Raw genomic sequence first — 144,179 nt, 5'->3', positions numbered from 1 at the left:
TACATTAAATGCAGGAAATGCTTCAGGTGTTTTTGTACAACTATTTACAAAACAATCAGATGTGAAAATAAGATGCCACTCATATTATTTGTGCCACTCAAAAAAAAAAAATAATTTCTGTCCAACACAAGACAGACAGGCACATCACAGGCTTGACACTTCCAGGCCGTGTAACTCTTCCTGCTGTCCATCTGGAGGCAGTGTTGACACCTCACTCTGCCTTTGGTGGCTTTTTGGCCAGGATCTGTGCCTGTTGCAATGGACACAGGAATGTGATTCTGTTCTGCTCTGGGAGACACCTGCCTTGTCCATGCCACAAAGCTAACACCAGCTCCTCCATAAAGTCTTTGTGTGCCATGAGCTACACCTGCTTGGCACTGTTCATTTCACAGTGCAAGATGAATGCATTTGTGGTTGCAATGTCAAGGAAGCGCAGCAACACGGTCCTGTACCAGCGAGTAGTTTTACTAAGGGTGGAGTAGTATTGAATCAGGTGGTTGGCCAGGTTGACACCACCCATGTTTTAATATAGGGCACTATAGGTGTAGGACAGGGTATGTCATTCACAGTCCAGTCCATCCTTTCTATCCTTCACCCTTCTCCACACTGTCTCACCTGAAAATGCAGGATGGATGGTGGAGCATACAGACACCTCCCGTGTGTCCATCCACTTCACAAAAACAAAAGGCCCCCCTCTGTTCCATCTCACAGATCCTCTTGCACAGCTTTTGGTGAGAGCATTTGCTCTCCTTCCAGAGCATCCTTTTCTATTGTCCTCGTGGGTGCCACATGCACCAAACCTCATCTTGGCCAGGTCCATGAACAGTCCATGTATATATGGTACCCAATGGCATGATATGGCAGGATGGCTGAATAAGACTCATGACCACATCATAGGACAGCCCATGCTCTCTTGTGGTCACAGTCTTGCCAGTGTATATGCTGAACCTAGTGGTGTAGCCACTGCTTGACAGAGGTAATACAAAAAGTTTCATCCCCCATTTAGTTCGCTTGTCCTTCATATACTGTCATTGCGTTTTTTGCCTTCATCACCACCATCCTTTCATCCACTGCCAGCTCCTTCCTTGAGTGGTAATAAGCCTGGCAGGCACTGAGGATGTTTGGCATGGCCTGGTGTTCCCTTCTTTGTCATTTTTTTTACATCCACATCCAGATCAGTGAGGTGGATATTCCAAAATATGGGATCTGAATTGGTCTCTTGTTATAACTTTTGCAGGAAGGGGCACAGACAAAACGCTGTCTCCATCCAACTTAAAAAAAAAAAAAAAAAAAAAAAAAAAAAAAAAAAAAAAAAGCTGCTCCACATTCATGAAATGTCTCATTATTTTAATGCACAAAACATAAAACACTACACACTAACCACACTAGACTACACATTAAATACACCCCATGACACACTAACTACACACTCCAAACACACCAATTATCACAAATCTCTCAAAACTGTCTGATCGCTTTTTTCTTTTCTCTCTCCGTGCTGAAAGCTCCCACAATTTTCCTTCTCTCAGTAACCAAATTACCAAAGTTGGTGATTATTTTTGATTGGTTTAGGTCATGCATTTTCCACCAATGACAAAAGGAAATTCGTGGGGGTTTTTTTCCTTGTAAATGCTGCAGACAGACATGAGAGATGGAGGAAAAGAACTCCTGTTTGTGTACGTCCTGCAGGAAACGTGCTCCACAACCAAATACATGGGTTGGTGATCATTTTTGATTGGTTTAGGTCGTGCATTTTCCACTTATGATAAAGAGAAAGTTGTGTGTTTTTTTTCCCGTTGTAATTGCTCCAGCCAGAGAGAAGAAAAAGAAGAAGAGAAAGTCCCACTCGTGCACATCCTGTACAAAGCATGCTCCACAAATTACCATAATATTCAGGAAAAAGCATGGCGTAATTTATTCACCATGACTCAGGTCTTACTGGGCCCATCAACACAATTTAAAAACTGGTATATAGTTTGAAGTCCACACTTTCAACACACGGAGGCTCAGAGTGTGGCAGATTTGATGGTACGACTGCTAAATTCAGTTATGTGATTTTGAGGCGTCTCCGCATCAGACGACTCTAGAGACTTAAGAACAAGGGTGACGTGCACAGCTGCACTAACTACAGAGGCATAAAGCTGATCAGCCACAACATGAAGTTTTGGGAAAGAGTAGAGAAGGCCAAAAGGAGTTACACTGTGTGTTTGTGGATTTAGAGAAAGCTTATAACAGGGTGCCAAGAGAAGAGTTGTGGTATTGTATGAGGAACTCTGGAATGACAGAGAAGTATGTGAGAGTAGTGCAGGATATGTACAGGGATAGTGTGACAGCGGTAAGATGTGTAGTAGGAATAACATATTCGTTCAAAGTGGAGGTAGGAATTCACCAAGATCCGAGTCCATTTTTGTTCACAATGGTGATGCACAGTTTGAGGGATGAGATCAAACAGGATTCTCCATGGATTATGGTGTTTGCAAATGACATTATGATCTGTAGTGAGAGGAGAGAGCAGGTTGAGTCCAGCCTGGAGATGTGCAGATATGCTCTGGAGAGAAGGGGAATCAATGTCAGTAGGAGCAAGTTTGTGTGAATGAGAGGAGCCCGGTGGAATAGTGCAGCTACAAAGAGTAGAAGTGGTGAAAGTAGATGAATTTAAATACTTGGAGTCAACTGTCAAAAGTAATGGAGAGTGTGGTAGAGAGGTGAAGAAGATAGTACAGACAGGGTGGAGAAAAATGTCAGGAATGATTTGTGAATAAAGAATCTACAAGATTGAAGGGGAAAGTCTACAGTAGTGAGGCTAATTATGTTGTACGGCTTAAAGGATGTGGCACTAACAAAAAGACAGGAGGCAGAGATGGAGGTGGTAGAGCTGTAGATATTGTGATTTGCTTTGGGAGTGACAAGGATGAACAGAATTAGGAATGAACATAGAGGGACAGCTCAGGTGGGACAGAATTTGGAGACAGAGAGGTGAGATTGAAATGGTTTGGACATGTGCAGAGGAGGGACCCAGGGTATATAGGGAGAAGGATGCTAAGGATGGAGCCACCATCCAGGAGGAGAAGAGGGAGGCCAATGAAGGGGTTTATGGATGTGCTGAGGGAGGACATGCAGGTGGTTGGTGTGCCAGAGGAAGATGCAGAGGACAGGGTGAGATGGAAATGACTGCTCTGCTGTGGTGACTCCTAACGGGAGCAGCCAAAAAGAAGAAGAGCATCATTAACGATTCAAAGCTATGGGTTGCGTAAACATCTACATATTAATAACCAAGTGGCCTCTGTGTGTATGTGTATGCGTGCAGCTGTGTGTATGGCTTCAATCATGGAGAAACTGGGGAAAGCTGACATTTGCTGTTTGGTATGGTTATATATTTTGAGTCAAGGATGACCGCCGGGAAAAATGGAAATTTGATAAGACTAATATTTTTGGAGAAATAATCAGTTAAATAATCATTTTTGTTGCCCGTGATTCCTGCTCATTAAAATAAAAAAATCCATAATTTTCCCATCAGCCTCTCACCGAGAACAGTGGAACTTCCAGTCTGTCATTGACTGTCAACATTTTAAGTCAGTTTTCTCAGTCTTCAGTCCAGAAATGCTGCATGTCCTCTGTGTCCTACTCTGTCACACTCCTTTTTGCCACTGAATGATTCAATGAGAGATATGACTTTACCTGCTGACATCCTTGTTGTTAAACAGTTTACATATCTTGGGATTGAGGTTTCTCCTTTGCACTCTATTGTTAAAATTTAAATTTTCAATTTATTTTCATTTATATAGCGCCAAATCACAACAGAGTTGCCTCAAGGCGATTTACACAAGTAAGGTCTAACCTTACTAACCCCCAGAGCAGCAGTGGTACGGAAAAACTCCCTCTGAGGAAGAAACCTCAAGCAGACCAGACAAAGTGGTGACCCTCTGCTTGGCCCATGCTACAGACATAAATTACAGAACAACTCCCAAAACGAATGCAACCCCTGGCAAAAATTATGGAATCACCGGCCTCAGAGGATGTTCATTCAGTTGTTTAATTTTGTAGAAAAAAAGCAGATCACAGACATGACACAAAACTAAAGTCATTTCAAATGGCAACTTTCTGGCTTTAAGAAACACTATAAGCAATCAAGAAAAAAAATTGTGGCAGTCAGTAACGGTTACTTTTTTAGACCAAGCAGAGGGAAAAATCCCATCAATTGAAAGGATATTTGGGGATGATGAAATCATTTTTCAAGATGATAATGCATCTTGCCATAGAGCAAAAACTGTGAAAACATTCCTTGCAAAAAGACACATAGGGTCAATGCCATGGCCTGCAAATAGTCTGGATCTTAATCCAATTGAAAATCTTTGGTGGAAGTTGAAGAAATGGTCCATGACAAGGCTCCAACCTGCAAAGCTGATCTGGCAACAGCAATCAGAGAAAGTTGGAGCCAGATTGATGAGTAGGGTGGTCCATAAAAATGGTCAAATTTTTTTTTTTCAAAAAACTTCAAGTCTCACCCTCTAAATTTGTTGTACCTAACATAAAAACACATGTACAATTTCATAAAACTCTAATACTTTTTACTGGTAGCACACAGCCCTTAAAGATTTTGCTCGCAATAACTGTCATATAGTATGGTCATTTCCAGATATTTCCAAATTATTTCTGTCAGTTTAATATTGATATGTCAGGACAGAAATAATGGCAATACATTGGAAAATCAAATATTTTCATATCCCATAAAATAGTTAACACTAAAACATGAATTGTGAGATGCAGTTCTTCTCGTACATGTATCATGCTCCTACAATACCTACATACTGGGGTAGCGACGATTTTTGTAACAATCAACATTGCATTTTCATTTTATTGATGAAATACTGTTTCATTATTGATAAATTTAAATAAGTCTATGCTTTATATATTTCCACATTATATTTTTGACCTAGCTCCAAACCATAATATTCTTTATGCCTTGCAGTACTACTATTCAAAAATGCATGAATCAGCACAAGAACCAATTATACAGCTGTGTAACATAAGAGAACATCCTTTAAATGATAATGATATTTAAGTTACTTGCATCATGACCAAGACTTGCTGCCGTTCGTCAGAATATAGGTGCGCACCTTCTGTCTGTTGTTTGTGCTCCTATCCAATGCTGCTGCAAGTCCTGGTGTTACAACACGCTTTAATTTTACTGGCTTTTGTGGCACTACTGGCATAACAAATTCTCATCTGGACTTTCTGTATTCTCTTCACTCTGGCTGGAGACAGTGTCAGGTAGTGAGACATTAGATGGTCCAGGCTCCTCCAGTTTCTCTTTGTATTTTGCTTCTGCGCTTTCCTTTTTTCTGCTCTTTGTTCTTTGGCAGCTTTGTATTTTATCTATGCCTGCCATGCATCCCCTTCTACCCTTTCTCTCGCTGAGCAGTAGGAACTCGTCTCTTCATCTTCAAACTTTATCATTGTTAGGGACATCCTGATGTGCCATGTCAAACAAGTCCTCCAAAGACTTCACAAAACACTGTTTCATCGTTTCTTCTGCTTGTCTGTATTGCGATTCTTGGTCCTTTTTCAATGTTTTCCATTTTCCGAACACCTTTTCTAACTTTGGATCAGATGCTGCTTTGCCCTCAGTGGGATTCTAGCTCTCTCCCAAAAAGGAATTGCCATGTCTATAGAGGTCACAGCAGCATCATGGACAGTTTTCTTCAAATCAGTGTGTTTGAAGAAAAATACCTTGAGTATTTGCCCATTTGAGGGCAATTTGTTTCCCTTTATTTCAGTCGGTGGAACCAATAAGGTATACAAATGTTCTACTTCTAGTAGCTGACATGTTTTACTGAAGTTTCCAGTTAATGGTTAAGCATGTTAAGTCAGCAAGTGTCTCTTTTTACATTTATCTCATGTTAGATTCACCATCACCAAAGACCTGAAAGAAAAGAAGCTGTGAATTGAAGCAAAATTTTCAGCTTGTAGCCTAAAATAACATTTTTGAAAGTATGTTGTTTGTGAGAAATATTTAAACCCAGGTATAGTTTTAAATTGAATATAAAATTATACTTTAGTTACACTCAGGTGGTTAACTTCTATCCTCTTTATAAGTGATGTGATTAGATACTGGATAATGGATAACCTATTGCACGGGCACTCGGGCAACGATAATTGATATATTTACAACCTTCAGCTATGATGTGCTACCTCTAAATATTAATGTATGACAAAAATATTTGGCAGGCTTTCTTTTTCCCAAGCATCATAAAATGAAGGGGTGAGAGTAATGAATTTCCAACTTTTATTTTTTTGAACCACCCTAATGAAGAGTACTGTTTGTCACTCATTAAGTCCACGCCTCAGAGACCGCAAGCTGTTATAAAAGCCAGAGGTGGTGCAACAAAATACTAGTGATGTGTTGGAGCGTTCTTTTGTTTTTCATGATTCCATAATTTTTTCCTCAGGATTGAGTGATTCCATATTTTTTTTCCCCTCTGCTTGGTCTAAAAAAGTAACTGTTACTGACTGCCACAATTTTTTTTTCCTGATTTCTTATAGTGTTTCTTAAAGCCAGAAAGTTGCCATTTGAAATGACTTTAGTTTTGTCATGTCTGTGATCTGCTTTTTTTCTACAAAATTAAACAACTGAATGAACATCCTCTGAGGCCGGTGATTCCATAATTTTTGCCAGGGGTTGTATACAGGAAATGCTGTTGGTGCACAGGACAGGAGGGTCTCCAGCACAAATACCACACCCATCTCTGGATGGAGCTGCACCTTAAACAGTGGGGGAAAAAAAAAAAAAAAACAGAAATCAGGCATCAAAAAGACAAGAAATACAGCCTAATTTGCCAGCATTAAACAACAAGAAAAACAGGAAATACGAAGGTGATCGCCGGCCACTAGCCCTAAACTTCACTAAAAGACCCAAAATTTAGGTAAAATTGATGCCACAGCATGCTCCGTTTCCTAATAAAATGAATTAAAAGAGTAAAAGCGTAAAACTATACTATGCCAATGTGCTAACCATACAAAAGGGAAAATAAGTGCGTCTTAAGTCTGGACTTGAAAGTCTCCATAGAATCTGACTGTTTTATTGATGCAGGGAGATCATTCCACAGAACAGGGGCATGATAAGAGAAAGCTCTATGACCCGCAGACTTCTTATTCACCCTAGGGACACAAAGTAGTCCTACACCCTGAGAACCCAAAGCCCGGGCCAGTACGCAAGGTTTAATTAGGTCAGCTAGGTAAGGAGGTGCCAGTCTGTGAACAATTTTATAGACGAGTAGCAGAACCTTAAAATCTGATCTCATTGGGACAGGAAGCCTGTGAAGGGATGCCAAAATGGGTGTAATGTGGTCAAACTTTCTGCTTCATGTCAAAAGTTTGGATGCAGCATTCTGAACCAATTGGAGAGCCCTAATGCTGGACTGCGGTAAACCAGAAAATAGAACATTGCAGTAGTCCAATCTAGAAGAGATTCTAGAGGGTCTCAGCATCAGCCATAGACAGGATGGGACGAATCTTCGCTATATTTTGTAGGTGGAAGAAAGCAGTCCTTGTAATATTTCTAATGTGGAGCTCAAAGGACAATGTAGGATCAAAAATTACTCCAAGGTTCCTCACTTTGTCCGTATGATGTATGACACATGAGCCTAGGCTAAGTGTTAGCTGGTCAAATTGATGCTGATGTCTCACTGGACCAAGAACCATCATTTATCAGAAATTAAAAGTAGGAAGTTTCTAGACATCCAACTTCTCACTGAGGCAAGGCAATCTTTTAAGGACTTTATGTGAACAAGATTACCAGCAGTTATTTGCATATATAACCGAGTATCATCAGTATAGCAGTGACAGTTAATCCCAAAACGCCGCAATATGTGCCAAGGGGTGCTATATAAAGGGAGAAAAGCAGGGGGCCTAAGACAGACCCCTGTGGAACCCCAAATTTCATGTCACTAAGGTCAGAGGTAGTGTTACTGTTCAAAACAAAGTAAGAATGACTGGTAAAGTATGACATCAGCCATGCAAGGGCACTCCCAGTAATCCCAAAATGATTTTCCAGCGTATCAAGTAGAATATGATGATCCACGGTATCAAATGCAGCACCCTCAAAAATATTTTGAGGGTGCCTTATCCAAGATTGTAGCTGATTTGGAGAGATGGTCCTCTTTGCCCAATTCCCTTAGATCGTGTGTCTCTATTATCAAAATGAATGTGCTCCCTCATATTAACTTCTTGAGCTTGATGATCCCACTTCCGCCTTCATTTCGTTACTGGGATGGATTACAGAGAGCGATTACTAAATTTGTATGGAAGGCAAAACACCCATACTAGAGACCATCTATGGTTTAGTGCTGTAGGTTGGCAGGGGGTTTATCACTCCCAAACTTTAGAATTTACCATTGGGCTTTCACTCTTCTCCCTTTGGTTGCACTGTGTAATAATTCAGTGGAGCCTGAGATGTTATTTGCTAATGTTCCTCAGAATAAGTGTATGGCTCAGTTTGGTCCCATTCTATCTCATATTATATAATGGCTGAGTGGATACTTGTTATTTGATTGGTACATTGTATGTCACGTGACATGGATTATTCATCCCATTTGTGTTGTGTTGCATTTACCGTGCAAATCTGGTTCCATACGTTTTGTACCATTGCACATTGCGACCATCGCGTGTGCACACCGCGTGCACACACACTAGTGGGGAAGGCGTTTAGCTCAACATGACAGTTTGTTTTGCTGACAGACGACAATCTGAACCAGCTAACTGACTGTGCTAATTCTTCTAATACAAAAAACTAATCTACTATGCCGCCATCTGGAGGCATGAAGAGCTGTTAGGATGAAGAGGTACGATGAAAACCTGGACAAATTTCTGACGCAATTTTCCGCTGGACTGAGGAAGTACACAAAGTCAGTGGACAGCCCCGGAAGCTGAAGGGTTTTAGCCATGCCAATGCTCCCCAGAATCATTTTCTTCAGTAAATTTGCAAGGAGAGATGGGGAGGATGGAGGCAGCCATTTATCTAACTCTTTACAAGCTGGACAAAATCTATCATCATATGCCTGCAACTTCTGTGCCATGTGAGAGGGTTTTCTCCAAAACTGGAGCGGTGGTAACAAAGAAAAAGAACAGACTCAAGCCTAACACCACTAAAATGTTCTTGAATTAAAATAAAAACCTCTGAAGCGCTCAAATCCCCATCATTTTCATATGTCCCTAGTTGCACAAGCATTCATCAATTTATCTCTCTATTATATACAGTATTTTATGATGGCACAATCACATTATAACAATATTATATCTTTAAATGAAAATATAGCCAAAAATTTCAAGATTCACATAGAATGTTTATTATTAAACATACATCACAGTGCCTTACTGATTCATGACATCTTGCTATGTTAAAGAGTGGCCAGCGGATGTCGCCATATTTAATTGTGTCAAATGCTTCAAAACACAACCATTCCAACACAATTGTCACATGCCTGAGTTGTCTGCTGCACATGTACATCATGCTAAAGGAGGAACCTGTCATTCTCTGGAATTAAGCAGTGGTTGACCTTAACCCTCTGGAGTCTTGGTGTTTTATGTTTTTGACTACTTTTGGTTTATCTTCATAATTTACCTTAAAAAACTGTTTACCTGACCTTGTTTGGTGTCATTTGTTTTTCAGCACAACCACACCTCTCTAACTTTAAAGTTTTTCTTTCATTCTGACATACCGCATTAAAACAATGGCCCAATATTCACCCCAAAACATAAAATTTGAATCAGAAAAAAAAATACTGTGAAAACCAGAAATATGTTTAACAAGCCATCTTCATAACTTAGAATGTAAATATAATTGTAAATGTAAAAAATATATGTAAAAATGTAGCGTAAAAGTTATATACAACAATTCACATTAAAATACAGGAAACGCTTCAGGTGTTTTTTGTGGCTATTTACATGCAATAAGATGCCACACATAATTCCTGTTCAATTCAATGCACATCAGAAGCTCCCCAAAATGTGTACAAATATTCCACCTCAATATCCATGTGTCTTTTCCCGAATTTGTTGTTGTTGTAGCATTTTTTTTTTTTTTTTTTTTTTTGGTGTTGGTACAGATTGTCCTGGCTGTGTTAGTGGCCCAAAAAACAAACACACACAATAGAAAAAGGTGTTTTGGACTTTGGGGGGAGGGCAGACGGCTCTACCTGAACTCCTGTGTTCTCTGCCCCTGGAGCCTGCTAACTGATGGGGCAGTGTGTGTCTCCACCCTGCTGTGTTCCAGGACTGCATGAGTCCTGGAGAAGATGGCACGAGAAGCATGCAGTCTGATCCATTAGGCTGATCTGCGCACACAGATCGGTGTATCCACTTGCTCTGGTTCGTCCAGACCAGAACAATAAAAGGTGCTTCATCATCAAATTGATCTGGTTCAGATTATGATGACACGCTCCGATCATCTTCATGCAGTTCCAAAAAAAAGAGACTTGACGCGCTGTTCCAGACGCCTGATTATTTTGACACACTAAAAACAACTACACCACACAGTAACCACACATGCTAAAACAGTCCACCACACACACTAAAACACAGTCTAAGCATGGCAAATATCAATTTCAATTTCTTTTCATTTATATAGCACCAAATCACAACAAAGTTGCCTCAAGGCACTTCACACAAGTAAGGTCTAACCAAACAACTTACATAACTGATTGCTGTCTGCTTCTCGCTCCACATGAAACCACACTTTTCTTCTCTCAGCAAGCAAATTACATGGATTGGGGATCATTATTTATTTGTTATATTTTACACCAGTGAAAGAAAAAATTGTGTTGTTTTTTTAATTTGTTTGCTGTCGCAGACAGAGACACAGAAGAAAAGTCCATTTGCAAAATGCACACACCCATGTGGGGTCTGTGGGTTGTCATCAAACCCACATGGAGTTGGTGATTTTGATTGGTTAGCTCCTGAGTTTTCCACCAATGGTAACACTCCTCTCTCCTGCTGCAGTTGAGGGAGTCATATTTCATTCCAGCCCTCTCTCTCCCTTTTTAATACGACTGGCATATGCTGGCTAAATCATCAAGGTGTGACATGGCCTTTAGGTCATGTGACTTTATACGCGGTGGCGCATCAATCGACTCCAGAGGGTTAAAGCCTTTTTGATGTGATGCTACCCTTCGGTGATGTGTTGGTAACTTTGAATCATGTTTTGCAAGTGTGTCGATGTAGCACTTTCCGTGGGGTTGTCCTGTATGTTTATTTTATTTTGTTTGTTGATGTTGTTAGTTGCTGGTGTTTCTGTTTGCTACAAAAGTTAAAGAAATAAAAATTTGGTCAAAATAAAATAAAATAAATAATGAACAAGGAGAAATGTAAACAGGATGTTGAATCAGCCATTTTGTTTCGAACATCTAAAATTTTGAGGTGAACCTGCAGGGGGCAGGTAGTTAAAACCAGCTAACGTGATGTTAGACTGCTGTACTGATTTGCAGGGCTAGACGTTGACCACTTTTTGCCACTGGCCCACAGAACCAGTAGCTTTGAGAAGTTACTGGCCCCACCAAAATTCTACTGGCCCAGGCTTACATGTGCGACAGGAACTACAACCGCCAAAATTTTTACATTTTGATGTAATTTCTTGCATTCTGGTGCATTCTAAGGCTGAAATTAATGCATAGTAAGACTGCACAAAATTGCCATTAGTTTACAACTTTTCTGCATTTCAGTTTTTGTTTGAACATGCTTATGTTTAAACGTACTTTGTACATAACTTTGTGTTACTTATTTACGTTATTCATTGTTGAGCACTTTAATAATACCTGTGCAGAATAAAAATGTTTAATTATTAACCTGTTACTTTTGTTTCAAATTTTCATAATTTTTTTTTTTTGAGTTGAAACTGACCTTGCATACACTTACTAATTTAAGTTATTTTACGTTTTACTTACTATTTAAGTAATGTGCATGAATTTTTAAGTTGGAACTGACCTTTCTTCTGACTGTTGACCAGATTTGTGTGGTTGTAATTATAAACATATTAGAGTTTCATTCATTGAAAGCGTTCTGTTCTGTTTGCATGTTCTTCACGTCCTGCAGCTTCCCATGCCAAAAATTTAAAGATGCCAATGATTGTAATGGTAAACGCCTTCTTGATATCTTTATCGTGAATAGCAGAGATACAGAGGAACATAATAAAACAAGATTCACTAAAATCCATAGGGGGCGCACCGAGATATGGCCAAATAAAAATTGCCAAATATCGCATTCTTAACATAAATAGTGTCACCTATGCAAAAGTGTCCTAACTAAGCCACCGCCATTTATGCAAATTTGGAAAGAACTTGTCCCAGTGTATCCAAATATGCATAAATGAGCACGGCTTATTCAGGGCGCAGGCTCTGGGAGTGTCCCAAATGTAGCCCAAAATGCCAAAAGTTGTGACTTGAAGCGTCACCTATAGGCAGCATCCTCAGTTAGCCTTGAAAAATATAATGCTAAATGGAAGAACTCCATCCATATATTCATATACCGTAAGATCAATGTTGCTTAATGAGGCCACACAAAGATATTCAAAGGTCAAAATCCACATTTTAACTATGTCACTGTTTTAGCCCCTTTAACCCCTACCCTAAAAAGGGCCACAGTTTTCCACCCGAATTTTTGTCTGTTTGGACAACATATCTTCCCCTCCAAAAAACTTCAGTGGCCTACTGAAGCATGATATATTACCCCATTCTATAAACCATTCCACAGTTACAGAATATGGCTCTTAAATATTGCAAATAGTAAGTCAATGATGATAACAACATCAACAATAAACTTATTTTTTTCAAAGTAGTAGAATCTGGTTATTATTAATGTGTGCAAAAAAAATGTCTTAAATGGCTGAAAAAGTGGACCTTTAAGGGTCTGGGGGGGCCAACCCACCTCTCACCCCTGTGGGTCTGCCCCTGCACCCCAGGCTTGCAGTCTGTATTCACCTGCAGAACAGACAAGAAAGAGGGTTCACTGGCTGTTCTCATCAACTTTGGGCTATCAAACAGTGAGACAGACGTGCACTGTTGACGACCTAAGAGATTTACTGTGTACTGAAAGCAAAGCACTGCGTTTGTGTGTGGTTTTTTTTAAATACACGGCACTGTGCGTTGATCTCCTGATCGCTCAACCTTGCAGATAAGCTACACATGCCCTTGTTTTAGTGAATCAAGTTTAAATTACTTTAAAATCACACACGCCTTTATCAGGCTGATTCTTGTCAGATTTGATCACAGTTTGCATCTATTCCTCAACAAAGGGCACAGCAGATTTATCAATGTGGCTTTTGAGGAAATCAATGTGGAAACTGCACTCCACAGTCCCAAATGAGGCTGTTTTTCAAAGGCTGTGTTCACAACATGCACATGCTGCCCTCCACTGACTATAATTTTACTGTGAATGCATTGAAATAAATGCAGTTATCACTTACAAAACAAGTCACCATGACACAAAAAAAAAAAAAAATATCACACTTATGTAGGGTTTGTGCCAACACCTTCCTGACACAAAAATCAACAAGGATGGCCGCAATATATAATATGTGTGACATGTACTCTCAAATGTGAGGAGATGTCCTACACATTCAAAAAAAAAAAAAAAAAATTGCTTTTTAAAATAATTTCTCTGTTTTGTTTGTTCCTCCTTACTGCTGTAAACCAAGTCACCAATGAGTTGCTGCTGTTCCTTTCTCCTGCTGCGGGGTCAGCCTGCCCTGTGTGTGAGCATAGACTGTGTGTAAGGGGCAATTAGAGTAGTGGTGTCAAAAGTATTCCAGAAAGTGCCGAGAGGGTGCAGGTTTTCTTTGCAGCCACTGACATCAGCAGGTGATTTCACTGATTAACATCATTTTGAGCAGGTGGAATGAGTTCATCGGTGAAATCGCCTGCTGACGTCAGTGGCTACAAGGCAAACCTGCACCCTCTCGGCCCTTTCTGGAATGTTTTGGACTCACTGACTTAGAGTGTACAGCATACAACAGCAAACCAGCCTGTGCTGCAAAAGAATTCCATTGCTATTGCTGATGGATGACCAAAATCATGGTGTGTGGAGCCACCACTGTGATGCCATGGCCCTCAGCCTGCCATACACACAAATTCCATTGTCTCTGCCATATTCAATTGTTCACACTGGGAATTTTCGACAGAGAACAAATTGAACACTGATAAATATGTACTTTAAGGAGTGTTGGCCCCAGAAATGTGTCTCAAATGTCAATTATGGACTGAACTGAGGTGGATATATGAGCACGCACCCAGTCTGTCTTGCTGGTTGACTCAAACATATCATTTGGATACTGTACCATGCAACACAGTGACCATATTTGTGATGAAGAGAGCGAGAGAGAGAGACTGATATCAAGAAGAGTTCCACTGCCTGGGGACATACTGAGACATATGGCTGTTGTGGATACACTGTGTTGCTGCACTCAGCGCTACCTGGTGACTGTGGTGGCAAGCAACAATATCCAATTTTTTACTGTGTGTGTATACACATACGAGGGCTGTCCATAAAGTATAGGTCCTTTTTATTTTTTTCAAAAACTATATGGATTTCATTCATATGTTTTTACGTCAGACATGCTTGAACCCTCGTGCGCATGCGTGAGTTTTTCCATGCCTGTCGGTGACGTCATTCGCCTTTGAGCACTCCTTGTGGGAGGAGTCGTCCAGCCCCTCGTCGGAATCACCTCAAAATCTCATCAGCCGTTAAAATTTTCACCGAAAACCAGCTTAATTTTTCGAACTGTGTCCACTTCGATGTGTCTCACAGGTTTAGAAAAAATTTTGATCAAACAAAGCGCCAGTCTCTCAGCAACTTCTCAGACAAAGGAATTCCGACGAGGGGCTGGACGACTCCTCCCACAAGGAGTGCTCACAGGCGAATGACATCACCGACAGGCGTGGAAAAACTCACGCATGCGCACGAGGGTTCAAGCATGTCTGACGTAAAAACATATGAATGAAATCCATATAGTTTTTGAAAAAAATAAAAAGGACCTATACTTTATGGACAGCCCTCGTACATACATATACATACATACATACATACAGTAGTGTTCAGAATAAGTAGTGCTATGTGACTAAAAAGATTAATCCAGGCTTTGAGTATATTTCTTATTGTTACATGGGAAACAAGGTACCAGTAGATTCACACAAATCCAACAAGACCAAGCATTCATGATATGCACACTCTTAAGGCTATGAAATTGGGCTATTAGTAAAAAAAGTAGAAAAGGGGGTGTTCACAATAATAGTAGCATCTGCTGTTGAAGCTACAAACTCAAAACTTATGTTCAAACTGCTTTTCGAGCAATCCTGTGAAACACTAAACTAGTATTTAGTTGTATAACCACAGTTTTTCATGATTTCTTCACATCTGCGAGGCATTAATTTTGTTGGTTTGGAACCAAGATTCGGCTCGTTTACTAGTGTGCTTGGGGTCATTGTCTTGTTGAAACACCCATTTCAAGGGCATGTCCTCTTCAGCATAAGGCAACATGACCCCTTCAAGTATTTTGACATATCCAAACTGATCCATGAAACCTGGTATGCAATATATAGGCCCAACACCATAGTAGGAGAAACATGCCCATATCATGATGCTTGCACCACCATGCTTCACTGTCTTCACTGTAAACTGTGGCTTGAATTCAGAGTTTGGGGGTCGTCTCACAAACCGTCTGCGGCCCTTGGACCCAAAAAGAACAATTTTACTCTCATCACTCCACAAAATATTCCTCCATTTCTCTTTAAGCCAGTTGATGTGTTCTCTGGCAAATTGTAACCTCTTCTGCACATCTTTTATTTAACAGAGGGACTTTTCGGGCGATTCTTGCAAATAAATTAACTTCACACAGGTGTCTTCTAACTGTCACAGCACTTACAGGTAACTCCAGACTGTCTTTGATCATCCTGGAGCTGATCAATGGGTGAGCCTTTGCCATTCTGGTTATTCTTCTATCCATTGTGATGGTTGATTTCTGTTTTCTTCCACGTGTTTTTTGTCCATTTTAAAGCATTGGAGATTATTGTAGATGAACAGCCTATATTTTTTTTTTCCCCTCTCCAATCAACTTTTTAATCAAACTACGCTGTTCTGCTGAACAATGTCTTGAACGTCCCATTTTCCTCAGGCTTTCAAAGAGAAAAGCTTGTTCAACAGGTGCTGGCTTCATCCTTAAATAGGGGACACCTGATTCACACCTGTTTGTTCCACAAAATTGACGAACTCACTGACTGAATGCCACACTACTGTTATTGTGAACACCCACTTTTCTATTTTTTTTTTTTTTTTTTTTACCAATAGCCCAATTTCATAGCCTTAAGAGTGTGCATATCATGAATGCTTAGTCTTGTTGGATTTGTGAGAATCTACTGAATCTACTGGTACCATGTTTCCCATGTAACAATAAGAAATATACTCAAAACCTGGATTAATCTTTTTAGCCACATAGCACTACTATATATATATATATATATATATATATATATATATAGTAGTGCATTAATGAAAGACGTGCAGACGGGTCCGCGCGTCGGGACGCAGCCGGCGTGGTTGCACAGGAAAAACACCTCCGTGTTGATAACCATTTGTAAAAACCAGGCAGCTTTTGATGGCTTTCAGTAGAGTGAGTATCTGAGAAATTGTTTAACAGCTGGACATGTTCCAACTTGTCCTTAAGGCTTCCAACGGAGGTGTTTTTCCTGTGGCGCCGGGCCATGAGCGGCTGCCTGCCGACGCGCCAATCCGTCCGCACGTCTTTCATTACAAAATCTCCTTTAACAGTGGAATGTCCGGATAAACTGCTGATCCCGAGCTCTTCTGAAACTTCTCTGTTCTCTCACGACGTCCTGGGTCAACAGAGGCTTAAATTTGGAGGTTTTCAGCTCGAAACAGGCTGACGACGGCGCTTCAGAACGCGGCGCGACATCCCGCTCCGTGGGAAGTCCTAAAAGCGACAGTAAGACTCCATAATCTCTCATCAGCCGTTAAAATTTTCACCGAAAACCAGCTGAATTTCTTGAATGGTGTCCACTTCGATCTGCCTCACAGGTTCTGAAAAAACTTTGATAAAGCAAAGCGCCAGTCTCTCAGGAAGAAGTCAGACAAAGGAATTCCGACGAGGGGGGTGGACCACTCCTCACTCAAAGCCTGCCCACAGGCGAATGACGTAACCGACAGGCGTGAAAAAACTCTCGCATGCCCACGAGGGTTCAAGCTTGTCTGATGTAATCGCACGTGATTCAAATCCATATAGTTTTTGAAAAAAATAAAAAGGTCCGATAGTTTTCTCACAGACCTCGTATACATATATACATACATACACACACACACACACACACACACACACACACACACACACACACACACACACACACACACACACACACACACACACACACACCTGGTGTTGGAAAGTTGGTCATATTTGCTGACTTTTCTGCCAAACGTATTTGATCCATGATCGAAATGCAATCGGCACGTGCACTGCAAAAAGTATTAAAATACGAGGTCTATTAGAAAAGTATCCAAAGTTATTTTTTTCAAAAACCATATGGATCTGAATCACGTGTGATTGCGTCAGACAAGCTTGAACCCTTGTGCGCATGTGTGAGTTTTTCCACGCCTGTCGGTTGCGTCATTCGCCTGTGAGCAGGCTTTGAGTGAGGAGTGGTCCACCCCCTCGGCGGATTTTCATTGACAGGAAATGGCGGAATGATTTGGGCTTTTTTTCCATCAGAATTTTTTCAGAAACTGTTAGAGACTGACAGCTGGAAACCGTTCGAAAAATTTATCTGGCTTTCGGTGAAAATTTTACGGGTTTCACAGAGAATAAGGACTGTTACTACAGCTTTAAGGATGGCTTTAAGGATGGCTTTAAGGACGCTTGGCGCGCCGCGCTCCGTGCCGCCATCGAGAGCCACAAACCACCGGATCATTTCTAAACGGATGGCTCTGTGGAGCCGGGACCGTCGTGTGCCATTTCTCTGGTTATCACAAGAGCTGGACATCAACCATTTTCCGGCAGATTTCACTTTTAACAAGAGATTTTGTCATGGAAAGCCGAGCGGAGGCTTCGCGCGTCACAACCGATTTGCTGATGGAGCGAGTCAACGGAACACCTCCGTTTTGGTCTCACAGGATGGCGTTCAGACAGCTGTCGGTGGTTTTTCCATCGAGTGATTATCCGAGAAATTGTGGATGTGCCTGGGCATGCCAGAACATGTCCCGTGAGGCTTCATCACGGCGTTGCTGTGCGCCATGCAGCACCGCCACGACGCGCGAAGCCTCTGCTTCTCTTTCCATGACTAAAACTCCTGTAACAGTGGACTGTGCCGTTCATTTCCAAACTGGACGCTGTGTTTTATCCGGGACATCGTCTGACTAGCACAGGAATTGTGAAAAGATGTGGACATCAGCACTTTTTCGGCACATTAAGACAGACGTGCGGAGAAATTCCGCGCGTCGCGGCGGTGCCGCATGGCGCAAAGCAACGCCGTGATGAAGCCTCACGGGACATGTTCTGGCATGTCCAGGCACATCCACAATTTCTCGGATAATCACTCGATGGAAAAACCACCGACAGCTGTCTGAATGCCATCTCAAAGCTGTCCTGTGAGACCAAAACGGAGGTGGTTTTGTCTCGTTCCAGTAGCGAATCCATCGTGACGCGCGAAGCCTCCGCTCGGCTTTCCATGACAAAATCTCGTTAAAAGTGAAATCTGCCGGAAAATGGTTGATGTCCAGCTCTTGTGATAACCAGAGAAATGGCACACGACGGTCCGGCTCCACAGAGCCATCCGTTTAGAAATGATCCGGTGGTTTGTGGCTCTCGATGGCGGCACGGAGCGCGGCGCGCCGAGCGTCCTTAAAGCCGTCCTTAAAGCTGTCCTTAAAGCTGTAGTAACAGTCCTTAGTCTGTGAAGCCCGTAAAATTTTCACAGAAAGCCAGATAAATTTTTCGAACGGTTTCCAGCTGACGGTCTCTAACAGTTTCTGAAAAAATTCTGATGGAAAAAAAGCCCAAATCATTCCGCCATTTTCTGACAATGAAAATCCGCCGAGGGGGTGGACCACTCCTCACTCAAAGCCTGCTCACAGGCGAATGAGGCAACCGACAGGCGTGGAAAAATTCACGCATGCGCACGAGGGTTCAAGCTTGTCTGACGCAATCACTCGTGATTCAAATCCATATGGTTTTTGAAAAAAATAATAAGGTCGGATACTTTTCTAATAGACCTCGTATGACAGGAGAGGAAGGAGTGAAAACATAAGTGACCAATCACAGCCCTTAAGGTCTCAGTCATTTAGCAGGTGCACGTCAGGCTGCGGAGAGAGTTCGCAGCCATGCAGAGGTCTCCAATCTAAAAGTGGTTGTCTTTGGTTCACCACACCCAGGGATGTGTGTGAAAGTTAACATCACATTACAGTGCAGGCAGCAAGCAGCATTTCATTAATAATCACCGGCCTTGAATAAAGGCCTGCCTTGTTTACATGCTTGGTCTGGGCTTTTAATCAAGGAAATACGGTACCCACTTTCCTCAAATCGGCAAATGCTAAATTTCATTTTGAATCTCTGTTACTCGGCAATCCCAGACTGCTCTGTCCGATACATGTGAGGTCTCCATGCAAATACATTGCGATGAGGTGGGACAGTTTATCCAATGCGAGCGAAAATCCGTGATACAAAATCTGAAGGAAAACCATACAAAATGGGGAGTTCTACATTTGTCCGGTAAGTGCAACTATATATATATATATATATATATATATATATATATATATATATATATATATATATATATATATATATATATATATATATATACACACACACGAGGGCTGTCCGTAAAGTATAGGTCCTTTTTATTTTTTTCCAAAAACTATATGGATTTCATTCATATGTTTTTACGTCAGACATGCTTGAACCCTCGTGCGCATGCGTGAGTTTTTCCACGCCTGTCGGTGACGTCATTCGCCTGTGAGCACTCCTTGTGGGAGGAGTCGTCCAGCCCCTCGTCGGAATTCCTTTGTCTGAGAAGTTGCTGAGAGACTGGCGCTTTGTTTGATCAAAATTTTTTCTAAACCTGTGAGACACATCGAAGTGGACATGGTTCGAAAAATTAAGCTGGTCTTCAGTGAAAATTTTAACAGCTGATGAGAGATTTTGAGGTGATTCTGTCGCTTTAAGGACTTTTCACGGTGCGAGACGTCGCGCAGCGCTCTCAGGCGGCGTCATCAGCCTGTTTCAAGCTTAAAACCTCCACATTTCAGGCTTTATTGATCCAGGACGTCGTGAGAGAACAGAGAAGTTTCAGAAGAAGTCGGTTTCAGCATTTTATCCGGATATTCCACTGTTAAAGGAGATTTTTTTAATGAAAGACGTGCGGGCGGATTGCAGCGTCGGCTCGCAGCCGCCGCGACGCTCCGCCACAGGAAAAACACCTCTGTTGGAAGCCTTGAGGACAAGTTGGAACATCTCCAGCTGATAAACAATTTCTCATATACTCACTCCACTGAAAGCCATCAAAAGCCGCCTGGATTTTACAAATGGTTATCAACACGGAGGTGTTTTTCCTCTGCCACCGCGCCGCGTCGGCTGCGTCCCGTCTTTCATTAAAAAAATCTCCTTTAACAGTGGAATATCCGGATAAAATGCTGAAACCGACTTCTTCTGAAACTTCTCTGTTCTCTCACGACGTCCTGGATCAATAGAGCCTGAAATGTGGAGGTTTTAAGCTTGAAACAGGCTGATGACGCTGCCTGAGAGCGCTGCGCGACGTCTCGCACCGTGGGAAGTCCTTAAAGCGACAGAATCACCTCAAAATCTCTCATCAGCTGTTAAAATTTTCACTGAAAACCATCTTAATTTTTCGAACCATGTCCACTTCGATGTGTCTCACAGGTTTAGAAAAAATTTTGATCAAACAAAGCGCCAGTCTCTCAGCAACTTCTCAGACAAAGGAATTCCGACGAGGGGCTGGACGACTCCTCCCACAAGGAGTGCTCACAGGCGAATGACGTCACCGACAGGCATGGAAAAACTCACGCATGCGCACGAGGGTGCAAGCATGTCTGACGTAAAAACATATGAATGAAATCCATATAGTTTTTGAAAAAAATAAAAAGGACCTATACTTTACGGACAGCCCTCGTATTATTTAAGGGGTGTCATACACAGAAGTCACGGTTCGATTCATATTCTGAACAGTATTACAGTAACTTCTTGATCCAATTTTGTCAATCTTGAACAACCTTGGTATCTGTAGATTTGAAATCGGGATCTAAGTTTTTAACTGTTCAAAAATTTCATCCCAATTGTGAAAATTGTTGATAGTACATGCTACCTTTTTTGTATTTGCGGTCTTAATGGCTTCAACCATGTTCAAGCGTGTTTAATGGGGTATTCGTAGTGTCTACATCTTGAAACTTGTTTGATCGTGCTCCACTGGGATTAAAATTTGAAGCAGACGCAGCATTTATTGCGGTTTTTGATCATGTCTGGCTGAGGGTGCAGCTCCTTTGTTTTGGGGCAGGTTGCCAGGTCTGCACTTTAGAAGCCAGCCTGTTAGGAGGCAAAGCAGATTCATTCCGTTTTTGCACTTTCTTGTATCATGGGCGATTGTAGTAGAACGGTGCCATGTGGAATATCCCCGTTACATATCTTCTTCTTTCGGGTGCTCCCGGGTGTGGTTGCCACAGCAGATCAATCGTTTCCATCTCACAGTGTCCTCTGTATGTTCCTATGTCACATCAACCACCTGCATGTCCTCCCTCAGCACATCCATAAACTTCCTCTTTGGCCTCCTGCTTCTCTTCCTGCCTGCTGGCTCCATCCTCAGCATTCTTCTCCTTATACACCCTAGGTCCCTCCTCTGCACATGTCCAAGCCATCTCAATCTCTCCTCTCTGAATTTGTCTCCAAACTGTCCATCTGATATGTTCATTCTTAATCCTGTCCATTCTCATCACTCCCAAAGAGAATGGCAACATCTTCAGCTCTGCCTCCTGTCTTTTTGTTAGTGTCACAGTCTTCAAGCCGTACAACATAGCTGATCTTACTAGTGTCTTGTAAACTTTCCCCTTTGCTCTTGCCGATTTTCTTCGGTCACAACTTCCTCCTGCCACCTTTCTCCACTCACTTGGATCTTTGGTCGCTTCTGGTGTATTTTGAGTCATTTTTGTTACATTTGCGCATCCATTATTTTAGTAGCTATTGTACTATAACCAATAATAATAATAATACCACATTTAACTGACTTTCATTCAACACCCCCCCACTAATCACTCACACACAATATTAACCTCATCTGTCAAATAAGACTAATAATTAATGTATTAAACAATCACAGTTGTATAACTGCTATAAACTGTTCAGGCTACCCATTAGAACAGGGGTGGGCAGCGAGGGCTGAGACACTGCAGGTTTTCGTTGCAACCAATCACCTCAGCAGGTGGGTTGCTGATGAGCTTCACCTCTGAGCATAAACACCTGATCACTAATGAAATCACCTGCTGAGGTGATTGGTAGTAAGGAAAACCTGCAGTGTTTTGGCCTTTCATGGCACATGATTGCCCACCCCTGCTTTAGAATTTTACTATTACACTGTTAGGCTAATGCAGTTGAACCCCATAAGTGCTTTAAAACTCAGTTTGACATTGTTATCCAGCAACAGGTGTTGTCCAGTTAGCAGCACAGATATCTGCTTACACAGTGGATTACCTAACACTACCTTGATATCTAACGTTATTATAGCTCAGATTGTTGGACTGTTTTGAATTCAGCTTGTGAGAGCTGCTTCAAATCAAAGCTTCAAAGAGAGCTTCAACGAGTGTTTTGTGCTACAACTGCACTAGAAAAATCACTGGGCGAAGTGCTACATACACAAAGTGGACAGTGTGCCACTGTAAACAGCCAGTCGAGTTGACTGCAGAAAGTTCTGACGATTACATGGATTTGATTTCAAAACCTAATTCTGCAGCTCCAGTGTGGGAACATTTCGGGCTGAAGTCCAATGAACAAGGAGAACCCGACATCTATGCGTGCACTGTAGGGCTAGGCGATATGACTTATTCATATCAAGATATAAATTGAATCCCTTTATGGTAACGGTATATATCACGATATAAACTTGTGTAAATTATAAAGGAAGTGTTTCTGAAAGGGTCATATAGTCCCTTTGCAAAGGTAAATTGATTAAAATAAGCAAATCAATTAAAAAAAAACAAAAAAAAAAACAGTTATAATTAATTTTGACCACCTGATTCTCTGACTTGTTAGACATGTATTTTTGTGCATTGGACTGATCTCATTTTGCCATTCCTGCTTCTGCCCAGCAGGAAGCAGTGTTAGTTTGTCTGCTTTTGGTGGCATTTTGTCCAGAAAGTCCTCAGAGACCCCACCACGTGGGTTGATGATCCTGATTGGCTTATGTCGTGGGGTTCCACCAGTGATAAAACGGAAAGCGTGTTTTTTTTCTCTTTCTTCTTTCTTTCTTTCTCTGGGGGAGATGGAGCTCTCAGCTCAGCTGAATGAGGAAATGTGAGACTGTTTACTGCGTATTTCTGCAAATACACGCACCAAATATGACCATAAAATTCACAAAAAAAACATTGCGGAAATTATGAATCATAATTCAGGTTATAATAGGCCTATTAACATAATTTAAAAACTCAAAGGTTGAAGCGCGCACTTTTAAAACGCATTGAAACACAGACTGAGTCTGGTGAATTTAACGGGACAATTGTTTAATTTGGTCATGTGTCTTTTACATGACAGAATTCAATCAGACGGCTTCATAGGGTTAAAATAGCTAATAATGTTATGTTATAAAGAGACGTTTTAATCTACCAAAGTGGAGATGGAACCTGTGACCAAAGCACTGACTGCAGCCTTTTCCAGACGTTCAGAGTCACTGAGGAAGATACGACGTCCATCAACAAGCATTACCGCGACTGGTCGGTGGAGCCTAAATCTCTACCGTTGACCACATTTATACCGTGAAACGGTTAAATCTTTTATAGAGCCCACCACTAGTGCACTGCATAACAGACAAGAAAGTGATTTTTAATGGCTGTTATCATTCTGAGAGCCCGCGCGATCAAACGGCGAAACAAACGTGCTCAATTGATGACCAACAACAGACCTATTGCATATTTAAAAGTGAAGCACAGTGTTTGTGTATTTTTTAAAAACCACAGGGCTGCGTGTTGATCCCTACAGCAGCAAACACTGGCTGCTCGCAGACAACGCAAGGATGCTTAAGGTAGGCATAGTGCATGTCTAGGTTGTACAAGGAATGCTCATTGGAAGCACACGGGACACCAACGGACACTGAATGAACGCACAACGGTCGAAGCTCTGTTACTGTTGTATTTACGAGGTCTGTTAGAAAACTATCTGACCTTTTTATTTGTTTAAAAAACTATATGGATTTGAATCGTGCGCTTGCATCAGCCAAGCTTGAACCTTCGTGCGCATGCGTGAGTTTTTTCACGCCTGTCGGTTGCGTCATTCGCCTGTGGGCAGGCTTTGAGTGAGCACTGGTCCACCCCCCTCGTCGGATTTTCATTGTCAGGGAAATGGCTGAGCGATTGGAACAGCGCTGATCAAATTTTTCCAGAAACTGTGAGAGACAGCCAGGTGGAAACCATTCGGAAGATTCAGACGGCTTTCGGTGAGGATACTCTCTGCATCACACAGATTAAGGAGCATTACAACTGGATTAAAGACGGCCCACAGCGGCGGAGGGCGCGCCGCACTCCGAGCGGCCATCGACAGGCTGAAATGACCAGACGGAGCCACAATGGCGCACAACAAAGAGCACGTCCGTGTTGGAAACCATTCGGAAGATTCAGACGGCTTTCGGTGGCTTTTCAATCGAGTGAGTATCCAAGAAATTGTGTAACACAGGGATGGGTATTGATAAGATTTTATCAATATCGATGCCATTATCGATTCTGCTTATCGATCCGATTCCTTATCGATTCCCTTATCGATACCTCGTGAATTTTGTACTAAAAGTAGGCTTTACAGGTTTTCTATGTATTTCCTTGAGTCTTAAAGTAAATAAATATAAAATTAGTCACTGTATCCTTGATCTCTGGACATAAATAAAAATAAACAAAATGGTGTTTCGCTTTGAAGTTATTAATTCAGACTGGATTCTATCGTTCTATCTTGACTTGTCAGACAGCCGCGCAACGTTTGGAGCTGTGTGAACAGAACGGAGGACGATTCTCGTTTCTTTCTCGCAACGAGACAAGAGTCCCAGTTAGTAACTTTAATCCGCACAAAAGTGAATCACAACTCATATTCAGGGATGAAAGTGGTGGAAAAACAAAAAGCTGAAACCCAAAATTACCCCCCAACACCACCTGCACGAAAATGTTTCAATTCTAGAAGCTCTGAAATGCAATCTGGGACTATCCATTTAGGTGAGAAAAAAAAAAACAACTTTCCTTATTCAGATTCATTCCAGTAGTATTCTGCTCTTACTAGGATGCAGCAGTTTTCTAGTTTGGCAGATAGTTCTGGAGGAAATCACTGAAGAAATTAAACTGAAAATATGGTTAGACCAAAACAAACTGTCATTAAACTTAAATAAGACAGGGATGAAATGGAGGTGTGAGAGTCACTAGGTGTTCACAGGAAACACATTTATTTCTGTATGTATGTATTTATTTATTTATGTACGTTCATTGTTAGTTGCTATTATATATTTTCTGCTGTGTTTCTATTCAGGTTCTTTTTGTCTCTTTCTCTAAAATTGTATATAATAATCAGATTATTAATATATAAGCAAAAATAAATTTAAGGAATATTACAATTTGAAAACAAATGCACCCGAACGTGACGACGGCTGCAATTGCTAAATGCTAACTTTTAACATTGAAAACGCCATAGACATGCTAATGCATTAGCATCGCTCCCGTTTTTAAGTTATAAAATACATCTATCAACTGTTTCAGAAGACCATAACAGGTCGGTTTAACATAGAAAAGGTAAATAATACTCACAGACGTATGCTCTTTAGGGTTTTAGCGGGGGAAAATTAAGCGAAAGAAATAAATAAATGAAGCAATCGATCGAAGCATTGCTTCAATCTGCGAACCACTGCTTCGATTGGTTCATGGTTCAAAGCAAAGCCGCGCTGCAGAAAAGTTGATAAAGGACCCACTGCAGGGTCTGTAATCAATCTAGAGAAATTATCATTTTCCTGACAAACAACGGCCACTCTGAAGGACCGATAACAGAATCGTTAAGCACAAAGCTTATTGATGTCGGTGGATCGAATCATTTCTTAACGATACCCGAAAGGAACCGGTTCTCGATACCCATCCCTAGTGTAACAGCTGGGCATGTCACAACTTGTCCTGTGAGACTTCCAACACGGACGTGCTTTTTGTTGTGCGCCATTGCGGCTCTGTGCCGACGTATGAATTCCTCCGCACGTCTTTCATTACAAAATCTCCTGTAACAGTGGAATGTGCCGCAAAAGTGCTGAAGTACACTTCTTCAGCAATTTCTCTGGTAGTCAGACGACGTCCCGGATCAACACAGCCTTCACTTTGGAAATGATCTGGTCATTTCAGCCTGTCGATGGCTGCTCGGAGTGCGGCATGCCCTCCGCCGCTGTGGGCCATCTTTAATCCGGTTGTAATGCTCCTTAATCTGTGTGACGCCGAGAGTATCCTCACCGAAAGATGTCTGAATCTTCTGAATGGTTTCCACCTGGCTGTCTCTCACAGTTTCTGGAAAAATTTGATCAGCGCTGCTCCAATTGCTCAGCCATTTCCCTGACAATGAAAATCCGACAAGGGGGGTGGACCAGTGCTCACTCAAAGCCTGCCCACAGGCGAATGACGCAACCGACAGGCGTGAAAAAACTCACGCATGCGCACGAAGGTTCAAGCTTGGCTGATGCAAGCGCACATGATTCAAATCCATATAGTTTTTAAAAAAAAGTAAAAAGGTCAGATAGTTTTCTAACAGACCTCGTACAATCTAGGTTGCCATAGGCAAACGCAATGGCAAACGAAATTCAGAACCTTGGACAGTGGCTGCCAAGAAATTTGCTCTTTACAACGCTAAAACAACACACAAGGGACCTTGGAGGACTTGCACGGAAAGGTGTTGTTGTTTCCTGGCAAATTTTTTTGGACGAACGAGAGACTTTCAAAGGATGTCACCCTGTGTAATGGACCCTTTATCGGACTTGATCAGAGTTTTCATCTATTCGTCAACAGGGCGCACAGACTTATTGTGGCTTTTGATTAAATGAATGCGGACAAGCTTCACTCCACAGACCCACAAAAGGCATTTTCAACAGGGAATGTTCATGACGTACAAGCACTGCTCCTCCACTCACTGATTTTTTTCCATGAATGGCTCAAAATACGAGGTCTGTTAGAAAAGTATCCCACCTTTTTATTTTTTTCAAAAACCTGATGGATTTGAATCACGTGTGCTTGCATGAGCCAACCTTGAACCTTCATGCGCATGCCTGATTTTTTTTCACGCCTGTCGGTTGCATCATTTGCTTGTAAGCAGCCTTTGTGTGAGGATGGGTGGAGTCTCTCGTCGTTTTTTCTTTGCAAGGAAATGGCGGAACGACTGGAGCAGCGCGACTGCTTCAAATTTTGCCAGAAACTGGGCAACAACCTTGTGGAAACCATTCGGATTATTCAGACAGCTTTCGGTGACGATCCTATGGACATCACACAGATTAAGGAGTGGTACAACCGGTTTAAAGACAGCTGCACAACGGTGGAGAGTGCGCCGCGCTCCGGGCAGCCATCAACATGCTGAAATGACCGGATCATTTCCAAAGTGAACGCTGTGATGATGTGTGACTATCCGAGAAATTGCGGAAGAGGTGGACATCCGCACTTTTTCGGCACATTCCACTGTGACAGAAGATTTCGCCATGAAAAGAGTTGCAGCGAAATTCATCGGCACGAAGCTAATGGCGCAGCAAAAGCGCCACCGTGATGAAGTCTCACAGTACATGTTGTGACATGCCCAGCTCGTCCACAATTTCTCGGATAGTCACACGACTGAAAAGCCACCGAAAGCCGTCTGAGTCTTCCGAATGGTCCTTAAATATCTTGTAAATCACATCAGAGGTGTTAGGCTTGTTGCATGGGAACATGTACACTCATTTGTTGTTTCCTGTTAGAGTGTGTCACATTTTTGTATGTCACACAACTTGTACCCCAGAGGTGACATACCAATGATGCAGGGCAGCTGGTTATGGAATGTCACTAACTGCTAAGGTATAGTTAAGCTTTAGTTACTATTTAGTTAGCTATTTCTTTGAATGTATTTGATACCAGGTCCATTAATACTACACAGAGATGGTACATCACACTCTGTGTATGTCACGCTCTATAGCATTCCAGTTTCTAAGAGAACCAGCTTGAAACTATGCCATGAGTTAAGGCCCCCTGACACGAGCATGTCTTTGAATCACACAATAGCACGCACGTCGTCGTGATGATCCCACCTGCTGTGTTCCCAGCTGGACGCCATTCTTTGTTCTACTGCCTGCCACGCGCTCTGCGATGGATGCTGTGTATATAAAATAATTATTTTGTGTCTGATTAGTCATTTTCTCTGCAAATTGACCATTGAAAATGGCTGCAATCACTTCCTGAATCACAGAGGACAGCTCCAGCTTCAGCCGTTAGCGCACCTAACACGCTGCAGAAAGCATTTTGAGCCGTCTAAAAAGGTAATTATTTATCATGTTTACATTGTCATGGCTTGGTAAAACAGTTATGTGTTCTTTCCTTCTTGGGTGCAGCTGTTAAAGTATGTTTATAACAGATTTAACTTCTTGTTCAGGTCCAGGTCCAAACAATGGGGTGACCGTTCTTTTGCAGTAGCAGGTCCTAGGTTGTGGAATGCATTACCTCCTGAACTGAGGTCCATTAATAGCTTGCCTCTGTTTAAAGCTAAGTTAAAAACATACTTGTTCAGGGCAGCTTTTTGCACATAATTGCTTTGACACTTTTTTGTCTATTTTTATTCTATTTTGGATGTTTTATTGTGTTTTTCGTACTTTTCTTTTTATTTTATCTCTAGCTGGTGCTATTGGAAAGCACTTTGGTTCAGTGAAAACTGTTGTAAAGTGCTATAGAAATAAAACTTGATTGATTGATTGTTATAATCCTTCAGACAAGCTGCTCTGTGATGCGATCCGCTGACATCACCACTTGCGTCCATTCAATTCTTTACTCCACTTGATGAGCTGCACGTCATGCTGACGATTAGATCGCACCATATAGCATGACATTTATGAGTGAAAGATTTTTTTTGAACATATCAAAATTCTATGTGCGCAATAGCACACACCGGCGCCCCTCTGACATCCTGTCTGCACCAGTTAAAGATGAATTAACTCTCCAGCACGACCTGTGCTAGTGCATGAGTCAAAGGCACGCTTGTGTCAGGGGGACTTTAGAGTGCATCGTTGTGTGGTACTCACAATACATCTTGGTTTGGACACTTCAAGCAGTAACAGTTCAAACAAATCTCTCTCACTTGCTGTACATCATGTTTTGGTGTACATCACATGCTTGTGTATCTCATATTGGACCAGAAATACGGACATGCCGTTGGAAGTGTATTAGTTTTAAGGAAGTAGACTAGTCAAAATATGGTCCGAGAATCTTCAAAAACGCTTTTTTTTTTTTCCCCCCCAAGACCAGGTGCTCTGAATGTTGATTCAGCTGTGTCTCCACACTGAGCAGGTTTTAAGCTCTGACACTTCACAGGTTAATAGTCCAGACAGTACCCTTTAAAATGGTATATTATATTACATGTTTCAAGTTTCATGTTTCATTTTCTACCCTGGTGGCCACAATGTGTATGCGTTTTCATGCTACGGGCTGTTATCTAGTTACAAAAACAGCGTTTTTAGATTTATAAGTATTTGTTTCTGGCTAACTTCTACAAAAAAAAATGAGAGAAAATGCTAAAGATATTGGATTTCTACAGAAATACAGCTGTTTCAGGGCGTTTATTTTGCTCGAGGGAACAGCCAGCTGACATCACGCTGCCTTTTTACTCTGCTCAGTAGTCGCTGCGTCACATCACTCAGCAGTCGCATAAAATAGACTTCTGGTCTGTTTTAGGGATGCACCAATCGCATAATTTTTCACTTCTGATCCGATCCCAATACTATTCCGATACCAGAGCTCTGTTTGCTTTAATATTATTATCATCATCATCATCATTTTTGTTCATTCTTATATGACCATTTTCTTAAAAAAGAGACCAGAAAGTTCAGCTACAATTTGCCAGAAGGTGTATCTTAAGCCTGGTTCACACGACAGGATTTTAAAATTATCGTTAGGTTTCCAAAACCTGAGAGACCACACATGTAAAGATAAAAAAAAAAAAAAAAAAATCATAGATCTAACAGGTTTGGTCGTACAGTGTGTGGTGTCCAGTCACACGGTAAGGACAACACCACCACACACAAACAGATTTAATACACGAACACTCCCAGCTCAGACAGGAAATCTCGCAAAATCTCTCGAGATTAAACGTGACTTCAGAGTAAACAAACGGAGATACTTTGTGGACTATTTAAAACAGAGAAAAAAAACACGATACAAAAAGAAAAAGAAAATGTGTTCTTTAAAGGAGTGGAGACAGCGCGACCACCGGAATTTCTGGTAAGTTAGAACAGCTGTTTTGATTTTATTTTCTGCTCCGTACATCTGTCACCTCGCTTTCTGATTGGCTGCACCTCACATTCAGCAGGCTGCGTGCTCGTTTTGGTCGGAGGACACCACACATGCTGTGATATCGGGCCAAAAAAATCCAACATGTTGAATATCCCCGATTTGCGATTGGAGCGCTCCTCACGTCCTTCCGAGCAGATCAGAGCGCTTTTAACACACGGCAGGAATATCTGATAAGATTATCTTTAGCGTCATCGCGATTGTCGGGGCGTCCTTAAGATTGTCGGAAGGGGAAGATCGGGTCCGATATCGGCCTAATTATCCTGCCGTATGAACCAGGCCTAAGATGCAAGGCTAGATTTTATGTTTTGGTGAAAGAATTAAGTACTTTTATTTTTTTTTATAGACTTTTATAGCATTTTTATAGACTTAAGAGAAAAGACAGCACTCTTGTTCTCTCTGTGTCTGTCTCTCCTTTTCAGTGTTCAATTCCAGTGGAGCTTTATTGACATGGGAGACACATGTTTACATTGTCAAATCAGGTGTTAAGAGTAAAAATTAAGCTCGCTCTCTCTCTCTCTCTCTCTCTCTCTCTCTCTCTCTCTCCCCCCCCCCCCCCCCCCCTCTCCAATGGAGCTTTACTGACATGGGAAACGTGTTTACATCTCTGTCAAGATGGCAGCGCACACAGGTGCAGCGGCTTTTAGCTCTACAATTTGGTGCTTGTTTTAGTTACTTTGTTCGCGTATATTATTCGAGTTTTGTAATGCGACCCACAGCTTCAGCTGTCAAAACCTTATCGAACTCGGTCTGAGGTACAAATTGTTGGTTACGAACAAACTCCACCAGTACCACAACATCCTCGAGGACATAGCGAGAACACCGGGCTCTCCGTGGATTAGGCGGAGAAGGCGGCGCAGAGACAGGGAGCAGAAGCGAGGATGTCGGTCCGGCTCCGATGCTAGGCTACATAAACAACCTCACAGGCCAGCATTACCGAGCCTCTTCCTCTCCAACGCTAGATCCATCACCCACAAAATGGACGAATTTGAGCTACAGATAGCTATAAACAGCTTTGTGCAGAACTGCAGCGTTATTTTCATCACGGAGACGTGGCTTCACCCGCTGATCCCTAACGCTGCAGTCAAGCTAGCAGGCCGCACGCTACACCGGCAGGACAGAACCAGTGATTCGGGTAAGTGCAGAGGTGGGGAGCTCTGTGTTTATGTGAACTGCGAGTGGTGCTGTAGCAGCAGAATCATTGACTCTCACTGTTCTCCTGATTTAGAGGTTCTGGCAGTCTCATGCAGATCTTTTTATCTCCCAAGGGAGTTCACGATAGTCATTGTGTTTGCGATAGCCTTTTGCTTGCCTGTGTAAATAAACAGCAGCTGGCCCACCTGGATGGCGTTTGTATTGTTGCTGGTGACTTCAACCAAGCGTGTTTAAAGACTGTGCTCCCTAAATTCGTCCAGTACGTGAAGTGTGCCACCAGAGGGGAAAATACTTTGGACCATGTTTACTCAAACATAAAACATGCATACAAAGTCACTCCCCTCCTCCATCTTGCTGGATCAGACTATCTCTGCCTGTCCCTCACTCCCACCTACACCCCCCTGCTGAGGCGAACAAAGCCACAACAAAAGATTATCCAAACCTGGCCTGAGGGAGTGCTCTCCCAGCTACAGGACTGCTTCTCACAAACTGTATGAGATTTATTTTCCAGCCACAACCTGCAGGACTACACAGACACCGTACTCTCTTACATTAAGAACTGTGTTGACACTGTCACCGTCAACAAAAGGGGCAGGGTTTTTCCGAACCAGAAGCCCTGGATGAACAGCGTAGTCCAGTCCCTATTAAAAATCCGCAACACCGCCTTTAAATCAGGGAACATGGCCCTGTACAGCGTGGCCAGGTCCGATCTGAAAAGAGGCATCAGGGAGGCCAAGGCTGCCTACAAGAAAAAGATAGCTGTGAATGACCCCAGAAGGACGTGGCAGGGAATAAATCATATAACCAACTACAGAAGCAGCAACCCAGGAAATGCTAGGTCTGACGCCTCGCTGGCAGAGGAGCTGAACTGCTTTGTCTGCTTCGAGAGACCAGCAGCAACTCCACACCCACCACCCTCCAGCACAAGCACACTAACACTTCAGGAACACGAAGTGAGACGTGTGCTGAAGGCGGTGAACCCCAGAAAGGCGGCCGGCCCCAATGGTGTACCTGGCAAGGTACTCAAAGCGTGTGCTGACCAACTGGCTGGACTTTTCACCTGCATCTTCAACCTGTCCCTGTCACAGGCCATCATTCCACTCTGCCTCAAATCTTCCACCATCATCCCAGTCCCAAAGAAGTCAGCAGTGGAGAGCATAAATGACTACAGGCCTGTTGCACATACACCTGTGGTCATGAAGTGCTTTGAAAGACTGGTCTCTCAGCACATCAGGGCCTGTCTGCCTCCCACTCTGGACCCCCACCAGTTTGCCTACAGGGCAAACCGCTCCACAGAGGATGCTATCACCACATAACACACTGATCCACCTGGAGCACCAGGGGAGCTATGTGAAGATGCTCTTCCTGGACTTCAGCTCAGCCTTCAACCACATCATCCCGGAGATCCTGGTCCAGAAACTGACACATCTGGGCATCTCCACCCCCATCTGCCAGTGGATCAAGGACTCCCTCACAAACCACCCACAGTCCGTGAAACTTAGCCCCCACCATCACACTCAGCACCGGTTCCCCTCAAGGCTGTGTACTGAGTCCCCTCCTGTTCACCCTTTACACGCACGACTGCTCTCCGACCCATCCCACAAACACCATCATAAAGTTTGCGGATGATACCACCGTGGTTGGGCTCATCTCAGGGGAGGATGAGTCTGATTACAGAGATGAGGTCAATCGACTGGCAGCGTGGTGTTCAGCTAACAACCTGCCGCTGAACACCACAAAAACAAAAGAAATAATCTTGGACTTCAGGAAGGGCAGGGCTGACCCAGCCCCGTTCTACATCCAAGGAGACTGTGTGGAAAGGGTCAGCTCCATCAGGTTCCTGGGAGTGCAGCTCTCAGACAGCCTCTCCTGGACTGCCAACACCACAGTGGTGGTGAAGAAAGCCCAGCAGCGACTCCACTTCCTGAGGGTGCTCAGGAGAAACAATCTGGAGGAGAAGCTGCTGGTATTGTTCTACAGAGCCACCATCGAGAGCATCCTGATGTACTGCATTACAGGGTGGTACGGGGGTGCTCAGCAGCAGACAGGAGAGCACTGCAGAGGGTGATCAAAATGGCCCAGGGGATCACTGGTTGCTCTGCCCAGCCTGGAAGACATTGCCAGCTCTCGCTACCTCAGCAGAGCTGCCAGCATCAGCAAAGACACATCCCACCCCAGCAACCACCTGTTTGACCTAATACCCTCAGGCCAACGGTATAGGTCAATCAAAACTAGGACAAACAGACTCAGGGACAGCTTTCTCCCCAGAGCAATCACTGCACTGAACAATAACAAACCACTTTAATCTGCACTTTCAAGTTTCTTGTGCAAATATTTCCCATGCAATATTATTCCACAGTTGTATATAATTCTAGTTTTACATTTTAGTTGGTCCACATTTTATTTTATTTAGTTGTACATATACTTTGAATAATTTGTTAAATTTTATTATCTTTTACACAATTACTCGCACCTCGGAAAAGCACCTTTTGGAGTTGCACTGAAGTCTCGTTGCAATGCAAATTACAATGAGAATAAAGGCGATTCTGATTCTGTCTCTGTCTTTCTCTCTCTCACTGTTTTCCTGCTAAGCAAACTTGGAACATTTTGGAAACACGAAGCCTTTCAACTGTAAAATAAGCCATAAATTTCTAAATGTATCACCAGCAACACTCACGTGAAAAACTCTGGATTAATACTGAAGGACTTTGATGGAGATTTTTTTTCGGCTGTCCTCCTCAGCTGCACTCTGAGCTGGTGTTTCATAGCATTTCACAGCCTCGGGACACTGAAGCAGCTAACTTTTCAGCAACAATTCAGTTCATTTTTTGGAAAATCTGTGCTCGGCGGCACAGACAATATGACTCTGAAAGCTGGGCAGAAATTTTCCCCTACCCGCAGCTTAGAACACTGCGGAAAAGAGCTCTCTCAAACAGCTCGGCTTCAGAAACCTCCCCCCCCCCCCCCCCCCCCCACACTCAGCAGCAAACAGAGCAGAGAGCATGCAGCAGCGGTTGAGAGCTTTCAGTGGCTCCTCTCCAGTATCGGAAAACACTGCAGGCTCTATTGGTATTTTCCAATACTTGAAATACGTCGTATTGGAAGTTGATCCTGATACGGGATCGGATCAGTCACATCCTTAGTCTGTTTTGGCCATACCTAGATGGCGGCATAGTTACCGTTGTCTCGTCACTGTAAAATACCTTCTCTGATTGACGATGAATGGCAAGTCATCACTTTGCCTCTATTGTTTGCAGCTAATGTGACCGTAGAGTTATATCATGGTGTGTAGTGCACACAGGGTGTGCATCAGCCCTGTTATGCTTTTCAATGATTTTGAATTCTTGTGTTAGGCCCCATAAAAAAACCGTTTATCATCCCCACCCGCATACTAAAATCTGCCCGCATCAATTGTTTTTGGCGAATTTCATTGACGGCGGTACGGCTGGTGCAAGAACTGGCACATCCGCTAGATGGCAAGCATGCATTGGCCAAAGACAGCCGAAGTTTACCGAGCCGAGCCTGGAACTTGCCACTTGTTGTCACTGGCAACTACAATGGACAATGCCATTTACTGTGATACAGATTGCCGATAAGGTCAAGAAGCTGAAGCCATGGCATGGGGTGAGCGTTCCCTGTTATTTCTACCCGGTTCTTTTATGTATGATTCTGCCCCTTACCAAAAACCAAACCATTGTAGTCCTCATTTTGAGTTTATTCAGGGTCACGTTAGAAACCAGGCCTGGGACCATCACAGACAGTGTCCATCTTGTGAAAGGCCCCTAAAATGAGTTATACAACACTTTTTATACCTTGTGGGTGTTAATATGGGTGTGGTTTAGTCTCACATTTCTTGTGTTACTGGCTCTCACCAACAGGGGAAGATCTTGTGTCTGAAACTTGGACACGTGATAAAGTAAAACTTAACTTATATTTCTCAGAACTTCCAAATAACACAAATACTTGATAGCTAACATAAAATAAAGAATTAGCACAGATATTATCTAACACCTCCAAGGCGAACACGAGTTATATTTACAGCCAGTATGCATGTGGTATGCTGGACAATGGGAGTAGCTTGGACGCCACGTACAATGGTTGCAAGATGAGTTTTTCCTCATCCGCTTCCTCGTCCTCGTGAATGAAATAAACTGAGTGCCATAAACTTATGTTAATTCAAAATTTTACTGTGTGGGATGGCGTGAGTACACGTCACTTCCGGTTAAGTGGTGAATCTGAAGGCGAGAATTTGTACTTCCGCACTTGGCCGCCCGATGAAAACACACTCGGGCTGTATGGTGTTCTATTGAAAGCAACTGGTTTGGTTTTGTCTCTAGCTTGCTTCTAACAGCCAGCTGATATACAAATAATGAACGTTTATGAGTTCAATGGTATGAATATTTCATGAGGTGAAAGCTGGAACATACCATTCAAAGAGGTGTAGCCAAGTTGAATGGTATGTTCCAGCTTTCTCCAAATGGTATGCTCCAGCTTTCAAACATGCACACATACCGAATGGTACGTTCCAGCTTTCAAACACATGCACGCACACACACACACATTTCTGTGTGTGTGCACAGAGTGCAATGGTACCAAACGTATGGAACCAAATTGCACTCTAAATGTAATGAAACACAAATGGGATGAATAATCCGTGTCATGTGACATATAAAGCACCAATTAAATGACACGGATCGACTCAGCCGTTACATAATAGCTATCACTGCCTGGAACAATGAGAATTATACAGCACGCTGACCTAAAATTAACCATTGTATATTAGCTTGACTCCACTGACGAGTCTAACCCTTTTGCAAAGTGACCAAATTACATGTATTGGATCAAATTTGGCGATGTTTTCACTGCCCAAAAGTGGCCACCAGAGGGCCCTGGGGTGAAGTCTGTAGCAACCCACTGTTTGTTCTGTTTCAAAGAAGAAGAAAAAAAAATCTGCCCTCGTTCATCACTTTTTTCTGATGTCAAGGATGATAAACTAATGTCTTCTTTTTTAATGAGGCCTTAAACGGGAAAGGATGGACACAGCTTCCTATTTATTTCCTGCATTTTCCACACTTTCTATTAGTGGACAGGGGTGGGGCATGCCCTACCTGTTCCCCACCTCACACCGGTTTTCTACGCCCAGTGGACAATTCAGCCACATAACAAACAGGCATTTATATACAATTTTAGCCACATAAATGTGTTTCTATCAAGATGTGTTTGAGTTTTTGTTGCAGATTAAAGTTTACCAAGTCACCACGTCACCAAGTTTAGTATCTTAACCCGATTGGTATTCAGTGGGTACAAAGTAAGTACTTTTTTTGTAGCAATGCTTTATGCGACAAGGTCGAAAGTGTGAGATATGTTGGATGTGAAGGCCATTAAAAGTGGCATAGCCGGTGAAAGCTGTGGTGGCAGATAAATGTGGATTTAACACAAAACTGACACTGACCTCTGAAATATGTCGATGAAGGAAATCGCTTTTCACCAACGGCTCCACATTGTGCACACAGCTAAAACTTTGAGGACAGCAGTTACCTTAAGCTAAGCTACAATGAAGTTGGAATCAGTTTTGAAAGCAGCGCAATCGTGTTTTATTAACCGCGTTTCGTCACGATATCGGAGCAATTTGTTGGCCTTTAAAAAAAATCACGCTGTGTTGTTGGATGCTGCAGACCATTTCATTAAAACCAATTCTTCATGCTAAACTACACGTAATGAGAGCTATTTCTCACTACGACCTACACAGATGCAACGTTAAACCAAAACAAAAGCAAAGCAGAATTACCTCCAACTGATGTAGACGGAGGCAGAACAGAATTTATACGCTGCATTGAATTATTTCTTACTTTCGTCTTCCATCTATTTCACAGTCGCCATTTTCCGTGGTGGTCTGGTGTGGGACAGGTCACTTTTTCAAAAAAGAAAAGGGTATTCACACATCCAGTTGGGTGTGGAAGAACACAGAATTATTACATATTGCCACAACTGCGTTTCATTATGTCGGTAAACATCTTATAGCACTTACAATGAAAATGACTGCGTGTTGTGGACTTGTACTGACTCATTGCGTAAAGTTTTAAATCATCGACTTGTTCCCCCCGAAAGAGCTGATGATGGTTTATTCCAGATAGGATGCATTAAAAAAAACGAGTTAATGACCATTTTTTTGGATGACACTTTTTTTTTTCATCTGTTGGCGCTTAATCCAGTTTTAGTTGATTATATACGTTTAAAATTCAGTAATTATTATATTTTTTAAAAAGCCCGCCACAGTTGTTTTTGGAAATTAAAGTTGAGTGAGGCACAGAGACAAATGTATGCCAACATTTGAGGTATTTTGACACAGTGGGTTGTGTACTCAGGTCTTTGTTGTTTTCTTCTTCCCAGTGTTGTGTTGTTCAGACAGAAACCACTTTGGTTTAAGTCATGTTGAACCAAAGATGGCATCAACTCTGGTAATGCAAACATGAGTTGGCCTTTAAAAAGAAACATTATCCTGAATGAATTAGTGAGTGTGTGTAAAATACATAATGTTGTAAATATTCATCCTCTTACATGCTAAAATGTCATTTTGAGTTAGGTCAAACGTTAGTTAAAGTGTGGCTAATTAAATAAATTTTAATTATGTTACTTGTAATGTTGTGAATGATTTTACAGTGAACTAGTCTGTCAGATAAACCGGTTATTAGCTTAAAAGCTCAACCTCATATAGCTAATTTAATACTAGCTAGTTACTAGCTGACATGCTAATGCTACAAATTAGTACTTACTGCTGTTGCTTTTAATTAATTAAAGCTTTCTTATTAATCCTTTATCAGATTGCTGTCTAGTTAATGTGTTTTATATGTGCGCCACATAATTCAGTCTTTGTGATTCAGTTATGGGTTGGAGTGAGTATACGTCACCTCCGAGAAGTGGCAAATTTGTCTCTAACTTGCAGCTAACAGCCAGCTGATGGCTATCACTGCCTGGAACGATGAGATTTATACACCAAGCTGACCTGAAATTAACCATTGCACATTAGATTGACTTTATTGACGAGTCTGGCCCCTTTGAAAAGTGATCAAATTACATGTATTGAGCTTGGTGATGTTTTCATCGGCCAGAAATGGCCACCAGAGGGTGATTGGTCGAAGTCCTCGCCAACCCATATTTGTTATCATGGAAATCCCTCGGTGGTGAGGAAGATGGTCTACTTGATTCCCAGACAGGGATGGTGGACTCAGATATGTCTGAACAGGCCCAATCTTGATGCGACCTGTTTCTGACAGATGCTTCTGCCAGTCAAGATCTTGCTTTCTGTGCTTCATCTTTCTCCTCTTCTCCTCTGTATTGTTTGTCCATGTGTATATATATATATATATATATATATATATATATATATATACATTTTTTCAGAAGTCTTTCACTCCTGTGTGGATCATTGCTCCATTGCTCATCTGCTGACTCAGATCCCTTATGTGTTCTTCCCTGGTCTTCCAGTCAGTGGAGCAACTTTTGAGGTTGTTCTTCATGACGTCCTTGTGATTTTTTTTTTTTTTTCTGTGGACCATTTTTCTTTGCTCAGCTGAGAGATCTGCTTGGGATGTCATCCATCCTAACGACGTGACCCACCCACCAAAGCTGATTCTTGATGATGACACAGTCTATGCTCTGGTGTTTGGCTGCAGCCAAGAGGTTGATGTTTGTATGGTAGTCTTCCCAGCTGATGCGGAGGATAATCCTCAGGTAGCATTGGTAAAATCGTTTGACGGTCTTTAGGAGGCAGAGGTAGGTGTTCCAGGCCTCCACTCTGTACAGCAGGATTGGCTTAATGAAGGCTTGGTCCCATGTTGAAGGCCTCTGTTGTTCAAAACATAGGTGAGATGCTGACCGAAGGCAGTTCCTGCACACTTGAGTCTGTGTTGGATCCTTGATATTTGAAGACACACGGCTGTCCACGTGTGGAAAATGAGTCATGTTCTCCAGGCCTGTCTGCAGGAAGCAGGAAGCTTTGAGTTGACCATGTTGGACAGGGGCTGATATAGGAACTGTATTTTCCTTAAGCCCCAGTCACACAGCACTAATGAAGGACACAGAAGCCCAAACGAAACAAGAAATCTGGACTTACATTGACCTTCAGAGGCATCGTTTAAAGGAGACCTGCATTGAAAAAAATGCAGTCAGATTTTTTGAACAAAAAATGACTTACATTTACACATGAGATCCTTCTGAATGTAGTAAAGTAAATCTGGAAGCCCAGATCTGTCATTCAACGGAGAAATCTTCATTTGAAAATGACAAATTTACAGCTAACATTTAGCCCTCCGCAAATTGTCCCTCTCATCATGGACGCTGCTGAGACGTCACGGACAAGACCCTGTCCCAGCATGCATTGCGCCAGTTGTAATTTGTGGATTTATGTCAGTTTGCATCTGCACCTTTTTCTTGTCTTATACGGAAGGATCTACTTTTTTAAAAACTTCATATTGTCTTGCGGCACGTTTGGTGAGTACACATTTCTTTTATTTATGCTTCAAAATTATTTTGGGGGACTTTTTCATACGCCCGTTTGATTGAGTGGTGTCGCAATGAAAATCTACTGTCTTTCGCCTCCGGTACCATCGCGGGATATGGAGGCGAGACCCGCAAAGAATCCCAGTCATTAAAAATATATAAACCTCTCTCAGCGTCCATGGAGCTCTGGGGCTCCGATTGCCGAGATGTGCGGTGCTGTGGATTTTGCCGCAAGAAGTCTGTACTTGCAGCAACAGGTGTACCGGTCGCTTCGCATTAAAACAGCGAGCGTAATCTCAGGACTTGTGCCAAGTGTGCTGCAGCTCCATTCAGTAGACAGAGAGGTGATGCCGGTGTTGTGCGCTGAATCTGGTCCAACACCGGCTGCAAAGCAGACACGGGCGGTGTGAGTGGCCCGCGTCGGCGGTTAACGAGCTCGTTAACGAGCCCGCAGACTTAATAAGTGCAGCGGAGGCAGAGAGCGGGAGAGGAAGAACGGCGCCCACTGTCGATGTCGTTGCTGATCTGAGCACACAGATCTGTATCTCACATTCATTGCAGCTTACTTTTGGATGTTGAAACCAGGACGTGTATAAGTAACATTACTAACAGATAAAATCAATTTCAATGCGGGATCGGACTGAAGGCGGGAGCGCGTCGTCTTGTCCCTGACGTCATGGAAATGATACGGCTGTACAAACTGTTTGCACAGAGGGCTAAATTTTAGCTGCAAATTTGTCATTTTTAAACGAAGATTTCTCCGCTGAATTACAAATTTGGGCTTACAGATTTACTTTACTGCATTCACAAGGGTCTTATAAATACATATCAGCTATTTATTTCTGAAATCTGACCACATTTATTTCAATGCAGGTCTACTTTAACCTTCGTCCAGCTTCATTCCTGCAGCTGGTACTTTGTCAGAATTTTCAAACTGTTGAAAAATGTGAGGTAACCCCGACTACAACCTCAGTTCGTCCGTATTCCTTTTTCTGTTTGACATGACGGTTCCTTATTGTTTGCGTAGTTTCCATAACATCAGCATTGTGTTTGACTGTTGTCCAACTTCGTCCAACCTCCCAAGTCTGATATCTGGCACGAACGTTGACGATATATGAACAGATCAATAACCAAAGCTCAGACGAGCTGCACATAACATCTTTGTATCACTGATGAGTCATCCATGTGTGGGACGAAAAGCAACGTTGTCATACAGAAACAATAATGGTAAGAACGTTTTCTCAACGACTTTAACTACGTGCATTCCAACCATTTGTGGCTGGCCTGCATGTGCATACACGTTGTTGTTGTGAAGACATACAACATCTGCCACCTGTTGTCAAGACAACCAAATTCTGCCCCTGCAAGTGCTGCGGACGTGAGGACAAGGCTGGCTGAATCCAGATTCATGCCCGCTTTCGGTCACGTCATCGTGAATGTTTCGTTTTGATTTCATTAAAGCATCAAGGTTGCCGTTCGCTTTGTTTTTGTTTTGTTAGTTTTGGTTTTGTTTTGTTACTTTTTGCGCCCTTGATTCGCAGGCTTTTTGATGATGGGGAAGGTACAGCAACATTCATCCACCTTTTCTTGACAATTTGTCACATTTTGGCTTTTTATCCTTCGTTCAGCTGTTACCGTGTGACCGGGCCCTTAGGTTGATGTGAAGACCAAGGTTGGTGTAGACTTTGAAGGTTTCAGGGATTATCTGGAGACCTTCATCCATAAAGGATGACACTGGGTTGTCATTATCTTACTGAAAGTCCAGGAGTGAAGTAGTGGTGATTTTCCTCTTGGCTGTCAGTTGACTCAGGTCAAAAAGCTTTCAATATGTTCTGTACACAATGTCAGTTAATGACAGCACTTAATCTTTTATCAGATGGAGGATTGTGGCCATGAAGATGATGAAGAGCGTAGGGGTGATGACGAAGGCACGCAGTCCTGCTTTACTAATGACTGAATATTGAAGGCTTCAGTTTTTGTGCCATTCACCAGAACTGTGGCAGACCTGTTATTGTGGAGAAGCCTCATAATCTTGATGAATTTCTGCAGAAAGTCCATTTTGCTCAGGATTTTCCACAAAAGTGGGTATGACATGCTATCTAATGCCTTTATCAGGTCAAAGAAGGCAAGGTACACCAGTTGGTTGCCATCAACACTTTTTTTTTTTTTGCAGTTAGTGAAGATTGTGTCTGTTGTCCCTCTTGATGGATGGAAGCCACTCTGGGTTTCAGAAAGGATGTTCTCTGCTTACAGTCTCAGATAGTTAGTGGCAATCTGTGCAAAAACCTTTCTTGCAGTAAACAGCAATGAGATTCCCCAATGGTTTCCACAGTCAGATTTATCTCCTTTCTGCTTGTAGATAGTGACATCATTGAGTTTTTCAAGTCTCCGGACATTTGTTCTTGAGTAAAGAGTTTGATGATGAGTTGGTGTAGTTGGTGTTAGAGAAACAGACCTCATTCTTTAAGAGCTCAACGGAAATGTTGTTTTTACCAAGTACTTTGCTGTTTTTTCATGCCTTTAATGGTGAAAAGAATTTCTTTGAGTGTTGGGGTTTGGTCTTCAGTGAAGTCTTGTCTTGGTAGATGGCTGAGCACTTCCTTCTCCTTGAGTTGATGTTCAAAAGGTCTTTGAAAATTTCTTTCCATCAAGCACTGATTTCAGCTTTGGTCTTTAGCAGGCTCAGGTCATCCTTGCTTCGAAGACATGCTTGTTGTTGAATGGAAGGGTCGTAGATGGCTTTAGTGGCATTGAAAAAGCATTTGCTGCCACGGCTGTCTGCAAGGACTTGGATTTCAGCACCCTTGTTGATCCACCACTGACTTTTCAGCTTGCAAGTTTCACTTTGCAGAGTTGCTTTGCTTTGCCGGAGTGGAGACTTTTTCTCTTGTGAGGTATGATCTTTCTTGAGGTCAAGGAAAGTTTTTAGCTTTTAGTCGTTGAGTCATTGGAGGACGTGGTCATTCTTGTCAAACTAGTCCTGGTGCTTACTCTTCTTGTGTCCAAGTGTTTCTTTGCAGGCTGTAGTTATGGCTGTCTTGAGCTCCTCCCAATGTTTAGGAGCCAGGTCCTTCATGGGGCGTTCTTTCAGTAAGCACTGGTGATGTTGAACTGGTGATGTCCAGACCTCCTCATATGTGGGATGTTCAGCCAGAGCCTGGAGCAGATGAGAGGAGTCATTTTTGGTAGTCATTTCCTTGGTGCACAGGACACCTTTTTGGTCATGCTTTCAGACAATGATGTAGTCGAGCAAGTGCCAATGCTTTGAGCAACGGTGTTGGCAAGAGACTTTGAACTTTTGTTTTTGCCTGAAGATGGTGTTCTTGATGACAAGATTCTGTTCAGTACACTTCATAATGAGCAGGGTGACATTGATGTTGCACTTGCCCACTTAGTTTCATCCAGTGGTTCTGTTCCAGAGCTGGTGGTTCTTTCTGACTCGATTTTGGGATTGCAGATACAATGGTGCCCAGGTTGGAATAGACGTTTTCCTTGTCTTTATGGTCGGCGTCAAGTGGTGGGGCATAACCAGTGATGATGGTGTCATGGCATTTCATTCACAAGTTGGAGACAGAGTGTCATCAGTCATTCACTGACACCCACTGGAAGTTCAGTCAGCTTTGGAAGGACAGAGTTCTTGATGACAAAACTGACACCGTGGGTTTTGTTGTTTTTGTTCGAGAAGCCCTTTCCAGAAGAAAGTGTAGCTCCCTTGCTCCTCCCATAGCTGGCCTTCTTGATTCATGCAAGACAACGATGTTGAGGTCAGGTTTCTGGAGTTCACAAGAGACAAGCGCTGTTCACATTTCCCTCGTACATGCAGCTTTTGAAAAACTCTCCTGCTTCTTCCAAGAGTCTGATGCCTGAATCCCACATCTGCCAGTTTTGTGTCCACTCAGAGTTAAAAGCTTCCAGATTCACAATCCTGCCCATCAGTCTTTGCCAATCAGCCAAAGACTTGTGGGTGTGCAGAGCAGTGTAAAAAAAAATCTGAATCCAGGTTAAATATAGAGATGCCTGGGTTTGTTGAATGTGAGAATGTTGTTGCACACTGACAAACACATGGTCCTTGACAGATCCTTAGCCTGGTCCAATGGCCGGTTAATTGATCAGGGCCTCAGGACCTGCTTCAGCCTTCATCTGAAGGCTCAGGTGAAGGCTGAAGTGGACGTTAAAAGTTATTATTATTATATTAGTATTTTGCCAGCAATCGTACATTAAGTGGACCTAATGGATGAAGCTACAACAATCAATCAATTCAATCAATCAATTTTTTTATATAGTGCCAAATCACAACAAACAGTTGCCCCAAGGCGCTTTATATTGTAAGGCAAGGCCATACAATAATTATGTAAAACCCCAACGGTCAAAACGACCCCCTGTGAGCAAGCACTTGGCTACAGTGGGAAGGAAAAACTCCCTTTTAACAGGAAGAAACCTCCAGCAGAACCAGGCTCAGGGAGGGGCAGTCTTCTGCTGGGACTGGTTGGGGCTGAGGGAGAGAACCAGGAAAAAGACATGCTGTGGAGGGGAGCAGAGATCGATCACTAATGATTAAATGCAGAGTGGTGCATACAGAGCAAAAAGAGAAAGAAACAGTGCATCATGGGACCCCCAGCAGTCTACGTCTATAGCAGCATAACTAAGGGATGGTTCAGGGTCACCTGATCCAGCCCTAACTATAAGCTTTAGCAAAAAGGAAAGTTTTAAGCCTAATCTTAAAAGTAGAGAGGGTGTCTGTCTCCCTGATCTGAATTGGGAGCTGGTTCCACAGGAGAGGAGCCTGAAAGCTGAAGGCTCTGCCTCCCATTCTACTCTTACAAACCCTAGGAACTACAAGTAAGCCTGCAGTCTGAGAGCGAAGCGCTCTATTGGGGTGATATGGTACTACGAGGTCCCTAAGATAAGATGGGACCTGATTATTCAAAACCTTATAAGTAAGAAGAAGAATTTTAAATTCTATTCTAGAATTAACAGGAAGCCAATGAAGAGAGGCCAATATGGGTGAAATATGCTCTCTCCTTCTAGTCCCCGTCAGTACTCTAGCTGCAGCATTTTGAATTAACTGAAGGCTTTTTAGGGAACTTTTAGGACAACCTGATAATAATGAATTACAATAGTCCAGCCTAGAGGAAATAAATGCATGAATTAGTTTTTCAGCATCACTCTGAGACAAGACCTTTCTGATTTTAGAGATATTGCGTAAATGCAAAAAAGCAGTCCTACATATTTGTTTAATATGCGCTTTGAATGACATATCCTGATCAAAAATGACTCCAAGATTTCTCACAGTATTACTAGAGGTCAGGGTAATGCCATCCAGAGTAAGGATCTGGTTAGACACCATGTTTCTAAGATTTGTGGGGCCAAGTACAATAACTTCAGTTTTATCTGAGTTTAAAAGCAGGAAATTAGAGGTCATCCATGTCTTTATGTCTGTAAGACAATCCTGCAGTTTAGCTAATTGGGGTGTGTCCTCTGGCTTCATGGATAGATAAAGCTGGGTATCATCTGCGTAACAATGAAAATTTAAGCAATACCGTCTAATAATACTGCCTAAGGGAAGCATGTATAAAGTGAATAAAATTGGTCCTAGCACAGAACCTTGTGGAACTCCATAATTAACTTTAGTCTGTGAAGAAGATTCCCCATTTACATGAACAAATTGTAATCTATTAGACAAATATGATTCAAACCACCGCAGCGCAGTGCCTTTAATACCTATGGCATGCTCTAATCTCTGTAATAAAATTTTATGGTCAACAGTATCAAAAGCAGCACTGAGGTCTAACAGAACAAGCACAGAGATGAGTCCACTGTCCAAGGCCATAAGAAGATCATTTGTAACCTTCACTAATTGTTGTGTGTTGGGGGGTGTGGCTGGATGTTTTGGTGTTCTTTTCTTTTCTTTGCTCCTCGGGTGGCATGGAGACTGATTTGTTTGTGGAGAGGGTGCTGGCTGGGGAATCCTTACCCTCGTCGGCATCGTGTGGGGCACCTGTGGCTGGTGCTCGCGTGCGGCCTTGAAGACTTTCAGCTGGAGCGGATGGTTGGATGGCGTTCTGCTTTTGGGGCATGTGTGGTTCGGGCGGAGCTGCCGGGAACTCGACCTTGTGATGTTCGTTTGTGAGACGCTGAGGACCGCACCTGGGTTTGACACATCGAGCCCGTGAAGCAAGGAAGGGTGAGGACACATGCTGTCAGCACACATTAAAGGTAATTAAGTATTTGACTAATTGTTGATAGTAACTTGGTGTTTTGTTACATAGTATACTTGAATTGTGATGAGAATTGTGCAGTTTGCTTCTCACTGCTGTGGCGTGCAGGATAAGTGATCCTCCACTTGTTGTGAGAAGCTGCTCATTTGCATAAAGATAAAAAGTACAGACCTGAATGTGTTGCTGATAGCGTGTGTCTTTTGAAAGATATTGTTGTAACTGCTGACTTACCTCACATCTTCTTTGCTTCACAGAGAGTCAGTTTGTCGTGTCCACCTGGGGGGTGTTTGTCTGGTGGTAGTGGGTCCAGGAGCACCGGACTTCTCTCCTTGCGGGCGCTGGAGAGCGTGCCAGCAGTCACTCCTCCAGAAGGACGTTGGTTTTGGTTTTGTACATTTTATTTAGGCACAGGTGAAAAATAAATTTGTTTTGTTGTTGGAACCGCTTTCTGGTTATTTTTAGCGCTGGGTTCTGTCTGACGCAGGTTCGCTCCTCAATCCGCGTCGACACATAACACTAATGCTGTTTCTGTACTATGATGAATTCTAAAACCTGACTGAAACTCTTCAAATAGACCATTCCTCTGCAGATGATCAGTTAGCTGTTTTACAACTACCCTTTCAAGAATTTTTGAGAGAAAAGGAAGGTTGGAGATTGGCCTATAATTAGCTAAGATAGCTGGGTCAAGTGATGGCTTTTTAAGTAATGGTTTAATTACTGCCACCTTAAAAGCCTGTGGTACATAGCCAACTAACAAAGATAGATTGATCATATTTAAGATCGAAGCATTAAATAATGGTAGGGCTTCCTTGAGCAGCCTGGTAGGAATGGGGTCTAATAAACATGTTGATGGTTTGGATGAAGTAACTAATGAAAATAACTTAGACAGAACAATTGGAGAGAAAGAGTCTAACCAAATACCGGCATCACTGAAAGCAGCCAAAGATAACGATACGTCTTTGGGATGGTTATGAGTAATTTTTTCTCTAATAGTTAAAATTTTGTTAGCAAAGAAAGTCATGAAGTTATTACTAGTTAAAGTTAATGGAATACTCAGCTCAATAGAGCTCTGACTCTTTGTCAGCCTGGCTACAGTGCTAAAAAGAAACCTGGGGTTGTTCTTATTTTCTTCAATTAGTGATGAGTAGAAAGATGTCCTAGCTTTACGGAGGGCTTTTTTATAGAGCAACAGACTCTTTTTCCAGGCTAAGTGAAGATCTTCTAAATTAGTGAGACGCCATTTCCTCTCCAACTTACGGGTTATCTGCTTAAGCTACGAGTTTGTGAGTTATACCACGGAGTCAGGCACTTCTGATTTAAAGCTCTCTTTTTTTAGAGGAGCTACAGCATCCAAAGTTGTCTTCAATGAGGATGTAAAACTATTGACGAGATACTCTATCTCACTTACAGAGTTTAGGTAGCTACTCTGCACTGTGTTGGTATATGGCACTAGAGAACATAAAGAAGGAATCATATCCTTAAACCTAGTTACAGCGCTTTCTGAAAGACTTCTAGTGTAATGAAACTTATTCCCCACTGCTGGGTAGTCCATCAGAGTAAATGTAAATGTTATTAAGAAATGATCAGACAGAAGGGAGTTTTCAGGGAATACTGTTAAGTCTTCTATTTCCATACCATAAGTCAGAACAAGATCTAAGATATGATTAAAGTGGTGGGTGGACTCATTTACTTTTTGAGCAAAGCCAATAGAGTCTAATAATAGATTAAATGCAGTGTTGAGGCTGTCATTCTCAGCATCTGTGTGGATGTTAAAATCGCCCACTATAATTATCTTATCTGAGCTAAGCACTAAGTCAGACAAAAGGTCTGAAAATTCACAGAGAAACTCACAGTAACGACCAGGTGGACGATAGATAATAACAATAAAACTGGTTTTTGGGACTTCCAATTTGGATGGACAAGACTAAGAGTCAAGCTTTCAAATGAATTAAAGCTCTGTCTGGGTTTTTGATTAATTAATAAGCTGGAATGGAAGATTGCTGCTAATCCTCCGCCCCGGCCCGTGCTACGAGCGTTCTGACTGTTAGTGTGACTCGGGGGTGTTGACTCATTTAAACTAACATATTCATCCTGCTGTAACCAGCAGGGACTTAGAAGAGAGAGACCTAATGTTTAATAGACCACATTTAACTGTTTTAGTCTGTGGTGCAGTTGAAGGTGCTATATTATTTTTTCTTTTTGAACAACAGCTGCTAATAGTGCTAACACCATTAGAATGCAACATTAAATAAGACAAAAGTTTCACTCAGCTTGAATATTGCAGCAGAGATGTCTTAAAAGGTCTATTTCACTGCACAACAAACCATATTATTCCAGATGTGTGTAATAAAATATTCCAGACAAAGACACAGAGCCCTCCACAACAGCGAGTAGTCGCATCCAGTGGACTCTGAGTTAGGGTCGGATGGTATGAGAGGCAGAGTCTCTGGGCTCAGTCTCTGTTATTCAAAGCAACAACACACATGATAATACAGAACATTATGCCTTGAAATAGCAGCACGGTGTCTTAGTGGTTAGCACTGTTAGCTCAGAGCAAGAAGGCCATGGGTTTGATTCCCACCTGTGGCCTTTCTGTGTGGGGTTTGCATGTTCTCCCCGTGTTTGTGTGGGTTTCCTCCCACATTTAAAGACATGCAGGTTAGGTGAATTGGAAACTTTATAATTGTCCAGGTCTCCCTGTCAGGTTTCAGCCCCAGTCTGGCCCGGACATGTTTTGTCCCCTATTGTTTTTATCTGGTCATGGTATTTTAGTCCATCTGTCGGCTGCTTGCCGATGATGCGCCCAGCTGTAAGTTCCTCAGCTGTGCAAACAGAATCATCATCAGTGCGCACGCCCCAGACGACGACAGCCCAGCTGTAAGTTCCTCAGCCGTGCAAACCGAATCATCGTCAGCGCGCACGCCACAGACAACGATGCGCCCAGCTGTTAGCTCTTCAGCATTGCAAACAGAATCATCAACTGTGAGTCCGCCACAAGAAACATCTTTAGTGCCACCTCATCACATCCAATTTTTTAATCGTTATCAGAGAAAACAGCAAGATTCAAGACCAGCATGACTGCGAGTCATGTTTTTTGGTACTGCTTTTTGGTTTGTGTCTTCACCCAACTCTGTGCTTGCTGGATAGACAATTTCGTGTCCATTGCCAGTATTTGGTTTTGTCCCATCATTTATTGTTTACACCTGTCTTTTGTGTTGGGAGGTTTTATTTTTCTGGCTGTTTCAGGGGTCATGTTTTTTGGTTAATTGGATAAGCACCCCACAGTACGGGTTGACTGATGTACCTCCCAAATTTCTGAGTGCATTATCTGGGTTCTGTCGCCCCCTACGTTTAGTTTGTGGAGTTATCGCTTTTTGCGCTTTTAGTTCCCAAAATTCTTACTCAATGTCTATATCCAGTTAAGTCTTCTTACAATTCGTGCACTAAGGTTTGTACAGTAATCTCCATTGTATTGCACCATTTCTGTTTGTATCAGAAACGGGTTGACTGCCTTTATCACTGTTTAGTTCATTTTTCTCCCAGTTCATTTATGAGATCGGTTTTTGATTGGGCCCAGAGTTCACGTTGTTGAGATTCTAGTTCTTTGCGATCGTGTATCAAGCAGTTTTCTTTCCCATGTAGCTCTTTTTCTTGTTTATTTGGTTTTTGCATTTCATTTCGGTGGTTTCTTTGTTTTTTTGTTTTTTGTTTTCCACCTGGCAGCACTCTGTGGACCCTTCTTCCCATGGGTCTTTTGTTGATATTATCGCTATGTCTTATCTCTGGAGTCAGGCATTATGTTGGTTTTCTCTCTTCTCACATTCTGGTATTACTTTGTTTCCGTTCTCAGTGTCCATCATCCGTTCACTTTGTTCTCAGTGGGTGCCGCCTGGTCGCTCTCCTGAAATTCTTTCTAGGTTTTGTCCATCTCTCAGCTGCTTGCCCCGCGTTCCCTTGATGGGGAGGGGGTCTGTGGGTGCCCTCTTTACGGTCCCCCACCTCCCTCCTGTGTTTGTCTGTGCTGTGTGGTCACCCCTTCTTGGGTTTTCGGGGGGTTCTGTCAGCTGTCGGTGTCCGCTGCCTTGGGGGGGTTCGGCCCCAGTCTGGCCTGGTCATGTTTTGTCCCTTATTGTTTTTATCCGGTCATGATATTTTAGTCATTTAAGTCTCATCATAGTTTGGTTCTGTTTATCTCTTTTCTTTGGCAATACTTTTGTCAATAGTTTTATTTTTGGTTATCAGTTATTTACTGTTTGTCATACTTTAGTCATGTGTCTAGCTTCAGTCCTGCCATTGTATTATCATTAGTTTTATCTCCTGTTTGATTTTCTTTTTGCTTTATGATGAATTATCTGTTTATTATTACTTTTGTCAAATGTGAGTTCTGTTCAAATTTTGTCTTGGTATTTATTTTCTTGTTGTTCCCCTTATCAGTTCTTGTATTTGTTTCCTGGTTTAAGTGTTTGGTCTTGGGTCTTTATTTTTATTTCTTATTTATTAGGTCTTGGGTTTTGTTCACTCTTGGTTTTTGCTATTTTATTTTTAGATCACTGTGACTTCAGGTTCATCTTTTAGTTGGGTCCTGTTCACTTTGTGTTTTGTCTCCCTGCACTCTCTTGTCTGGTGTTCAGGGTATGTATAGGTGTGTCTTCTCCCTTTTGTTTGCCACACCCCCTTCCAGATTGTTCCTCCACATTTGTGTCTTGTTTCCCTAATTACTGCACCTGTTATTTAAGCCCCTCACTTTCTCCACTCCCTGCCAGTTTGTTGTGATTTCTTGTCCACGTTCCAGCCTTTGCTCTTGCTCTGTTTTGCCTTGCTGTTATTGACTGTGCTTCGTTTTTGACCTTGCTCCTCCCTCAGCCCATGTATTTTGTCTCCTGGTATTTTGGAACTGTGCTTGTTGTTGACCATACCTCTGCTTGACCCCTGCCTGTACCATCGCTACTCAGGCTGCCTTCCTGTGTACTGTACCCCAGCCTGTTTTTTGAGATAAAGTTTTTTACTTATACCTCAGTATTGTGAGCCTGCAGTTATGTTAAACCACCTTCGGTGCCACGCCTACCCAGTCCATGACACTCCCTTGCAAAAGAGGTCTCTATCTCAGTAGAACTAACCTGTTTAAACAAAAGTTAAATTAAAAATGTCTTAAACTGAGAAGTTAGATTAAAAAAAAATTGCCCCTGTACAGTTGTCACAGAGGAGGAAACTATCGATACAGACCAAGTTATAAACATGTTTATCTCCACTCTGTGATTGGACATTTTAACACAGAGTCCAGTGGCAATGTTCTCTGTTTTGGAGCCAGCCTCAAGCACCCAGTCAAGTAACTGCCATATTTTTTACTTCCAGAAAGGCCGCATCCAACGGCATCGAAGTTTACCGCTTGGCCATCATGGTTACCATAGAGGCCAAAGGGCACACAAGATCCCCACAATATTTTGCCCCAAAAGGTGTAGTGGCTCCTCTGCATTGTGTTGTGATTGACTCCTCCCACTCGCTCCCTGTCGGACGCAAACTCACAGTCTCTGGTATGGGAGGATGGACGCTCTGCCCAATCGGCTAAAACCCGGGCTCTGGCCCGAGTGGCGGGAGAGTGACGCCTGTTGACTACCACCTGCACAGTGACTCCTGCTGGCCTCCATCACAGTGGCAAATTTGTACTTGTTACCTAGGTTTTACTGTGCAGCATAGGGGTTGGATTTTGACTCCTTTCAGTGATAATATGATATATGATTGTATGTAGCTTGAAATTTGATCAGTTCTGTCCAACATCAAACCACTTTATCCTCAAATAACATACAACCCTTCTGTTGTATTAATTTGTATGCATCCAGCTGTAGCTATAATCTCCAAATTGTTAGAGTTAAACAGCTATAAAGTCTACAAGCAATTAAAAAAAATGACATATGACTTCATATAAGTTTTTAATATAAACCATAGGTGTATTCCTTGTGTAGCACCCTAACAACCACTCTGGTACTTGGGTTCAATTACTAATTGTGGAAAGTAGGAACTGCCAATGACCTATGTTTTGTAATGCAGTCCTATTCTATGATTAATGACCCAGAAAATATTAGCTTAGTTAAAATTATTAGCTACTTTTATTCAGTTGATATGAAAACAAAAATAATAAATTCGCAGTAACAAAAATATAATCATGCAATTAAGAAAAATATAAACAATAAACTTGTATCCCCCCCAAAAAGACAAGTACCCTTGAATATTTATTGCCTGTATATAAGTTGACATGAATGTGGGCTTTAAAAGTTTGGCCATGTGGTGTGTTCCTCTGTGCATGACCCAGCACATAGGTGTCTAAGTGTTGAGAATATATATATACAGTTGTATGCAAACATTTGGGCACCGCTGATAATTTTCATGATTTTCCTTTATAAATCATTGGTTGTCTGGACCATAAATTTCAGTTAAATATTTCATATAGCAGACAAACACACTGATATTTGAGAAGTGAAATGAAATTTCTAGTATTTACAGAAAGTGTGCAATAATTATTTAAATAAAATTAGGCAGGTGCATACATTTGGGCACCCTTGTCATGTTATTGATTTGAATACATTTAGCACTAATTACTGGAACACAAAATTGGTTTGGTAAGCTCATTGACGCTTGACCTCTTTACTCAGGTGAATCCAATCATGAGAAAGGGTATTTAAGGTGGCCATTTGCAAATGTTTCCCCTTTTTGCATCTCTCCTAATGAGTGGCAACATGGGAGCCTCTAAATAACTCTCAAATGACCTGAAAACAAAGATTGTTTAACATCATGGTTTAGGGGAAGGATATAAAAAGCTATCTCAAGATTTCAGCTGTCAGTTTCCACTGTGAGGAACATAGTGAGGAAATGGAAGACAGCTGGCACAGTACTTGTTAAGGCCCGAAGTGGCAGGCCAAGAAAAATCTCAGACAAGCTGAAGCGAAGGATGTTGAGAACAGTCATAGTCAACCCACAGACCTGCTCCAAAGACCTACAACAGGGTTGGGCAACTTGTTCCAGAAAGGGCCAAGAGGGTGTAGGTTTTCTTTGCAGCCACTGACTCCACTAGGTCATTTCCCTGATTAACTGATTCTATCTGCTGAAAGTGATAATAATCAGTGAAATAACCTGGAGGAGTCAGTGGCTGCAAAGAAAACCTGCACCCTCTTAGCCCTTTCTAGAACAAGTTGCCCACCCCCGACCTACAACATGATCTTGCTGCAAATATTGTTTCTGTGCATCGTTCAACTATACATCACACTTTGCACAAAGAGATGCTGTATGATGCTGTAATGCAGAGGAAGCCTTTTCTGCGTACATGTCACAAACAGAGTCGCATGAGGTATGCTAAAGCACATTTTGGAATAAGGTGCTGTGGACTGATGAAACTAAAATGTATTTGGACATAACAAGGGGCGGTATGCATGGCTGAAAAAGAACACAGCATTCCAAGAAAAACACTTGCTACCTACAGTAAAATTTGGAGGTGGTTCCATCATGCTGTGGGGCTGTGTGGCCAGTGCAGGTACTGGGAAACTTGTTTAAAGTGAGGATCACATGGATTCCAGTCAATATCACCAGATTCTTGAGAACAATGTTCATGAATCAGTGACAAAGCTGAAGTTGCACTGAGGCTGGATCTTTTGGCTTTTAGCTTTTAGTGGACTTTTAGCTAAAACGGGTTTAACAAAATTATGACCATTGTTTTGTAACTACATCTACCTTAATACATCGTCTCATCATTTTCAGAGGCCATAAGTAATTGGGCAAATTAAATAAGGATTACCTTTGATAGAAATCATCACCTTTACAACTAGTTTTATTTAGACAAGACAAGGGATGGGGGCATAAAAATTTCCGAGTCCCTGAATATGTCTTGGGACTTTGTTTACAACCCCAATTCCAATGAAGTTGGGATGTTGTGCAAAATGTAAAAACAGAATACAATGATTTTCAAATCCTCTTCAATCTATATTCATTTGAATACACCACACAGACAAGATATTTAATGTTCAAACTGATAAACTTTATTTTTGTGCAAATATTTGCTCATTTTGAAATGGATGCCTGCAACACGTTTCAAAAAAGCTGGGACAGTGGTATGTTTACCACTGTGTTACATCACCTTCTAACAACACTCAATAAGTGTTTGGGAACTGAGGATACTAATTGTTGAAGCTTTGGAGGTGGAATTCTTTCCCATTCTTGCTTGATGTACGAATTCAGTTGTTCAACAGTCTGGGGTCTCCGTTGTCGTATTTTGTAGTTCATAATGCACCACACATTTTCAATGGGCGACAGGTTAGGACTGCAGGCAGGCCAGTCTAGTACCTGCACTCTTTTCCTATGAAGTCATACTACCTGTTTCCAATTAGGTGTTCTTCGAGCATTCATCAACTTTCACAGTCTTTAGTTGCCCTGTCCCAGCTTTTTTAAATGTATTGCAGGCATCCATTTAAAAATGAGCAAATATTTGCACAAAAACAACAAAGTCTATCAGTTTGAACATTAAATATCTTGTCTTTGTGGTGTATTCAATAGGATATAGGTTGAAGAGGATTTGCAAATGATTGTATTATGTTTTTATTTACATTTTACACTTGACATCCCAACTTCATTGGAATTGGGGTTGTACATCAATCATTAAGAAAGAAAAACAGCATGTACTGTATGGAAAATGTCTCTGGAGTAGGCAGTTCTCAAAAAGTCAATACCTGTGCAAGGATCAAATGTTGAAGCAACAGACAAAAGTTGCACTATGGTTGGTCACGATTTTCTTTCAATCGGACTCATTCCAAACCTTTGCTTGCACCTCCCTGTGAATGGCAGTAGCAGTTGCTATGGCTACATATATCAAGCGGCAACAAGTGCACTTACGTGTCTCCATCTGAAATGCTTGAGTCTTTGTGACTTTTTAAAGATGCTTTTAAAGGGGAATTTTAAAAAAAATAGTAAGGCCCTTTGGGGGTTTTTTCCTTGTTTAACTCAGTGCCACAGCATATTTGAGGTGGGTCTGTATGTTGATTTCAATCAATCAATCAATCAATTTTTTTTATATAGCGCCAAATCACAACAAACAGTTGCCCCAAGGCGCTTTATATTGTAAGGCAAGGCCATACAATAATTATGTAAAACCCCAACGGTCAAAACGACCCCCTGTGAGCAAGCACTTGGCTACAGTGGGAAGGAAAAACTCCCTTTTAACAGGAAGAAACCTCCAGCAGAACCAGGCTCAGGGAGGGGCAGTCTTCTGCTGGGACTGGTTGGGGCTGAGGGAGAGAACCAGGAAAAAGACATGCTGTGGAGGGGAGCAGAGATCGATCACTAATGATTAAATGCAGAGTGGTGCATACAGAGCAAAAAGAAAAAGAAACAGTGCATCATGGGAACCCCCCAGCAGTCTACGTCTATAGCAGCATAACTAAGGGATGGTTCAGGGTCACCTGATCCAGCCCTAACTATAAGCTTTAGCAAAAAGGAAAGTTTTAAGCCTAATCTTAAAAGTAGAGAGGGTGTCTGTCTCCCTGATCTGAATTGGGAGCTGGTTCCACAGGAGAGGAGCCTGAAAGCTGAAGGCTCTGCCTCCCATTCTACTCTTACAAACCCTAGGAACTACAAGTAAGCCTGCAGTCTGAGAGCGAAGCGCTCTATTGGGGTAATATGGTACTACGAGGTCCCTAAGATAAGATGGGACCTGATTATTCAAAACCTTATAAGTAAGAAGAAGAATTTTAAATTCTATTCTAGAATTAACAGGAAGCCAATGAAGAGAGGCCAATATGGGTGAGATATGCTCTCTCCTTCTAGTCCCCGTCAGTACTCTAGCTGCAGCATTTTGAATTAACTGAAGGCTTTTTAGGGAACTTTTAGGACAACCTGATAATAATGAATTACAATAGTCCAGCCTAGAGGAAATAAATGCATGAATTAGTTTTTCAGCATCACTCTGAGACAAGACCTTTCTGATTTTAGAGATATTGCGTAAATGCAAAAAAGCAGTCCTACATATTTGTTTAATATGCACTTTGAATGACATATCCTGATCAAAAATGACTCCAAGATTTCTCACAGTATTACTAGAGGTCAGGGTAATGCCATCCAGAGTAAGGATCTGGTTAGACACCATGTTTCTAAGATTTGTGGGGCCAAGTACAATAACTTCAGTTTTATCTGAGTTTAAAAGCAGGAAATTAGAGGTCATCCATGTCTTTATGTCTGTAAGACAATCCTGCAGTTTAGCTAATTGGTGTGTGTCCTCTGGCTTCATGGATAGATAAAGCTGGGTATCATCTGCGTAACAATGAAAATTTAAGCAATACCGTCTAATAATACTGCCTAAGGGAAGCATGTATAAAGTGAATAAAATTGGTCCTAGCACAGAACCTTGTGGAACTCCATAATTAACTTTAGTCTGTGAAGAAGATTCCCCATTTACATGAACAAATTGTAATCTATTAGACAAATATGATTCAAACCACCGCAGCGCAGTGCCTTTAATACCTATGGCATGCTCTAATCTCTGTAATAAAATTTTATGGTCAACAGTATCAAAAGCAGCACTGAGATCTAACAGAACAAGCACAGAGATGAGTCCACTGTCCGAGGCCATAAGAAGATCATTTGTAACCTTCACTAATGCTGTTTCTGTACTATGATGAATTCTAAAACCTGACTGAAACTCTTCAAATAGACCATTCCTCTGCAGATGATCAGTTAGCTGTTTTACAACTACCCTTTCAAGAATTTTTGAGAGAAAAGGAAGGTTGGAGATTGGCCTATAATTAGCTAAGATAGCTGGGTCAAGTGATGGCTTTTTAAGTAATGGTTTAATTACTGCCACCTTAAAAGCCTGTGGTACATAGCCAACTAACAAAGATAGATTGATCATATTTAAGATCGAAGCATTAAATAATGGTAGGGCTTCCTTGAGCAGCCTGGTAGGAATGGGGTCTAATAAACATGTTGATGGTTTGGATGAAGTAACTAATGAGAATAACTCAGACAGAACAATCGGAGAGAAAGAGTCTAACCGAATACCGGCATCACTGAAAGCAGCCAAAGATAACGATACGTCTTTGGGATGGTTATGAGTAATTTTTTCTCTAATAGTTAAAATTTTGTTAGCAAAGAAAGTCATGAAGTCATTACTAGTTAAAGTTAATGGAATACTCAGCTCAATAGAGCTCTGACTCTTTGTCAGCCTGGCTACAGTGCTGAAAAGAAACCTGGGGTTGTTCTTATTTTCTTCAATTAGTGATGAGTAGAAAGATGTCCTAGCTTTACGAAGGGCTTTTTTATAGAGCAACAGACTCTTTTTCCAGGCTAAGTGAAGATCTTCTAAATTAGTGAGACGCCATTTCCTCTCCAACTTACGGGTTATCTGCTTTAAGCTACGAGTTTGTGAGTTATACCACGGAGTCAGACACTTCTGATTTAAAGCTCTCTTTTTCAGAGGAGCTACAGCATCCAAAGTTGTCTTCAATGAGGATGTAAAACTATTGACGAGATACTCTATCTCCCTTACAGAGTTTAGGTAGCTACTCTGCACTGTGTTGGTATATGGCATTAGAGAACATAAAGAAGGAATCATATCCTTAAACCTAGTTACAGCGCTTTCTGAAAGACTTCTAGTGTAATGAAACTTATTCCCCACTGCTGGGTAGTCCATCAGAGTAAATGTAAATGTTATTAAGAAATGATCAGACAGAAGGGAGTTATCAGGGAATACTGTTAAGTCTTCTATTTCCATACCATAAGTCAGAACAAGATCTAAGATATGATTAAAGTGGTGGGTGGACTCATTTACTTTTTGAGCAAAGCCAATAGAGTCTAATAATAGATTAAATGCAGTGTTGAGGCTGTCAACCTCACTTTGGCACCAGTTTTACACTGCATACACTTCTTGGCAGAACTCCACATGCCATATAGACAGAAAAATTGGAATTACACATCAAAACCCATTGGCAGCCTTAGAGAGCTGAAAATTGATTGCATGCACTGATGTAGAGTTTAAAACTTCAAACTTAAAACAACCCCAATTCCAAGGAAGTTCGGATGTTGTGTGAAATGTAAATTAATAACAGAATACAATGATTTGCAAATCCTCTTAAACCTATATTCAATTGAATACACCACAAAGACAAAATATTTAATGTTCAAACTGATAAACTTTATTGTTTTTGTGCAAATATGTGCTCATTTTGAAATGGATGCCTGTAACATTTCAAAAAAGCTGGGACAGTGGTATGTTTATCACTGTGTTACATCACCTTTCCTTCTAACAACACTCAGTAAGCGTTTGGGAACTGATCACTAATCGTGAGTGTCATGACTGGATATAAAAGGAGCATCCCCAAAAGTCTCAGCCATTCACAAGGATTACCACTTTGTGAACTGCGTAAAAAATAGTCCAACAGTTTACAGAAGAATGTTTCTCAACGTTCAGTTGCAAGGAATTTAGGGATTCCATCATCTACAGTCCATAATATAATCAGAAGATTCAGAGAATCTAGAGAACTTTCTACACGTAAGCACCAAGGCCGAAAACCAACATTGAATGCCCATGACCTTCGATCACTCAGGCGGTACTACATTAAAAACCGACATCATTGTCTAAAGGATCTTACCGTGTGGGCTGAGGAACACTTCAGAAAACCATTGTCAGTTAAGACAGTTCGTCGCTACATCTACAAGTGCAAGTTAAAACTCTACCATGCAAAGCGAAAGTCCATACATCAACAACATCCCGAAATGCCGCCATCTTCTCTGGGCCCTAGCACATTTGAAATGGACAGACTCAAAGTGAAAAAGTGTGGTGTGGCCTGATGAGTCCACATTTCAAATTGTTTTTGGAAAACATGGATGTCGTGTCCTCTGCACAAAAGAGGAAAAAGACCATCCAGATTGTTACCAGCGCAAAGTTCAAAAGCCAGCATTTGTGATGGTATGGGGGTGTGTTAGTGCCCATGGCATGGGCAACTTACACATCTGTAATGTTACCATCAATGCTGAAAGGTACATCCAGGTTTTGGAGCAACACATGCTGCCATCCAAGTAACATCTTTTTCAGGGACGTGCCTGCTTATTTCAGCAAGACAATGCCAAGCCACGTTCTGCACGTCTCAACAGCGTGGCTTCGTAATAAAAGAGTGCAGGTACTAGACTGGCCTGCCTGCAGTCCAGACCTGTTGCCCATTGAAAATGTGTGGCACATTATGAAGCGCAAAATACGACAACGGAGACCCCGGACTACTGAACAAATGAAGTTGTACATTAAGCAAGAATGGGAACGAATTCTATCTACAAAGCTTCAACAATTAGTGTCCTCAGTTCCCAAACACTTATTGAGTGTTGTTAGAAGGAAAGGTGATGCAACACAGTGGTAAACGTGCCACTGTCCCAGCTTTTTTTGAAACTTGTTGCAGGCATCCATTTCAAAATGAGCAAATATTTGCACAAAAACAATAAAATTTATCAGTTTGAACGTTAAATATCTTGTTTTTGTGGTGTATTCAATTGAATATAGGTTGAAGAGGATTTGCAAATCATTGTATTCTGTTTTTATTTACATTTTACACAACGTCCCAACTTCATAGGAATTCGGGTTGTAATTTAAAATAGTTAACTTTATTACAATTTCTGTAATATGAGGCATTTAAATATTTTTTTTAGTATTGTGAGATTGTGTTTTTGTCTTGGTCTTTCAATGGCCTTTGATTTAAAAGAAACAAACAAACAAAAAAAAAAAAATCAGAAAATGGAACCGTTGTTGCACAAATATGTCATCCCACATCTTTATCTGTTGTGGGTATGGAGGGTGAATTTGACTGAAATGGGCTTTCTTTCTTTGTTTCTTTCTTTATTTCCTAAAAGTTTCATTGTGAAGAACTCTTAGAGGTGACAGAGTAACAACTGTTTTCGCCTTCAAATCTGTGAATGACAGCATTATCTGATGTTGAACTCAGGTGACTGCACCTTATCCTTGGACAATCTGTTTTTTGAGAAGCCTGTTCTTCATAAAAGGTGAGTACGTAACTATACAACCTCTGGCAAAAATTATGGAATCACCGGCCTTGGAGGATGTTCATTCAGTTGTTTAATTTTGTAGAAAAAAAGAAGATCACAGACATGACACAAAACTAAAGTCATTTCAAATGGCAAACTTCTGGCTTTAAGAAACACTATAAGAAATCAGGAAAAAAAATTGTGGCAGTCAGTAACGGTTACTTTTTTATACCAAGCAGAGGGAAAAATATGGAATCACTCTATTCTAAGGAAAAAATTATGGAATCATGAAAAACAAAAGAACGCCCCAACACATCACTAGTATTTTGTTGCACCACCTCTGGCTTTTATAACAGCTTGCAGTCTCTGAGGCATGGACTTAATGAGTGACAAACAGTACTCTTCATCAGTCTGGCTTCAACTTTCTCTGATGGCTGTTACCAGATCAGCTTTGCAGGTTGGAGCCTTGTCATGGACCATTTTCTTCAACTACCACCAAAGATTTTCAATTGGATTAAGATCCGGACTATTTGCAGGCCATGACATTGACCCTATGTGTCTTTTTGCAAGGAATGTTTTCACAGTTTTTGCTCTATGGCAAGATGCATTATCATCTTGAAAAATGATTTCATCATCCCCAAACATCCTTTCAATTGATGGGATAAGAAAAGTGTCCAAAATATCAACATAAACTTGTGCATCTATTGATGATGTAATGACAGCCATCTCCCCAGTGCCTTTACCTGACATGCAGCCCCATATCATCAATGACTGTGGAAATTTACATGTTCTCTTCAGGCAGTCATCTTTATAAATCTCATTGGAACGACACCAAACAAAAGTTCCAGCATCATCACCTTGCCCAATGCAGATTCGAGATTCATCACTGAATATGACTTTCATTCAGTCATCCACAGTCCACGATTGCTTTTCCTTAGCCCATTGTAACCTTTTTTTTTCTGTTTAGGTGTTAATGATGGCTTTCGTTTAGCTTTTCTGTATGTAAATCCCATTTCCTTTAGGCGGTTTCTTACAGTTCGGTCACAGATGTTGACTCCAGTTTCCTCCCATTCATTCCTCATTTGTTTTGTTGTGCATTTTCGATTTTTGAGACATATTGCTTTAAGTTTTCTGTCTTGACGCTTTGATGTCTTCCTTGGTCTACCAGTATGTTTGCCTTTAACAACTTTCCCATGTTGTTTGTATTTGGTCCAGAGTTTAGACACAGTTTAGACATGAACAACCAACATCTTTTGCAACATTGCGTGATGATTTACCCTCTTTTAAGAGTTTGATAATCCTCTCCTTTGTTTCAATTGACATCTCTCGTGTTGGAGCCATGCTTCATGTCAGTCCACTTGGTGCAACAGCTCTCCAAGGTATGATCACTCCTTTTTAGATGCAGACTAACGAGCAGATCTGATTTGATTCAGGTGTTAGTTTTGGGGATGAAAATTTACAGGGTGATTCCATAATTTATTCCTCAGAATTGAGTGATTCCATATTTTTTTTCCCTCTGCTTGGTCTAAAAAAGTAACAGTTACTGACTGCCACAATTTTTTTTTCTTGATTTCTTATAGTGTTTCTTAAAGCCAGAAAGTTGCCATTTGAAATGACTTTAGTTTTGTGTCATGTCTGTGATCTGCTTTTTTCTACAAAATTAAACAACTGAATGAACATCCTCCGAGGCCGGTGATTCCATAATTTTTGCCAGGGGTTGTAGATGAGGGCAAAATTATTAGCGCCACCCCGTGAAATTCAAAATGTTCTTGAATATTTTCCTGCGTTTTTTTTTTTTTTTTTTTTTTAAATCAAGCAAGGAGTTTTCAACACAGCATTTCGAAACATCCTAGTTTTACTTTGGATGCTTACATTGTTTTATCTTGCATACAAAAATAAAATTATTTTGCAAAAACAAAAACTACCTGGGTCAAAATTATTAACCCTCCTGATTTTAATAGTCAAATCGTGTCATTTTTGCTGGATAACAGCTTGCAGTCATTTGTTGTGGTTTTCAACAAGTCCCAGACATGTCTCCTGAGGAATCCCAGCCCATTCTTCTTTGGCGAATTTCTCAAGCTCCTCCAGATTTGATGGTCTTCTGTCATGGACCTTGCATTTCAGCTTACCCCATGCATTTTCAGTGGGATTCAAATCAGTAACATTCATTTTGATCTTCTGGGTGTAGTTCTTCACCAGGAGCGACATATGTTTTGGGTTGTTGTCGTGTTGGAAGACAAAGTGACGACCCATCCCAGTTTGCTGCTGACTGCTTGAGGTTTTCTTTCAAAATCTTCACATATCTTTCTTTCTTAAAGATTCCTTCCACCTTGAGGAGATTAACAGTTTGAGACACACTGAAGCGTCCCCACAACATAATGCTCCCACCGCCATGTTTTACTATGGGGATGTTGTTTTTTTGGGTTGTATGCCTTCTTCCTCCAAATATAAGCAAGGTCTCTGTGGCCAAAGAGCTGTAGTTTTGTCTCATCTGATAAAAAGCCACACTTCCAGTGTGTAATCTTTCTCCAGGTTGTCCTTAGCATACTTCAGTCTGGCTGAAGGTGTCTCTTATGCAGAAGTGGCGTTTTTCTTGGTCTGAAACCTTGCAGTCCGTTCCTGTTCAGGGCTCTCATGATTGTGTACTTTGAGACGACAATTGTCCTGTGGCTTGTTACATACATCTCTCACTAGTTTTTTTCCAGAGTCTTTGAAATCTTTCTCTTCCTACCTCTGCCAGGTTTGTTCTGTACTGTGTGGCTCTTTGAATTTCTTGATGATACTTCTCACTCCAGTTCTTAACACTTGGAAATGCTGCGATAAATCCTTCTGCTCTGTGACATCAGTAATTTCTTCTCTCAAGTCTAAACTGATTTCTTTTGATGCTGTCTCAAGTGACAGCTCAACCTCTTACTGACGTTTATAGACCGTGTGTACATTGGGACATAACTCTCAGTTTTAACTTGATTTTACAAGCTTTTAGCATTACGAAGAGACTGTTGTGCACATCATTGCACAACAGTCATTTGTACTAAGTTCTTAAGGCCCTGGTTGACCCTGGTTGTTTTTGGTTTTCGAGAATTCATTTTCTTTCTGTATGCAAAGTAAAATAATGTAAGCATCCAAAATAAAAAGATGTTTAGAAATGCTGTGTTGAAAATTCCTTCCTCTGTTTAAAAAAAAGCACTTGGGAAACTTTTAAGAAAACATTAACTTTCATGGGAGGGGCTAATAATTTTCTCCTCATCTGAATAAAGGTATGGCCAAAATCATCTGTGTCTCTTTAAACGGAATTAATGTTTCCTTTTGGATTGTTTTTGGCAGAACTCCACAGCAGCAAGCGGCCAGTCCATGGCAGTTGGAAATGCCCCCATCTCCTTCTCAGATTCCCACCACACAGGATATGCAGGAGGAGGCGGCTTCCCTCTTTTCCGAATATAGTATGTTGTGATCTGGATTAGGCCGAATTCCTTTTCACTTGACTTGCGTAAACTGCTCAGCGTGTGGCTTGACGAATGTCACTAACAAAGCTTGAATACGCGTCAAAGTTTTCCCCATGTTCTTGACTTGCATGCACACATTTTGGCATAAAAAGTGACTTTTAATATAATTCCATCTTTTGTGTAATAATAAAAATAGAAGAAAACAACCTCATCAAATCACACCTGCAAAAAATTTAGTTTGCTGAAACTTTGGCTGCATTCACATTACAGTTTGATGTGATGACTCAGGGTTTTTTGTTCCCCATATAAGAATGAGGAGGGGGCGGGGGGGCATCCATGTTACACAAATTCAAAGTTTTGTGAACTACAGTGCATGAGTGATCAGTCGGATTTGGATCACTTACACATTTGGTCCTGTTCAAGTAAATAGACTGCATTTCTGTAGCACTTATCTGAAGCAGATGCTCAAAGCATTTTATAATTCACGCACACACACACACCCACCACTGTCAGCGTGTATCCATGCAGCTGCACACCGGAAGCAAATTAGAGATTAAGGACCCATCGTGATTTTCCGGTCTTACGGGGACTTGTGCTCAAGCTCACCACTTTAACCTGTAGATCATCTCCTTCCCAGTCTGATCTCTGACAATATGGCTGTGATGATAACAGAGTCAGTAGATCTGATTTTGTCTAAGTAGTGTGAATGTGCCCTAAATGTGTTATTAAAACCCCCGCCAGATCATAAAAACCAGCAATGCATGCTGCAGTGGGATAACCTCCTGTGTAACCCCAAATGAAGTCAAAAAGCTGAAAAAAGTAATAAAAATTTGTGCTAAATGCATATATGACCTCAGAGCTGATACAGAGATGATTTGTGTCTGCTGTCTGGAAGTGTGTCTGCTGCAAGAATTGTCAAATTACACACATAGGTCAGTAAAATGCAAAAAAAAAAAAATAATAATAATAATCTGATCCAGGTCACTTCAGCTGCAGTGTAAAGCTTACCACTGTCTCTTCAACAGGTGTGCTACACAAACCCAAGAAATTTGTGCCTCCTTTTAAAGAAACTACAGCCTCTGAGGTATCACTGCCAAAAACCATTATTTCCAGTGGGTTTACAAGCAATGGGAAGGATGATGAAGAGACTCAGGAGAGCAGATTTGCTGATTCCTCCCAGAATGCCTGTCAGAGTGACAAAACTAGAGATGAAACCACGCTGGATTCTGACAATATGGCCATCAGAAGGAGATGCTGGAATCTGGACGACAGCAAAAACCCATCTTTGCGAAGAAGGTACATTTAACATCATTTGGTCTGAAGAAGACAATCACAGAGTGTGTAAACTTGCCTTTTTGAGCAGGTTGGTATGATTAAATCCAGCTTCTGAAAAAAGTGTCCTTGGAGCAATAACAATTTTTACATGTTTTTATATTTTCCAAAGCCAAATGTCATAAATTTACTCTTCATTCTGTCCAGTTGTTGATACTGTTATTTAAGGTGTAACTACATCATATATAATCATGCAGGGAGAGCAGGGAGAAGCTGAAGGGACTTACTTATTAAGAAATGCATAAAAGTATTTGTTTTGCGCTAGGGGTCGCCCCAGTAACCAACACAACCCCACATTACATGGAGAAATGTGGGGAAGGTTGAACCGGGAACATTCCGCACTGAACCCAAGTACAATAACCACGTGGCCACCACCCCCATACATACTGTATGATAAATCTGCCTGGAGTAGGCAGTTCTCAAAAAGTGACTGTGCAAGAGGGGGAAGCGTGAAGGAAGACAATAAAACACCCACAACAACTCTGAAGGAGATATGGGCTTTTGTGGATATGAATGGAGAAACTTTACATAGTGCAGGTTTTGACATTTGCAACCCCAGTCAAAGCTTTAGTGAAGGATTTTCATACAAGAAATGTCTCCAATGTGCCTTCTGACAAACTGTAGCTAAAATTTTACATTTTCTTTTTAAGAAAATTCCTTTGACCATACAGATACAGAAATCTGTATTAATCCCTGAAGGATAATTACATTTGTACAGTCCACCGGCCATCCGGATACAAAAGCTGATTCACACACAGGCAGGAAAGAGAGCAGAAAATTTAAAACAAGTTCAAGAATAAAGGGTTATTAAATAAGAACAACTCAAAAAGACCAAAATAAAAACATAATACATCAATTAAATACAAGAATAAATAAAACTATGTGCTTATAATTGCACCAGCCAGTTACATTCTGTAACTGTGCTCATCATATGGATCGTGCAAAACTTACTCATTCTAGAAAAAGTGGCTAATCTGCATTTAGCAGCTTCATGGCAGAAGGAACAAATGACTTAGAAAACACCGTCTCAACGGCATCAATAAAAACATGATCATGATTAATAATACATTTAGCCCTCTGAAGGACATGTTTATCCCACAGAGAGTTCAGATCGCTCTGTTGCGCTCCACTGGTTTTGGTGCAGACTTTAATGATGTGAGTCAGTTTATGTCCTTCACAGACAGACTAACCAACAAATGAATAAAAATGTGAGCAAAATCTCAATGTGTGACAGGTACAGATGTGGGGACACCAGAGAAATTAGTATTCTGTGGCAAATAAAGGCAGCACAGTAGCTTAGTGATGAGCACTGTTGTGTCACAGCAAGAAGGTCGTGGGTCTGATTCCCACCTGGGGCCTTTCTGTGTAGAGTTTGCGCGTTGTCTCCGTGTTTGCGTGAGTTCTCTCTGTGTTCCGGTGTCCTCCCACATCCAAAGGCATGCATGTTAGGTGAATTGAATACTTTAAATTGTGCGTGTGGGTGTGAATGTGTTTGTTTGTCTATATGTTCCCTTGTGATAGACTGACATCCTGTCCAGGGTGTACCCTGCCTCATGCCCCATGAGTGCTTGGATAGGCTCGAGTCCCCCATGACCCTTAATTGGAGTGAGCAGGAATGATGGATGGATGCAGTAAATAAATTCTCTGTTGGCCCCTTTTAACAGTTGACTCAGTGTTTATGTAAAATTTAAGTCGATACGGAACTACATTTCTTAATGAAGTGCAAGACATATTTAGTGACTTTGAAATGTTTGGGTATCTATCCCCTGACTTAATTTCATTCATGTTTTATTCCTTCTTATTCCAAATATGGGTCACAGGGGAGTTGGGGCCTATCCCAGTGGTCAGTAGGTTTGAGGCGTGGTACACCCTAGATAGAATGCCAGTCTTATTGCAGGGCCACATATAGACAGACACATTCACACTCAATTTACAGTTTCCAATTCACCTAACCCACAAGTAGGAGGAAGCCGGAGCATCCAGAGGGAACCCACATGAACATGAACATGGGGATAACATGAAAACTCTATGCTGAAAGGACCAGATGGGAGGTGATCCCATGACCTTGTTGCTATGAGGCAACAGTGCTAACCACTAAGGCATTGTACTGCCCTATCCCCTGGCTTGTCTAAAGAAATCTGGCTGTAAAAAGTGATGGTGTATATGAACATTGATCATTATTTATTTGTAATACTTATGTTTCTGTTTTGATTTTGTTTCCAAATATGTATGGACTCTGAAAATGTTGGGACCTATAAATCAATGAATTCAAACTCAAATTCTGCAAGACTGTTTCATTGTGAGTCTGCTGTGGTAGTGTACAGAGGCAAAAATACAAAATTGGGTCACTGTTCAAACACTTATGGACCTGGCTCTAATGTATTGGAGTGTGAGCCTTGTTGTCAAAGCCCAAAGCGTGGGGCTTTCTGTAAAAAGGCTTCAAGCCTGCTACTTTGATGGCTTTTCTCTTGTCCTCTTTCTTCACTCAGTGCTTTTAGTACTTCTCTTTTGCAATAGCTTGTTCAAGGTCCAGGTGTCGAACAATGGTGGTGGTTCGTCGAACACAGGTGACCTCAGCTGCAGCAGCCAGACACCATCCAGACCTCAAACTTTTCTCAGCCATGTTTCCATGGTGACAGCACCTCCTCCTCTTTCATGGCCAAGGGCGACAGTTAGCCAGGCACTTCCTGCTTTCTCTACGAAACCCCCCTTCTCGCCCACTCCTCTGGGCTCATCTGCAGCAAGTGGCCAACCCCCGCAGCAGGTGGCACGTGAAGCGATGAAGGACAAGGGCACAAAGAGAGCCTTAGTTCCTCCCCTGACGCCTCAGCCTCTTCGCATTCAAGGTGCCACACAGTCAGAGACGGGCGCTGTGTACGCAGTATATGTCAGCTTTACTGAGTAATACTTACAGAGCTCCTGTGAACTGCTGCCGCTAATGAGTATGCCATGTCTATGGCAGCAGTTGACACAATGTATTATGGTGTGATGAGGTGAAATAAGGTGAATTCGTCCTTTTGTCTGCTCCATTGTAATGTCTCATGGTGGTCAGTAGGTGGTAGAAAGAAGTCTTTTAAATGTGAAGTGGCTTTGGTTTTGCCATGCTCTTGAGTATGATGGGGTCAGAAGTTAAAGTTGCTGCAATTTTGGTAAAAAGTGGTGCAAATTATTGATTGAGCTAATAGGATTAATAAATGGAATAGTTTTGACTGTGTTGCATGCTTCGTCTCCAAAGTAAAGGTCAAACAATGTCGATGTCCATTGGATTGCATAACTTGTTTTAATTTTTAATTTAACCTTTATTTAACCAGGTTAGTCCCATTGAGATCATAATCTCTTTTACAAGGGAGACCTGGACAATTCTAATGTTTCCAGTTCCCCGAACCTGCATGTCTTTAAATGTGGGAGGAAACCGGAGCACCCGGAGGAAACCCACGCAAACACGGGGAGAACATGCAAACTCCATACAGAAAGGCCACAGGTGGGAATCGATCCCATGACCTTCTTGCTGTGCGGCAACAGTGCTGACCACCAAGCCACTTCTGTGCTGCCTTGTGACATATGTTACCCTGTAATGTGATAACTAAGTGTGACACATGGTGCAAACTATTCCTTTTTATACTCAACAAAAATATAAACGCAACACTTTTGGTTTTGCTCCCATTTTGTATGAGATGAACTCAAAGATCTAAAACTTTTTCCACATACACAATATCACCATTTCCCTCAAATATTGTTCACAAACCAGTCGAAATCTGTGATAGTGAGCACTTCTCCTTTGCTGAGATAATCCATCCCACCTCACAGGTGTGCCATACGAAGATGCTGATTAGACACCATGATTAGTGCACAGGTGTGCCTTAGACTGCCCACAATAAAAGGCCACTCTGAAAGGTGCAGTTTTGTTTTACTGGGGGGGGATACCAGTCAGTATCTGGTGGGACCACCATTTGCCTCATGCAGTGCAACACATCTCCTTCGCATCATCCGTGAAGAAAACACCTCTCCAACGTGCCAAACGCCAGCAAATGTGAGCATTTGCCCACTCAAGTCGGTTACGACGACGAACTGGAGTCAGATCGAGACCCCGATGAGGACGACGAGCATGCAGATGAGCTTCCCTGAGATGGTTTCTGACAGTTTGTGCAGAAATTCTTTGGTTATGCAAACCGATTGTTCCAGCAGCTGTCCGAGTGGCTGGTCTCAGACGATCTTGGAGGTGAACATGCTGGATGTGGAGGTCCTGGGCTGGTGTGGTTACACATGGTCTGCAGTTGTGAGGCTGGTTGGATGTACTGCCAAATTCTCTGAAACGCCTTTGGAGACGGCTTATGGTAGAGAAATGAACATTCAATACACGAGCAACAGCTCTGGTTGACATTCCTGCTGTCAGCATGCCAATTGCACGCTCCCTCAAATCTTGCGACATCTGTGGCATTGTGCTGTGTGATAAAACTGCACCTTTCAGAGTGGCCTTTTATTGTGGGCAGTCTAAGGCACACCTGTGCACTAATCATGGTGTCTAATCAGCATCTTGATATGGCACACCTGTGAGGTGGGATGGATTATCTCAGCAAAGGAGAAGTGCTCACTATCACAAATTTAAACTGGTTTGTGAACAATATTTGAGGGAAATGGTGATATTGTGTATGTGGAAAAAGTTTTAGATCTTTGAGTTCATCTCATACAAAATGGGAGCAAAACCAAAAGTGTTGCATTTATATTTTTGTTGAGTAACCAATAATTTGCATAACATTTTGCCAAAATTAGAGCAGCTTTTAGCTTTTGACCCCTGTACAAACTGAAATTGACCTTTGTCACCATTCTTGGTGTTGTAATCCCATAACACCATAACATTCAGTCACAGATAGTCCAAACTATACCTTTTGTGAATCTTTATGATCAGACAAATAATGAGGTATAGTTTTCAATATGACTGGAGTATTTTAACATTTTGACCTCTCTGTAATTCTTCAGTTGACCCCTACCTGGCCACGTAGTGAAAATTCAAGTGGCCAGTTGTTTTTTTTAACGAGTATTTGTGCCCAGTTTAGTGCTTGTATCACGAGGATTACAGGATTTCTCTGTAAATATTCTGCTATCTGCTGAAGTAAAATAACTTGTATATAAAGAAATCATCATGATACTACCCAAATTCTTTAAAAAGTTAATAACGCAATAATAGATTGATTGTGAAAATGTTACTAAATACAGTGGGATTTTCTTAGAAATTACAGGAAACTACCCAAAAGAAATTATACAGTTTATCACCTCAGTCAGATTGCATCATTTATGGTCACAGACTTTCCTTATTTATGTTTACTGCTAAATGTTAGACACCTCATATTTTCTCATTATTTTCAAATGTTTTAGGCATACACTTGCACAATACCGTATCTCTCATCTTTTTTTTCTTCTTTTTATTTGAGGTGCTTCTGGATCTGGGGTTTTGCGACCGGTTTCTGAAATCCGTATCCTTTTTGCTATGCCAGTTTTTAGATTTATACATTTTGTGTTGCAATTATCCCAGAATAGCTGGAATGTATTTGTGCAACCGAAATGAGTGGATTTTCTAAACTCTTCAAAAACAGCAGCTAAGTACAGATCTGTCTTCAAAGAGTTCCCATTTTTCAACTACGTTCAGTCCAAAGCACTGGATGATGTAAGTATTATGTAGATAGAAATAAATGCACTCAATTTATGTATCATTAAAGTAATTTATTGTCCCCCAAAGGGAAAATTATCTTGTGCACAATGCTACAATCCACTGCTTTATTTTAGAAACAGAATTGCCATGTGACACAATACCAGACAATTGTTTTACATACATCGTAAGCAGCTGTGTAATTAAATGAAATTATACATTAACGAATTATAACACAAGTCACCTCAAAGTGCTGTACACAAGTAAGGTCTCCAGACCTTACTCACTCCATGAGCAAACACCTGGGTGACATTGGTAAAGAAAAACTCAAAGGTTTTGCAATGTCACTGGAAGAAACCTCAAGCAGACTAGAGTCAGTAGTGTTTCCATCTGCTATGGCCATACTAACAAGATGAAACAAAAGTCATAACAAAGACTGACAGAACATTGAATGGGATAAAAGTTTCAGCTGAACAGCCACATATAAATCAGTTGTTAAATGTAAAAATAAATGATTAGGTAGCTTTATTCTCATTCTACAAATACAGTGAAATTGAGTGCAGTATCTACCTCTGATGCTTAGAGTATATACAAAGTAAACATTTTAAAAGATAGAAAATATACATATATAAATATAAAAATTAACAAAATAATAATGCATAAGAGTGAGAATAAGAATAAGACTCACCTGTCCTTCACAAAGATGGAGTACATTTAGAATGCTTTGACCTTATTGGGCGAGGTGATGGTCTAGTGGTTAAGCGTTGGGCTTGAGACCAGAGGATCCTCTGTTTAAATCCCAGCCTGACCTTAATCACCTAGTTGCTCCCGGTGTGTAGTGAGCGCCTTGCATGGCTGCAGCCCTGTAGCACGTGTCTGAGGGCAGCAGTTCAAAGAGGTGGTGTGCAGAGTGGGATGCGTCCTTCAGGATGCTGCTGGCTTTCTTGAGGCAGCAGGACCTGTAGAGCTCCTCTAGGTAGAGAAGAGCACAGCTTGTGATTTTCTGAGCTGTGTGGGGGCCCACTTTTACTCTTTGTGAGCGGTTAGTCAGGAAGTCTTTTAATCAGAGGCAGATGGAGTAAGAGAAACTGAAGGTGGACAGTTTGGTGACCAGCCTGGATGGGATGATGGTGTTGAAGGCTGAGCTGTAGTCTATGAAAAGGAGTGTGGGATAGCTCCTCTGGTGTGAGGGTTTTGTGGAGTACTGTGGCTATGGCGTCCTCAGTTGACCTGTTGTTCCTGTACACAAACTGGTGCAGGTTGAATGAGGGCAGAAGGCTGGAGATAATATGACTTCTCACCAGTTTCTCGAAGCACTTCATGATGACTGGAGTGAGAGCCACTGCACAGATGTCATTTAGACTGTTTATTGTGATCTTTTTGTGGACCGGAATAATGGTTGAGGCCTTCTGCAAAATGGACTGCATTTATGTAGCGCTTTCCATTGGCATCAGACGCTCAAAGCGCTTTACAAATAATGCCTCACATTCACCCTGATGTGAGGGTGCTACCATACAAGGCGCTCACTACACACCGGGAGCAATAGGAGATTAAAGACCTTCCCAAAGGGCCCTTAGTGATTTTCCAGTCAGGCTGGGATTTGAACCGAGGATCTTCTGGTCTCAAGCCCAATGCCTTAACCACTAGACCATCACCTGGACTCAGTAGAATTTGACTTCTTATCTCAGTGGACAGACTATTCCACCGAAAAGGTGCTGCTGGTGTCTTCTTTACTTTTGGAACACATAGTAATTCTGTATTCTCAGAAAACAGAAGAGAGGTTGGTACATAATGTTTTAAAAGACCTACCAGATAACAAGCTGCTGCTCTGACAAAAACTTAAAATTTGACCTGGCAGGAATGGGAAGCCATTGAAGTGAGGCTAAAATTGGGATGATATATTTGGATTTTCTTGTCCTGATTACTACTGTAAACAGGACAAGAATATTTTATTTTATAAAAATAAAATAAAATTAAAAATTAAAAATTCAGTTCAATTCAATTCACTGTAGCATAAGCATTCTGAACCAGTTGAAGACTTCTCATACTAGAGTATGGAAACCAGAAATTTGTGGTTAAATAAAAGCATGAACAAATGTCTTCTGCATCAGTCATGGATAGAATATAATAGGCCTAAATTTCAGTATTTAAAAAAGGGGCATTGTAATGATTTGAAGAGATTATTGCTCACATACGCCACAAGTTGTTGCAAAACTACATTTTTGAGAATTTTAAAAAGAAAGGTACATTTGTGATTGCCCTATAAATAGCCAATAATCCAGGCTAGGGTTCTTAAGAAGATGTTTATTCACCATTACCACCATTGAACCATTACCACTTTTGAGAAGTTAATAATATTCAGCATGATGTTGATAGCCACAAATCCTTAAACAATTTAGTTGGCAGGATGTTAAAGAGACAAGTACTTGTTTTTGCATCCTTTACAATTTTGGACAACAATATTGTTTGTCAAGCACAATAGTATCTAAATTGTTAAATCCTGGTGTTCTGTCTAAATTAAGACATGGTTTGATTATAGGATCATCAAATTGGACTCGTTCTAGTATTCTGTATTTTCTTGTCAAAATAATTCCAAAGATGAATGAATGATGAATGACTTTCAGATGGTTGCCACTGAATAAGTTTGGCCATAGTATCAAACAGGAATTTTGGATTATGCTTGTTTTTGCTAATTAGTTTGGATCTTGTAGCAGGCAAAAGGATGTTAGATGCTAAAGTGCTTGTGTATGTGTTGTACATTGCTCTATTGCAGTGGTTTTCAAACTGTGGGGTGTAAAAGTTTAATTCATATTATTTATGTTAAAATGTGTTAGTTATGTCAAAGACGTTTAAAAATTATGTTTAAAATATGACAAAAGGTAAAAATAGAAGAATAGAAAGTTTTTTAAAAACAGGTTTAAAATGTTTGAAAATCGTGTAAAATGTGTGAAAGAATAGAAAGTTCTTTAAAATATGTTTAAAATATTTACAAAGACTGTAAAATGTGTAAATGCATAGACAGTTCCTTAAAAACACATAAATATATTTAAAATGTGTTTAACGTGTAAAAAAATAAAAAGAAACACACGAAGATGTTGAAATTGTGTGTATGTGTGTCGTGGGGGGTGGGGAGGAGCGCAGCTATTTATTAGTTCTCTGAGGGGGGTGCTCACTCTCCCACACTTTGAAAACCCCTGATCTGTTGCATAAAGGTCGAGCGTTAAAGCACAACATCTTGCTAGAGGCCAGAGCAAAGTATACCTTCACACACTTTGATTTGCATCTTGAAACTGAATGTTTTTTTTCTGATGGGAAACAATCACAATCAGAGAAGAAGAATCTACATTGGTTTTTATTGCTTATATTACCAATGTTGGTTGTGTTTGCATTGGTTCACAGGTTCTTTACAGTGGTAAGAACTTTGTGGCTTGTGCTCCAACTGGATCTGGTAAAACAGTGCTGTTTGAGCTGGCCATCATTCGCCTGCTAATGGAGACACAAGAGCCATGGAGAGATGTCAGAGCTGTTTACAGTGAGCATAATATTGGACAGATTGTTCAAATTTGTATACTAACAAATTATACAGCATTCAATTTATTAAGAATTCTCTCTTTACAAAGTTGAAAAAATGTCTTACTTCCCACAGCATCTTGAGCTTTGTACATTAAATAAAAAAAAATTGAAAAGTCTGCTTTTGTGATAATTTATAAATGTTTGAAATGCAAAATCAGGTTAGTTAAGACGCTTCACATGGAGGAATGTATCATGTACGGTCTATAGCATATCTCGTTAACACGATGCATTAATACTAGCGATGAACTGCGCACAAGACACATACAGTACCGTGCGGTTCAAATGGAATCAACAAATACTACACAGAATTTCTCAGGTGACCTTTGGGTTACTAAACATTATTTTATTTTATTTAACCTTTATTTAACCAGGTTAGTTGCATCAAGACCTCTTTTGCAAGAGAGACCTGAACAATTATAAAGTTTCCAATTACACCGATTACACTGAATAGCTCATCTACCTGCCTGAGGAGTTGAACGACTTAGAATCAGTTGTTTTAGTGGCTGGATAGAAGAAATATATGGTAGCACTTTTACGCACTGAAGCTGGATTTTTCCATCTCCAGTTGAAACAAATTGCTATTGTTACATACACATCCCGACCCAAATGTACTGATTACTGTCAATGAAATGCCTGAAATGTATGAAAGAAACTACCAGTATGTGGCACTAAATGAGATGCACAAACTTATTGTAAAATACACACTGTTGGAACTCCCATCACAGGAGCAGTGTCACACATTGGTCACGTAAAAAAAACTGCAAAAGGCATTGAAATGCATTGGTATACACTGTATGCTGATGTGCATTGTCACCTGAAGTGAACATCTCATTGATAGAACCTGATGTATTTTTATGCCACACGCATACCGTATGCGATATGCGCCTCTGTGTGAAGGAGGCCTGATAAACAGTTGTAAACAAAGGTTGAGATGTCAAATGCTCACAGCTCATGTAGAAAACACTGAAATGAGTGGATGGAATCTTATATTACATGAATTGTAACTTAAAGCCAACAAAGTGCAAAAGGATTTTGACAAAATGCACTAAACTGTAATAATCTCCTGTGACTTTTTTTTGTCTGTTCATTCTGTTGACTTGCTCATCAGACTTTTGTAATAATAGCAGAGTGATTTGATGTCTGTCTCTGTGGTTTTTGAGATGGATGGAGATGTAAAGAGTTTTGTGGTTTCTTGTTGCCAGTGGCCCCGGTCAAAGCTCTGTGCAGTCAATGCTATGAGAGCTGGAAGCAGAAGTTTGGTCCTTTGGGACTGAACTGTAAGGAGCTGACGGGTGACACAGAAATTGACAGTGTTTTCGAGATTCAGGATTCCCACATCATTATGACCACGCCTGTGAGCGAAATTAAACTGCTTGCAAAGTTTTTTTTCATTAAACAACTGCAACAAAATATGGCAACGATGAAAAAGAGTTGAAAAATCGTTGACGTGAATGTATTTACTTTAGGAAAAATGGGACAGCATGACGAGGAAATGGAAGGATAACTGTCTGTTGCAGCTCGTCAGACTCTTCCTTATTGATGAGGTCAGTGTTTATATAGTGTCCTTATGCCACTTAAAGCCAACAAAAATATAAACGCAACACTTTTGGTTTTGCTCCCATTTTGTATGAGATGAACTCAAAGATCTAAAACTTTTTCCACATACACAATATCACCATTTCCCTCAAATATTGTTCACAAACCAGTCTAAATCTGTGATAGTGAGCACTTCTCCTTTGCTGAGATAATCCATCTCACCTCACAGGTGTGCCATATCAAGATGCTGATTAGACACCATGATTAGTGCACAGGTGTGCCTTAGACTGCCCACAATAAAAGGCCACTCTGAAAGGTGCAGTTTTGTTTTATTTGGGGGGGGGGGGTACCAGTCAGTATCTGGTGGGACCACCATTTGCCTCATGCAGTGCAACACATCTCCTTCGGATAGAGTTGAAGAGAACACCTCTCCAACATGCCAAACGCCAGCGAATGTGAGCATTTGCCCACACAGGTCGGTTACGACGACGAACTGGAGTCAGGTCGAGACCCCCATGAGGACGACGAGCATACAGATGAGCTTCCCTGAGACGGTTTCTGACAGTTTGTGCAGAAATTCTTTGGTTATGCAAACCAGTTGTTTCAGCAGCTGTCCGAGTGGCTGGTCTCAGACGATCTTGGAGGTGAATATGCTGGATGTGGAGGTCCTGGGCTGGTGTTACACGTGGTCTGCGGTTGTGAGGCTGGTTGGATGTACTGCCAAATTCTCTGAAACGCCTTTGGAGACGGCTTATGGTAGAGAAATGAACATTCAATACACGAGCAACAGCTCTGGTTGACATTCCTGCTGTCAGCATGCCAATTGCACGCTCCCTCAAATCTTGCGACATCTGTGGCATTGTGCTGTGTGATAAAACTGCACCTTTCAGAGTGGCCTTTTATTGTGGACAGTCTAAGGCACACCTGTGCACTAATCATGGTGTCTAATCAGCATCTTGGTATGGCACACCTGTGAGATGGGATGGATTATCTCAGCAAAGGAGATGTGCTCACTATCACAGATTTAGACTGGTTTGTGAACAATATTTGAGGGAAATGGTGATATTGTGTATGTGGAAAAAGTTTTAGATCTTTGAGTTCATCTCATACAAAATGGGAGCAAAACCAAAAGTGTTGCGTTTATATTTTTGTTGAGTATATATGTACCACATTAGTGCTAGAACATTGTGAAAATCTGCTCTTGGCTTTTTTTCTTTTCTTTTCTTTTTTTTTTTTGTAGTATGTTTTAATTGAGTTGGATTTTAAAAAATGCAGCCCATTCTTGTTCCATGTATTGGTAGAGTTTATGCAGTTTGTCCACTATTTTGTCGTTAGATATGGTCCCTCACATTAGAAAACAGTTGCTATGATGAAGTATGAACTGTATTTTACCACCATCCCAGGTTTTATGCTGAATCTTCCAGATGTTTCAGGACAAATCTCTTCCAGGTGCATGTGGTTAAGGATGCAACCCGTGGAGCTACTCTGGAAGTGGTCGTGAGCAGGATGAAGGCAGTTCATGCATACAGGACTGCACAGAGTCCGCAGGCAAACCTGACTATGAGGTTTGTGGCTGTATCAGCTACTATTCCCAATATCTCTGATGTAAGTACCCAAGGGGGAGAAAATTAAACACAAATATCCAGATAAATAGATAATAATTTTGTAAGGTTTAGGACTCTAAACACAATGAAGGCACGTGTTTCAGAAGGCAATAGTATATACAGTTACCATATTTTCCAGATTATAAATTGCCTCTATCAAAAATGCATCACAAAGAGTTAAAAACACACTATATAAATTGCACCGGAATATAAGTCGCATCACAGGACCATCCTCGGTCCTGATTGGCAGCCACCCAGGCAGATCAGCATCCCAAACATACTGTATCTCCAAAAAGTAGTCATGTGTCAGCCTCAGCCCTATTACCGCAGATCCCTGCAGCTTTATCCATTCTGAGCTGTTTTAACACCATTCATAGCTGGTTGGAGGATCAGCCACAAGAACCCTGGCACTAGAGATGTTCAACATCGTGGTAGAAGGATCAGCTTCATACAACTGCACAAAATAATCAGACGGAATAAACAAAACAAAATAAAACCAAAGCTAAAAACATTTAAGTGCACAATATCCACACTATTGTAAATGCATTGCATTTATTTAGCTTGTTTCCATGTGACGCAAAGGTGAAAAGTGCTTTATATACATTCTCTCACACACACACACTGATGTGAGGGTAGTACAGTGCACGGCACTGAGTTACACACTAGGAGCAACATGGGCACCTCAGCAATTTTCCTTTCTAATCTGGGAATTGTACCTTTGATTTTACAAAACCACTTCTCAAACTATCCTGTGCTGTATTTTTGAGAGTAAAACAATAATCTGGACTTTAATTGTCTCCTGTTGCTAGATAGCAGAGTGGCTGTCTAATGAGAGCGGCCCAGCCGTATATCAGCACATGGACGAGAGCCACCGGCCAGTGAAGCTAAGGAAGGTGGTGCTGGGTTTCCCCTGCAGCTTAAACCAAACACAGTTCAAGTTTGACTTGTCGCTGAACTACAAGATGGCCAATATCATACAGACGTACTCTGAGCAGAAGCCGACATTAGTGGTGGGTGGACAAACTGCGGCACACTCTGCTCTATTTTTGTGATGTCATTTATGTCATTGGGTTATGAGGACGTCTTAAGGGAAACTGCGCATGTTGGTTCATGATCTGCTAATTGTGTGTTATAGTTTTGCTCGACAAGAAAAGGAACCCAGCATTCAGCTGCAGTTCTGGCCAAAGATGCAAGATTCATCATGAGCACCGAGCACAAGCAAAGGTATGAACAAAATCTTCAGTAGCAGTATTTTGCACAAGGTTGAGGCACACGTAACATGTTCACACTTTTAAAAATAACGAAAGCTGTTCATGGCAGAAAGAAATAATTGGTAAAAAAAAAAAAAAAAGGAGGGCTGTAGAGCCTCAGAATCTGTAAAAATGAGTGGAACTAGTGAGGAGCACAACAGTAAAAGTGAATGTAAATGCCTTTTTTCTTCTTCGGGTTTATTGGCGGTTGGCAAAACTAGTGGCTCCTCAGCACCACCAGCTGGACCAGAGTGCAAGGCAGCAAACTGATAAAATGAACAAACCAAAAATGAAAACAGCACATCTGTTGTGACAATGACATCTGCTGACCAGGCATTGTGAACACATATTATCTTTCAAAGTTGTTGAAAGAAAAGGAACCACAACATTCATTATAAGGTTATATCTATATTATAATAGTCAGTGCCTGTGTATGGCTTCGATCACGCCAAAACTGGGGAGAGCTGACATTTGCCATTTGGTATGCTTATGTATTTTGGATCAAGAATGAATGCTGCAAAAACAGAAAGTTGATAGGACTAATATTTTTGGAGAAATTAACAATTTTAGCTAACCAGTAAACAGTGTACATTGTGCTGCAATGTACCATGGGAGTTCGCAGTTTTGGGGTTTTAAATATTGTTATTGTGGTTCGTGTTAGTTTAACAGTGTTGTTAGTGTTATTGATTTATTGTGTTTTTGTAGTTCATTTGATTTAGTCAGTTTAGTTAAGTCTCATGTTGCTGTTACCAGGAGTGAATTAAGTCTCATGTTGCCAGCGCCATGAGTGAAAAGTGCATTGCGTTTAATGTCTTCTGCCACTGTCACTCTTTGTGTATGTCTAAAATTAGAAGCACCTGTTTGTGGCATAATGCCGAAAAGACAAAAAGCTCTCAGTGTGTGTGCATATGTGTGTGTAACTTCGATCATGGAGAAACTGTGGACAGCTACATTTCCCGCTTATGTATTTTGAGTCCTGTCAAACATTGATAGGACAAATATTTTTGGACAACTTGCACATATTAGCTAACAATACTGAACAATGGACGATGCTAACTACATTCTGGACTTACACACCATTACACCAGGGAGCGGCAAATCATCTTTATATTAAAAGCATGAGTGAGTGGGTGCGTGCGTACGTGTGTGTGTGATTTTATTTAGTAAGTTCAATGTAAGTGCATAATATAATTGTAAATACATTAAAAATACATGGATGACACAAGAAAGTGAAAACAATTACTCACACTTTAAGTTGCGTTTTTTTCTTAAAATAGTTTTTGAGGTCCTGCAACCTATACTCTGGTGAGACTTATATACCAAAAAACCAGAACCCAATTTTCACATCAGTTATCATTAAAGTTGAAATTTATCACACATTTCATTTATTTATGAATATTTAACAGGTTTTCACATTTTATGCTTTTATGATGCACTAAATGTGCCTGAACTATTTCCACAGTATTGTATATCATGATAAATATAAAAATCAATCAATATGGGAAGAAAAAAAAATCATGAATGTGTTTTTTGTCATATCAGACAACCCTACAGTACATCTAACCTTTTTGCACCCAGTTATGCACTCAGTTCATCACAAATACAAAGAACTTGGACATGCCCCAAAAGTATTGGGTTCCACTCTGCACCACCTGCTCTATGTCCACCTTTAAGATGGGGCCCATCATCTGCATATGTCTTTGTGTTGCTATTTATTGGGCAGTATACCTACAAAGAAATATTTTTATGAAGTTTGAGTTAACAATTGATCCCTTATTTGAATTAAATATCATTTTTTTTCAGGAGTGTGTAGAAAGTTCAGTTGGATTTTCTGTTGACATACCGATGAAGAAAAAAAAATGGCACGTTTATCAAAACATTTGCACAGCACTGTGTCCTCAGTTATTTGTTAATATTTTGTTGAGACCTCTTCATTTATTTTGATCTATTCATGTAATTGCACAATCTCCTTCAGATTGATGAAGTATGCAAACTCTGTTTTGGATTCCAAACTGAGAGGTGAGGATTTTATTTTATTTATTTTTAATTTATATGTGAATGGCTGTATGATGTTTAATATTCAGGCGAAATGTAAAATTATAATTGTTTTTTTTAAACAGACACAAATACAGTATTTCTTTTAGTTCATCGCCACAGCAGAACTTGGTTAAACTGTGATTCTTCTGACCAAATGTGTAACTTTATTTTCTGTGTGTTTGTGGTCCAGAGCTGGTGATGTTGGGTGTTGGTTTCCATCATGCAGGTGTCGATTTGTCAGATAGGAAATTGATAGAAGAGGCCTTCACACTGGGAGATCTGCCTGTCCTTTGTGAGAGTTCTTTCTGAATGCAGTTACATGCTGTGCTGTGTGTTGAATGAGTGTGTGACTATGTCTGTGTATTACTTGTAGCGTGTACTAAGCTTTGCCCTTGAGCCTTTTTTCATTTATTAACAACTACAGGTATAAACAAGATAGACAAGTGTTACAAGTGTAGTTGAATTGTGACCACTTTGTCTGAAAGACACTGTCAAGACTCATCTGAAGATTTATTGCCAGATGGTTATGTTACATTTTTAGTAAATACCTGTTTGAATGTAATGTATGAATACTGAATTGATGCATGTATACAGTGTTCTTAAGCAAATAGCAATATACACAATATTCAGGCCCATATTGAAAAATAGACATGCACTGATACATAGTTATGCTTGATGCCCAATAAATATATTTTGGATTGTCCAACGATTCTTCATAGAGACATTATACTGAAGGCATGGAGACATTGAGGGGACATCGGATCTTTGTCTTTCTATAAATAAAACTAATATTGGTCTGACACTGTACTGCTTTTTATCCCCCCGGTACAAAGTGCGTAGGGATATAGCGATCAGCATGCCTGTCTGTCCGTTCATCCGTTTTCGCTTGTTTGCATAATATTTAAAGAACTAGTTGACCTTTTTCATTTATATTTAGCATAAGGGTGTACTTGGGTAACCCCCGACACCAGTCGATTACAGTGACTTTGGGGTCAATTTCAAGGTCACAATGAAATATTCAAGGTATTGCCATTGTCACCCTTGTTAGTGTGAACTAGTTGTCTAATTTAATTCATATTTAGCGTAAACGTGTACTTGGGGGATCCCTGAAACATTGCATTGCTTATTTACGGGGGCCGGGGTGGATGTGTCATCTCCTGATGACTCTTATCTGATGTTGGTGATAGTGTAAGTTGACTAACTCATCGCTTATCGCTCATCTTCAACCACTTTTCCGGGTTCAGGTCGCAGGGGCAACAGCTCCAGCAGGGGACCCCAAACTTCCCTTTCCCGTGCCACATTGGCCACCTCTGATTGTGGGATCCCGAGGCATTCCCAGGCCAGTGTGGAGATATAATCTCTCCACCTAGTCCTGGGTCTTCCCAGGGGTCTCCTCCCAGATGGACGTGCCTGGAACACCTCCCTAGGGAGGCGCCCAGGAGGTGTCCTTACCAGATGCCCGAACCACCTCAGCTGGCTCCTTTCAACGCGAAGGAGCAGCGACTCCCCACAGATGACCGAACTTCTCACCCTATCTCTAAGGGAGACACCAGCCACCCTCCTGAGGAAGCCAATTTCAGCCGCTTGTACCCACGATCTAGTTCTTTCGGTCATGACCCAACCCTCATGACCATAGGTGAGAGTAGGAATGAAGATTGACCAGTAGATCGAGAGCTTGGCCTTTTGAGTCAGCGCCCTTATTGTCACAACAGTACGGTAGAGCGAATGCAATACTGCCCCTGCTGTGCCGATTCTCTGGCCAGTCTCACCCTCCATCGTCTCCTCACTCGTGAACAAGACCCCAAGGTTCTTGAACTCCTTCACTTGGGGCAAGAACGCATTCCCTACCCGGAGTAGGCAATCCATCGGTTTCCTGCTGAGACCCATGGCCTCAGATTTAGAGGTGCTGATCCTCATCCCCGCCGCTTCACACTCGGCTGCGAACTGATCCAGTGAGTGTTGGAGATCACCGGCCAGTGAAGCCAACAGGACCACATCATCTGCAAAAAGCAGTGATGAGACGCTGAGCCCACCAAACCGGAAACCCTCCTCCCCCTGACTACGCCTCGATATCCTTGACTTTCTAAATCTTTGTTTATTCATATGTATAAGAAATTTCAACCTACTCAAATGCAAAATTGTTAGAACTTTGGGCATGCTATTACAAATAAAAAATAAAATTGGAGTATATTGCAATTTTTGTTTGTTTTATCCTTGAATTATAGCTGTTGTATATCTGCATTCTGGTCTAATGTTCAATATCTTAGTTACCACCAGGACTCTGGCCATGGGGGTGAACTTGCCAGCTCATCTGGTGGTGATCAAATCCACCATGCAGTATGTTGCAGGCGCCTGTGAAGAGTACAGCGAGGCCGACATGCTCCAAATGATTGGACGAGCTGGAAGACCACAGGTAATTCTAGAATAATATTAGAATCACTTCTTCATTGCCTTTGGAGTATTTCTCATGATTCTCCTCATGCAGGACAAGGTTAATGCACTTTCACAAGACAAGATAATAACTTAGGCTTAGTGGTTTGCACTGTTGCTTCATAGCAAGTAGGTCCCAGGTTTGAATCTAACCTGGCCATTTTTGTGTGGAGTTTGCATGTTCTCCAGTTGTTTTTGTGGGTTCCCTCCATATGCTCCGGCTTCCTCCTATTTCCAAAGACAAGCAGGTTAGGTGGATTGGAAACTTTAAATTGAGTGTAGGTGTGGGTGACAGTGGAAGAGAGTTTCTGTCTATACTTGGCCCTGGGATAGACTGGCAGCCTGACCTAGTACACCCTATCTCTTACCCAGTGAACCCTGGGATAGGCTCCAGTAGAGTCCCTTTATACACAGAGTAGCGACAACTGAGAACATGGTGCCGTTTTGGGGCCAATTGTGCTGAACTACTGAATGAACCTTTTATGTTTTCAACATTTTTTATCAGTTAACCTAAATTCAGCAACACATCCAGGTACAGGTACTATCAAAAGAAATATAAAAATAGTTAAGCTATCAAATTTAGAATTTATCATGATTAATTAATTTAAAGCCTGATTTATGCTTCTGCAACTCTGTAACTTCATGTCATGATGTCGCTGTGCGTGACAGTTTTAACGGCCCCCTTCACACATAACACAATTGAAGCTGACTGGTGCACGAAGGAGGAATCGCATTCCACGTGAAAAATCTGAGCCGCCTCAAACGCCTCGTACAGCTGTCGCTGCAACCATTCGCGCCAAATGCACAGCAACCTGGCATTTTCAGCAAATAAATTAATAAATAAGATGGATTTACATGCAGATAACTTCACAGCGAACACTATTTTGGCCCCAAGATGGCACCACGAGTTACGTGATCGGTGTTTTTTCGGCTCGTCATGTTGGTACTCTCTGTATAAAGGAACTCTAGGCTCCAGTGCCCCCTTCCCCAAACACCTCCCCATCCCATCACATTTAACAGGTGTAAGCGTGTTTAGAAAAATTATGAACACTCTGATTTGTCACTGACATTGTGCAACTTTCACACAGTACACCACTAAAAGAGTAGAGTTGACTGTTTGCCGGTACAAAAGTACTGGAATAGGGAAGCCATTTTTGTAATTTAGCCTCTGTACATCACCACAATGGATGTGAAATCGCAACAGTTAACATGTTCTTGTAGTGTAGACTTTCAGCTGTCAGTCAGTGGGCTTAACAAAAATATGACGTTAACTATTTAGGAATTACAGGTATTTTCATATTTTCTCCAATCACAGCCACAGAAGTCTAACTCCTACAGAGTTGTCCTGGGTGTCTTGTACAGTCACTTAGATTTGAAGAACTGCCAACATCATACAGATTTACCACACAATACCATACAGTTACCATATTAAGTGATTTGGAAATATTCATGTATACATCTCCTGGCTTGTAGAAAGAAAAATAGCTGTAAAACTGTCTCTCGGCTGTTCCCGTTAGGGGTCGCCACAGTAGATCAATTGTTTCCATCTCACCCTGTCCTTTGTATCTTCCTCTGTCACACCAACCACCTGCATGTCATACTACCAACATTCAAAGTCCCCACTCTCATTTCCACCCTTCTAGTTTTCTTCTCCCGCTGTTTGTGGAAACGTTCTCCTCCTCTTCTTTGTCGTCTTCGCCCAGAAGTAGCCCAATTTCCACCGGCACCCTGTTGGGCAACACCACCGGTGGTGGATGTTGTTAACCCGGGCCGCGACCGATCCGGTATGGAAATTCGATTCTTAGTCTGCATATTTGGGTTGGCTTGTTTTACGCTGGATGCCCTTCCTGCCCCAACCCTCCTCATTTATCCAGGCTTGGGACCAGCACTCAGAATGTACTGGCTGCACACCCCATGTGGCTGAGTTAGCTATAAAACTGAGTAAATACAGTAAAATACCTCTATTTAGTGTGTTCCATTACTTATGGCCTGTGAAAATGCAGTGACTGTCTATAAAAGAAGCTGTAATTTATAAATAGTTGAAGTGATATTTTGTTAAATCGCTTGACTTAAAGCTGAGAGTCTACACTACAAGACCATGCTGATTGTTTCATTTTAAATCCACTGTGGTGGTGTACAGAGGCAAAATTACAAAAACCATCTCCCTGTTCCATTACTTATGGACCTGAATGTATGTGACCTTGACCTGAGGATCCTTCCATTTAAGATACTTTTTTCATTTGTTTTGTTTGTTTTAAAAATCAGCATCGCTTTATTAACAATAGTCATAATGTACATAATACAATCCTTAATATCTAGTCCAGTTCATCAAGCTGATCAAATGAGGTGCAGTATATGGAGCTGATATGGAAATAATAATTAAATAAGAAAATATTGTAAACAAAACATAGTAATGGGTAGGTTTGGCATGACAGTGAAGTCACTACTTACAACAATGCTGGAATAAATACACAGTGAGCTGCTTTAGTATGTTTTTTTAATTACTGAAATATTTTTTTTTCAAGTAAAACTCTGTATTTATGTCTTCCTCTAGTTTGATACATCAGCAACTGCAGTGATCATGACCAAGTCGCAAACCAAAGAAAAGTATATGACACTTATGAGTGGCATGGAAATCATTGAAAGCAGGTATTATAGATTTCTTTGTTTGTTGAGGTTTTTACTGAGCAGGTATTATTGATTTCTTTATTTGCCCCATTCTGTGAAACTCTTTGGGCTGTAACACATAGCACATAACACAAGTGCATTTGGGACCTTTCCAATTCCACTTGGTTACTCACAGGGTGGGTAATCTGAGAACAAAGGCACAGGGCACAAAGAGGTTTTATTTAGTCTTAAATAATAATGGGTTTATTTTGGGCATAACACAAATTACACCGATCAGACTGTCTTCTGTCATAGCCTTTAAGAGTCCTTTGCACTAGAATCTGGGGCATTGCTATTTAGACAGTGGACTCAGTAGGTGACAGCAGTAAGAGGTTTTCTGGCGAAATAATAAATCTATGTGCAAAGTTTCAAAGCATGTGAGCAGATCATTTAAGGGAACAGAATCCACCGCAGCTCTTTAAGAGGAATCTGGTGAACACCTCGTAACTGTAACAGCCCCCCCCCCCCCCCCCCCCCCCCCATCTCTGTCCACTCAGTTTCCAGATAGTCCCTTCTGTGGCCCAACCGGTACCAGGTTTTTTGTCATAGCCATGAAAATGGATTTGTACTGAATGACACATACTTGAAGAGGGGGAAAAACGTGCTCTGCAACAAGGAAAAAAAAGTGTTCCGCTGTTTTGACCACTTCATTTCGCATCAGTTTTATGTTCTGTTTTTAATCCGAACTGTAAACCTTCATCATTCATGTTTTGAGCCTGACTTTCATATTACCATGCAGATGCACTGTTGGTGCCCCACAATGCTGTCTCAGACAACACAAGTGTACAAATAAGCACACATCACCTAAATAATAGTGTATCTAGGTAACAAAACGTATCAGTATGTAGCACACTGGTAGTACACCAGCTTTATACCAAGAAAGTCCACAGTTCAAAGCCACCTGTGTGCCTGCTTTACATTTCACGCTATGGAGCATGTTTTATTTTCTAAAATACAAGCTGCTCACCATGAACCTGTAGATCAAAAATATCTAATACTGTCAGCCCTGCCTTAGTGCTCCGCTGTAGCAAACTCTGGGAGGAAGAAAAGCAAATGTAGAAAAATATGGTAAAACCCATAGGTATTAATATTGAGTTTTCCTTTTTAGTTTGCTTTTATTTCATTTTTAATGTTTGTTTCAAATTCAATTTCATTTTAGTTTGCGTAAAGAGGAGAAGTATGAGTGCTAATGTCCAGCCTTCTATATACAAGCAAAGTGTGTGCACGCAGTGTGAACCCAACTATTATAGTTCATGGGCCGAGCAGGTTTTGGTACCCCGTAAGCAGGGGCAGATCCAGAATTTTGTAAGGGGGAGAGGTGCTGGATTTACAAATGAGTAAAGCGTGACTAATTTAGAATTTTTAGGTGCCATTTCCTGCATTTTGGCGCATATTTTGCGACAAAATAAACTTTATAACCTAATGATAGCACGGTGGCTTAGTAGGTAGCACTGTTGCCTCACAGCAAGAAGGTCATGGGTTTGTTTCTGTGTGGAGTTTGCATGTTCTCCCCGTGTTTGCGTGGGTTTTCTCCGGGTACTCCGGTTTCTTTCCAGATTTAAAGACATGCAGGTTCGGTGAATTGGGAACTTTGTCTCCCTTGCAAAAGAGATCTTGATCTCAATGGGACTAACCAGGTAAAAAAAAAAAAGTTAAATTAAAAATTAAAACAAGTCATGCAATCCAATGGACATGGCATTGTTTGACCTTTACACAGTCAAAACTATTCCATTTATTAATCTTATTAGCTCGACCAATAATTTGCACCACTTTTTACCAAAATTGCAGCAACTTTAACTTTTGACCCCATCATACTCAAGACCATGTTTTTTTTTTTTTTTTTTTTATTAATTTGAACTTGTATTGTAGAATCTTGAATGTGATGCTAGGAGGTTATGACAAGTCACAGAGACTATTTAAAATGTCTGTGGCTAAAAAAGTGAATACCGTTGCTACACCTTGCTGACTTATGGTCTGGGATAATTGTATCTAACTGAGTCACTTGTTGCTGAGTAGATGGTTCAGAAACAGCATCCGGCTGTTACAGTTGGTACCAGAGGTAAGATGGGGTGAACTTCACTGTGCAGGTAAAACAGACACAAGAGGTGAGTTCCAAAAACATCAGGTGTTTATTGTCCAAACAGTGCTCAATTTCCACAAAAACAACAATAGGGAAAGTTCCAACAAAAATACATTCATAACCCACTTAGGGTGAGTCACGAACCGGAGTGGTGAGGGATCAAACCAAAAGTCAATCTTAAACCATACCATGGGTGTGGCAAAAAGCTGAAGCCAGGAACAAAGATGAGGATATGAAGTCAAAACTGATATACTCTTAACCCACGGGGAAGGTGGTAGGCATGCATGGGAAAATCAGGAGACGACACACAAGAGCCCTAACACACCATGTAATGGACCCACACAGAAGGACAAACGGAGGAGGTATAAATACACAGCCTAAATGGACCACAGATGTTGGTGTTAGGGACATGCACTAACAAAAGAAACCAGAAGAGGGCAGCACTAATCAAGATGTTAATGATGTGCACAAGCAAAAGAAACCACAAGAAGGCAGCCAACCACAAGCATCCACAGAAGACTGAAAATAAAGCATAACCAGAGACATAACCACAAGTGATAACTGATACGCTCTCCAATCTCAGAGGATACAAGCTGATAGAGCAAACTACCCACAAGAAACATTCCTTTTACAGATGGCATTCCAGGAACACGTCAGGGGTATAAATGCACATCAGACTTCCTACACGCAGACCAAACGACGCACATAAGGGTGCTGGACAGACACGCCCACCCAAGACGTGAGGGACAAAAGGCACCTACTGTAACGGGACCAACAAGACAAAGCATACGTGGGATTCCAGACATGACAGCAAACATCTACATTACGGGACTCACAGAACAGAGACAAACAAGGAACTCCAGCCACGACACGCAAGGCAACGGATATATGAACCAACACAGACACCTAACGCGAAGGGGCGTGGCCCAACACTGGCAAGCACCTGACCCACAATGGAGAAAACAAAGCCAAAGGAACCCAGAACAGAACTGACAGAGAGTAACAGGGCATGCCCACAACATTCAGCAGAGATTTTGATTTTTTTGGTCCATGAAAAGGGCGGGTAGCATGGGGGCCCACATTCCCCCAGATCTGCCACTGTTAAGGGTACTAAACAACACTTACAATCCAGTGTCAGGATACTATGACCTCCACAAACGTATGATAGTCATCCCAGGGCAGAGGTCAGTGAAGAGTTGCACAAGAGTTTAAAACATTTAAAAATGTCCGGCCATATTGAAAAATACATCACATTATTTGTCTGATGGTTGGGATTCCAAAAAGGTATAATTTGGATGGAGGTAGGGGGCTTAAACAGCAAAAATGGCAGCAAAGCTCAGTTTCAGTTTGTACAGGGGTAAAACGTTTCTCCAATTTTGACACAAAAGTGAGGCAAATTATTGGTTGAGCTATGTCACAATGTGATCAGATCCGGTCAAAATCAGCCAGATAAAGACATTTAAAGATGGACCGTATTGGTTAATTAAATCCTATTAAACCTGAGTCATCAAATAAGCATACAAGGCAGCTGCTGCTACATGACATCCCCCACAGGCCCACAGTGTTCATTTTAAAAGCACACTGCTCCAAATACACTAGTGCAACAAGTGATCAGTCTCCCTCTGTCTGATAAGTGTGGAGCGGCAAGAGGCGCTCACAGCTGACGTACTGAGAGTTTCAAAAACATATTTTACATCACTTTAAATACATATAAGTTCTGTTTCTGATGGATGCCACATGTGATATAGCCTTCCTCCTGGTCAGTCAGGTCATGATTCTACAAAAATAAACAAGTTTATCCTATTCCTTGTTGTCACGTTTTTATCCTGTTTACATGGGCATATCAAGACAGGTGAGTTAAAAGGGCCCTGTCTCCACTTGAGTTAAGGTCCACTTTTGAATATTGAACATAAGACTTTTTGCATATAATAATAATAATAATAATAATATATTATTATTATATATATATATTATTATATCTGGTGGTGAGCACCAGATATAATAATAATAATAATAATAATAATAATGAATATATTTTTTCAACGTCATTCAGTCAGTATTACTGAGTATCCTACTTTTACTGCTACAATTCCAAGTGGAATTTATGAGATTAAAAAACATCTGTTTACTTAATGAATTAAAATAAATACAAACATTAAGAAAGAGCTTGAGTTGAATGTTTCTTTTTTCTTGATGCATGATGCATTTTTCTTGTTAAAATGACAAGCATATACAATGGATTTACTTTAATATATTGGCACTTGCATTCTGCTCTGTGCACGTGTAATATTAAGGAAAATACAAGTACTACACCGGGACGCTGTATCAGCAGATATTTAATGACTGATTGAAATTGGGGGGGAAAAACCTGATCGTGACATCCCTTGTAGGGATTTAAAAAGGAATAATTTGCACCATGCATTTCATGTTTAGTTATCACGTTCATGTCATAGAATCTAATAGGTCAGTTTCAATCATTCATGAATGATTGAAACTCAGCACCTTGTTTGACCATTACTTTGGAGACCAGGCATTCACCTTGGTCAAAACCAGTTCATTCATTGATCTTGTTAGCTCAACCAATAATTTGTATCACTTTGTTACCAAAAGTAGAGCAACTATAACTTTTGACCCCTGGACCAATTGCCACCATTTTTGCTGTTTTTTTTTTTCTTCTGTTTTTACACCTTAACTCCAGAATATTCAGTCACAGATAGTTCAAACTATGCCTTTTTAAAATCCCTATGATCAGAGAAATGATGTGGTAAACCTTCCAATCTGATTGGAGCATTTTTAAATATTGACCCCTGTGTAGTCCTTTATGGATCCCTACCTGGCTATACCTGCCACCCTGGATGGCGACTGTATATTTTTGCGTAGACCAGGAGTATTGAGGCTGGATTGTAAGGGTCATTTAGTCCCCTTAAGTGACACCGATTAGGTCTAAATTGGGTGCCAGCTCATGGGTCCATCTGAGGGTTGCATGGAGTAAATAAGGCAAAACGTGTGCACTCGACTTTGGGCCATGTTTTTGTTGGTCTGTGGCCCGATCAAATTGTATTGCCACACAATAGCAGTACATCAACACTGCGTCTGAACACACAGCATTTTAAGACAGACATGCACGTGAGCATGTGGGTGTTAGAATTGTATATGATTGGAACCCGTCAGTGACGAGAAAACGTGTATGATAGCTCATGCAGTAACACTGTACCCTGTTCCTCCAGCTTACACAGACACCTGGTGGAACACCTAAATGCTGAAATTGTTCTTCAAACCATTAGTGATGTCAACATGGCTCTGGACTGGATACGGTCCACTTTCCTCTACATTAGGGCACTGAAGAACCCCGCCCACTATGGTCAGAGCTCACAGTACAAAAGCCACACTAAAATATTTCTTTCAGAGCTCACGTAAGAGCCTCTGTCTTTATGTACTGCTCATGTTACCTTCTGTGTGTAGTTGTATAGAGGAATGCAAACTCAACCGTGCCATGTCATCTGGTTCCGTTTTAGGATTCTCTGCTGACTTGGACAGATATGGAATTGAAGGAAAATTGCAAGGTGGGCCATGACGACTGTCCTCCATCTGAAATGTTAGAAGAAAGCACAAGATGCTTTTACTGTATATTTGTGTTCTGAACAACCTGCGTTTGGTTGATTTTTATGTAAAATGTTCCTCTTGTAGAGCTGTGTCTGAAGAACCTCAACTCACTGTCATCCATTGATCTGATCACCATGGATGAAGATATCAACATTAAAACAACAGGTAGTGAGGCAGTCAGAATGCCTATTTTGCTCGTATTTATTTTATTAAATGTACAATGTTTACATTGTGTATTGTCAATTGTGTGTTCCTTCCAGAGGCCGGCAGGTTGATGGCTAGATACTGTGTTGCTTTTGACACTATGAAACAGTTCAGCCAAGTGTCCGGCACAGAGAATCTCTCTGAACTAGTAGGTTAAAACCCCCGCTGACCTGCTTGGTTGGTTGTTTTAGGCTGAGAATAGTTTTCATTTGATTGTTGTATTCTCCACTGTTCAAATACAAAGTGGCTCTGTACAGATTGATCTGCTGTCAAAGAGCCGAGAGTTCAGCGACATTCAGTTGAGAGTGAATGAAAAGAGGACCTTAAACACCTTGAACAGGGATAAGAACAGGATCACCATCAGGTCAGATACCAGAACAAATATGTAGAAAGAGCAGTATCAAAATGAAAGTACTGTATTTTCTGGAGTATAATTCTCACCTTTTTTTCTGTTTCAGCTCTTCAGTTTGAGATTTTTGTGCATTGTTGTTTATTATTGGCATGTGTCCTTTTATTATTAGAGTTTATTTGGTTTAGTACTTTGATTCCTGTGAAAGTCCAATATAATAATCATTATAAAGTTATTATTATTCATGAATGTGATTTTTTGTTGTTGTTGTTGTTATTATTATTATTATTATTATTTTCTTTTGGCTTTTTTGGTATATACGTCACTCCGGAGTATAAGTCGCAGGACCTCCCAAACTAGTAAAAAAATAAAAATGTCACTTGTACTCCGGACAGTAGGGTAATTTTTTGAATCAGTGAGCTATTTCCTGTAGGTAGTTTGCACTGTTACTTAAAGAAGCAACATACATGATAGTGTGCATATATAGACCCTACGCTAACTGTAACCTTTAAATCTGACGCTCATTATTTGAAATGGAAGCACATTCCTGAACCATTCAGTAGGTGCCACTGTTCACCAGGTGGCAACACAGCATGTGATGCATTCCTTTTCATGCATGTTTGTTTTGAATCCTTTGAAAGATGGCTTTTTCAAAGGATTCAAAACGAACTCTGAATATAGACTGATGTGGCAGGAAACTGCCTGAGGATGTAGAATGGAAAGCATTCTGGGGAAACAAGGACTGGAAAGGGAGAGTATTATGGCACTGTTTGTTTTCCTCAAAGACTCTGGGTTAGGAAAAAAATTATTTATTTTTTGTTTTATTTTATTGTGCTTTGTTGTTGTTTAAGATAGGTGTGATACTTTGCTAAGTCCCTCTGCACATGCCTGTACAGTATGTGGCGATATGCACCTAATGTTACCCAAAAGAAAGAGGATTCAAAACATTTCAAAGTAAAGTTTTGAGTTAGCCATTGCTAATTTGCAGTACCAGCAAAAAGATTTGGCGCTATCCCCAGCCACACGTTCTATCTATTCTTTAGTTGTGATTTTACTTTCCCATTCTGGTGTCTATCTCATCTCATCGTCTGATGTTTGGATGTCATTCTATGCAGACTCTAGAAAACAGTGTCTGAAACACAGGTGTTTCAGAAGTTTCAAACATTTGCTGTGTTTTAAGCTAGCTAGCAGTCATTTGCAGTAATGATGAAATGACAAAATGTTTTTTGCAGCATACATAGTCACACATTCTGTCCATTCTTTAATTCCAGTTTTCTTGTTCTGTTGTACATTTCATCTTGAATTTATTCTTGTAAGGGGAATCATGATTCTGCCAATTCTGCAGCTAATATGAGGGGTGGAGTAGTCAAATGTATGGTATATTATACAGGCAAAGTCCTAACCATTACCAAAGCAGATAATTTTGGAATAGAAAGACATTAAGGTTCAAGTAGCAAAATTGTTGTAAATATAATCTTTGTCTGTGTTTTCAGATATCCTATTGAGGGCAAGATTAAAACCACTGAGATGAAAGTGAACTGGTACGTTTACTTGACATTGAAATGAGTAATTTTAAGTCTTGTGAATTTCTTGTGAAATAAATAATTCCATCCATCCATTTTCTGGATGGATGGAATTATTCTTCCGCTTTATCCGGAGTCGGGTTGCGGGGGCAGCAGCTCAAGCAAAGCTGCCCAGACCTCCCGATCCACACACACCTCCTCCAGCTCCTCCGGGGGAACCCCAAGGCGTTCCCAAGCCAGCCGAGAGATGTAGTCCCTCCAGCGTGTCCTGGGTCTTCCCCGGGGCCTCCTCCCAGTGGGACGTGCCCGGAACACCTCTCCAGCGAGGCGTCCAGGGGGCATCCGGAAAAGATGCCCGAGCCACCTCAGCTGACTCCTTTCGACGTGGAGGAGCAGCGGCTCGACTCCGAGCTCCTCCTGAGTGACCAAGCTCCTCACCCTATCTCTAAGGGAGCGCCCTGCCACCCTGCGGAGGAAACTCATCTTGGCTGCTTGTACTCGCAATCTCGTTCTTTCGGTCATGAGCCAAATCTCATGACCATAGGTGAGGATCGGAACGTAGATCGATCGGTAAATCGAGAGCTTTGACCCCCTACTCAGCTCTCTCTTCACCACGACGGTCCGATACAGCGACCGCATCACTGCAGATGCTGCACCGATCCGTCTATCAATCTCACGCTCCATCCGTCCCTCACTCGTGAACAAGACCCCAAGATACTTAAACTCCTCCACTTGAGGCAAGGACACTCCACCGACCTGAAGAGGGCAAAGCACCTTTTTCTGGTCGAGAACCATGGCCTTGGATTTGGAGGTGCTGGTTTTCATCCCGGACGCTTCACACTCCGCTGCAAACCGCCCCAGTGCACGATGAAGGTCCTGATTTGACGAAGCCAACAGAACCACATCGTCCGCAAACAGCAGAGACGAGATTCTGTGGTTCCCAAACCAGACCCCCTCTACACCCTGGCTGCGCCTAGAAATTCTGTCCATAAAAATAATGAACAGAACCGGTGACAAAGGGCAGCCCTGGCGGAGGTCAGCGTGCCCTGGAAACAGGTTTGACTTACTACCGGCAATGCGAACCAAGCTCCTGCTGCGGTCGTACAGGGACCGGATAGCCCTTAGCAAAGGACCCCGGACCCCGTACTCCCGGACCACTCCCCACAGGGTGCGCCGAGGGACACGGTCGAATGCCTCCAGATTTACAAAACACATGTGGACTGGTTGGGCAAACTCCCATGAACCCTCGAGCACCCGATGGAGCTTGTAGAGCTGGTCCAGTGTGCCGCGATCAGGACGAAAACCACACTGCTCCTCCTGAATCCGAGGTTCGACCATCGGTCGAATTCTCCTCTCCAGTACTCTGGAATAGACCTTACTGGGGAGGCTGAGGAGTGTGATCCCCCTATAGTTGGAACACACCCTCCGGTCCCCCTTCTTAAACAGAGGGACCACCACCCCAGTCTGCCAATCCAGAGGCACTGTCCCCGATCGCCACGCGATGTTGCAGATGCGTGTCAGCCAAGACAGCCCCACAACATCCAGAGACTTAAGGTACTCAGGACAGATTTCATCCACCCCAGGAGCCTTGCCACCGAGGAGCTTTCTAACCACCTCGGTGACTTTGGCCTGGGTAATGGATGAGTCCGCCTCCGAGTCCCCAGTCTCTGCTTCCTCTTCGGAAGACGTGACGATGGGATTGAGGAGATCCTCGAAGTACTCCTTCCACCGCCTGACAACATCCCCAGTCAGGGTCAACAGCTCCCCACCCGCACCATAAACAGTGCTGGTGGAGAGCTGCTTCCGCCTCCTGAGGCGTCGGACGGTTTGCCAGAATCTCTTCGAGGCTGGCCGATAGTCCTCCTCCACCTGTCAGCTGCCTCTGGGGGCCCACCTACCAACAAAGATAAGTAGGACTCCTTCTTCAGCTTGATGGCATCCCTTACTTCCGGTGTCCACCACCGGGTTCGGGGATTGCCGCCGCGACAGGCACCAGAGACCTTGCGACCACAGCTACGAGCAGCCGCATCGACAATGGAGGTGGAGAACATGGTCTACTCAGACTCCATGTCTCCAGCCTCCCCCAGGATCTGGGAGAAGCTCTCCCGGAGGTGGGAGTTGAAGACCTCGCTAACAGAGGGTTCCGCCAGTCGTTCCCAGCAGACCCTCACGATACGTTTGGCCTGCCAGGTCTTACCGGCTTCCTACCCTCCCAGTGGATCCAACTCACCACCAGGTGGTGATCAGTCGACAGCTCTGCCCCTCTCTTCAATCGAGTGTCCGAGACACATGGCCGAAGGTCAGATGATACGACTACAAAGTCGATCATCGACCTCCGGCTCAGGGTGTCCAGGGGCCACATGCACTTATGGACACCCTTGTGCTCGAACATGGTGTTCGTGATGGACAAACTGTGACTAGCACAGAAGTCCAACAACTGAACACCACTCGGGTTCAGATCGGGGAGGCCGTGCTTCCCGATCACCCCCCTCCAGGTATGAAATAAATAATTTTTCGTTGAATCTGTACTGTACATGTTGTTGGTTTACTGCTTTGTCTTTAGCTTAATTCAGGCTCAGTTGGGTTCTATCTCAATTCAAGACTTTGGACTTACTCAGGACACTGTGAAAATCTTCAGGAATGGAATGCGCATCAGCAAGTGTACGTAGTGTCAGTTACCACAAAACAGCTTTCTGAATGCAAATATAATATTTGTTAAAGTTATATTAATGTTGGATGTTGGATGGTTTTTCATGGTGAATTTTGTAGCATTGATTGTGTTTTGATCACATTTAGGCCTGTCGGAGTATCTCAGTCAACGATCCAAGGCCGTTTTTTTCTGCTCTGCTCAATTCCTTGGTCCTGGCCAAGTGCTTCAAAGCCAAGCTTTGGGAAAACTCACCCTATGTTTCTAAACAGATTGAGAAGATTGGTATGTTCTGTGCTACGTTAGTCTGTTATATGTAAAATACTGTAGGACTGTTTGAATAATGTCAACATAGACGAAGACCACATCATTTTAGTTATGGTTCCAGTGTTTCTTTCTGTTAGACATACCGATGCATGGTGAATTAATCATTAAATCAGTTATTTTAATTGGATGGAGGTTCAGATGAAATATAAATGGGTTGATTGAATCACTCTGTGTTTCAGGCCTGAGTATGTCAACTGCCATAGTGAACGCTGGACTCAGCACTTTCAGCAAAATAGAGCAAACCAACCCCAGAGAACTAGAGCTGGTCAGTCTCTGCATGGTTGAACACAAGAGCATTTGTGTACAACACTAGCTTTGATGTTTTATTTCAATCATTCATTCATGTTGGTGAATTGAAAACACTGGTTATCAAGTCTACCATGTTTTTTTTTTTTATTGGCCCTCTTAAATATTTATTAAGAATGATCACCTCCAGTCACAGCAGCTTTTTATTGCTGGAAGAACTTTGTTAAACTCCACTATTTCCCTTGACGTTATAATTGACGTATACGTAATTGTATTTGTTCACTCTTGGTTCCTTAAGTTGCTGTAGTTAGTTTAGTTCTGTTTATCACATTTTTTGTTTTATGCTTTGGTCACAGGTTTTGGTTATTATTTACCTTCAAGTGTTTCCTGTCTGGTTATGTTCCTTTAGTTATTTCTTGCATTCTCTGTTTATCATTTATTTTGTGTTGCTTTATTATGCTTTAGTCACAGGTTTTGGTTAGTATTTATCTTTAGTGTTTTCATCCAGTTGTGTTCCTTTTAGTATTTATTGCATTTTCTGTTTATCATTTATTTTGTGTTGTCTGGTCACTGGTTTTAGTTTATGTTATTTATTTTCTGCTCATCAGTTGTTGCATTTATTCTTATACTTTGATCTGGGTCAGTCCGGTTCATGTTTCTATTATAATCTTGGAACCTCTTGTTTCCCACTATGTTGATTAGTCACATCATTTCCCAGTTTTCCCCCTTTTTGTTTTGTTCACATTAATTATTGTCTGTTGACATGACATTTCTTCACCGTTGGTTTTTTTCTGTCAATTATTATCTTGCCCCAGTTTGCTTTGTTTTTGGTCTCACTGCACTCTTTTGCACTTACCTTTGTCTTCCCTGGCCATGCCTCCTTCCACAACCTTCACTAACACCTGCGTCTTGTTCCACTAATTACACCACCAGTTATTTAGGCCCTCACAGTCTCACAGTCCCTCGCCTGATTGTTGAATGTATTTCACTTTCCAGCCCTCACGTCCTGTCTTGATCAGCCTGCTGGTATTTGACCTTGTTTTGCCCTCAACCTCATACTTGTCTTTGCCTCTGAATACCACCACGCCGTATTTTTTGACCCCGGCCTGTTTTTTTGGACCAAGCCTCAGCCTCACGTCTGTCTGTACCTTTGCTTTTGCTGCTGGACCACCTGTGTACCAGTTAAACCTAATTCTAACCGCACCTGCTGTGAGAGTTTGCATTTGTGTCCACCCGGTTTGTGCCACGCCCTGATAGCACCAATGGGCCTCAGGGCCTGTGAAGGGTTTACTTCATATATTTCATCAGTAATGCATGTGTAACTGCAGCACAGTGGCAAAAAGGGTTTGAGCACTTGCTTCCAAAACACAAATAGGGAGTTCCAGGGCACTGGTGCCCCATTCTGTCATTATGTCCACCAGGATGTAATAAAATCATCAGCGTTTATTTATTTGCCTGTCTGTCTGTCTGTCTGTTAGCAGGATTTCTTCAAAACTATTCCATGGATTTTGATGAAACTTTCATCACGGATAAATATTAGGCCATTGAAGACTCCATTATATTTTGGAGGTGATCTGGATTCTGGATCAAGATTTCACTTTATATAGGCTTTTACGGGTTATATCAAAACTACTTCACGGATTCTCACCAGATTTGCACCACAGATAGATATTAGCCCATGGAAGACTCCACTGTATTTTGGATGTGATCCAGATTCTGGATCAGGATTTCAATTTGTATGCTTCACTTTGTTGAATTTTGAGGATTACATCAAACCTACTTCATAGATTTTCACCAAATTTTCACCACACATTGGCATTAGGCCTTGGAAGACCATTAAATTTTGGAGGTGATCCGGATTCTGATCAGGATTTCACTTTGTAGACTTTTAAGGATTACGTCAGATGGTTCACAGCCCGGGCACAGCCTGTTCTCACTGCTGCCCTCAGGAAAGAAGTACCAGTCCATCAAGGCCCGCACATCCAGACTCAGCAACATGTTCTACCCAAGTGCAATACGAGTATTGAATGCACATTAGCCTTCAGTCTGCACCATTCATTGCATTTATTTTTTATAAAGGTGAATGCAATGAATAGCACAGACTTCTATTTATATACACCTACTGGCTCCCTTGTAAATATATGTATATATTCTTATTTGTCTTTTTATATTTATATTTTTATATTTACTTTTACACCTTTGCTCTACGGGAATTGTCTTTTAATTTAGTTGTACCTTGTGTATAATGACAATAAAAAGCAATCTATTCTATTCTATTCTGTTCTATTCTATTCTGAAACTACTTCATAGATACGACATCACGATGTAAAACCAATATCAGGAAGACACTAGTTGTTTCATCTTGTGAATTAACTATCAGATTGCAACATCTTGATGAGTTGGACCATTCTGAATCAGTATGCAGTTATTGCATTGTGTTGTGGAATTCGGATCCAGTTAAAATCCGAGTCATGATGTCAATCACGTATGTTCTATTTTGAGTCCTCGTCAACCCTTGGTGGACTTCAAAAATCTTGGATTGCTTGGATTGCTCTTGTTTCCAACTTTTGTATTTATTTATTTATTTATTTTTATTCTTTTTACTTTTTATTCACTGTTATTAACTGTTTATGTCTTGTTCTGTATCTCTGTATGGGTCATGGTTTCTGAGAAGTCCAAGACAAAGTTCCCCACGGGGACATTAAAGTATCTATATATAGATCGATAGATCGATAGATCGATAGATAGATAGATCGATAGATAGATAGATAGATAGATAGATAGATAGATAGATAGATAGATAGATAGATAGCTACATCAGGAACAGAATCCAGAGTAAGACTTATGCCAAATCAGCATAGATCCACACCAGATCTGCTGTAGTGACCCTGATTAAAAATGGGACCCACCAAAAGAAAGACTGATGAATAGTGAATGTGTAATAACCCATTGTGCTAACAGTAAAATACATCTCTTTGGCTTCTCTCTTGTTTTCGCTAGGGGTCGCTACAGCAGATCTGCAGTGTATCCGCATGTTGATTTGGTACACGTTGTATGTCAGTTGTCCTTCCTGACACAATGCCACATTACATGGAAATTGAGAGGGTGACTAGAACTGGGAACCTTCTGCACTGAAAACAAGCACACTTAATCATTTGGCCACCACTCCTGCCTCACTGTGCTCACCGTAAAGATGTTTAATTTTATGTTAATGGAATGTTCCTGTATTTTTGAGATAGTATTTTGAGAACAGCTGTTTCTAACATTTGCTCACAACAGCACTATTTCCTTTCGGCAGATTCTTAACAGACATCCACCATTTGGAAACCAAATCAGAGAATCTGTTATACACCTCCCAAAGTATGAAGTTACTCTGGAGCAGGTAAAACGAGCTTCACAAATTCATCAAAGTGGGACCTTGAAACTGATTATTTACTTTTTTTTTTTTTGTATATACTGCACTTGATAAAGCCTTGTGTAAAGTTGCTGCTGTGTTTTGTAGCTTCCGAGGTATAGTTGTGCTGCTGCAGAGATTGTGGTGAAGGTTACCCTGAAGAACCAAGCACAGCTGCTGTCCCAGGAGAACAGCTCCCGACCACCACTATGTGACGCTAATCATCGAGACTCTGACAACACCGTTGTCTTCTTGCAGAAACTCTCGTGAGAGAATTGAAAAAATGTTTCTGTATTTTCATTTGTGGGCTTTGTTTCACTTCACCCTCTTTATCTTTCCAAATCAGGAAGCAAACCCCTCTGTACTTGGTAGAAGGTGTTGAGCTGAGAATCATTTGGGTGATTTCAACAGGGATCCTTTGTTTTGCAGAGACTCTGTGCTGTTGAAGTGTGGGCAGCTGGTCAAAGAAGCTCGAGGTTGCAAGGCCTTGACAGGAGAGGAGATCAGTGTCAATCTCATCAGTTCAGAATACGGTAAAACAACCAACTAATTAAATGGTGTTATAATGTTTGGAGAAGCCCCAGGCAGAACACAGAACACACGCAGTACAGTAAGAGAATGACTGGTGAGGATTGAGAGCTGAGGCACGCTTACAGGAGCCAGTGAGCAGGAAGCCTGTACACAGAAAAGAGGTTACTCCTCTTCACCAAATGTGCAGTCTAATGGGTTGTTTCTCTGTCAAACACTGACAATCCTCTTCTCTGCAATTTGGACTTAGTAACACGAAGGTCGGCAAGCTGGCTGTGGCAGTCATCAAACAAGCTGGGTCATAAATAGGAACTCCAAATACCTGACAGACAAAATCCTTGAGTGATAAGGAAAAAAACTCACTCAGGATAACAGGGTCAAAGGCAGGCAGCAGGCAGGAGAATACTAAACAGTAGCGATGTTATGCTCGAAGCAGACGGCTCAACACTGTATCGATCTTTCAAACAGTCCATGGTCCAAACAGGTTTTCAATACTACTTAAGGTGACCAAACGACACCTACAGTAGAATCCAGCCTCAGTGTCCCATGGCCTACACAGAAATACATGATAGCAATCCCAGGGTGGTAGGTGTAGCCAGGTGGGGGTCAATGAAGAGTTACATAGAGGTCCACATTTAAAAATGCTTCAGTAACGTTGAAAACTATATCACATTATTTGTCTGATCATAACATTTCCAAAAAAGTATAGTTTGGACTATCTATGATGGAATGTTCTGCAGTTATGGGGTAAAAACAGCAAAAATGGTGACAAAGGTCAGTTTCAGTTTGTACAGGGGTCAAAAGTTAAAGATGCTCCAATTTCAGTAAAAAATTATGGAAAGTATTGTTTGGGTTAATAGGGTTCTAATACGGAATAGTTTGCACCATCTGTCATGCTTAGTTATCACGTTACAAGGTAACATATACCACCTGTCATAGAATCCAATGGACATCGGCCTTGTTTAACCTTTACTTTGTAGACCAAACATTCAAACACAGTCAAACCTCCAAGACAGGAGAAAGAAATGAGTTATTTAGCATTTTTGTTTGTTGTTTATTTTCTTTAGTTTTTTTACAGTATTTCCATGTTTTTGGTTTCCTGCAGTGGGACTGGACATCCAGCAGAAGTTCAATGTGTACTATTCTGGAGCCAGGAGCTTTGGGACTGATATTCCATATAAATGTAACATATGATCGAAGTGCACAGAAGCACCAGCATGCTGCACTGATGCAAACAGCCCCTCCCACAAGATTGCATCACAGCATCTGCTGCAGATCAAGGCACAATAGATAAGTGATGATTTTACAATATCAATGTCTTTACATTGACATTAATGTGTCTGTGTTTTTATTTATTCAAATGAAGGCACTTCCACAATCCGATTTAGGCAGTAAAAGACAGTGCAACCACTTCTGCAAGAATAAGGAGCTGTGTGGCCACGAGTGCTGTGAGTACAATAAACATGTATATTTATGAGTGTCAATTCTTCATGACTAAAGGTTCCTTCTTCCTGTTACTGTTGTTGAATTAGCATGGATGTGCAATATTTATGTTTCTTAAGGTAAAGTCGGTGTAGCTCTGGTGCTGGAAGAGACCAACAAATGAAATCTAGTTTCTCCTCCTACTTGAAAGACCTGACGGAGCAGGTGTGACATGTTACAGTCAAACTCCTGTCAACGGCTCAAGGTAAAGAGAAAAATTAGACTTTTTACAGCCCAATACCATACTGTAACTCTTAGCAGAGCAGCGACTTTCAATCATTCAGGTCTCAAAGAAAAATGGGGCTGTATTGGAAGCAAATGTCAGAAAACACATTCAGTGGACCACCCCACACCGGAGTATACTGTGTCTGATCTGAAATATCTTGTGTAATAAACTTATTTTCATCTCCAACAGATGAAAATGATTGAGGAGTCAGCACCCATCAACAATGCAGGAGTTTGCTTATAAGCCCAAAGAAAGAATACCTACTCTGACCAGGTAAACACAGACACACTGACAGGGGTTATACTAAAATACGAAATGGAGCGAAATGGGGTGAATGGGGACTGATATTCACGAAAATGGGGGTAAAGGTAACGAATGGAGCAGAGTGAACCAGACTGACTCCAAATAAGTACTTTTATTTAATTGTTTGGCTTTTATTTGTGAGATGCACTCAGTACATGTAGTAGGGGCAGGTACGCCATCTGGTTTCAAGAGAAGAAATTCAGTCAGTGGATCAGTCTGCTAAGGGTTTGTAATGTTTACCCCATTTCGTATTATCAGTCCCCATTTTGCAAAAAAATTAAATAAAAATACTTAATTGAATCATATTTGGAGTCAGTCTGCTCTGTTTTGTTACATTTTATCCCATTTTGTGATTATCAGGCTCCATTTGCCCCATTTTGTATTTTTTATAGCCGCACTGACAGTAGTGATTTATTATTGTACAGTACAGGAAGTACCTGCATTACTGCTGCAAATAAGAGACAAAATATCAGAGTACATAAAATTTGTGAAAAATAATATACTGTATTTTTCAGAGTATAAGTCACACCTGTTAAAAATGCCTCTTAAAGAGGAATAGATCCTGTATATAAGTTACACTTGAGCATAAGTATTGTCAGCTCTTTGATTCGGGATTTTTGTGCATCGTTGAAGTGTAATTTTCATTATTGAGATTTATTCTTTTATTATAAGAGACTATTTTGTTTAGTGCTTTGATTCCTGGGAAAGTCCTATATACTCATAGTTATTCTTATTAACAATGAATGTGTGATATTTCAGTATATAAGTCACACTGGAGTAAGTTACAGGACCTCCAAAACTAGTAAAAAAAAAAAGAAAAGAAAGAAAGACGTACTCCAGAAAATATCGTGGTCAGATTTGATGGAAAGCAGTGGCCTGATTAATTATATTGTTCTGTTTTACTTAATTTGAAGTTTTGGAGAAAATAAATGTGAAGCACCAGTGATCGGTCATACTGAGACTGTGGATCTGACAGCAGAAGGTGGTGCAAAACCACTGGACATGTACTGTGGTAAGCAAATGTTCATCCATTCATGGCTATAAACAGTCACCATATCTGTGAAAGTGTTCCTCGTACCCACTCAGTCTGAGTTTGTGAGATTATGACGACTGCGAGGAAAATATGAACCCATTAGTCAAAACTAAAAGGACAGTGTTTCTTCAGCAGTCAGAGTGCTTTACAATGATACCTCACATACACACACACAAACCAATGTCAGCATGCTGCCATGCAAGGTGCTCAGCTGCACACTGAAAGCAACTTGGGCATTAAGGACCTTGCCCAGTGGACCTTAGTGATTTTCCAGTCTGACTGGATCTTGAACAGAGGATCCTCTGGTCACGCGACACTTTAACCCAGAGGTTTCAAACTGATTCTAGAAAGGGCTGATTCCATCTGCTCAAAAGATGTTAATCAGTGAAATCACCTGGAGTGGGTGGTTGCAAAGAAAACCTGCACCCTCTCTGTGATTTCTAGAATCAGTTTGAGACCTCTGCTTTAACCTCTAGAACAGGGATCTTCAACTCCAGTCCTCGAGGACCGGTGTCCTGAAACTTTAGATGTGTCACTTCAACACACCTGAGGTCAATTAATGAGGTCAATTAATGAGGTCATTTGCGGCACTCTGGAGAACTTGACTGCATACTGAGGATTTCCAGAAATACTTCTTTCAATGGCAGACCCTCTGGGAGGTGTGTGTGTGTGTGTGTGTGTGTGGTGTGTGTGTGGTGTGTGTGTGTGGTGTGTGTGGGTGTGTGTGTGTGTGTGTGTGTGTGGTGTGTGTGTGTGTGTGTGTGTGTGTGTGACAGTAGGGAGTCTGAGGAATTCTGTTTGGCCAGAAAAGCCTGAATCAGCTGATCAGAATGAGTAGCTGTGGGACTTCCAGACATAGTTGCTTCTCCACAGTCACCTGCTTTGCCAAATTTCGCTGACACTTTCACGTGCCCAAATCGTCTGTAAAATGGTACCGTGTTAATGCCCAACATCCTCCACAAGTTCTTGTATGTGGCATGGTTGTCTGACCAAACCCCCCCCCCCCCCCCCCCCCCCCCCCCCCCCCCCCCCCCCCCCCCCCCCCCCCCCCCCCCCATCTCTGTCCACTCAGTTTCCAGATAGTCCCTTCTGTGGCCCAACCGGTACCAGGTTTTTTGTCATAGCCATGAAAATGGATTTGTACTGAATGACACATACTTGAAGAGGGGGAAAAACGTGCTCTGCAACAAGGAAAAAAAAGTGTTCCGCTGTTTTGACCACTTCATTTCGCATCAGTTTTATGTTCTGTTTTTAATCCGAACTGTAAACCTTCATCATTCATGTTTTGAGCCTGACTTTCATATTACCATGCAGATGCACTGTTGGTGCCCCACAATGCTGTCTCAGACAACACAAGTGTACAAATAAGCACACATCACCTAAATAATAGTGTATCTAGGTAACAAAACGTATCAGTATGTAGCACACTGGTAGTACACCAGCTTTATACCAAGAAAGTCCACAGTTCAAAGCCACCTGTGTGCCTGCTTTACATTTCACGCTATGGAGCATGTTTTATTTTCTAAAATACAAGCTGCTCACCATGAACCTGTAGATCAAAATATCTAATACTGTCAGCCCTGCCTTAGTGCTCCGCTGTAGCAAACTCTGGGAGGAAGAAAAGCAAATGTAGAAAAATATGGTAAAACCCATAGGTATTAATATTGAGTTTTCCTTTTTAGTTTGCTTTTATTTCATTTTAATGTTTGTTTCAAATTCAATTTCATTTTAGTTTGCGTAAAGAGGAGAAGTATGAGTGCTAATGTCCAGCCTTCTATATACAAGCAAAGTGTGTGCACGCAGTGTGAACCCAACTAATAGTTCATGGGCCGAGCAGGTTTTGGTACCCGTAAGCAGGGGCAGATCCAGAATTTTGTAAGGGGGAGAGGTGCTGGATTTACAAATGAGTAAAGCGTGACTAATTTAGAATTTTTAGGTGCCATTTCCTGCATTTTGGCGCATATTTTGCGACAAAATAAACTTTATAACCTAATGATAGCACGGTGGCTTAGTAGGTAGCACTGTTGCCTCACAGCAAGAAGGTCATGGGTTTGTTCTGTGTGGAGTTTGCATGTTCTCCCCGTGTTTGCGTGGGTTTCTCCGGGTGCTCCGGTTTCTTTCCAGATTTAAAGACATGCAGGTTCGGTGAATTGGGAACTTTGTCTCCCTTGCAAAAGAGATCTTGATCTCAATGGGACTAACCAGGTAAAAAAAAAAAGTTAAATTAAAAATTAAAACAAGTCATGCAATCCAATGGACATGGCATTGTTTGACCTTTACACAGTCAAAACTATTCCATTTATTAATCTTATTAGCTCGACCAATAATTTGCACCACTTTTTACCAAAATTGCAGCAACTTTAACTTTTGACCCCATCATACTCAAGACCATGTTTTTTTTTTTTTTTTTTTATTAATTTGAACTTGTATTGTAGAATCTTGAATGTGATGCTAGGAGGTTATGACAAGTCACAGAGACTATTTAAAATGTCTGTGGCTAAAAAAGTGAATACCGTTGCTACACCTTGCTGACTTATGGTCTGGGATAATTGTATCTAACTGAGTCACTTGTTGCTGAGTAGATGGTTCAGAAACAGCATCCGGCTGTTACAGTTGGTACCAGAGGTAAGATGGGGTGAACTTCACTGTGCAGGTAAAACAGACACAAGAGGTGAGTTCCAAAAACATCAGGTGTTATTGTCCAAACAGTGCTCAATTTCCACAAAAACAACAATAGGGAAAGTTCCAACAAAAATACATTCATAACCCACTTAGGGTGAGTCACGAACCGGAGTGGTGAGGGATCAAACCAAAAGTCAATCTTAAACCATACCATGGGTGTGGCAAAAAGCTGAAGCCAGGAACAAAGATGAGGATATGAAGTCAAAACTGATATACTCTTAACCCACGGGGAAGGTGGTAGGCATGCATGGGAAAATCAGGAGACGACACACAAGAGCCCTAACACACCATGTAATGGACCCACACAGAAGGACAAACGGAGGAGGTATAAATACACAGCCTAAATGGACCACAGATGTTGGTGTTAGGGACATGCACTAACAAAAGAAACCAGAAGAGGGCAGCACTAATCAAGATGTTAATGATGTGCACAAGCAAAAAAACCACAAGAAGGCAGCCAACCACAAGCATCCACAGAAGACTGAAAATAAAGCATAACCAGAGACATAACCACAAGTGATAACTGATACGCTCTCCAATCTCAGAGGATACAAGCTGATAGAGCAAACTACCCACAAGAAACATTCCTTTTACAGATGGCATTCCAGGAACACGTCAGGGGTATAAATGCACATCAGACTTCCTACACGCAGACCAAACGACGCACATAAGGGTGCTGGACAGACACGCCCACCCAAGACGTGAGGGACAAAAGGCACCTACTGTAACGGGACCAACAAGACAAAGCATACGTGGGATTCCAGACATGACAGCAAACATCTACATTACGGGACTCACAGAACAGAGACAAACAAGGAACTCCAGCCACGACACGCAAGGCAACGGATATATGAACCAACACAGACACCTAACGCGAAGGGGCGTGGCCCAACACTGGCAAGCACCTGACCCACAATGGAGAAAACAAAGCCAAAGGAACCCAGAACAGAACTGACAGAGAGTAACAGGGCATGCCCACAACATTCAGCAGAGATTTTGATTTTTTTGGTCCATGAAAAGGGCGGGTAGCATGGGGGCCCACATTCCCCCAGATCTGCCACTGTTAAGGGTACTAAACAACACTTACAATCCAGTGTCAGGATACTATGACCTCCACAAACGTATGATAGTCATCCCAGGGCAGAGGTCAGTGAAGAGTTGCACAAGAGTTTAAAACATTTAAAAATGTCCGGCCATATTGAAAAATACATCACATTATTTGTCTGATGGTTGGGATTCCAAAAAGGTATAATTGGATGGAGGTAGGGGGGCTTAAACAGCAAAATGGCAGCAAAGCTCAGTTTCAGTTTGTACAGGGGTAAAACGTTTCTCCAATTTTGACACAAAAGTGAGGCAAATTATTGGTTGAGCTATGTCACAATGTGATCAGATCCGGTCAAAATCAGCCAGATAAAGACATTTAAAGATGGACCGTATTGGTTAATTAAATCCTATTAAACCTGAGTCATCAAATAAGCATACAAGGCAGCTGCTGCTACATGACATCCCCCACAGGCCCACAGTGTTCATTTTAAAAGCACACTGCTCCAAATACACTAGTGCAACAAGTGATCAGTCTCCCTCTGTCTGATAAGTGTGGAGCGGCAAGAGGCGCTCACAGCTGACGTACTGAGAGTTTCAAAAACATATTTTACATCACTTTAAATACATATAAGTTCTGTTTCTGATGGATGCCACATGTGATATAGCCTTCCTCCTGGTCAGTCAGGTCGATTCTACAAAAATAAACAAGTTTATCCTATTCCTTGTTGTCACGTTTTTATCCTGTTTACATGGGCATATCAAGACAGGTGAGTTAAAAGGGCCCTGTCTCCACTTGAGTTAAGGTCCACTTTTGAATATTGAACATAAGACTTTTTGCATATAATAATAATAATAAATAATAATTATTATTATTATATATATATATTATATCTGGTGGTGAGCACCAGATATATAATAATAATAATAATAATAATATGATATATTTTTTCAACGTCATTCAGTCAGTATTACTGAGTATCCTACTTTTACTGCTACAATTCCAAGTGGAATTTATGAGATTAAAAAACATCTGTTTACTTAATGAATTAAAATAAATACAAACATTAAGAAAGAGCTTGAGTTGAATGTTTTTTTTCTTGATGCATGATGCATTTTTCTTGTTAAAATGACAGCATATACAATGGATTTACTTTAATATATTGGCACTTGCATTCTGCTCTGTGCACGTGTAATATTAAGGAAAATACAAGTACTACACCGGGACGCTGTATCAGCAGATATTTAATGACTGATTGAAATTGGGGGGGAAAAACCTGATCGTGACATCCCTTGTAGGGATTTAAAAAGGAATAATTTGCACCATGCATTTCATGTTTAGTTATCACGTTCATGTCATAGAATCTAATAGGTCAGTTTCAATCATTCATGAATGATTGAAACTCAGCACCTTGTTTGACCATTACTTTGGAGACCAGGCATTCACCTTGGTCAAAACCAGTTCATTCATTGATCTTGTTAGCTCAACCAATAATTTGTATCACTTTGTTACCAAAAGTAGAGCAACTATAACTTTTGACCCCTGGACCAATTGCCACCATTTTTGCTGTTTTTTTTTTTCTTCTGTTTTTACACCTTAACTCCAGAATATTCAGTCACAGATAGTTCAAACTATGCCTTTTTAAAATCCCTATGATCAGAGAAATGATGTGGTAAACCTTCCAATCTGATTGGAGCATTTTTAAATATTGACCCCTGTGTAGTCCTTTATGGATCCCTACCTGGCTATACCTGCCACCCTGGATGGCGACTGTATATTTTTGCGTAGACCAGGAGTATTGAGGCTGGATTGTAAGGGTCATTTAGTCCCCTTAAGTGACACCGATTAGGTCTAAATTGGGTGCCAGCTCATGGGTCCATCTGAGGGTTGCATGGAGTAAATAAGGCAAAACGTGTGCACTCGACTTTGGGCCATGTTTTTGTTGGTCTGTGGCCCGATCAAATTGTATTGCCACACAATAGCAGTACATCAACACTGCGTCTGAACACACAGCATTTTAAGACAGACATGCACGTGAGCATGTGGGTGTTAGAATTGTATATGATTGGAACCCGTCAGTGACGAGAAAACGTGTATGATAGCTCATGAAGTAACACTGTACCCTGTTCCTCCAGCTTACACAGACACCTGGTGGAACACCTAAATGCTGAAATTGTTCTTCAAACCATTAGTGATGTCAACATGGCTCTGGACTGGATACGGTCCACTTTCCTCTACATTAGGGCACTGAAGAACCCCGCCCACTATGGTCAGAGCTCACAGTACAAAAGCCACACTAAAATATTTCTTTCAGAGCTCACGTAAGAGCCTCTGTCTTTATGTACTGCTCATGTTACCTTCTGTGTGTAGTTGTATAGAGGAATGCAAACTCAACCGTGCCATGTCATCTGGTTCCGTTTTAGGATTCTCTGCTGACTTGGACAGATATGGAATTGAAGGAAAATTGCAAGGTGGGCCATGACGACTGTCCTCCATCTGAAATGTTAGAAGAAAGCACAAGATGCTTTTACTGTATATTTGTGTTCTGAACAACCTGCGTTTGGTTGATTTTTATGTAAAATGTTCCTCTTGTAGAGCTGTGTCTGAAGAACCTCAACTCACTGTCATCCATTGATCTGATCACCATGGATGAAGATATCAACATTAAAACAACAGGTAGTGAGGCAGTCAGAATGCCTATTTTGCTCGTATTTATTTTATTAAATGTACAATGTTTACATTGTGTATTGTCAATTGTGTGTTCCTTCCAGAGGCCGGCAGGTTTGATGGCTAGATACTGTGTTGCTTTTGACACTATGAAACAGTTCAGCCAAGTGTCCGGCACAGAGAATCTCTCTGAACTAGTAGGTTAAAACCCCCGCTGACCTGCTTGGTTTGGTTGTTTTAGGGCTGAGAATAGTTTTCATTTGATTGTTGTATTCTCCACTGTTCAAATACAAAGTGGCTCTGTACAGATTGATCTGCTGTCAAAGAGCCGAGAGTTCAGCGACATTCAGTTGAGAGTGAATGAAAAGAGGACCTTAAACACCTTGAACAGGGATAAGAACAGGATCACCATCAGGTCAGATACCAGAACAAATATGTAGAAAGAGCAGTATCAAAATGAAAGTACTGTATTTTCTGGAGTATAATTCTCACCTTTTTTTCTGTTTCAGCTCTTCAGTTTGAGATTTTTGTGCATTGTTGTTTATTATTGGCATGTGTCCTTTTATTATTAGAGTTTATTTGGTTTAGTACTTTGATTCCTGTGAAAGTCCAATATAATAATCATTATAAAGTTATTATTATTCATGAATGTGATTTTTTGTTGTTGTTGTTGTTATTATTATTATTATTATTATTTTCTTTTTGGCTTTTTTGGTATATACGTCACTCCGGAGTATAAGTCGCAGGACCCTCCCAACTAGTAAAAAAAATAAAAATGTCACTTGTACTCCGGACAGTAGGGTAAGTTTTTGAATCAGTGAGCTATTTCCTGTAGGTAGTTTGCACTGTTACTTAAAGAAGCAACATACATGATAGTGTGCATATATAGACCCTACGCTACTGTAACCTTTAAATCTGACGCTCATTATTTGAAATGGAAGCACATTCCTGAACCATTCAGTAGGTGCCACTGTTCACCAGGTGGCAACACAGGCATGTGATGCATTCCTTTCATGCATGTTGTTTTGAATCCTTTGAAAGATGGCTTTTTTCAAAGGATTCAAAACGACTCTGAATATAGACTGATGTGGCAGGAAACTGCCTGAGGATGTAGAATGGAAAGCATTCTGGGGAAACAAGGACTGGAAAGGAGAGTATTATGGCACTGTTTGTTTTCCTCAAAGACTCTGGGTTAGGAAAAAAAATTATTTATTTTTTGTTTATTTTATTGTGCTTTGTTGTTGTTTAAGATAGGTGTGATACTTTGCTAAGTCCCTCTGCACATGCCTGTACAGTATGTGGCGATATGCACCTAATGTTACCCAAAAGAAAGAGGATTCAAAACATTTCGAAGTAAAGTTTTGAGTTAGCCATTGCTAATTTGCAGTACCAGCAAAAAGATTTGGCGCTATCCCCAGCCACACGTTCTATCTATTCTTTAGTTGTGATTTTACTTTCCCATTCTGGTGTCTATCTCATCTCATCGTCTGATGTTTGGATGTCATTCTATGCAGACTCTAGAAAACAGTGTCTGAAACACAGGTGTTTCAGAAGTTTCAAACATTTGCTGTGTTTTAAGCTAGCTAGCAGTCATTTGCAGTAATGATGAAATGACAAAATGTTTTTTGCAGCATACATAGTCACACATTCTGTCCATTCTTTAATTCCAGTTTTCTTGTTCTGTTGTACATTTCATCTTGAATTTATTCTTGTAAGGGGAATCATGATTCTGCCAATTCTGCAGCTAATATGAGGGGTGGAGTAGTCAAATGTATGGTATATTATACAGGCAAAGTCCTAACCATTACCAAAGCAGATAATTTTGGAATAGAAAGACATTAAGGTTCAAGTAGCAAAATTGGTTGTAAATATATCTTTGTCTGTGTTTTCAGATATCCTATTGAGGGCAAGATTAAAACCACTGAGATGAAAGTGAACTGGTACGTTTACTTGACATTGAAATGAGTAATTTTAAGTCTGTGAATTTCTTGTGAAATAAATAATTCCATCCATCCATTTTCTGGATGGATGGAATTATTCTTCCGCTTTATCCGGAGTCGGGTTTGCGGGGGCAGCAGCTCAAGCAAAGCTGCCCGACCTCCCGATCCACACACACCTCCTCCAGCTCCTCCGGGGGAACCCAAGGCGTTCCCAAGCCAGCCGAGAGATGTAGTCCCTCCAGCGTGTCCTGGGTCTTCCCGGGGGCCTCCTCCCAGTGGGACGTGCCCGGAACACCTCTCCAGCGAGGCGTCCAGGGGGCATCCGGAAAAGATGCCCGAGCCACCTCAGCTGACTCCTTTCGACGTGGAGGAGCAGCGGCTCGACTCCGAGCTCCTCCTGAGTGACCAAGCTCCTCACCCTATCTCTAAGGGAGCGCCCTGCCACCCTGCGGAGGAAACTCATCTTGGCTGCTTGTACTCGCAATCTCGTTCTTTCGGTCATGAGCCAAATCTCATGACCATAGGTGAGGATCGGAACGTAGATCGATCGGTAAATCGAGAGCTTTGACCCCCTACTCAGCTCTCTCTTCACCACGACGGTCCGATACAGCGACCGCATCACTGCAGATGCTGCACCGATCCGTCTATCAATCTCACGCTCCATCCGTCCCTCACTCGTGAACAAGACCCCAAGATACTTAAACTCCTCCACTTGAGGCAAGGACACTCCACCGACCTGAAGAGGGCAAAGCACCTTTTTCTGGTCGAGAACCATGGCCTTGGATTTGGAGGTGCTGGTTTTCATCCCGGACGCTTCACACTCCGCTGCAAACCGCCCCAGTGCACGATGAAGGTCCTGATTTGACGAAGCCAACAGAACCACATCGTCCGCAAACAGCAGAGACGAGATTCTGTGGTTCCCAAACCAGACCCCTCTACACCCTGGCTGCGCCTAGAAATTCTGTCCATAAAAATAATGAACAGAACCGGTGACAAAGGGCAGCCCTGGCGGAGGTCAGCGTGCCCTGGAAACAGGTTTGACTTACTACCGGCAATGCGAACCAAGCTCCTGCTGCGGTCGTACAGGGACCGGATAGCCCTTAGCAAAGGACCCCGGACCCCGTACTCCCGGACCACTCCCCACAGGGTGCGCCGAGGGACACGGTCGAATGCCTCCAGATTTACAAAACACATGTGGACTGGTTGGGCAAACTCCCATGAACCCTCGAGCACCCGATGGAGCGTGTAGAGCTGGTCCAGTGTGCCGCGATCAGGACGAAAACCACACTGCTCCTCCTGAATCCGAGGTTCGACCATCGGTCGAATTCTCCTCTCCAGTACTCTGGAATAGACCTTACTGGGGAGGCTGAGGAGTGTGATCCCCCTATAGTTGGAACACACCCTCCGGTCCCCCTTCTTAAACAGAGGGACCACCACCCCAGTCTGCCAATCCAGAGGCACTGTCCCCGATCGCCACGCGATGTTGCAGATGCGTGTCAGCCAAGACAGCCCCACAACATCCAGAGACTTAAGGTACTCAGGACAGATTTCATCCACCCCAGGAGCCTTGCCACCGAGGAGCTTTCTAACCACCTCGGTGACTTTGGCCTGGGTAATGGATGAGTCCGCCTCCGAGTCCCCAGTCTCTGCTTCCTCTTCGGAAGACGTGACGATGGGATTGAGGAGATCCTCGAAGTACTCCTTCCACCGCCTGACAACATCCCCAGTCAGGGTCAACAGCTCCCCACCCGCACCATAAACAGTGCTGGTGGAGAGCTGCTTCCGCCTCCTGAGGCGTCGGACGGTTTGCCAGAATCTCTTCGAGGCTGGCCGATAGTCCTCCTCCACCTGTCAGCTGCCTCTGGGGGCCCACCTACCAACAAAGATAAGTAGGACTCCTTCTTCAGCTTGATGGCATCCCTTACTTCCGGTGTCCACCACCGGGTTCGGGGATTGCCGCCGCGACAGGCACCAGAGACCTTGCGACCACAGCTACGAGCAGCCGCATCGACAATGGAGGTGGAGAACATGGTCTACTCAGACTCCATGTCTCCAGCCTCCCCCAGGATCTGGGAGAAGCTCTCCCGGAGGTGGGAGTTGAAGACCTCGCTAACAGAGGGTTCCGCCAGTCGTTCCCAGCAGACCCTCACGATACGTTTGGCCTGCCAGGTCTTACCGGCTTCCTACCCTCCCAGTGGATCCAACTCACCACCAGGTGGTGATCAGTCGACAGCTCTGCCCCTCTCTTCAATCGAGTGTCCGAGACACATGGCCGAAGGTCAGATGATACGACTACAAAGTCGATCATCGACCTCCGGCTCAGGGTGTCCAGGGGCCACATGCACTTATGGACACCCTTGTGCTCGAACATGGTGTTCGTGATGGACAAACTGTGACTAGCACAGAAGTCCAACAACTGAACACCACTCGGGTTCAGATCGGGGAGGCCGTGCTTCCCGATCACCCCCCCTCCAGGTATGAAATAAATAATTTTTCGTTGAATCTGTACTGTACATGTTGTTGGTTTACTGCTTTGTCTTTAGCTTAATTCAGGCTCAGTTGGGTTCTATCTCAATTCAAGACTTTGGACTTACTCAGGACACTGTGAAAATCTTCAGGAATGGAATGCGCATCAGCAAGTGTACGTAGTGTCAGTTACCACAAAACAGCTTTCTGAATGCAAATATAATATTTGTTAAAGTTATATTAATGTTGGATGTTGGATGGTTTTTCATGGTGAATTTTGTAGCATTGATTGTGTTTTGATCACATTTAGGCCTGTCGGAGTATCTCAGTCAACGATCCAAGGCCGTTTTTTCTGCTCTGCTCAATTCCTTGGTCCTGGCCAAGTGCTTCAAAGCCAAGCTTTGGGAAAACTCACCCTATGTTTCTAAACAGATTGAGAAGATTGGTATGTTCTGTGCTACGTTAGTCTGTTATATGTAAAATACTGTAGGACTGTTTGAATAATGTCAACATAGACGAAGACCACATCATTTTAGTTATGGTTCCAGTGTTTCTTTCTGTTAGACATACCGATGCATGGTGAATTAATCATTAAATCAGTTATTTTAATTGGATGGAGGTTCAGATGAAATATAAATGGGTTGATTGAATCACTCTGTGTTTCAGGCCTGAGTATGTCAACTGCCATAGTGAACGCTGGACTCAGCACTTTCAGCAAAATAGAGCAAACCAACCCCAGAGAACTAGAGCTGGTCAGTCTCTGCATGGTTGAACACAAGAGCATTTGTGTACAACACTAGCTTTGATGTTTTATTTCAATCATTCATTCATGTTGGTGAATTGAAAACACTGGTTATCAAGTCTACCATGTTTTTTTTTTTATTGGCCCTCTTAAATATTTATTAAGAATGATCACCTCCAGTCACAGCAGCTTTTTATTGCTGGAAGAACTTTGTTAAACTCCACTATTTCCCTTGACGTTATAATTGACGTATACGTAATTGTATTTGTTCACTCTTGGTTCCTTAAGTTGCTGTAGTTAGTTAGTTCTGTTTATCACATTTTTTGTTTTATGCTTTGGTCACAGGTTTTGGTTATTATTTACCTTCAAGTGTTTCCTGTCTGGTTATGTTCCTTTAGTTATTTCTTGCATTCTCTGTTTATCATTTATTTTGTGTTGCTTTATTATGCTTTAGTCACAGGTTTTGGTTAGTATTTATCTTTAGTGTTTTCATCCAGTTGTGTTCCTTTTAGTATTTATTGCATTTTCTGTTTATCATTTATTTTGTGTTGTCTGGTCACTGGTTTTAGTTTATGTTATTTATTTTCTGCTCATCAGTTGTTGCATTTATTCTTATACTTTGATCTGGGTCAGTCCGGTTCATGTTTCTATTATAATCTTGGAACCTCTTGTTTCCCACTATGTTGATTAGTCACATCATTTCCCAGTTTTCCCCCTTTTGTTTTGTTCACATTAATTATTGTCTGTTGACATGACATTTCTTCACCGTTGGTTTTTTTCTGTCAATTATTATCTTGCCCCAGTTTGCTTTGTTTTTGGTCTCACTGCACTCTTTTGCACTTACCTTTGTCTTCCCTGGCCATGCCTCCTTCCACAACCTTCACTAACACCTGCGTCTTGTTCCACTAATTACACCACCAGTTATTTAGGCCCTCACAGTCTCACAGTCCCTCGCCTGATTGTTGAATGTATTTCACTTTCCAGCCCTCACGTCCTGTCTTGATCAGCCTGCTGGTATTTGACCTTGTTTTGCCCTCAACCTCATACTTGTCTTTGCCTCTGAATACCACCACGCCGTATTTTTTGACCCCGGCCTGTTTTTTGGACCAAGCCTCAGCCTCACGTCTGTCTGTACCTTTGCTTTTGCTGCTGGACCACCTGTGTACCAGTTAAACCTAATTCTAACCGCACCTGCTGTGAGAGTTTGCATTTGTGTCCACCCGGTTTGTGCCACGCCCTGATAGCACCAATGGGCCTCAGGGCCTGTGAAGGGTTTACTTCATATATTTCATCAGTAATGCATGTGTAACTGCAGCACAGTGGCAAAAAGGGTTTGAGCACTTGCTTCCAAAACACAAATAGGGAGTTCCAGGGCACTGGTGCCCCATTCTGTCATTATGTCCACCAGGATGTAATAAAATCATCAGCGTTTATTTATTTGCCTGTCTGTCTGTCTGTCTGTTAGCAGGATTTCTTCAAAACTATTCCATGGATTTTGATGAAACTTTCATCACGGATAAATATTAGGCCATTGAAGACTCCATTATATTTTGGAGGTGATCTGGATTCTGGATCAAGATTTCACTTTATATAGGCTTTTACGGGTTATATCAAAACTACTTCACGGATTCTCACCAGATTTGCACCACAGATAGATATTAGCCCATGGAAGACTCCACTGTATTTTGGATGTGATCCAGATTCTGGATCAGGATTTCAATTTGTATGCTTCACTTTGTTGAATTTTGAGGATTACATCAAACCTACTTCATAGATTTTCACCAAATTTTCACCACACATTGGCATTAGGCCTTGGAAGACCATTAAATTTTGGAGGTGATCCGGATTCTGATCAGGATTTCACTTTGTAGACTTTTAAGGATTACGTCAGATGGTTCACAGCCCGGGCACAGCCTGTTCTCACTGCTGCCCTCAGGAAAGAAGTACCAGTCCATCAAGGCCCGCACATCCAGACTCAGCAACATGTTCTACCCAAGTGCAATACGAGTATTGAATGCACATTAGCCTTCAGTCTGCACCATTCATTGCATTTATTTTTTATAAAGGTGAATGCAATGAATAGCACAGACTTCTATTTATATACACCTACTGGCTCCCTTGTAAATATATGTATATATTCTTATTTGTCTTTTTATATTTATATTTTTTATATTTACTTTTACACCTTTGCTCTACGGGAATTGTCTTTTAATTTAGTTGTACCTTGTGTATAATGACAATAAAAAGCATTCTATTCTATTCTATTCTATTCTATTCTATTCTATTCTATTCTAAAACTACTTCATAGATACGACATCACGATGTAAAACCAATATCAGGAAGACACTAGTTGTTTCATCTTGTGAATTAACTATCAGATTGCAACATCTTGATGAGTTGGACCATTCTGAATCAGTATGCAGTTATTGCATTGTGTTGTGGAATTCGGATCCAGTTAAAATCCGAGTCATGATGTCAATCACGTATGTTCTATTTTGAGTCCTCGTCAACCCTTGGTGGACTTCAAAAATCTTGGATTGCTTGGATTGCTCTTGTTTCCAACTTTTGTATTTATTTATTTATTTATTTTTATTCTTTTTACTTTTTATTCACTGTTATTAACTGTTTATGTCTTGTTCTGTATCTCTGTATGGGTCATGGTTTCTGAGAAGTCCAAGACAAAGTTCCCCACGGGGACATTAAAGTATCTATATATAGATCGATAGATCGATAGATCGATAGATAGATAGATAGATAGATAGATAGATAGATAGATAGATAGATAGATAGATAGATAGATAGATAGATAGATAGCTACATCAGGAACAGAATCCAGAGTAAGACTTATGCCAAATCAGCATAGATCCACACCAGATCTGCTGTAGTGACCCTGATTAAAAATGGGACCCACCAAAAGAAAGACTGATGAATAGTGAATGTGTAATAACCCATTGTGCTAACAGTAAAATACATCTCTTTGGCTTCTCTCTTGTTTTCGCTAGGGGTCGCTACAGCAGATCTGCAGTGTATCCGCATGTTGATTTGGTACACGTTGTATGTCAGTTGTCCTTCCTGACACAATGCCACATTACATGGAAATTGAAGAGGGTGACCTAGAACTGGGAACCTTCTGCACTGAAAACAAGCACACTTAATCATTTGGCCACCACTCCTGCCTCACTGTGCTCACCGTAAAGATGTTTAATTTTATGTTAATGGAATGTTCCTGTATTTTTGAGATAGTATTTTGAGAACAGCTGTTTCTAACATTTGCTCACAACAGCACTATTTCCTTTCGGCAGATTCTTAACAGACATCCACCATTTGGAAACCAAATCAGAGAATCTGTTATACACCTCCCAAAGTATGAAGTTACTCTGGAGCAGGTAAAACGAGCTTCACAAATTCATCAAAGTGGGACCTTGAAACTGATTATTTACTTTTTTTTTTTTTGTATATACTGCACTTGATAAAGCCTTGTGTAAAGTTGCTGCTGTGTTTTGTAGCTTCCGAGGTATAGTTGTGCTGCTGCAGAGATTGTGGTGAAGGTTACCCTGAAGAACCAAGCACAGCTGCTGTCCAGGAGAACAGCTCCCGACCACCACTATGTGACGCTAATCATCGGAGACTCTGACAACACCGTTGTCTTCTTGCAGAAACTCTCGTGAGAGAATTGAAAAAATGTTTCTGTATTTTCATTTGTGGGCTTTGTTTCACTTCACCCTCTTTATCTTTCCAAATCAGGAAGCAAACCCCTCTGTACTTGGTAGAAGGTGTTGAGCTGAGAATCATTTGGGTGATTTCAACAGGGATCCTTTGTTTTGCAGAGACTCTGTGCTGTTGAAGTGTGGCAGCTGGTCAAAGAAGCTCGAGGTTGCAAAGGCCTTGACAGGAGAGGAGATCAGTGTCAATCTCATCAGTTCAGAATACGGTAAAACAACCAACTAATTAAATGGTGTTATAATGTTTGGAGAAGCCCCAGGCAGAACACAGAACACACGCAGTACAGTAAGAGAATGACTGGTGAGGATTGAGAGCTGAGGCACGCTTACAGGAGCCAGTGAGCAGGAAGCCTGTACACAGAAAAGAGGTTACTCCTCTTCACCAAATGTGCAGTCTAATGGGTTGTTTCTCTGTCAAACACTGACAATCCTCTTCTCTGCAATTTGGACTTAGTAACACGAAGTGTCGGCAAGCTGGCTGTGGCAGTCATCAAACAAGCTGGGTCATAAATAGGAACTCCAAATACCTGACAGACAAAATCCTTGAGTGATAAGGAAAAAACTCACTCAGGATAACAGGGTCAAAGGCAGGCAGCAGGCAGGAGAATACTAAACAGTAGCGATGTTATGCTCGAAGCAGACGGCTCAACACTGTATCGATCTTTCAAACAGTCCATGGTCCAAACAGGTTTTCAATACTACTTAAGGTGACCAAACGACACCTACAGTAGAATCCAGCCTCAGTGTCCCATGGCCTACACAGAAATACATGATAGCAATCCCAGGGTGGTAGGTGTAGCCAGGTGGGGGTCAATGAAGAGTTACATAGAGGTCCACATTTAAAAATGCTTCAGTAACGTTGAAAACTATATCACATTATTTGTCTGATCATAACATTTCCAAAAAAGTATAGTTTGGACTATCTATGATGGAATGTTCTGCAGTTATGGGGTAAAAACAGCAAAAATGGTGACAAAGGTCAGTTTCAGTTTGTACAGGGGTCAAAAGTTAAAGATGCTCCAATTTCAGTAAAAAATTATGGAAAGTATTGTTTGGGTTAATAGGGTTCTAATACGGAATAGTTTGCACCATCTGTCATGCTTAGTTATCACGTTACAAGGTAACATATACCACCTGTCATAGAATCCAATGGACATCGGCCTTGTTTAACCTTTACTTTGTAGACCAAACATTCAACACAGTCAAAACTCCAAGACAGGAGAAAGAAATGAGTTATTTAGCATTTTTGTTTGTTTGTTTATTTTCTTTAGTTTTTTTTACAGTATTTCCATGTTTTTGGTTTCCTGCAGTGGGACTGGACATCCAGCAGAAGTTCAATGTGTACTATTCTGGAGCCAGGAGCTTTGGGACTGATATTCCATATAATGTAACATATGATCGAAGTGCACAGAAGCACCAGCATGCTGCACTGATGCAAACAGCCCCTCCCACAGATTGCATCACAGCATCTGCTGCAGATCAAGGCAATAGATAAGTGATGATTTTACAATATCAATGTCTTTACATTGACATTTAATGTGTCTGTGTTTTTATTTATTCAAATGAAGGCACTTCACAATCCGATTTAGGCAGTAAAAGACAGTGCAACCACTTCTGCAAGAATAAGGAGCTGTGTGGCCACGAGTGCTGTGAGTACAATAACATGTATATTTATGAGTGTCAATTCTTCATGACTAAAGGTTCCTTCTTCCTGTTACTGTTGTTGAATTAGCATGGATGTGCAAATATTTATGTTTCTTAAGGTAAAGTCGGTGTAGCTCTGGTGCGGAAGAGACCAACAAATGAATCTAGTTTCTCCTCCTACTTGAAAGACCTGAGGAGCAGGTGTGACATGTTCAGTCAAACTCCTGTCAAACGGCTCAAGGTAAAGAGAAAAATTAGACTTTTTACAGCCCAATACCATACTGTAAACTCTTAGCAGAGCAGCGACTTTCAATCATTCAGGTCTCAAAGAAAAATGGGGCTGTATTGGAAGCAAATGTCAGAAAACACATTCAGTGGACCACCCACACCGGAGTATACTGTGTCTGATCTGAATATGCTTGTGTAATAAACTTATTTTCATCTCCACAGATGAAAATGATTGAGGAGTCAGCACCCATCAACATGCAGGAGTTTGCTTATAAGCCCAAAGAAAGAATACCTACTCTGACCAGGTAAACACAGACACACTGACAGGGGTTATACTAAAATACGAAATGGAGCGAAATGGGGTGAAATGGGGACTGATATTCACGAAATGGGGGTAAAATGTAACGAAATGGAGCAGAGTGAACCAGACTGACTCCAAATAAGTACTTTTATTTAATTGTTTGGCTTTTATTTGTGAGATGCACTCAGTACATGTAGTAGGGGCAGGTACGCCATCTGGTTTTCAAGAGAAGAAACTTCAGTCAGTGGATCAGTCTGCTAAGGGTTTGTAATGTTTTACCCCATTTCGTATTATCAGTCCCCATTTTGCAAAAAAATTAAATAAAAATACTTAATTGAATCATATTTGGAGTCAGTCTGCTCTGTTTTGTTACATTTTATCCCATTTTGTGATTATCAGGCTCCATTTCGCCCCATTTTGTATTTTTTTATAGCCGCACTGACAGTAGTGATTTATTATTGTACAGTACAGGAAGTACCTGCATTACTGCTGCAAATAAGAGACAAAATATCAGAGTACATAAAATTTGTGAAAAATAATATACTGTATTTTTCAGAGTATAAGTCACACCTGTTAAAAAATGCCTCTTAAAGAGGAATAGATCCTGTATATAAGTTACACTTGAGCATAAGTATTGTCAGCTCTTTGATTCGGGATTTTTGTGCATCGTTGAAGTGTAATTTTCATTATTGAGATTTATTCTTTTATTATAAGAGACTATTTTGTTTAGTGCTTTGATTCCTGGGAAAGTCCTATATACTCATAGTTATTCTTATTAACAATGAATGTGTGATATTTCAGTATATAAGTCACACTGGAGTAGAAGTTACAGGACCTCCAAAACTAGTAAAAAAAAAAAAGAAAAGAAAGAAAGACGTACTCCAGAAAATATCGTGGTCAGATTTGATGGAAAGCAGTGGCCTGATTAATTATATTCATGTTCTGTTTTACTTAATTTGAAGTTTTGGAGAAAATAAATGTGAAGCACCAGTGATCGGTCATACTGAGACTGTGGATCTGACAGCAGAAGGTGGTGCAAAACCACTGGACATGTACTGTGGTAAGCAAATGTTCATCCATTCATGGCTATAAACAGTCACCATATCTGTGAAAGTGTTCCTCGTACCCACTCAGTCTGAGTTTGTGAGATTATGACGACTGCGAGGAAAATATGAACCCATTAGTCAAAACTAAAAGGACAGTGTTTCTTCAGCAGTCAGAGTGCTTTACAATGATACCTCACATACACACACACAAACCAATGTCAGCATGCTGCCATGCAAGGTGCTCAGCTGCACACTGAAAGCAACTTGGGCATTAAGGACCTTGCCCAGTGGACCTTAGTGATTTTCCAGTCTGACTGGATCTTGAACAGAGGATCCTCTGGTCACGCGACACTTTAACCCAGAGGTTTCAAACTGATTCTAGAAAGGGCTGATTCCATCTGCTCAAAAGATGTTAATCAGTGAAATCACCTGGAGTGGGTGGTTGCAAAGAAAACCTGCACCCTCTCTGTGATTTCTAGAATCAGTTTGAGACCTCTGCTTTAACCTCTAGAACAGGGATCTTCAACTCCAGTCCTCGAGGACCGGTGTCCTGAAACTTTTAGATGTGTCACTTCAACACACCTGAGGTCAATTAATGAGGTCAATTAATGAGGTCATTTGCGGCACTCTGGAGAACTTGACTGCATACTGAGGATTTCCAGAAATACTTCTTTCAATGGCAGACCCTCTGGGAGGTGTGTGTGTGTGTGTGTGTGTGTGTGTGTGTGTGTGTGTGTGTGTGTGTGTGTGTGTGTGTGTGTGTGTGTGTGTGTGTGTGTGTGTGTGTGTGTGTGTGTGTGTGTGTGTGTGTGTGTGACAGTAGGGAGTCTGAGGAATTCTGTTTGGCCAGAAAAGCCTGAATCAGCTGATCAGAATGAGTAGCTGTGGGACTTCCAGACATAGTTGCTTCTCCACAGTCACCTGCTTTGCCACAAATTTCGCTGACACTTTCACGTGCCCAAATCGTCTGTTAAAATGGGTACCTGTGTTAATGCCCACATCCTCCACAAGTTCTTGTATAGTGGCACTCTGGTTGTCTGACCAAAGTCTGTATTCTGTCAATGATGCGATCATTTCAGCTTGTGGACGGCCTCAAGTAATTCCGTCATGAAAATCTAACAGAGGTGCAGTACGTCTCCAGTCTTTGGCTTGGTGCTAGCCAACTGGTGTGCGCTGCAGACTAACAAAGATTCACACGTGCTAAAAGGTTCCCTTTACCTCTCTACCAAATGACACCTTGCATGCTACCTTTGTTTCTGTTGGATAAAATAAGCTTGGATCATTTTTTGGATGCACATCATACATGCTACATCTCCCTTACTCATTCAGTGTGGTCATACACCTTAAGATGTCTCAAACTCACAGTCTGACAGACACACCTGCCAGGTTCATACATTTTTGGACAGTTTTTGTAATTGTGCCTCTGAACACCACATGAGAGTTCAAATGAAACACTCAGGATGTTCTGGTGGTGTCGCCTTTCAGCTTTAATTCAAGTGGTTTAATAAAAACATTACATTAACCATTTACACATTACAGCTGTTTTCATACATAGTTCCTCCATTTTCAGAGTCCAGAAGTAATTGGACATACTACATGTAAATATTGTGAATACAAAACATCACTTTTACAACCAGTTTTCTTTAACAAATCAGGAGATGGAAACATGAAGTTTTTCAAGTCACTGAATATGACTTAGACTTTATTTGCACCAGTGATTAAGAAATACAAACATTGTGACACTGTGTGGTAAATGTGCAGTATGCAGTTCTCAAAAACTGAGTGACTATGTAAGAAGGAGACTAGCGAGGGAAGCCAAAACAGTCATGACTTCTCTGAAGGAGTTATAGGCTTCTGTGGCTGTGATTGGAGAAATTGGGGATAGTGCAACTTTGCATGATGCAGCAGCAGTAACAGCTTCATGGTGGAGTGGAACAGAAAAGGATTTTAATACAAAAAAAAAACAAAAAACAGATCAAATCTAGGTCCAAGTCTTCCATGTGACTTTTGGCAAACGGTAGCTGAAATTTCACACCTTCTGTTAAGGAAGTTCTTCCCTATTACACTGCACCTTGAAGCTGTGTAACTGGTGATGCAACAAGCTGCAATATGTACAGTTTCTCCAGTCACAGCCTCACAAGCCTGTAACTCCTTTGGGGCTGTCTGGGTACCTTGGGGGCTTCCTTCACTCATCTCTTCCTTGCACCTTGTCCAACTGACCTGAGCACAGATTTTACACACTGACAGCATTCTTCAAACTTTACAGCATATATTCTTATGTTACAAAACTCTCACCTTAAACATAATTTACAGTGTTTTCACAAAGTACACTGTCAGAAAAACTTCAAAAATACAAATAGCTTGGACTTAAACCAAAAAATTGTCGTTTTTATTATCTATAGTTGTTTTGAGTAGTCTAACATACAGTAACTAACAGAAAGTCAGTTTTAAAATGATTCAGGCACTTATTTTTGGCATTTGTTTTTTATTTGTCTTTGCTGAGGTTCCTCTGTCATGCTGAAGACAGGTTTTCGTGTGAGCATGGGTTTGAACCCTAAACACACAATAAATTCAATTAATCTGACCAGCTCAGTGGACACAAAGTCCTCTGCTGCAGGATCAAACTATGTCGCTCCCTGCACACCTGCAGCCTCCTCAGGAATACCAACAGTCAGCTTTGACCTCGGAAACGACTGGGACGACTGGGGTGACTTTGATGATGACGTCTTGGTGACAGCCAGTGAGACACCGCTGGCTTCATATAAACTTAACGCTCAGCCTCACGTGCAGCAGTCATGTCTTTACAACACAACAGGTAGGATGAACATGCCAGCGCTGTCAGAGTAGTGACTAACAGTCATTGTCTCATCAGCACTGATAAACTGCCGCCGTTGGTGTTGTGATTTTGGAAACCTTACATATGTTTTCTGTCCATGCTATGTAACATCAACACCAGCTCCCCTCAGTCATTCTCAAGTCCATCCCTGCATGTCCACAACTACCACACCTCTGAGGTAAGGACGGAAAATACAGCTACCGCTTACCATGTCCTGGAGCTGTTCCAACAACATCACACAATGTGGGAAATATGTAGAAAAGACAAAAACATCCACACGTGTTGTTCTGGAATGTAGTTATGTGAAAATCTGTCATGTTTTCTGCTTGAGGTCTTTTTCTGCAAATATAAATCTCGATCAAAGAAAACCAGGATCATTGCCGCTCCCAGTCACACCAAACAGGATCACACTTCCTTGGAATAAACAGGTGTGTGTCTGTGTCTGTGTGTGCCTGACAAACATTATTAACCTGCTTTATAGCCTCGCCTTCAATTGTAGATGATAGAAAACCAGTCCAAGCAGTCACTACAGCAGAGGCATTGTCATTTTTCCGTAATAAGGAGACAGACAGTCATTTTCTAATTTGAAAGATACGGCAATGTTTCAGTTTTTTGCACAGTATTATATTAATACAGGAAGCTGTGGCTCTTTGCGTAAAGTACAACTGACATGGTTTTTCATGGTTTCATAACAAGATTGTACATAATGTGCTAAGTCCCAAATAATACACTAAAGACACTACAAATGGACAATTTTATACGATTTTAAATTTCCCGTGCAAAATTCCACCTTCAGCACACCCTGTTGAAGTGCATTTGATGTCACTCCAGGAATGTCCAGTTTAGCTCTGCAATTGAAAGCACAGATAGTGTGCTTCTAAGATTGATAAGAAAAAGTGTTGTTCGCATGGAAATGTGCCTTGTAGATACTGTATGTTGTGCTCAAGTGAGAGAAACAACAGGCAGAATGTCAGAAACCATAGCTGTCCAAATGAGTCAAAATTACACCAAACGGGAGAATGTGGGTAGCAACAAAATGGATCTACAGTTGGAATGTGCATTTTTCTGAGGATTGCTTCATGGACAGTTGTGTCCACATTCTCTGTATTACATCAGACTTGTTCCTGGTGGGTGATGGACTCTGCCACAGCTGTCCCTTGTCACCAATCCTGTTCATGATTTTCTTGGACAGTATTTCAAGGCACAGTCAGGGTCTGCAGGGTGTCCAATTAGATGGCCTCAGAATTGCACCTCTGCTTTCTGCGGTTGATGTGATTCTGTTGGTTTTATTACATAGTGACCTCAGAGGTGCACTGTAGGTTTGAGGCAGAATGTGAAACAACTGGGATGAGAATCAGGACCTCCAAATCTGAGACCATGGTCCTTTGTTGGAAAAGGATGGACTGTCCTCTCTGAGTCAGGGAAGAGATATTACCCCAAGTGAGGGAGTTTAAATATCATGGTCTTGTTTATGAGTGGGGATAAGTTGGAGTGTGAGATCGACAGGTAGATTGGGGTTGGGGTTGATGTTTTCAGACATCATTGGCTCCTGCCTTTGGAGCAGGCGGCCTGCTCTCTGGTGCACTGGCACTGAACATGCAAACCGGGGCCTGTGCCGTCCACTGGAGAGCCGGAGACAGCTGGAGTTAGCTGCTCAGGCTCTGGAGCCCTGTTCTGAGGTGCCTAGTCATCCCGCTCTATTTACACCTCAGGCGCCTGTTGCTTTTCATGGAAATGGAGAGCTTTTTTAAAACCACTGCTTGTACAGACTGGATTTGTTTGAAGAATGAAGGTGGAAAATGTTTTAAAAATGAAATAAATATCCCGTGCATGTGTGGGCCAGTCTGGTGTTACATTTTTGTTGGTAATGTCCTGGGATTTTATATACATTCATTCATTCTTTCATTTTCTATACCTGCTTACTCCAGTCAAGGGTCACGGTGTGCTGGAGCCTATTCTAGCAGTCATAGGGCTTAAGGCGGGGTACACACTGGAAAGGACACCAATCTTGCAGAGCCATTTTATATACAATATATAATTAATATTCAATTTAATAAATATAAATGACCATTTAATATTATTAAGCCACTGTAGATCATGCGGGTTCTTGTTCCTGTCCCTGTATCTCCAGACTGAGTCTCTAATATTCACTCCCTTTGTCGTCTTTGTCAGATTCTTTTGGTTCAGATCCATCAGGCTGAAAACCAAATACAACTGCAACGTTATTTTAAATAACTTTATATGGAGATAAAGATGACAGCTCGACATTCTAACTTAACACACTTGTTTGATAAAATATGATATGTGTGGTAGTAGAAGCAAATTGAATGTGTAAGTTGTTAGCCAAAGTGTATGTAGACTTATGTTTACAGCAGTACTTTCTCTACATTAAACAGCCTGTTGTGCCATGTAAATAGGCTGCTGTATTCACATATATTTAAAGTTAAGGAAAACATGCCAAAATCATTTTGGTGTTTGTAATTGTCGATGTGTGGAGAGGTGTTTTCTGCACAATTATTTATTACAACAGTACTGGCCTTCACGTTTTGTTTAGTCATGTATAATGAGCCGGTATGTGCAGCAGACTTAATGTGAGTGACATTTTGCAGAGGCCAAGCACTTTGAGTGAGCAGGTCAGAGCAAAGACACCAGAAAATCTCCCCAAACACCCTGAAATCCACGTGGAACCACAGACCCACAGATTTGGGTTCTTCTCAATAATATCTGACCCAATCAATGTCAACTCCTTTATCAGCACAAGGTAGATGAACATGAATCCAAACTGTTTATTCTGATTCACTGTAATATTCTGTAATTATTCCCAAAAATGTCCTTTTTCACCTCATTGACACTTTCTTCTTCTTCTCCTTCTTGAACATGTTGGACGGTCAGCAACAGCAGACAAGAGGAGGAAGTTTTTTTCGGGATATTTGATGGTATCATTTAGTTGGACAGGTACATGTCTTGGACAGAATGTATTTTCTTTGAGACTGTTATGGAGTCTTATGTGTTAATTGGATTGTGTTTTCTAGAAATGAAACAAATGACTGGCTGTTTTAATTTGTTACTGATGAAGTTCATGTCAGTGAATCTGCTTTAACTTGAAGATATGTTCTCCACATCAGGCAGTCTTGTTTTTGGGGTTGTAAAATATATGCTGTTTTGTAATTTTATTAACTACAAACATTTTTTACATAGTTTTTGGAAATTCCTTTGTATCTAAATGGGGCAGTTGGACAATTGGTGCACTCTCCAGTGGAGTAATCTTGGTGCAATGACCATCAAACGACAGAGGAGAGAGTCACATTTCTGTTTACAGTATATGTCACAGGATACCAAGGAATCTTTAGAGATTTTTGAAAAATGCTCCACTTCACATTGTTAGAAAGAAAAGAAATGGTAAATCTTTATAAGCTGATCCAGATCAGCACAAAAATATAATCCATGATTCCCTGATCTAAGGACATCTGCGCTAATTTCAGTTAGTTTTGTCCTTCAACAGAATGACAACTCTGTTCTCCTCTCTTGGTTGGTGGAGGTAACAAAATTGTTGCAAATTGTTCATAAAACAGCTAAACGTATTCAGTTCAAGTCCACAGCTGTCCCCAGATGTACATTATTTCACAGATACACTGGTATGGTTTGAGTATTTGTGTGTCAATCACTGTTGACGGTAGGGTGCGGGGTATCGCAGAGAGAACTTGATGCTGTTGTGAAGTTCTTGTCAGTTTATCTTTTATGTGATATTGTTACCCTCACAACATAGCCATTAATGTTTTTCATCTTCTAACGTGATGAAGGTTCACTTTGCTGTTCAGTTTCTAGAACATAAAGATGATAAACAGCCTACTGTGTTCTTTTAAATAAAGTTCCTTCATTGTCAGCTTCTTGAACAGCACGGTTTATCTAATTTTAGTTTTAACAAGGAAGTGGGTGAAGAAAACAAAATAAAAAAGAAACTACACTGGAAGTATAAATGCAGTTCCATGACCCATAGAGTGGATGATATCAGAATTCTGCTACTGTCACACATTCCTGGAAGTGTGCAAGGCCATTGCGTGGATTGGAAAGTATTTTTTCAAATTTGAAGACTCTTTATACATTTCAGAGAAAGTAAACCCAAAACCACTGATGATAAAGTAATTTGCACGGTTGCTCTGTATCTGAGACATCATCTTACATTATTATAAAATTATCATTATAATTTTAATATTTCACAAAACACACAAATATTTCACAAAACAATCCAAATTTTACAGCTGTATTGTGAAAATGTACTAGTTACATAAATAAACAGCCAGGTGAAGGGCTTAAAATTCAAAGCCTTTATTAAAACGCAATTGCAAATAGTAATTTTATTTTAATTGCATAAATATTCTCTTAGTAATCTCTGTGGGAGAAGCCACCAATATTTGCAAGAGCAGAACAAACAGGATTTTATCAGTGTCTGCATCACATGCTTCAACTTTTAGAGATTTAATGGTTTATGCAAGAAAAGTTCCTTGCAAAATTCTAAATCAGTTCGTGAAATGGCTGATAATGTTTTCTGTATACATTCTAACAGAGGATATTATTTGTGAGTCCTTAGCATTATATGCACAAAGCTGATTGTTTCTAGTCTTAGAACTTGAAATGAACAATTCCATAGATCATTTAGCAGCAAACTAATCCTGAAGGGTAAACTCCCAGTTAGTCAGGACTTGATCACAAGGCACATGCAAGGTTGGTTTTAGTAATCAAGACTTGGAAACAATCCCATTGTCAGACACCCATCCACCCCTTGCAAGGGTCAAGAAGGATACCGTGCCATGTAGGAAATAAATTAAAACTGTTTCAGTGCCATGCTTTTTGTATATAGTTGTAATAAGTTTGAGTGCATGCAGTAAGATTTATTGGTTGGTCAATAAATATTCCAAAGTGGCAGGGCTGCATGAATGGTACAATAAGAAATCCAAGGTTAGCAATCATAAGGTCAGTCCAAACCAACTCAGTAACCATTGATTTTCCAATAGATGTTAAATTGGACCACCAAGAATGTGAAGCGTAGATCCAGACGAAGGTGGATAATGTCATGTGATGAAGAAGTGGTCATTATTCAAACTTGCTGGTGGATTTTCTTCTAAATCCAAATTCTTGGGCTATTCTGTGATGTCCCTTGATGTGGCTTAATTCTCTGTTTTCCTTTTTCTGCTGTGTTTTGATGCAGATGAGGAAAGATTGATGGAGTGTAGTTGGGACAGCGGTGGTCTTTATGTGGTTTTACTGCGACAAAAGAGAGTAAACTTAAAGACAAGGACAATAAATATCCCTCAAACTACATAAAATATAATCACATTATAAGCTGTGACTGCAGTCAGTTTCACAGTGAAGACATTCAGACACAAGTTGTGAATTTTTCTAGTGGTATTGTGTTTGTCTTGATCGGTCCACAAATAGTTGGACACTGGATATATATATATATATATATATATATATATGTATATATATGTATATATATGTGTATATATATATATATGTATATATATGTATATATATATATATATGTGGAGGTGGAGGGTGGACTTTTTTCTGGTTCCGGAGCACAGCGGTGTTCTGCTGTATCTGTTAGCTGTTTGAACTGAGCTGTTTGAGTTCTTTGAATTAACAGTCTTTTTCAAGACTTTTTTACTTTTTTTTACTTTTTCACCGTGCTCCAACGCCTAAAGAAGACCTCTAACGGTCGAAGCATCGCGACGGAGCTCTTTTATCAGCTAACCTTCATCAGCGTTGGCAAGCTAACTAGCTTGCTAACGCTTTCGTTTTTATTTTTATTTTATTTTTTAGCACTGTTGTCGTGCGTTACCTGTGCTGCTCCACAGCCTGTCCAGTGGATTTTTATTTTATTTTTTAGCACTGTTGTCGTGTGTTACCTGTGCTGCTCCACAGCCTGTTCAGTGGATTTTTATTTATTTTTTGGCGCTGTTGTCGTGCGTTGCCTGTGCTGCTCCACAGCCTGTCCAGTGGATTTTTATTTTATTTTTTAGCACTGTTGTCGTGTGTTACCTGTGCTGCTCCACAGCCTGTCCAGTGGATTTTTATTTTATTTTAGCACTGTTGTCGTGCGTTACCTGTGCTGCTCCACAGCCTGTCCAGTGGATTTTATTTTATTTTTAGCACTGTTGTCGTGTGTTACCTGTGCTGCTCCACAGCCTGTCCAGTGGATTTTTATTTTATTTTTTAGCACTGTTGTCGTGCGTTACCTGTGCTGCTCCACAGCCTGTCCAGTGGATTTTTATTTTATTTTTTACCACTGTTGTCGTGTGTTACCTGTGCTGCTCCACAGCCTGTCCAGTGGATTTTTATTTTATTTTTTAGCACTGTTGTCGTGTGTTACCTGTGCTGCTCCACAGCCTGTCCAGTGGATTTTTATTTTATTTTTTACCACTGTTGTCGTGTGTTACCTGTGCTGCTCCGCAGCCTGTCCAGTGGATTTTTATTTTATTTTTTACCACTGTTGTCGTGTGTTACCTGTGCTGCTCCACAGCCTGTCCAGTGGATTTTTATTTTATTTTTTAGCACTGTTGTCGTGCGTTACCTGTGCTGCTCCACAGCCTGTCCAGTGGATTTTTATTTATTTTTTAGCACTGTTGTCGTGCGTTACCTGTGCTGCTCCACAGCCTGTCCAGTGGATTTTTATTTTATTTTTTAGCACTGTTGTCGTGCGTTACCTGTGCTGCTCCACAGCCTGTCCAGTGGATTTTTATTTTATTTTTAGCACTGTTGTCGTGTGTTACCTGTGCTGCTCCACAGCCTGTCCAGTGGATTTTTATTTTATTTTTAGCACTGTTGTCGTGCGTTACCTGTGCTGCTCCACAGCCTGTCCAGTGGATTTTTATTTTATTTTTTACCACTGTTGTCGTGTGTTACCTGTGCTGCTCCACAGCCTGTCCAGTGGATTTTTATTTTATTTTTAGCACTGTTGTCGTGTGTTACCTGTGCTGCTCCACAGCCTGTTCAGTGGATTTTTATTTTATTTTTTAGCACTGTTGTCGTGCGTTACCTGTGCTGTTCCACAGCCTGTCCAGTGGATTTTTATTTTATTTTTTACCACTGTTGTCGTGTGTTACCTGTGCTGCTCCACAGCCTGTTCAGTGGATTTTTGTTTTGTTTTTTGGCACTGTTGTCGTGTGTTACCTGTGCTGCTCCACAGCCTGTCCAGTGGATTTTTATTTTATTTTTTACCACTGTTGTCGTGTGTTACCTGTGCTGCTCCGCAGCCTGTCCATTATTTTATTTTTTACCACTGTTGTCGTGTGTTACCTGTGCTGCTCCACAGCCTGTTCAGTGGATTTTTGTTTTGTTTTTTGGCACTGTTGTCGTGTGTTACCTGTGCTGCTCCACAGCCTGTCCAGTGGATTTTTATTTATTTTTTAGCACTGTTGTCGTGCGTTACCTGTGCTGCTCCACAGCCTGTCCAGTGGATTTTTATTTTATTTTTTAGCACTGTTGTCGTGCGTTACCTGTGCTGCTCCACAGCCTGTCCAGTGGATTTTTATTTTATTTTTTAGCACTGTTGTCGTGTGTTACCTGTGCTGCTCCACAGCCTGTTCAGTGGATTTTTATTTTATTTTTTGGCGCTGTTGTCGTGCGTTGCCTGTGCTGCTCCACAGCCTGTCCAGTGGATTTTTATTTTATTTTTTAGCACTGTTGTCGTGTGTTACCTGTGCTGCTCCACAGCCTGTCCAGTGGATTTTTATTTTATTTTAGCACTGTTGTCGTGCGTTACCTGTGCTGCTCCACAGCCTGTCCAGTGGATTTTTATTTTATTTTTTAGCACTGTTGTCGTGTGTTACCTGTGCTGCTCCACAGCCTGTCCAGTGGATTTTTATTTTATTTTTTAGCACTGTTGTCGTGCGTTACCTGTGCTGCTCCACAGCCTGTCCAGTGGATTTTTATTTTATTTTTTACCACTGTTGTCGTGTGTTACCTGTGCTGCTCCACAGCCTGTCCAGTGGATTTTTATTTTATTTTTAGCACTGTTGTCGTGTGTTACCTGTGCTGCTCCACAGCCTGTTCAGTGGATTTTTATTTTATTTTTTAGCACTGTTGTCGTGCGTTACCTGTGCTGTTCCACAGCCTGTCCAGTGGATTTTTATTTTATTTTTTACCACTGTTGTCGTGTGTTACCTGTGCTGCTCCACAGCCTGTTCAGTGGATTTTTGTTTTGTTTTTTGGCACTGTTGTCGTGTGTTACCTGTGCTGCTCCACAGCCTGTCCAGTGGATTTTTATTTTATTTTTTACCACTGTTGTCGTGTGTTACCTGTGCTGCTCCGCAGCCTGTCCAGTGGATTTTTATTTTATTATTTTATTTTATTTTTTTTATTTTATTTTTTTTTTAGCACTGTTGTCGTGCGTTACCTGTGCTGCTCCACAGCCTGTCCAGTGGATTTTTATTTTATTTTTTAGCACTGTTGTTGTGCGTTACCTGTGCTGCTCCACAGCCTGTCCAGTGGATTTTGATTTTGATTTTATTTTTTGGGCGCTGTTGTCGTGCGTTACCTGTGCTGCTCCACAGCCTGTCCAGTGGATTTTTATTTAGCGCTGTTGTCGTGCGTTACCTGTGCTGCTCCACAGCCTGTCTAGTGGATTTTTATTTTGTTTTAGCACTGTTGTCGTGCGTTGCCTGTGCTGCTCCACAGCCTGTCCAGTGGATTTTTATTTTTATTTTATTTTTTAGCACTGTTGTTGTGCGTTACCTGTGCTGCTCCACAGCCTGTCCAGTGGATTTTTATTTTTATTTTATTTTTTAGCACTGTTGTTGTGCGTTACCTGTGCTGCTCCACAGCCTGTCTAGTGGATTTTTATTTTATTTTAGCACTGTTGTCGTGCGTTACCTGTGCTGCTCCACAGCCTGTCTAGTGGATTTTTATTTTGTTTTAGCACTGTTGTCGTGCGTTGCCTGTGCTGCTCCACAGCCTGTCCAGTGGATTTTGATTTTGATTTTATTTTTTTTGGCACTGTTGTCGTGTGTTACCTGTGCTGCTCCACAGCCTGTCTAGTGGATTTTTATTTTATTTTTTACCACTGTTGTCGTGTGTTACCTGTGCTGCTTCGCAGCCTGTCCAGTGGATTTTTATTTTATTATTTTATTTTATTTATTTATTTATTTATTTTTTTTTAGCACTGTTGTCGTGCGTTACCTGTGCTGTTCCACAGCCTGTCCAGTGGATTTTTATTTTATTTTTTAGCACTGTTGTCGTGCGTTACCTGTGCTGCTCCACAGCCTGTCCAGTGGATTTTTATTTTATTTTTTACCACTGTTGTCGTGCGTTACCTGTGCTGCTCCACAGCCTGTCCAGTGGATTTTTATTTTTATTTATTTTTTTGGGCGCTGTTGTCGTGCGTTACCTGTGCTGCTCCACAGCCTGTCCAGTGGATTTTTATTTAGCGCTGTTGTCGTGCGTTACCTGTGCTGCTCCACAGCCTGTCTAGTGGATTTTTATTTTGTTTTAGCACTGTTGTCGTGCGTTGCCTGTGCTGCTCCACAGCCTGTCCAGTGGATTTTTATTTTATTTGATTTTATTTTTTAGCACTGTTGTTGTGCGTTACCTGTGCTGCTCCACAGCCTGTCCAGTGGATTTTATTTTGTTTTAGCACTGTTGTTGTGCGTTACCTGTGCTGCTCCACAGCCTGTCTAGTGGATTTTTATTTTGTTTTAGCACTGTTGTTGTGCGTTACCTGTGCTGCTCCACAGCCTGTCTAGTGGATTTCTATTTTGTTTTAGCACTGTTGTCGTGCGTTACCTGTGCTGCTCCACAGCCTGTCTAGTGGATTTTTATTTTGTTTTAGCACTGTTGTCGTGCGTTGCCTGTGCTGCTCCACAGCCTGTCCAGTGGATTTTTATTTTTATTTTATTTTATTTTTTAGCACTGTTGTTGTGCGTTACCTGTGCTGCTCCACAGCCTGTCTAGTGGATTTTTATTTTATTTTAGCACTGTTGTCGTGCGTTACCTGTGCTGCTCCACAGCCTGTCCAGTGGATTTTTATTTTTATTTTATTTTTTAGCACTGTTGTTGTGCGTTACCTGTGCTGCTCCACAGCCTGTCTAGTGGATTTTTATTTTATTTTAGCACTGTTGTCGTGCGTTACCTGTGCTGCTCCACAGCCTGTCTAGTGGATTTTTATTTTGTTTTAGCACTGTTGTCGTGCGTTGCCTGTGCTGCTCCACAGCCTGTCCAGTGGATTTTGATTTTATTTTTTTTGGCACTGTTGTCGTGTGTTACCTGTGCTGCTCCACAGCCTGTCTAGTGGATTTTTATTTTATTTTTTACCACTGTTGTCGTGTGTTACCTGTGCTGCTTCGCAGCCTGTCCAGTGGATTTTTATTTTATTATTTTATTTTATTTATTTATTTATTTATTTTTTTTTAGCACTGTTGTCGTGCGTTACCTGTGCTGTTCCACAGCCTGTCCAGTGGATTTTTATTTTATTTTTTAGCACTGTTGTCGTGCGTTACCTGTGCTGCTCCACAGCCTGTCCAGTGGATTTTTATTTTATTTTTTACCACTGTTGTCGTGCGTTACCTGTGCTGCTCCACAGCCTGTCCAGTGGATTTTTATTTTTATTTTATTTTTTTGGGCGCTGTTGTCGTGCGTTACCTGTGCTGCTCCACAGCCTGTCCAGTGGATTTTTATTTAGCGCTGTTGTCGTGCGTTACCTGTGCTGCTCCACAGCCTGTCTAGTGGATTTTTATTTTGTTTTAGCACTGTTGTCGTGCGTTGCCTGTGCTGCTCCACAGCCTGTCCAGTGGATTTTTATTTTTATTTGATTTTATTTTTTAGCACTGTTGTTGTGCGTTACCTGTGCTGCTCCACAGCCTGTCCAGTGGATTTTTATTTTGTTTTAGCACTGTTGTTGTGCGTTACCTGTGCTGCTCCACAGCCTGTCTAGTGGATTTTTATTTTGTTTTAGCACTGTTGTTGTGCGTTACCTGTGCTGCTCCACAGCCTGTCTAGTGGATTTCTATTTTGTTTAGCACTGTTGTCGTGCGTTACCTGTGCTGCTCCACAGCCTGTCTAGTGGATTTTTATTTTGTTTTAGCACTGTTGTCGTGCGTTGCCTGTGCTGCTCCACAGCCTGTCCAGTGGATTTTTATTTTTATTTTATTTTATTTTTTAGCACTGTTGTTGTGCGTTACCTGTGCTGCTCCACAGCCTGTCTAGTGGATTTTTATTTTATTTTAGCACTGTTGTCGTGCGTTACCTGTGCTGCTCCACAGCCTGTCTAGTGGATTTTTATTTTGTTTTAGCACTGTTGTCGTGCGTTGCCTGTGCTGCTCCACAGCCTGTCCAGTGGATTTTTATTTTTATTTTATTTTATTTTTTAGCACTGTTGTTGTGCGTTACCTGTGCTGCTCCACAGCCTGTCTAGTGGATTTTTATTTTATTTTAGCACTGTTGTCGTGCATTACCTGTGCTGCTCCACAGCCTGTCTAGTGTCGGATTCCCTGTTTGGGAATCCGCTAGCTTAGCGTAGCTACTAGCTCTTAGCCGTTTTAGCATGGCGGCTTCTCCTGTCTCTCCCGTACTTTTCTGCTCTGGGTGTGAAATGTTTAGTTATTCCTCGGCCTCTTTTAGCAGTAACGGTACATGTAATAAGTGCAGCTTATTCGTAGCTTTGGAGGCCAGGCTGGGCGAATTGGAGGCTCGGCTCCGCACCGTGGAAAATTCTACAGCTAGCCAGGCCCCTGTAGTCGGTGCGGACCAAGGTAGCTTAGCCGCCGTTAGTTCCCCCCTGGCAGACCCCGTGCAGTCGGGAAGGCAGGCTGACTGGGTGACTGTGAGGAGGAAGCGTAGCCCTAAACAGAAGCCCCGTGTACACCGTCAACCCGTTCACATCTCTAACCGTTTTTCCCCACTCGACGATACACTCGCCGAGGATCAAACTCTGGTTATTGGCGACTCTGTTTTGAGAAATGTGAAGTTAGCGACACCAGCAACCATTGTCAATTGTCTTCCGGGGGCCAGAGCAGGCGACATCGAAGGACATTTGAAATTGCTGGCTAAGGCTAAGCGTAAATTTGGTAAGATTGTAATTCACGTCGGCAGTAATGACACTCGGTTACGCCAATCGGAGGTCACTAAAATTAACATTGAATCGGTGTGTAACTTTGCAAAAACAATGTCGGACTCTGTTGTTTTCTCTGGGCCCCTCCCCAATCAGACCGGGAGTGACATGTTTAGCCGCATGTTCTCCTTGAATTGCTGGCTGTCTGAGTGGTGTCCAAAAAATGAGGTGGGCTTCATTGATAATTGGCAAAGCTTCTGGGGAAAACCTGGTCTTGTTAGGAGAGACGGCATCCATCCCACTTTAGAGGGAGCAGCTCTCATTTCTAGAAATCTGGCCAATTTTTTGGGATCCTCCAAACTGTGACTGTCTAGCGTTGGGACCAGGAGGCAGAGCTGTGGTCTTATACACCTCTCTGCAGCTTCTCTCCCCCTGCCATCCCCCTATTACCCCATCCCCGTAGAGACGGTGCCTGCTCCCAGACCACCAATAACTAGCAAAAATCTATTTAAGCATAAAAATTCAAAAAGAAAAAATAATATAGCACCTTCAATTGCACCACAGACTAAAACAGTTAAATGTGGTCTATTAAACATTAGGTCTCTTTCTTCTAAGTCCCTGTTGGTAAATGATATAATAATTGATCAACGTATTGATTTATTCTGCCTAACAGAAACTTGGTTACAGCAGGATGAATATGTTAGTTTAAATGAGTCAACACCCCCGAGTCACACTAACTGTCAGAATGCTCGTAGCACGGGCCGGGGCGGAGGATTAGCAGCAATCTTCCATTCCAGCTTATTAATTAATCAAAAACCTAGACAGAGCTTTAATTCATTTGAAAGCTTGTCTCTTAGTCTTGTCCATCCAAATTGGAAGTCCCAAAAACCAGTTTTATTTGTTATTATCTATCGTCCACCTGGTCGTTACTGTGAGTTTCTCTGTGAATTTTCAGACCTTTTGTCTGACTTAGTGCTTAGCTCAGATAAGATAATTATAGTGGGCGATTTTAACATCCACACAGATGCTGAGAATGACAGCCTCAACACTGCATTTAATCTATTATTAGACTCTATCGGCTTTGCTCAAAAAGTAAATGAGTCCACCCACCACTTTAATCATATTTTAGATCTTGTTCTGACTTATGGTATGGAAATAGAAGACTTAACAGTATTCCCTGAAAACTCCCTTTTGTCTGATCATTTTTTAATAACATTTACATTTACCCTGATGGACTACCCTGCAGTGGGGAATAAGTTTCATTACACTAGAAGTCTTTCAGAAAGCGCTGTAACTAGGTTTAAGGATATGATTCCTTCTTTATGTTCTCTAATGTCATATACCAACACAGAGCAGAGTAGCTACCTAAACTCTGTAAGGGAGTTAGAGTATCTTGTCAATAGTTTTACATCCTCATTGAAGACAACTTTGGATGCTGTAGCTCCTCTGAAAAAGAGAGCTTTAAATCAGAAGTGTCTGACTCCGTGGTATAACTCACAAACTCGTAGCTTAAAGCAGATAACCCGTAAGTTGGAGAGGAAATGGCGTCTCACTAATTTAGAAGATCTTCACTTAGCCTGGAAAAAGAGTTTGTTGCTCTATAAGAAAGCCCTTCGTGAAGCTAGGACATCTTTCTACTCATCACTAATTGAAGAAAATAAGAACAACCCCAGGTTTCTTTTCAGCACTGTAGCCAGGCTGACAAAGAGTCAGAGCTCTATTGAGCTGAGTATTCCATTAACTTTAACTAGTAATGACTTCATGACTTTCTTTGCTAACAAAATTTTGACTATTAGAGAAAAAATTACTCATAACCATCCCAAAGATGTATCGTTATCTTTGGCTGCTTTCAGTGATGCCGGTATTTGGTTAGACTCTTTCTCTCCGATTGTTCTGTCTGAGTTATTTTCATTAGTTACTTCATCCAAACCATCAACATGCTTATTAGACCCCATTCCTGCCAGGCTGCTCAAGGAAGTCCTACCATTATTTAATGCTTCAATCTTAAATATGATCAATCTATCTTTGTTAGTTGGTTATGTACCACAGGCCTTTAAGGTGGCAGTAATTAAACCATTACTTAAAAAGCCATCACTTGACCCAGCTATCTTAGCTAATTATAGGCCAATCTCCAACCTTCCTTTTCTCTCAAAGATTCTTGAGAGGGTAGTTGTAAAACAGCTAACTGATCACCTGCAGAGGAATGGTCTATTTGAAGAGTTTCAGTCAGGTTTTAGAATTCATCATAGTACAGAAACAGCATTAGTGAAGGTTACAAATGATCTTCTTATGGCTTCGGACAGTGGACTTATCTCTGTGCTTGTTCTGTTGGACCTCAGTGCTGCTTTTGATACTGTTGACCATAAAATTTTATTACAGAGATTAGAGCATGTCATAGGTATTAAAGGCATTGCGCTGCGGTGGTTTGAATCATATTTGTCTAATAGATTACAGTTTGTTCATGTAAATGGGGAATCTTCTTCACAGACTAAAGTTAATTATGGAGTTCCACAAGGTTCTGTGCTAGGACCAATTTTATTCACTTTATACATGCTTCCCTTGGGCAGTATTATTAGACGGTATTGCTTAAATTTTCATTGTTACGCAGATGATACCCAGCTTTATCTATCCATGAAGCCAGAGGATACGCACCAATTAGCTAAACTGCAGGATTGTCTTACAGACATAAAGACATGGATGACCTCTAATTTCCTGCTTTTAAACTCAGATAAAACTGAAGTTATTGTACTTGGCCCCACAAATCTTAGAAGCATGGTGTCTAACCAGATCGTTACTCTGGATGGCATTTCCCTGATCTCTAGTAATACTGTGAGAAATCTTGGAGTTATTTTTGATCAGGATATGTCATTCAAAGCGCATATTAAACAAATATGTAGGACTGCCTTTTTGCATTTACGCAATATCTCTAAAATCAGAAAGGTCTTGTCTCAGAGTGATGCTGAAAAACTAATTCATGCATTTGTTTCCTCTAGGCTGGACTATTGTAATTCATTATTATCAGGTTGTCCTAAAAGTTCCCTAAAAAGCCTTCAGTTGGTTCAGAATGCTGCAGCTAGAGTACTGACGGGGACTAGCAGGAGAGAGCATGTCTCACCCGTGTTGGCCTCCCTTCATTGGCTTCCTGTTAATGCTAGAATAGAATTTAAAATTCTTCTTCTTACTTATAAGGTTTTGAATAATCAGGTCCCATCTTATCTTAGGGACCTCATAGTACCATATTACCCCATTAGAGCGCTTCGCTCTCAGACTGCGGGCTTACTTGTAGTTCCTAGGGTTTGTAAGAGTAGAATGGGAGGCAGAGCCTTCAGCTTTCAGGCTCCTCTCCTGTGGAACCAGCTCCCAATTCAGATCAGGGAGACAGATACCCTCTCTACTTTTAAGATTAGGCTTAAAACTTTCCTTTTCGCTAAGGCTTATAGTTGGGCTGGATCGGGTGACCCTGGACCATCCCTTGGTTATGTTGCTTTAGACGTAGACTGTGTTTCATAATTATTGTATGGCCTTGCCTTGCAATGTGGAGCGCCTTGGGGCAACTGTTTGTTGTGATTTGGCGCTATACAAGAAAAAAGTTGATTGATTGATTGATATATATATGTATGTATATATATGTATATATATGTGTGTATATATATATATATATATATATATATGTACACTCAACAAAAATATAAACGCAACACTTTTGGTTTTGCTCCCATTTTGTATGAGATGAACTCAAAGATCTAAAACTTTTTCCACATACACAATATCACCATTTCCCTCAAATATTGTTCACAAACCAGTCGAAATCTGTGATCGTTAGCACTTCTCCTTTGCTGAAATAATCCATCCCACCTCACAGGTGTGCCATACCAAGATGCTGATTAGACACCATGATTAGTGCACAGGTGTGCCTTAGACTGCCCACAATAAAAGGCCACTCTGAAAGGTGCAGTTTTATCACACAGCACAATGCCACACATGTCGCAAGATTTGAGGGAGCGTGCAATTGGCATGCTGACAGCAGGAATGTCAACCAGAGCTGTTGCTCGTGTATTGAATGTTCATTACTGTACCATAAGCCATCTCCAAAGGCGTTTCAGAGAATTTGGCAGTACATCCAACCAGCCTCACAACCGCAGACCACGTGTAACCACACCAGCCCAGGACCTCCACATCCAGCATGTTCACCTCCAAGATCGTCTGAGACCAGCCACTCGGACAGCTGCTGGAACAATCGGTTTGCATAACCAAAGAATTTCTGCACAAACTGTCAGAAACCGTCTCAGGGAAGCTCATCTGCATGCTCGTCGTCCTCATCAGGGTCTCGACCTGACTCCAGTTCATCGTCGTAACCAACTTGAGTGGGCAAATGCTCACATTCGCTGGCGTTTGGCACGTTGGAGAGGTGTTCTCTTCACGGATGATGCGAAGGAGATGTGTTGCACTGCATGAGGCAAATGGTGGTCCCACCAGATACTGACTGGTATCCCCCCCCCCAGTAAAACAAAACTGCACCTTTCAGAGTGGCCTTTTATTGTGGACAGTCTAAGGCACACCTGTGCACTAATCATGGTGTCTAATCAGCATCTTGATATGGCACACCTGTGAGGTGGGATGAATTACCACAGCAAAGGAGAATCAATCAATCAATCAATCAATTTTTTTTTATATAGCGCCAAATCACAACAAACAGTTGCCCCAAGGCGCTTTATATTGTAAGGCAAGGCCATACAATAATTATGTAAAACCCCAACGGTCAAAACGACCCCCTGTGAGCAAGCACTTGGCTACAGTGGGAAGGAAAAACTCCCTTTTAACAGGAAGAAACCTCCAGCAGAACCAGGCTCAGGGAGGGGCAGTCTTCTGCTGGGACTGGTTGGGGCTGAGGGAGAGAACCAGGAAAAAGACATGCTGTGGAGGGGAGCAGAGATCGATCACTAATGATTAAATGCAGAGTGGTGCATACAGAGCAAAAAGAAAAAGAAACAGTGCATCATGGGAACCCCCCAGCAGTCTACGTCTATAGCAGCATAACTAAGGGATGGTTCAGGGTCACCTGATCCAGCCCTAACTATAAGCTTTAGCAAAAAGGAAAGTTTTAAGCCTAATCTTAAAAGTAGAGAGGGTGTCTGTCTCCCTGATCTGAATTGGGAGCTGGTTCCACAGGAGAGGAGCCTGAAAGCTGAAGGCTCTGCCTCCCATTCTACTCTTACAAACCCTAGGAACTACAAGTAAGCCTGCAGTCTGAGAGCGAAGCGCTCTATTGGGGTAATATGGTACTACGAGGTCCCTAAGATAAGATGGGACCTGATTATTCAAAACCTTATAAGTAAGAAGAAGAATTTTAAATTCTATTCTAGAATTAACAGGAAGCCAATGAAGAGAGGCCAATATGGGTGAGATATGCTCTCTCCTTCTAGTCCCCGTCAGTACTCTAGCTGCAGCATTTTGAATTAACTGAAGGCTTTTTAGGGAACTTTTAGGACAACCCGATAACAATGAATTACAATAGTCCAGCCTAGAGGAAACAAATGCATGAATTAGTTTTTCAGCATCACTCTGAGACAAGACCTTTCTGATTTTAGAGATATTGCGTAAATGCAAAAAAGCAGTCCTACATATTTGTTTAATATGCACTTTGAATGACATATCCTGATCAAAAATGACTCCAAGATTTCTCACAGTATTACTAGAGGTCAGGGTAATGCCATCCAGAGTAAGGATCTGGTTAGACACCATGTTTCTAAGATTTGTGGGGCCAAGTACAATAACTTCAGTTTTATCTGAGTTTAAAAGCAGGAAATTAGAGGTCATCCATGTCTTTATGTCTGTAAGACAATCCTGCAGTTTAGCTAATTGGTGTGTGTCCTCTGGCTTCATGGATAGATAAAGCTGGGTATCATCTGCGTAACAATGAAAATTTAAGCAATACCGTCTAATAATACTGCCTAAGGGAAGCATGTATAAAGTGAATAAAATTGGTCCTAGCACAGAACCTTGTGGAACTCCATAATTAACTTTAGTCTGTGGAGAAGATTCCCCATTTACATGAACAAATTGTAATCTATTAGACAAATATGATTCAAACCACCGCAGAGAAGTGCTCACTATCACAGATTTCGACTGGTTTGTGAACAATATTTGAGGGAAATGGTGATATTGTGTATGTGGAAAAAGTTTTAGATCTTTGAGTTCATCTCATACAAAATGGGAGCAAAACCAAAAGTGTTGCGTTTATATTTTTGTTGAGTATATGTATGTATGTATGTATATGTCACGTGACATGGATTATTCGTCCTATTGTTGCATTTAGAGTGCAATCTGGTTCCATACATTTGGTACCATTGCACTCTGCGAACTCCACCCGCTAGTGGGCAGAGTGACCCTAAACATGCAGAGTTTGTTTTGCTGACGGATGACGATTTGAAGTAGCTAATGGACAGTTCTAATTCGTCGAACACAAACAAAAATCCACTGTGCTGTAAGCCGTATGGAGGCATGAAGAGCTGTTAGAAGGAGGAAGGAGGAAGTTAGAATAAAAAACTGGACTAATTTCTGATGTGATTTTTTTCACTGCACTGAGGAAAAACTGCACAGTTTTTGTTGTTGCTGGTTTTTTTTTTTTTTTTTGGAAGTACACAAGGTCGGATCACCACAATGTAAGTCCATTTTCTGTTGTTTGTAAATTAATGTAATATAA

General features: G+C 41.4%; 2 protein-coding genes and 2 long non-coding RNA genes across 5 annotated transcripts in view; 3 read left to right on the top strand and 1 right to left on the bottom strand.

Annotated features, from left to right (window-relative positions):
- znf644a (zinc finger protein 644a) overlaps positions 1-37,844 on the bottom strand; it is a 90,409-nt gene extending 52,565 nt beyond the window's left edge. The window contains exon 1 of the mRNA XM_034182729.1: positions 37,724-37,844. The gene's annotated coding sequence lies outside the window, so the exon portion shown is untranslated. The remainder of the gene's footprint in view (positions 1-37,723) is intronic.
- A 22,690-nt stretch (positions 37,845-60,534) lies between these two features.
- On the top strand, positions 60,535-125,441 carry hfm1 (helicase for meiosis 1). The gene is made up of 34 exons (XM_034182539.1): positions 60,535-60,671; positions 63,978-64,093; positions 65,122-65,392; positions 67,946-68,274; positions 70,858-70,899; positions 71,020-71,090; positions 74,472-74,604; positions 75,848-75,999; positions 76,112-76,189; positions 77,631-77,786; positions 78,595-78,795; positions 78,921-79,009; positions 81,011-81,054; positions 81,263-81,364; positions 83,340-83,485; positions 86,057-86,151; positions 91,477-91,610; positions 91,765-91,812; positions 91,937-92,017; positions 92,113-92,204; positions 92,314-92,420; positions 93,899-93,946; positions 96,492-96,589; positions 115,222-115,356; positions 115,578-115,663; positions 118,956-119,039; positions 119,160-119,317; positions 119,481-119,584; positions 120,686-120,859; positions 120,944-121,024; positions 121,139-121,260; positions 121,470-121,552; positions 122,511-122,608; positions 125,098-125,441. Exons 1-34 carry the CDS (start codon positions 60,601-60,603, stop codon positions 125,439-125,441), a joined length of 4,173 nt encoding a protein of 1,390 aa, XP_034038430.1. The 5' UTR covers positions 60,535-60,600.
- On the top strand, positions 109,938-110,514 carry LOC117522033. The gene is made up of 3 exons (XR_004564121.1): positions 109,938-110,107; positions 110,262-110,309; positions 110,434-110,514. It is a non-coding gene; the product is annotated as an uncharacterized LOC117522033 (long non-coding RNA).
- A 91-nt stretch (positions 125,442-125,532) lies between the features above and the next one.
- Positions 125,533-131,380, top strand: LOC117522032. 2 transcript variants are annotated; one of them, XR_004564120.1, is made up of 5 exons: positions 125,533-125,608; positions 125,762-125,858; positions 128,040-128,191; positions 128,323-128,422; positions 131,365-131,380. It is a non-coding gene; the product is annotated as an uncharacterized LOC117522032 (long non-coding RNA). The 2 variants fall into 2 exon arrangements; XR_004564119.1 differs by lacking the exon at positions 131,365-131,380 and having other exon boundaries at positions 128,323-129,313.
- The last annotated feature ends 12,799 nt before the right edge of the window (positions 131,381-144,179 follow it).

Source organism: Thalassophryne amazonica, chromosome 12, assembly GCF_902500255.1.
Source record: "Thalassophryne amazonica chromosome 12, fThaAma1.1, whole genome shotgun sequence".
NCBI classification, from domain to species: domain Eukaryota; kingdom Metazoa; phylum Chordata; class Actinopteri; order Batrachoidiformes; family Batrachoididae; genus Thalassophryne; species Thalassophryne amazonica.
This window is presented reverse-complemented; position numbering and strand designations above follow the sequence as displayed.

Excerpts from the sequence above, each read along its gene's own strand:
- hfm1 (XM_034182539.1), top strand. The coding sequence starts at position 60,601 with ATGTTGAACTCAGGTGACTGCACCTTATCCTTGGACAATCTGTTTTTT. Across the intron at positions 71,091-74,471 it reads AGTCCAAAGCACTGGATGAT|GTTCTTTACAGTGGTAAGAA; the intron begins GTAAGTATTATG and ends ATTGGTTCACAG. Across the intron at positions 119,040-119,159 it reads ATGAAGTTACTCTGGAGCAG|CTTCCGAGGTATAGTTGTGC; the intron begins GTAAAACGAGCT and ends TGTGTTTTGTAG.